Raw genomic sequence first — 105,398 nt, 5'->3', positions numbered from 1 at the left:
TTCTTTCGATGATGGTGGGGGGGGGCGGCGGGGAAAGCCGGGAGCCTGCGGGCAGGTCCCCGCTGCCCTCGCGAACATCGACCCCCGGGCAAACGCGTCTCGACCTGGCAGAGGCGGCCCCTTTATAAAGGCAGCAAAATTTGGCTGCTCAACCACTGCGAGGGGAGATCGCGACCGATAAAGCCGTGGGCTTGCAGAGTGGTTTGCATGTCGGAGAGACCTTCAGCTCCGGGGGGGGGGGTGCCGAGGTGCAGGCAGACCTCTGCCCCTTGCTCCGCTCGGGGATAACCTCTTGGCCCCCCCCGAGGGCGGGGAGCTCCCGCCTGCAGCCTGCCCCGGGTACCCCAGCACCCTGCGCAGCCCCGGGGCAGGTTTGGCTCTCAGCTGCCCCGGGGGGGACTTTATGCACGGCAGCGTTTTTGCATTGATACCAAATTGCTTTTAACTGGAAGGATTTTCACAGCGAGGGCAAAAGCTCCGGCCGTGCGGTGCGGGCAGGGTGCAGGCAGGGTGCAGGCAGGGTGCAGGCAGGGTGCGGCCCGGAGCTGGAGCACCCGTATGCCTCCAGTCAATGAACCCTGCCGGTTGCTTCAGCAGAAAGTCAATATTGACCCTTTGCCAACATTTGCATGCTTCGGCACTAAAATTACCAAAAGCAGAACAAAGCCCCACGCTTCCCTCCAGCACCGGCTTTGTTCGCTGATTCTTTAAAAAAAAATAAAATAAAAATAGTTGTATTTATTGGGGTTTTATTGGAAGTCAAAAATCTGGGAAAAGCCACGGAGAAAGAGAGCTCCACCTTCTGCTCTGCTTCTTATTTCTCACCCCTCTCTTCCTCCCCTGAGCCAGCACCCATCCTGCCCCGGAGCACCCGTCCGAGCTGGACCACCGCAGGGATCCCGGCACGGCTGCAGCATCGCCCCCATCCCCACCGTGTCCCCAGCTCCTCCGAGGGGACCGCGGCTCAGAGCCGGGCAGAGACCAGCGCGGGACATGGGAACCGGCGGCACCCCTGCGGTTTAAAAACTGGAAATAAAAGCTGAAGCGGTTTGAAGGCTCGGCCTCGAAAGGGGGAAGGTGGCGGGGGAACGGAGAGGAACCAAAACCCACCGGCGGAGGAACAGGCGGAGGGGCGAAGGAGAAGTGAAAGCAGCTGTGATTACTGAAAGCCCCGATGTGAAAGAGTGGGAGTGCTATCTTTGGGGCTTTCACTTCCCTGTCTGGGCAGGTTTTCTTGGCTTCGGTCTATTTTTCCCCCTACCCTGCTCTCTGCTCATAAATTCCTCCCTGGGGCAGGTGGGGTCGGTGCCCCAGAGGTGGGTGCCCCATCTGCCGCGGGGGCTCGGAGCGGAACGAAGCTGGGGGCTGCTGAGCATCCCTGCCGCGGTGGGGTTTGGGGGGTACCACTGAGCATCCCTGCCACGGTGGGGTTTGGGGGGTACCGCCGAGCATCCCTGCCACGGTGGGGTTTGGGGGGTACCGCCGAGCATCCCTGCCACGGTGGGGTTTGGGGGGTACCGCCGAGCATCCCTGCCATAGTGGGGTTTGGGGGGTACCGCCGAGCATCCCTGCCGTGGTGGGGTTTGGGGGGTACCACCGAGCATCCCTGCCGTGGTGGGGTTTGGGGGGTACCGCCGAGCATCCCTGCCATAGTGGGGTTTGGGGGGTACCTGCTCCCTGCCAGAGATGCGGCTGTGTCCAGGCTGCATCACCCCCATCCCCTCTCCGGAGGGGACAGCTGCCGGTCCCCGGTGCACAGGCTGCATCTGTGTGTTTGGCCTCTAAATAAGGAGCTATTTTAATATTTTAATATTTTAAGCAGACTGCATCTCCCATCGGCCCCTGCCCCCAGAGGTGCCGAGCAGGACCGGAGGCCTGGTAGCGCGGCAGAGCGGGGTGCTCTGGTAGCTGCCCCGGTTTACACCGCGCACCTCAATAAAAGCCGTTTTTATTCAAGATGAAACACTGTCACCAGGGGTTGGAGGAGCTTCCAGTCTGGCGTTGAGCACGGGTTTTCTTTCTCCAAAAATAAAGCGAGGTGAGGGATGGCCGAGACCCGATGCGCCGGCGGCGTGGAGGGGCTCGGGCGTCGGGCTGAGGCGGACAATGGGTGCCCGGCCGTGGAAAGCAGCGCTGGTCCCCAGCTCCCCCTTAGCTGTCCTTCTCGCTGCAGCCTCCACGCTTAGCTTTGGGCGACGAAAGCCCGCCGGTGCCTGGATTTAAGCCCAGTTAGCAACCCGAATTAAGACAGCGCATTCCCCCCGCACCCCTGGAAAGGGTGGGCGTAGCTTGGCCGTGGCCTGGCCGGGGTGTTTGCCTGCTTTCTGCCCAGGGTGAAGCCTGCTGGCCTCTGCGGGACCCCAGCCTGGGCTTAAAGTTAAGCCTGGGATTAGAGGCCGTGCTGAAGCTGGCCGGGGCGAGACCCTGCTGTCCTGAATCAGCAGAGCGGCTGCACGGGGAAGGTCGAGAGCAGACGGGGGGTCCGGCGGCTGCTGGAAGGGGGGAGCCGGTTGCGGGGCTCAATGGCCAGCCGCGAGCTGGTCCCCTCCATCCACCAGCTGAGCTGTAGGGACAGAAACCACAGTAAAATCTTTAGGGTAAATCTTTAGGGTGGTGTCACTGTTCTCAGGGGGCTGGACCGAGTCCTCGGTGATGGAGGATGCAGCCCCCCAGATGGTCAGGTTCGTTTTCTCTCCTGGCTGCTGGGGAATTACTATATATTTATTATTAAATACCCCCGCAGGCATCAGGACAAGCACCTTGGAGTGGGTCAGAAGCCCCGAGCCTCGACCCTAACCCGCACCTCCCAGCACGTGGCTACTGAGCACTGCCCTTGGCTACCAACTAAGTGAACGATGCTTACCTGGTCCTGCTGCGACGGGAGCTGTTTGCGGGCTGCTCGCCCCGGGTGAGCAGCTCCGGTGAGGATGCTCCGGGTCGGCACAGCCACGAAGCTGTGCTCCCAGCTTGCCCTACCTGAAGGTGAGTTTTCCAAAATACACTGCTTTTCCTCCGTGTTTTTCCTGGCTCCTTTTTTAGACAACGGCTCCTTGCTCACTCTGTCCTGCTAGCGTAAGGCGTGAAGGCCAAAGCACCCCGAATCTTTAAGGCAAGGATAAATGTTCCCTAAACACAGGGCTTGGGGAAAAAAAAATCAACATCCCTCCCACATACACCCATCGTTTTTAGCCTGCTTCAGGATTTCTGACTTTAAAACGCCCAGGGCTGTGGAAGGAGCATCCTCATCCCTGCAAAGCCCCGTGCTGAGCTCTCCCCAGGGACGTCCATCCTCCGTTTAACGCCTTGTTTTTCTCTTCCCACTCCTCCATTAATACTGCTGGGTTAATGTGGCCCCTGCCTTTCCTATACACCAGCCTTAAATTCCATAATTAACAGGTCAACGCAGCCAATCCTATTCCACAGGCAGAGGAACCGAGGCGGGGAGGGAGGCAGCTCTGCAGAGGGAAGGGGATGCAGCAGGAAAGGGGCTGGGGGCTTTCCCTCGGAATTAAACCAACACGAGAAAGAAAGAATAATATAATTAGGGGGGGGAAGTTAAAGCCACTCCCTGAAACTCAACCGCTTTCATCCCGCAGGAGCTCGGTAGATAGATCACAGGCGTCGCTGGGTCAGATGCGCTGGAGCTCTTCCAGGCCTGGCCGGTGTTTAAATAGAAAGGTTATGTACCTGGGAGATTTATTTCATCTTTTAATTGGTTGTTTGTTTACACGACTCGGGAGCTCTTTGCTAATGTTTGCTTTGCTGGCTCACTCAGCTGCTGAAAATCCCGGCCGGCCGCGTCCCAGCCTGGCCGGTGTGCCGGGAAGGCTGCCTTTCGGCTCCGGCTCCTTGGCTTCGCCCGGTGGACCCCGGAGCTTCCCCGGGAGCCCTTCCCAGCCCCAATCCGCAGGCATCACCCCCCAAAGCCGGCATCTCTCCCATCACACCCTCGCAGGTGTGCGGGTGGGATGGTCCAGATGAGGGTCCACCACCCCAACATCTTCCCTTGTGGGCAGGCTGATGGAAAACAGGAGCAGGGTCCATCCTGGCCACGGAGGTGGTGGAGATGGACCCCCCCCCGCTGGGCTTTGGGGCTCCCCCTCTCCCGAGCATCCTGCCAGGCCCAGCAAAACATCGTGGTGATGGGTTTGGTTTTTCCCAAGCATGTGGTAAGGTCTCGGTTCTCCGCTGGTCTCAATCTCCACAAAGCTTTGGAGGAACATCAGTTTTCTTCCACGGCAGCTCTAGAGAAAAGGGCTTTGGAAACGACTGGCAAAGTGCAACGCTTCTCTCGCACCTCCTCATTGGTTTTATCTCATTTTATGTTAATTTTTACCTTTCCACGAGCCGTGGCACTGCCTTTGCAGGCATGCCCGGGCGACGGGCGCCCAACAGCCACGTAGGCGGATGGCTGCGGCGCGAGGTGCCCTCGGGCTCTCTGGCAGAGCGGGTGTCTGATGGCAGATGGTCTCCTCCAACTCATCTTTGGGGGGCTCTCGCGTGGTTCGGGGGGGCTTTTTTCCCTCCCCGCCCCAGCATTGAAGCCAGCGGATCCTTATCTCTCTCGGCATGCCTCCCCGGAGGGGAGAAGGGAAGCGATGCTCCCTGGCCCGTGCCGATAAAGAGCAGCCACCCAGCCGGATCAGTGGGGCGAGCTTGGAAGGAGCAGCCTCAGGGGTGATGGGGAAGCCGCAGATAAAGGGGGGGATGACGCCCAAGATGAGCTGGCGTTGGCAAGAGCCCCCTGAAATTAGGAAGGCAAAGGCGGGTGTTTCCAAGGTGGGCAGGTTCACTCCAAAAAACCTCCCAGCTTCTGCGGCTGATGGCCATCTTCCCAGCGGGGCTGCTCGCCCGCTCCTCTGCCAGCTCCTGCTCATTGAACCGATGTCAACGGTGGCCACGTGTGTTTGGGAGGAGCTGATGGGTGTCACTGCAGGAATGTGGGAGTTGGGGGTTTTTTTCATGGTTTTGGGGTTACAAATGTGTTAACATCTGTTTTGCGCAATCAATCCATTTCTCAATCTTTGCTCCCTGCAAACAACTGGAGACGAACGTGCGTTGCTTAACCGCGTAAATCAGAGCTACCGCTGCTCCCCCCGCCTCGCCAGCCATACGTGGCCAGCTCTCCTCTCCTTCCTCCCATCAAAGTCTGCATTACTAATGATAATTAAAACTGTGTTTGGGAGCAGTTTATTGATTTATCCTCTGGGAATTCTTTTTTCTCCTGGACTTCTGAATTGCTTCTCACAGGTGGTACCAAGATGTGTTTCCAGGTGACGTGGAGGAGAACCTCCCCACGTACTGCCCACACTTTTTTGGGGGGAGGAAGATGATGGGGATATTGGGATGGTCATAAGATGGTGCCATCCCCATGCCTAGCGTGGAGGCCATGATGGTGTCTCCAAGCTTTGGCCCGTATGGCCTTGAGGTTGGCCACAGGACATCCTGTGCTGCCTCCTCACCCTGTCCCCAATCCCTCAGAGGCAAAGCCAGCAGGGCACGGCAACCCAGCCCCAGGCCACCCGCTGACCCACTTGGCTTGGCACGTGCAGAGGAGATGTATGGAGCAGCGAGGAGATCAAACTGGCCATCCAGGAAGCCTCCGAGGTGGTGCTGCCCTGAGGCAGGATGGGAGGACCAAAGGCTACGGGGAATTTTGCCTTCTCGCTGCAGGGTGTTGGGGAAAAAATGTATCATGAAGTGGTAGCGGGATGGGCACTGCTACGCTGGGCAATGGAGCCTTCTCCAAAAAAATCATCATCGCTTGGGGCTGAAAGGTCTTGTTGGGGCTAGAAGGTCCCGTGGAGGCCAAGGTGGGCTCCTGAGATGGGAATCAGCTTCTGGAGAGCAGATGGGACCACGCACTGAGCGTAGCTCTTCTGCTGGTGCTGAGCTTTGGTGGGAAAGTGCTGGGTTTTGTGACCGCGGAGAAGAGGGAGAGCTCACCCAGGATTTCCCTGGGCTGGGATTTATGTATGCCACCGGCCAGCTGATGAAAGGTCTGGAAAACCCAGGACCTGCCATGTCTTGCAGAGCCACTGGGCTTCTCCAAGCAGCAAAAGCAAAGCCCAGCCCACTAATTGCCTGCCTGAGGACAAAGCTTGTGCGTTTGGGTTTTGTTAGCATCTGGTCTGTGGAGGTCCCCATGCCGGGTGGCACCATGATACCCAAGGGTGCCCCAGGGAGACCTGGTGTCCTTCTGGTGGCAGAGAGGGCTTCTGCTTTATGTTTTAGCAGCCAGAGACCAGGGCCTGGGTGTTCACCATCTCTCCAAGGCTTTTCACCTGATTTCTTAAGTCTCTGTAGCCATGTTATCGCTGTGCCCCAGCAGTTTTCAAACCATCAGCCAGGCTGACCAAGTCCCCAGGGGTGATAAGGATGAAGCTCCTGGTGTTGATAGGTGCTGTCTATCGGCCGTGGGTGAGAGCAGTGCTGCTCCACTGCCAGAGCCTGGTGCATCTCCCACAGCTTTGCCTGGGTGCTTGCTAGGGTGTCCGCAACGTGCCCCGACACCCTCGTGGGGCATCAAGACAGCAGCCCTTCCAGCCAGCCATGGTCCCATGTTGTTTGGCCCTAGGTGACATCTTGCCAGGTCCTGCACGCAGCTCCTGATCAAGGCTGCAGTGAATTCCAGTGCAGACCTCCTGCCTGCCCGGTGTGACGGGGACGTGGGGATGATCAGCGTGTGGGTGCGTCCACGGGGACACTGAGCACGCCAGCAGCATGTCAGGAATATAATGGCAGAAATGAAGAGCGAAGCCGGGGCTGGTCAAAACTTGCCCTCTCCAGTACATCTCCAGCAGCTTCTCAATACCAATTGTCCTTGGGATGGTGCAAGTACTCGACCAAGAAAATACCTGCTAAGTGGGTTCATATTGCAGCGCGAATCAAAGGAAATGTGTAACTGCAGGGGATGCACAACGGCAAAGAGAGAGAATAAATAAATAGGGGAGGTAATTAGAGATCAGGGGTTCTTGAGTGCTTTTAACATGTGCATCTCACCTTGATGGTGGGAACATCACAGGCAGGTTCCAGCTTTTCCAGGTGCAATCACATCGCTTGCCCTGCTGCAGGGCTGGCTCAGCCGCACCTCGGAGGACGCGGGTTTGGGATGGTCCCTGCGTCTCTGGCTGCTGAATGGGGCTAAAGGAGAACAGGCAAAGCAGGAAAAGCTCATAAGGAAGCACGAGAAGGAGGAGGAGACCCTGGGTGTCATCGGGGCAGCTTCTCCAAGCCTGGCCGATGCAACGTGAGACTTTTCAAAGGCTGCCCAGCCCCAGCTGGCTGCTCTTGCTCAACCCCAACCCCGGTGCGGCTGGGCACAGCCGGGCCAGCCCTGGGAAGTCCCCGGGGACTTTGGTGGCATTGAGGCCGGCTGCCAGCGGGGCCAGGGAGTCCCCCAGCCCGGGGGGAGATGCTCAGCCAGGACCAAGCTGTGGTTCCCTGAAGGCGTGGGGTGGGAAGGGCTGATCCAGATGCTGGAAATGAGACAGCAGCAGGTATTCCCGAGGGAGGGCTCAGGTGGGGGTAAGCCTCCTTCTAACACTTTTCCATGACCTGTAAGATGATGAGGATGTGGGTACTGGGAGGGGGAGATGCAGGGCAGAGGGTCATTCCAGCCCTAAGCCCTGAGCAGCCGTCCCTCTCCACTACCCGGGGTGGTAAAGCCATGCTGGCACCAGGACCGTGGCTTATCCCACCACCACCTTCTTTCTAGCCATCTTCCCTGAGGGTTTTAGCAAGAAAAGCTCTGCTGAGGGAACCTGGGGACCAGCAGGTGAGCCCTAAAGTCCCCACCCCAGTAACAGAGGGATGGAGGAGGAGAGCTTGAACTTCAGAGCAGTTGGCTGGTGGGACCTCCTCTCCCATACCAGGCTGGAGGAGGTCCCACAGCCCAAACTTCAGGCCTGCATCCAGAAACGCCATGGTGGGCACAGCCAAGAACTTCACTCATTTATTATTATTTTATTTTCCTTTCCAGGCACTGAAAATTGCTGCGTGGGAAGGAGGGGATTTGGAGTTGATGAATGGCTTTGCCGCGTTTGCCAAACAGATGTTTTCTTTTTATGGGCACCAAACACCTGCGCTTGCCTTTCCTGGCTGGAAGAGCAAACTCCCCAAAAACTGCTCACAAAAACCGGTAGTTTCAGAAGAAAACGGGGAAGGCTGGAGGTGCAGAGCCAGCGGAGCAGAGAGGAGAGGCCAGGCTCGGCCCTCCAAGGTACGTGATGTCCACGTGCTGCTCCTGTCCCAGCCCGGGGGATTTTCCAGTGACCTGGATGTAAGCAGGGCATGCTCTATCCCTCCCGCCGGTCCCGGCTTAGCCGCCCCGGAGCCCTGCGGCATGGGAACCGGGTCAGACGAGCATCCCTGGGCCCAGAGGCATCCGCTCAGCCCTTGCGAAGAGCCCAAGGCGGTCCCACACCTTCCCTGCTGCACCTTCTAATGAGGAAAACGCCTGCAGAGAGGCGTTGGGAGGCATCAAGGGACGCAGGTGCAAGTCCCGCGGGGAACCGCACTGGGATGGATGCTCCCGGGACGCAGGGAGGCTGCAGCTGCGCTGAGAGCAGCGCCCAAGTCTCGGCTCCTTGGTCTGCATGTTGAAATCAGGGGTTTCCCGTGACAGGAGGATTGCGATGTTCCTCTCTGCATCCTCGGAGGAACAGCATCCTTGCTGTCCGTGAATCACGCCCTGCTTAGCAGAAAGGAGATCTTCAGGGCTTGCTCCCTGCTCCTGTCCACCCACCCACCCACCCACCCACCCATCCATCCCCAAGTCGTTGCACCAAACCCAGGCGGTCCCTGTCACCCCGAGCTCTCTGCCGATGCTGCCGTCCTCCCTCTGGGTGGGGTATTTGCTTTTATTTCCCAACGTATATACCCCCTTCCCTGTAGCAACACCAGCCGTGTGCTCGCTCGGAAAACCTCTTGGAAAACCTGAGATCCCAGGTTGAAACTTGACGGCTTCTTTGCTCCTTGGCTTCGAAGCATTTCTTTACGTTTGCTGTTTTCCAAGGCCCGTGGTGGGGTTTTCGGGCTGTTGGTGTTGATGCACATGGTTTATCTTGATTTATCTTGGTTCATCCGTTGCTTTGTGCCATTTGGGATGTATTTGTAGTTGCTTGTGCTACCTCTGAGGAACAAACCCTAGGCTGCAAAAATCCCTCTCCCGTGGGCTGCGACGTACAGATCTCTCCAGAGAAGTGTTTCTAACCAAAAATAGATATATTTGTTTTTAAGAGCTTTCTGTTTCTTTTCCTAAATGATCTAGCTGCTTCTTCAAGGCGTTTCAGGCCCAGCAGCATCCCGTGGCGAGGAGTTCCCCAGCTGAACGCGCAGCCTTAGCTCACCTCTGCCGGGACAGGGACCTGGCACCGGAGCATCGCCAGTAATTTTCCACCCGACTCCGCGCTGTGGAAATACACCCAGGCACGGAAAAAGCCTGGAAGGGAATGAGGAAGACACTTGGCTAACACAGCTTGGCCGGCTCCCAAGTCAAGGAATGGCTTCAGGTTCGTCTCCAGCTCGCCGGCGGCTTGGCAGGCAGGGCTGCCTGGGCTGGGCGGGGGCTGCGGGCGCCCCGGGGCCGGGTCCTGCGGCACCCCCCGCGCTATATATGGGACGGGCCAGCTGCATTTCGCCGGGCGGCCGCCGTGCCAAAACCCCGAGTGCTCCTGCTCCGACAGCTCCCTGCGCCCGCCGGCTCGGTGCAAGACAAAAAGAGGGGAAAAATGGCCTTTTTGTGGGGTTTGGGGGGTTTTTTTCTTCTTTCTCGCTGCAGAGCAAGTGGGCTCGGAGGCTGCCTTGGGAAGGATAAGGAAAAAACTCGGCTCTTCTCGCAGCCAAGCCCCACCAGAGGCCGTGGCGAGGGCAGAGCGTGCCGAAGGCTTGGGGGCAGCGGGGATGTGGCGGTGGGAGGGAGGTGGCGAGCCGTCCCTTTATGAGCCTGTAATTGCCGCAGCTAAAAAACGCATTAGACCGATGAGTGAAACGAGGTTTTTACGAGGGCAATAAGGCGTTCCAGCGCGCCGGGGCGGTAATTGCCTGCCCGTGGCCCCGGGGTGCTGCGAGGAGCTGCTCGTGCTCCTGCTGCAATACGGCCCCAACCTGGGCAAGAGGGTCCAGACCGTTTCCCAACCTCCCCGCGCTAATCCAGCTTACCCGTACGGCAATAACCATCGGGAGCCAGCAGCTGGAGAGCACAAGATGTTCCCAGACAAACCTCCCCACACCCTGCGCGGCCCCGGCAAACAAGGGAGGCTTCCCAAATGCCACAAGCATCCTTCTCCTGGTAGCTCCTCGTGGCAAACGTCCTTGGAGAGCCGCAGTCCCCTGCCCACCTCCGTGAAAACTCCGGCTCCTCTGCAATGGGTGATGAAACAGGCTGGGAAAGAGACACCAGGGGCGGACAGGACCGAGGTCTGTAATATCACGACGAGTCCAGAGAAGTTAAATGAGGGGGTGATTACTCACTGCCTCTTGTTGTGTAAAAACTAGGGCCATCAAACGCATCCAGCAGCCAGCAGGTTCAAAGCAACCCAAAGGAGATGCTTCTCCATACGATTAAGCTGCAGAGCCCTTTGCCATAGGGCAGCGTGATGCAGGAGGCTGAGGATGGCTTCAAAAAGCCATTCCTGGAAGAGAAAGCCACCCAGGACACAACGAGCATCACCAGCTCAGTTTGCTGGGTGCCTCAAGGCGTGTAGAAGTAACTTCTCTTCGCTGAGGTCTTACGTTTTCTCCTGGCCATCTGCTCCAGCCGATGGTTGGGGAGCAAAAAACCCCACCAGAGAGGTGGGGTTTGAGGCTCAGCTGGGGCACATCTGCTCACCCGTGCTGATACCGTGGTCCGAGACCTGGGGGCAGGTTGGCCAAGGGTGGGCTAAGCCCTGGGTTTGCAGCCCTGAGAGGGGTCAGGAGCAGTGGAGGGTTATTTGCTGCTGGTGGAGATGAGGGAAAGAGGATCTCCCCATTCCCAAGGTGGCCGGAGGGAGTTGGAGCCGCCGGGATTTCGCCCCAGCAGGAGGAATGACTCAGTAGGAGTCAGTCACAGGAGCAACCACAAGGATCGGTTATCGGTGGAAAATCTGTCTTGTGAGGGCATCAAAGCAGCTCCCTGTATGCCAAAACGAAGGGGGAGGGAGGGGAAAAGAGAACAAAGAGCTGCTGTGCCGGGCAAGTAGGGGTTTGTGGCCACCAGCCCCCAGCTGGGACGGTGCAGAAGGGGTTGAAAGCCCCATGTCCTTCCACTTGAGAGCTTCTTCTCCCTGTCCTGACAACCCAGGGCTGGGTGAGCCGGGAGGGGAAGGTCTCGCTCCCCGACAGCCCCACCGAAGTCAAGCCGGAGCCAGGCTACGTGTGTGTTATTCACCATAAAACTATGTGAGTAAACAGAGAAGTCTCCTCTTCCTGGTCCCACCTCAGCAATTAAGCTGCGTTTCTGCAGGCTGGAGGAGACGAGCCCTAATCCACCCCGGCAGATAAAGGGCATGGTCTTGCTCTCTCCTCTGGTGAGACCTCGAGCCAAACCACCCAGGAGAGGAAAAACGTGTAGCTCCAGTTAGTCTCCTGTGACATCCCCTCTTGCGTGGAGCTCCTTGAAGACGTCCCACCAGGAGGAAGGCAGCCCTCTCCCACCAGCTCTGAGGTTTCTATCGCCTGTATCACACGTGGTTTTGGTTGCTCAGGAGCAGCGATGCTCACGACTTGTCTGTGGTGGGGACAGTGGGGCAAACTGGTAAGAGCCCATCCGAGAGACCCAGCACCAGCCAGGAGGAAGAAGAAGAGATGATCTTTGCAAGAGAAGGACCTCTTTCCTAGCACAACAAAAGCCTCTGAGCTCCGGGGACTTGGTGGCCACCACCGCAGCTGTGAGTCCCATGGGATGCTGCACCCTGACACCTTCCACCCCTGTCCTTGGGGCTCCCGCAGGAGCTCTCGGGAGGCCTCCAGGTCTCTGGCTCAGTGCTGCTGGCAGCGGCCAAGCTTGGTTCTTCTCTAGAAAACCTTCATCCCTCTTGGTGTCCTCTTCCCCATCAGTGCCATGTGCCGAGGATTCCCAGTGGAAGAGGAGAAACCACTCTGCACCATCCTAGAGGAAAGAAAGCAACCTCCAGAGCAGGACTGAAGCCAACCCAGAGCCGGGAAGCCTTGCAGAAGACTTTGAAGGGTTTCCAGCTCTCCTGAGACAGCGGTTTCTGCAGGCAGAAAGGGAGAATAAAACGACCGAACTCTCCACGAAGCCGGGCGCCTGCCTGTCCTCCCCCACCGGGTGAAGGAGGGTCAGAGCCACCGCAGCAATGCCATGCGAACACCCTGGAGAGGTGAACCCGCCTCTGACCCCAGCCAGGGGGGAACCAAAAATGGCTTAAAGACTTTGGGAGCATCTCGGTGCATCCGTGGGAGGCCTGCGCAGGCTGGACCGGGGGGAGGGAGCTCAGGGGTTGATAGCTGTGGGCTGGCCCCAGTGAGCACCCAAGCACACAGATATCAGAGGTAGCTGATGGAGAACAGAGTCCAGGGGTTACAGAGTCTCGTAGCCATTCCCACACTGGGAACCACGTAGAAATAAATCAATAAACCACTCCTGGGCTTTAGGTAGATGCAGCAGCCTATGTGCCCCCCCCCCGGCACGGACACAACTCGGCATCCTCGGCGTTTGCTGCCGGAAACCGCTTCCAAACCAAACCCAACCCAGCAAACAAGTCCCACCTCGCGGGTCTGCTGCGCTGGCTGCAGGCTGCACCGGAGTTGGAAACTGTGGAGCTGGAAATAGCCCCTTTGGGGTCTGGGATGGTCTGGAGCTAGTGGGGAGCAGCTCCTGGGCTGGGAGCATAATGCCCAGGGGCTGTATTCTGTCCGATCGACTTCTGCCTCCATCCCCGTGTCCTGTGGTTCCCGTTCGGTGGCTCCATGTGAGGTGCCATCCCCTCTTTGCCCCGGCTGCCTAAGCCAGGCTGCTGGGGTGCAGAAGGCACCCATGATCCTGCTGCTGGTTGGGAAGTGCCAGAGCTGCTCCCACCTCCTCCGTGCTCCTCCACCTGCCTTCCCGGAGGAGGTATCTCCATCCCCAGTGCCCTGAAGGCAGCCGAGGAGCTGAAAAGCCTCCAGCATGGCTGGCAGAGGCCACCTCCATCCTCCACGATCTCAGAGCCCATGGAGAAAGGAACCGACTGCTCGCCCTGGAGCCTTGCAAGCCCCTTTCTCCTTGCTCTGGGCAGCAGTCAGGGAGCCTCCATTCCCGGGGAGGACGTTTTGTGCCGTGTTGTGGGGTCTGGTCCAGGTAAAGGGAGATGTTCAGCTCCATCAGGTCCCTCGGTCCACCCGTCCTCTCCCAGCTCCTTCGACAGCAAAAAAAGCCCAGGGGCCGCGCAAGGCAGCGCTGCCTCCTTAGTCATCGCATCGAGTTCATTTGTGGCTATAGGTGGCATTTCTGAGGCAGCCAAACCACAAGTTTAGCAAGAAATGCAACCCCCAGTTGCTCTTGAGAGTGCGGGAAGCGTCAGAGAGGTCGAGGGAGCGAGTCGGGCGGGCACGCTGCGGCCACGGGTGGGAGGAGAAGGGGAGGAAGGTCCATGTGTTGCTGAGTTTTAAACCGGGTGACCTCAACCTGAGCAGAAAAAAAAAAATGAAGAAAAAAAAAGAAGTAAACAAATCTGACAAAGAAACTGCAACTTCCTCGGGCCGCTCTCTCGCAAGGCTTACCCGGAGTTACATCATGGTGCTCATTAGGCGCCGGCAGCAGGAACCCACAGCCCCAGCCCAGCCACCGGCCGGCTCCGGCAGCGCCCTCCCGGGACCCCTCCAGCCTCCTGGGGTGCTTTCCTGCTGCCTCTCCTGCTGCCCCTGCCCGGGGGCTGCGCTCGCAGCCGACTTGCACAGGGGATCCCATAGGTACCAGTCCTCACCCGGTTCCTTGGGGATCCCACAGAGACACCCTCCCCCGGCTCCTTTGCCATGGGGAGGCATGCACAGCACCCCATAGCCCCCCCACAGCATGCCATGGCCCCCCCACAGCACCCCATAGCCCCCCCACAGCACCCCATGGCCTCCCCACAGCACCCCATGGCCCCCCCACAGCACCCCATGGCCTCCCCACAGCACCCCATGGCCCCCCGCCCAGTACCCCATACCCCCCACAGCACCCCATGGCCCCCCCACAGCACGCCATGGCCCCCCCACAGCACCTCATAGCCCCCCCCACAGCACCCCATACCCCCCCACAGCACCCCATGGCCTCCCCACAGCACCCCATGGCCCCCCCACAGCACCCCATAGCCCCCCCCCAGCACCTCATGGCACCCCCCACAGCACCCCATACCCCCCCACAACACCCCATAGCCCCCTCAAAGCACCCCATGGCCCTTCCACAGCACCCCATACCCCCCCCACAACACCCCATAGCCCCCTCAAAGCACCCCATGGCCCCCCCACAGCACCCCATGGCCCCCTCCCAGCTGGCCACTGGTGTACACTGGTAACGGAGCCCCTTCCCCTGCGGGAGAGCAGGTCCCTGGGGACGGGTGTTGCTGCGGGAGGATGCGGCAGGCCTCCGCGCCGCCCTCTCTGGTGGAGAGCCTGGCACCGGGGCAGCTCCCGAGCACCCCGTGACCCTAACCCACCGACACGGAGAGTGCCGCGGGGCAAGGGACGGCGGCTGGAAGAGCCTTCGGAGATTTCCACCTCCAAAAGATGCAGTTTCTTGGCTCGCTGCTACGGCTCCAGAGCCTGCTGGGGTGTAGGGGGAGCACCGTCCCCGGGCACGTGGGGACCCCCCGGCCAGCAGCCGGGCCAGGAGGGGATGGCACCCCAATCTCAGCAGGCTCCTGCAAGCGACCAGCCATCGCAGCCAGCCCAAAAAGCTGGAAAGCCTGCAGCCTGTTGTCCCTAAATCAGCCCGGCTTGGGTGCGGGAGCAGCCCAAGGCCATGCCAGCTGATGGAGGGTTACTGAGGTGCCCTGCCTTGTGCCACCTGCGTGCTGTTAGGGATTGGGGCCAAGCGGGGGCATAAAAGACCGGAGCGGTACTGGGGGCAGCACTGGGGGAGGATGGGGGGTGGCTCCATTGACTTGCAGGGTGCAGCAGAGGAGGGGCAGGGTGATGGACTGAGCTTGGCAGGGGCTTATCCCCCCTCCCTGGGGGCCCAGGGCTTTGGGAGGCTGAGCTGGCCAGGCTGCTCCCTGCTACGGGGGGAGGAGAGGGGTCTCCTGCTCTCTGGGGGCTTTGGGAGGCAAGCTCTGGTGCTGGCCCGGGAGGAACACCGTGCTGGTGCATGGGAGAGCGGTGGGAGCGAGTCCCGCAGAGGGACCTGGCTTGATTTTGGAGCCCAGGTAGGTGTGGGGTGCTGGGGTATGGACCTGGCTTCTACATGTGGGTGCTCATCCTGGTGCTCCTGTGGCCGGGAGCTGCACGGCTGCTGCTAGCCGGCGCAGAGGGCAGCTCGCCAGCTTCCCCGGGCTCGCTTGTTGCCACATCCAAGCCTTTTTCAAGACCACAGATCCATTCCTCACCACGAAGCACTGAGCAAGGTAGTTTCCCTGCCCTGCCTGCTCCCCTCTTCTTCCTCCAAAACAGCCTTTGGGGAATGCTGGGGTGTCCCCGAAGGTGATGGGAGCTGGGTGCCCAGGGAACAAACCTGGGCTGCGCCTCCAGGCTGGAAGGGCAGGATGAGGAGGTGGTGAAAGGAGGGAAGCTCACAGGGGAATCCCAGCCCAGGCATCTCTGCTCCTGGGCGTGGGATTCCTGCAAAAGCCCTTTTCTCACGGCCCGGGAGGCTCCTCCGCTCCCGTGCATGCCCTGGTGCCGGGGAGAAGCCGTGCCATGGGGCTGCCTTGGGTACGGAATGGGTCGCTGGCTTTGGGGTTGTTTCCTTCCCGCAGGCAGGGAGCGGGTGAGCCACCCCAGCGCCCTGCTCCGAAAGAGCAGGGAATGTGTCTGGAGCATCCCCAAGGCTGCCCCAGCCCCGGGACTTCCCGCAGTCAGAGCATCCAAACATGCCGAGGCCGAGCAAGCCCGGCTGCCGGGCTTCAGCGCCGGAGCCACGGGCTTTCAAGCCCACGGCATGATGCAAGAGTGATTTTCCTCGCCTCCTGACGAGGCTTTGGATGGGTTTCATCAGCCTGTGAGCCGCTCCGAGGGGCGAGCGGAGGCTCAGCTGCTCCGGCCGCCTCCTGGGACTGGCCTGGGAACATCCCAGCGGGAGGATTTTGGGCACGACCTCGAAGCAGGGCGCTTGGCAGCCTCACCCCATCACGGATGCGGCCGGGCTCCTGCCAGTCCCGCTCCAGGAAGCTTCCCCTCCGCCGAGGGTGCGGGGAGCTGTCAAGAGCCCTAATTCATCGCCTCCCCAACCGCCAAATGGTGGCTTTGTTTTTGCACTCGAGAAAGAAAAGAATAAAGCAGGGGAGAGGCCGTGTTTTGCAGGACTATAAAATAATCCCACTGCAAGCTCCATCACTCAGGGAAAGGTGGCAGCGGCAGGACCAGGCGCCCGGGGGGCCGCTCGGCTTCTCCCTCCCCGTGTCCTCCCCAAGGGTTTCACAGGGCGAAGCCTCCCGCGCTGGGAAACAAAAGCAAAAAGAAACACCAGGGCTTTTTTTTTTTTTTTTGTTAAGTGGAGGAACGGCGTGTGAATGCAGAAGCAATAATTCAAGCAGGGACACGGAGCTGGAGAGCTTTCAGCTCCCAAACTGTACCCGAGCCTCAGCAGTTTGCTTTGTGCTGCTCATTCATCCGCAGGGTTATTTTCGTTTTCCTCCCCCTGGGAGAACAGGATTCGTTTTGTTTTCAAAGTCCCTTTGAGAGCAGCTTGCTGAGGACATGGTTTAGCAGAGAAAAACCCTCTTGGGTTTGCTCCCACCCTGGCTGGGGCAGAGAAGCAATGGCAATTCCACTGCCATCACGTAGGTGTTGCCCATCCTCTGGGTGGGAAGGCGATGTTCTATGTCCCTTGGGGATTTATACCCACTCCGCTTGTTGCTGGGGTTTGGATATCTCATTATCTACAGATAATTATCTAGACATAATGAGATACCTACATCTATGGTTTACTGGGTCTCGTCTTTATTGCTTTCCTGGGGCAGTGAGTTGTGCAGGTTGTTTTATTTACAAATAATTGGAGGCCCTGATGTGATGTAAATCACGGTTTCGAAGGAGATGAAGCTGGCACAATGTTGGGCAAGCAACCGGACCTGCCTGTGCCTTATTTTCTCCTTAAATCCTCCTAAGCGGTCATCTCACCCTGGGTGGAAGGAGCTCCAGAAGAAGGAGGGGCGGGAGAAGCTGTAAAGCTGTCCCCCCGCCACCAAACAACCCCTCCCCGGGGTATTTCCAAAACCTCCCAGCCCTCCGAGCACGGGGTCTGACTTCCAGAACTGAGAGAGATGCAGGAGCGGGCGCCCGGGAGGATGCTCGGGGCCCCTCCCCGCACAGCCGGCGCTCGCCGGGGGCTTGGGGAGAGCCAGCAGCTCTCAAGCCTTCAGCCCCGTCTGGGCACTGAAAGAGATGTGCGGGAGGAGGAAACCCTGACCTTCCTCTCTTCTGGGTAAGTGTATTTGAAAGGAAGGTGTTGGGAGCCCTCCCTCATTACCCTCCATCCTCCTCCCTCCGGCTCCCCCGCCACCGCTCCATCCCTTCATCCCTGTTTTCCTTCGCTCGCCAGTGTGACGCGAGACCCAGCCCCGCTCCTCCGGCCGGGCTGAGCGTGGGGAACAGGCAAAGCGTAAATTAAGACCGTCTGTACAGCTCTCTTACTCCAATTAGCTCAATAATTAGAGCCTCATCAAGGACGTGGCTGCCTCCAAGGATGTCTCCAAGGCGAGAGCTGCTAACGAGGCTGGGAAGTCCCCGGCGGGAGCCCTGGGCGCGGTGGGACGGGGTTGAAGCCACCTCTTGTCTGCTTGGTCAAAGTGATGGGTGCCACGTCCCAAATTCCCCGCGGGACCCAGGGGATTGGCCTTCAACCCATATGGAACGCGCTCCGGATGCAGAAGAGGACCCCATCACCCGCTCCCCTCGAAAACGGCTCCCGAGCCAAAAAAGCCATCGTGTCCTGCGGCGGGGGAGGCCGCGCAGCTGCACAAACCGAAACCTCACCCTGGAGCCTCCCAAGCTGCCGCAGCCCCGCTCCTGGCGGGCCGGCTGCCCCCGGGCGGGGGGGGCTGCTGGTGGGAGAGACCCCGGCCGGGGGGCAAACCGCCCGCCGCCTTCCCACGCTCGCTTCGGTTGACACCAAGCAGAAATGAAAGAAATTTCCAGGAAACCTCCTCGGGCTCTTGAGGAAACCGGGGACAACTGCTGCCGAGACCCTAAAATGGTGGCGAGCTCCTCTGCAGACCCCGCGGCTGCTTCCCGGCGTCCCCCGTGAAAACATCCGCGGGGACACCGGTCCGGCAGGCACCTCTCGTTCTCCGCTTGGGCTTTGTTTGGATAATTTGGGGGTTGCTAGATGATTTGAGGAGGCGAGGGGGATTTTCTCATCCCCACATAAGCAGCCGGTCCCCCTGCAAAGCCTGCCCAGGTACTAGGAGCAAACCCGAGGCCTTTTCGGAAGGATGCTGTATTTAAAAACTCGGTAGCTGTGGTGTTTGTGGGCGGTGGGTGACCTTTAAATCTCACCTTTGCTTGTCACCGAGAGATCAGCTAAAGCCTACCAGCTCTCCAGAAGCTAGAGCACAACTTTATGGGGAAGCAAATCAAAAAGAAGAGGAAAAAGAAGAGGGAAAAGGAATAAAGGCAAGATGCTCTTGGACCGATGGGAAGAGGAGACGGGCAGGGATCTGTCCCCTGGCCACATCTTTGCTGTGTTCGGGAGCTGGGTACCCCAGAATCCCCCGCCCCCCACCTTTCCCCATCCCATGGACCCCTGGCCTGCATCCCTCTGGGTACTGCTCTCCCAAGGGGGGTTAACTCCTCCTGAGGGGCTTAATTAACACCAGGACAAATTGGGGAGCACAAGCTGGGACAAGAACCGACCCTTTTTGGGGTCCGGGAGAAGCACCATGGCTGGGGAGCAGCGACGATTTGAACTCAGAACGCTGCCTGGAGGGAGCCCCCAGCCACCCTGAGCCCCCTCATCCCCCTGCCTGCAAGGGGTGAACCCCAGGAGGGGGTGACCCACCGCGGGCCCGGCATTTGGGGACCCGTCCCGGGAGCCGGAGGCAGCGGCAATCTGAAGGCAGCAGGTTTCCTGAGCGCTGGGAGGGAGCAAACCACAGATCAAATCGCCCAAGAGATGAACCCGAAGATAGACGCCATCGCTGCCAAGGCTGAGAAGCCTCAAAAAGAAAATTGAAAACCACACGGCCAAAATTTGACTAATTCAGTCAAACCCTCACCTCGCCGGGCTCCCGTCAGGAGCCCTGTGCTGCTGCCCCTCAGCCGGGTCCCCGAGCCCCCCAGGTGCTCGCCCACCCCGGAGGATGCTGGTGGCTGGAGGGGTGAAGAGTTTCAGCCATGCCCGGGGTGCATCAGAGCTGGGAATCACCACCCACCTTTCCCCAAAGGCCATTTTCCCAAGTGCTTACGTCTTGAAAAATTTACAAAAATAAAAAAAAAGAATTTAAAAAAGAATTTTAAAAATTAAAACCCAAAATAACTAGTGGTTTCTTTTGAGGCTGGTGTCTACCAGGCTCATGGTGCCGGCAGGTTTGATGCCTCAGCAAGGAGCAGGTTTGTCGCGGCTCAGCCGATTTCAGTTGCTAATGAAGAGATGAATCACGCAGGAAGTCGAGGGAGAAGGAAATTCACAGCAAAAAGAAGAAAACAGAGCAGGTATTTGCTTAGAGGACAGGTAGAACCCCCTCTCTCTGCTCTAGAGAAATGTAAGACTGAGTTATTTCAAGAGGGAGATTATATGGGAAATAATGTGTGTTTTAGAATAAGTCATCATAAAGCCAAAACACCCTCTAGAAATTAGAGGAGGCTGCCGTGAAAACCTCGTGCCACACGTCACAGCCTTTAAAAGTCTTTTTAGGCCAAAAAGGATTTTACAGAAATTACAGATGAAAAAAAAAGCCCCATCAGACCGAAACCAGGGAGAAGATTTTGGTGAGATTTAGTTTGAAGGGTTCAGCTGAATGCCTGGCAGCAGAGATGTGTCCAAGTAGAGATGAGGAAGGGTGTTTCTGGCGTAAAGTTAAGCAAAAGTATTAACCAGCTCAAGCTTAAAGGGATTATCTGCCACGTCAAGTGAATTGCAATTCTGTCCAGCGAGGTAAAAATTAACACCAATATTTTTTTTATGACCACAACCCCAAATAATAAGCTTTACTATCCTCCCATTTGCTCATTTTAATAAATAGTAACTATTATATATTACATACCAATATATAACATCTAATAATTAAATATATAAGAACAATTATAGAACTGCATTACAATTTGACCAAAGAAAATATTGCAGCACATGATCGATGAACTCCAGACAAAGCAATCATGTGTAAACATCAGAGCCAAGGGACTGGAAATTCAGAGCCGGCTCCTCCCAGCTACTTATTTTCTTTGCAGGAATCAAGGGCTGCTGCCACAAAACTGCTGTAAATTAAATAAAGCCGTAAGGGAAAAATAATGGTTGTGAGGCCAAGGAGAGGAGAATTCAAACACCGGTTTCTCGGTCTTTGTTCAATAAGGTCCTTAATCACCTGTATTAATAATTAGGCACATTCCTAAGCCTTGTGCTGAATTGGGGCCAAAAAGAGTGTGAGCGGCTTCATCCATCTCGGTGAGTTGGGGCTGGGGTAGATCCCTTCCTGAAATAATCCATATAGCCCGCTCCCCATCAATAATCTTTGCATTGCCTTTACATTTAGTAAATGTAAAGCTCATTCTCTTGGGAAAACCTCCAAGGGAACCGTTTCCCTCCCCCTTCTCCTGCCACCTGCCACCTGAAGATGTTTGGAGGTGTTGGTTTCCAATAAAACCATGCTCAGATGACGGCATTTCGAGGCAGCTCCATGCTGCGCAAGGAGCAACTTGGACTACATCGGAAGAAAAGGCTATTCAAAAAGTAGAAATCTTTATTTCTCACTTAGAAATCTTTAGTTCTTTCTCCCTGTGGGAGCTGAGCCTCTGCCACCACTTCACTCCGTGGCCTCGGGCAACTCACTTAATCTCGCAGCATCTGTGTCACTGGGTTAATCGTATTTACAGGCCTTTTATGAGGGTTAATTATTAGTTGGGGAATGTTTGCGTGGACCTTTTCAGACGCGACTCCTTGGATAAACGCTAAATGTTAATGCCGGCAAATAGACTTGGGGCTCGTCCCTTTGTGCTGTGTGGGGGTCCCTTGTGCAGGGGGGGGTTAAATCCAGGAGGAGAGTCTTTCCTTTGGGGTGGGGGTAACCGTGAGGGGGGCTAAGAAACCATCCCCAGCCCACCCCAGACCGCCAGTGGATCCCTCAGCTTCCCTCTGTCCCTGTGTATGAGATGTGGAAGCGTTTGCGTGCAGATGCACGGACTCGTGTCCGACCAGACCCGGACCCTGAGGCTGCATCCGCGCCTGCATCCAGCCCCCGGTCCTGGCGGGCTCAGGCTGGGGGGGCATCCCTGTGCCGGGGCTCTGCAAGGAGGGGTCCTCCTTGTAACAGGGGCTACTCTTTAACAGGGGCTCACCATGATGCAGGGATGCCCAGGATGCCCAGTCCTGCAATGGGAGCTCCTCTTAACGGGGGTTCCTCCCTAATGAGGACTGCCTGCAATGGGGGCTCCCCTTAATGGGGGTTCCTCCTTAATGAGGACTGCCTGCAATGGGGGCTCCCCTTAATGGGGGCTCCTCCCTAATGGGGACTGTCTCTAATGGGGACTCCCCTTAAAGGGGCTTGCCCCCAGCACAGGCTCCCCATACGGCTGCTCCTCCATAACGGGGGGCTTGCTGCAACGGGCACCCTTCCATAGCAGGGGCTCCCCGCTGCGGGGGTTCCCCGTAACGGGGGGGATTACCCTGTACCGAGGGTCCCCGCTCCGAGCGCGGCGGGTAGAGCGGGGCAGAGCCCCGACCAGCTCAGCGCACATGTGGCGGGCTGGGCTGGGCTGTCCCATCCCGTCCCGTCCCGTCCCCTCCTCCGGCCGGCCCACACGCACACCCAGCCCTCCTCCTCCTCCCCCTCCTCCTCCTCCTCCTCCTCCTCCTCCTCCCACTTCCTCCGCACAATGCAGGCTGCCGGCCGAGCGGGGCAGCGGCAGCAGGCGCCCCCCCGCCGCCGAGCCCCCCGCCCGGCCCCGTAGAGATGCTCCGGGGGAGGCACCGCGCCGCCGCCGCAGGTGAGTGCGGGGCCGGATCGGGCCCCCGCAGCGCGGTGGGCTTGGGGGAGGAGAGCGGGGACGTGCCGGAGCCGGAGGGATGCGGGGCGGCAGCCGGGGCTGCGGCCCCCGCCCGGGCGGGCGAGTGGCGGGGGGCGCCGAGGAGCCCCGGCCGGCTGCCTCGCCCCGTACCCCGCTTGCCTTTGAGCTCCCCTCGGGGGGTGACGCTCCCGGCCAGGGGTATGGGCTGCAGGAGGGTTTCCCCCCGCTGTCCTGTACCCTATATTAACGTCTTCCTCCAGATCATCTGTTTCTCGTTGGGCGATGCAAGGGAAAAACGGGCTTCAGGCTCCAGTTCCAGGGTTTTTACCCATTTATGGACACTTTAGATCAGGCGGCTGCTGCAGAACGTGTGCGCGGGGCCGGGCGCGCCCCCAGCTCCCCTGCGAGAGCGTGAACCCGCCCGGGGTTGGGGTGGTGGTCACTATGGCATTGCCTACACAAATGCCCTGGCTGTGGACGTGCGGAGGGGACAGAAGGACGGACGGCGGCCATCCAGCCCTCGCCGGGTCCACGCCTCGTGGCCAGGCAGGAGCGTGCGATGCTGCGATGCCCGGGGTCTGCGAGCACGGGGGTGTCCCGTGTCCCCGCCTGACCGTGGCCAACCTGGGATGTGACACCGATGGGTCGGACTTGGATCGGCGCGTTTGTACCTGTGTATCGGAGGGGTTTGAATCCCTTAAATATTGCGATGTCGTTCTGGAGGCAGTCGCTCTGCCCTTCTGGTGGCTACTACATGCTTAATTAAGTTTTTTTTGTGAAAGTGCATATTGCTGGGGCTTTTTCAGGAATAACAACTTACTTTGCAATACAAGCAATGGCTTGCTGCGTGTGTTCGGTGAGGATGCTGTCTTAAAAAGCAGCTGGCTTGGTTGGAGTGAAGGCTCCAGCTGGGCTTTTGCCTATCTGGGAGAAGCTCGGGAGCTGCAAACTTTTTTGAAGAAGGCTAGGGTATGAAATGAGGGAGCTGGGACCGCTGAGGCCTCTTGTTTGCTCCCCCAAATGACCTCAGCGGGGGGAGCCTTGCCGGCGATCGCATCCAAGCCCGCCAGAGAGATGGGAAAGGTGACCTCCTCGGCAGGGACCCAAGGTCCCTGCGATTGTGAAACCGGTATTACAGCCGGACGGGAAACCGCCTTCTTACCGGGGGAGAAGTCCACTCGCTTCAGGGTGACATGGGGAAAGCCCCCTCCAGTAGCAGCCCTCTGCCGCAGGACCCCGGGGGGGGGTCTCGGGGCAGGGGCTGCGGGACGGCCGGGGATGCCCTATGCCGGCGGGCTTCGGAGATTTTGGGTTTTATTTTTTGATAGCTGCTTCCTGCGGGCTGGCTGGGAGTTGGCGGTTGTTTCTTCGCATCACGTGGCGATGGAGGAGGCGGGAGGCTGCGATGAGAGGCTCCCGCTTATTGCTGCCACGTTAGGGCATCACATCCTGGGGGGGAAATGCCGGGGAGCCGCGTGCTGCGCCTGACTGCCCCGGCGATAACAGACACGGCCGCGCTTGTTCGGAGCTGTCGGAGCAAAAAGAGACGTCTGAGCCATCCCCGGCAGCCTGGGCATGCCAAGGAGCCCCGGCGGAGGGTTTTCGACATCCAAAGTGCAGCAGATAAAGCTGGCAGTGGCCCGCCAGCGCTTATCGGGGAGGTTTCGCCTGCACGCAGCGGGGCGGCACGTGCTCCTTTTCGTTTGGTTTTACTTTTCTCCCTCCTGGCCAAACAGCCCCTTCTGGGAAAAACCCCTGTGAAGAAGAGGGAGGTGAAAAAAAAAAAATCTAAAAAAAATAAAGAAAAGAGGAATAAATCGGTTGTGTTTAATCCGCCCACTGCTCTCCCCAGCCGTGGAGTTTCAGTATCGCAGGCGCTGGCCGCACGTGTTAGCGTTCACCCAGGCATCCCCCTGGCCCCGATTCCCGGGTGCCCCTCTCTCCCCCACGGACCCCGGCCCGGCAGCTCTCCCGCAGCCGGGGGGAAGGACGGAGGGTGTCGCCGCGCCGGCTGCAAGCGGATAGTCCCGGCGGGGAAGGGCTGATGGCGACAGCAAATGCAGAGCTGTTTTCTTGGATCTCAAATGGCGCAGGTGTAGGGACGGCACCGACCGGGGCAAAGCCCCAGTGTATTTCATGGAAAGAGGGAGCCCATTAGTGCCCTCACCCTAATGAGATTAATGAGCTCAACCCCTATCAGACATCAGAGAATGCACGTGGCTGGCTCCGGCCGCCGCTGTGGGATGACTTGCTCCATTCTGCATCCCTCCTGCCAGGCTGGAAGTCGGAGCTGGCGGCCCGCTTTCCCACTGAATCGGGGTTGGGGTCTTCCCGAGGGGAAAGGTCTCCTTGTAGCGGGGTTACGAGGCCTTTTCCTTCCTCCCCCCCTAAAGAGGGGTCTCTGCTGCTGCGGTTGCGGGTGACTTGGAAATGGGGCGACTGCGTCGGCGCTGCCAACGTGCCCAGCGGCGTGACCCGGTCCCGCGGTGACGGCAGGGCCGGTTGCACAACACCCGCGACGCCACGGGTTTTGTAGATTGGTGCGTTTCAGGGAAAGGGGAAAAAGCAGCCGGGGAAATGTTGGAAGTCACAAGATCCCGGGTTTCTGTCCCAGCTTGTCCACCCCGAGCACCGTCACCGCGTGGAAGGGATCCCACGCCTGCATCGCCCTCCCACGCAGCATCTCCCGGGGAGACGGATCTAAACACCACCCTCCCGAGAGATCCCTCTCGGGCTGCTGCTGGGTGGGGAGAGCGGTCAGCTGGAAATGAAAACAACCCGCTCTGGGACCCCCCACCCACCTGGCCGAGCCCCCTCCCGCTTCACATCCTCCCAGTTGGGGTGTCGGGAAAGCCTCTGGTTTGTTTGGGGGGGGGGGCATGTGGCAACGTGCAGCCGATTTCTGCTCCTGGGCACGGGCCCCCCAAATATCTCAGGCAGCGCGTGGTGATGGAGGAGCCCCCAGCAACACCCCCGGGCCCGCCCGGTCATGCCAGAGCTGCTGTTTTGGGGAAAACCGCTGGGTTTGAGCTGGGGCTGGGGAGAGGCAGGTCTGTCCCCTGGTCCCCCCCGCGCCGGGCTGGGCGGGCGGGGGGCAGAGCTGCAGCCGGGCAGGGGCACCCGAGCTCGCAGCTGGGTGGCCGGGGGAGCTGGGAGCCCTGTTCCTGGCTGTAAGAGGTCCGGCAGGGCTCTGCCGCGCTGGCCGGGGGTAGCGTGTGGTTTGCCAGAGCGGGCTGTGTGCGGCTGGGCGCTGGATCCGAGCCGCGCTGCAGAGCAGAGCCACCACGCTCGGGTCCCTTATCTACCCTCACAAGTCTCCCCAGTTATCTGCTCTGTTTCCCCTTCTGTGGACAAGGTTTTTATCTTATCTCCACGCTCTCTTCCTCCGTTTCCTTCTTTGCTTCTCTGCTAACCCATGCCACAAAAAGAGAAAAAACCACGGGGGGGTGAAGAGCAGACTGGAGATCCCACTGCAGTAAGTCCATCTGTGGGCTTGGGGCATGCCAGGCCATGCTCGGGAGATGCTGGGTGATGTTTGGCCGTGCTGGGAGGATGCTGGTCCATGGTCCAGCGATGCTCAGGCGGGTCTGGGGGCTTGCTTGGGTGATGTACACGATGCTGAGGTGACGCTGGGGAGATACTGGGTGATGGTCCAGTGATGCTCTTGGGGCTCAAGCAATGCTCAGGTGTCTCAGTGGGGTGTTCAGGAGATGCTGGGCAGTGCTGGGGGGATGCTGGGTGATGCCAGGAGATACCGGGGGGACACTTGCGATGCTCAGGGGACGCGGGGCGGTGCTGGGACGGTCTGCCAGCTCCACCTGCTGGCACGCACCGCCTGGCACCGCGGGCCAGCACCCCGGCCCCACCGCGGCAGCAGCCCCAAATCAGGAGAGACCGTAAGGGCGAGGGTCCCCCCGAGCTGCAGGCTGCTGCCTTGGGGGAGAAATCTCAAATTAGCTTGAAAGGTGAAATTGGTGGGGAATTTGGGGCAGTCCGTGCTTGTGCCTCGCCACAGTCTGCTGGCTCTTCACCTGAGCTGACCTGGCTTTGCTCCCCGCTGCCTGCAACAGACGCTCACTGAGGCTTTGAAACCAAAGCGGCGAGAGCTTTTCAGGGCTTTTCCAAGGAGGCGGATGGAGAAACACTCGGCCAGCCTGCCAGGATCCCCCCCGCCGGCTTTGGGCTCCCACCCTGGCTCGTGCAGGGCTGCCCCGGCCAGCACCGGGGGAGGGAGCGCCTGGCCGGATCCCTGGCTTCCACGCCAAGGATCAAACGTTGCTTCTCAATTGGGGTGGGTTGGGTTTTTTTTTTAGGATCTCTGCCAGGTGCCAGGAGGATGGGAGAAGGGAAGCGAGTCCCCGTTGCTCTTGGCAGAGGCTGACTGCGAGGCGAGCAGGGCTTTCCACGTCTCCCCTCCTCTCCCTTAGCCTTCCAGTGCGATGTTGAGCATGGCAAATGAATAAGGAAACGCTGCACGTGAGAACCAACATGCTTTCTTCGGCCAACGAGTGGGCAAGCTGACTTTTGGGGAACTCCCGGTGGAGCCCGTCACCCCGTGCCGTTCCACCGCGGGCTGAGTGCTTGCCGTGGGGACTTGCTTTGCTCATGATTTATTTTCTCTCTCTCTCCTGCTCAGGAAGGCCAGCTCACCTCTCCCGTCGCACGCCCCGGTTGGGACGCCGGCAGCAACATATAAATGGCCTCAAAACGGCACTTGGAGTCTCTGGACCCCGTGATTTTCAACAAGCTACCTCGGCTGGAGACGGAGCCCACCGCCGGCTTCTCCGACGGCCTCTGCAAATCCAGCCCTGTGCCCAACCCCAGCTCCGAAAACCATTTCAACTACAAGGGCTCCTACTTCGCCTGCCCGCTGCAAAGCCCCGACGGCCCCGAGCAGCCCCTGGCACGCTGGAGCCCGGCAGCCGCCTACCTGCACTACGGCACCGGTGCCGGCAGCCAGCCCGTGCCGGCGGAGGGGCCGCTGGTGAGCTGCCTGCTGTACCGACCCGAGAGCCTGGGGACCGGGCTGCAGCCCCCGGGCGCCGAAAAGGGCAAGGACAGCCTGATGCGGGAGCTGCTGATGGCGAGGGAGAAGTGGACCAGCCCGCCCCCGGCTCCGGGACACCCCTTCCCGGTGAAGAAGCCGGTGGCGGTGAACAAGGCGGCCCCCCTGGCTGTCCCCAAGCCGGTGTACAGAGCCCCGGCGTGCTTCGTCGACCCCAGGATGGCCCTGCCGCTGGGACCCCGGGCAGAGAGCCTGCAGCAGAGACCGGGGGATGCAGACTGGGCTCTGCCCGCCGCCGCCCCCGCCAGCCACCCTCTCCACCCCGGCGAGCCCCGCGGCGGCACCGGGCTGCACAAGAGGGGTCCCCACTCCGACCCCAGCCTCCCACCGCTGCACCCCAGCCTGGCGCTGCCCGCCAAGGAGAAGGTGGGCTCCCCCGTCACCTTCTCCCCCTACTACACCGCCTTTGAGAAATACGGGGCCCCCCCCGGTACCCCCTTCCTGGAAGCCAGCTGCCCCGCTGCCCACAGCCAGAGGAAGGTGCCCGAGGTCCCCAGCCTCAGCCCGGACCCGTGGCTCAAGCTCCAGCCGCCCGCCGCCAGCCCGGCGTACCGGGAGAGGCCGCCGGCGTGCTACCCACACACCCCCTACCCGCTGCCCCTCCATAAGGCTGCCCTCCTCTACCACCCCCCGGCTCCCAGCGCGGAGGCACAGCCCAGCGCCCTGCCCGGTGCCTACAAAGGCTTCGGTTTTGCAGGAAGCGGGGAGCCCTTTCCCGGCGCGTACCTGAAGCCCCAAGCCCCAAGGAGCTACTTTCCCGGCCCCTTGGACACCTACGTGCCGAGGGCAGCCGGTGCCGGTGCGGTGGCATCACCGCCTGCCAAGTCAGCGGCGCTGCCGAGGGATGCCGAGCCGCCGCGGCGAGCCGGCTACTTGCCGAGCCCTGGCTTTGCCTTCAGCCCCGGCGACACGGCCGTATTCGGCACCTCCTTCGCCGGCACGGAGCCGGGCTGCCAGCAGCACCGGGCGGAAAGTCCCCGGCGGCGAGCGGCGGCGAGGCACAACAGTGCTTTCCAACCCGTGTGTGCCCCGGAAAAGGTGCCCGGGGGCCCCAGTGGGCTCGCAGAGACCTTTCCCAAAGGAGAAGGCGGCTGGGTGAAACCCAGCCGGGGGGAGCAGGAACCCCCCTACCCAGGGAGGAGGAGGGCCAGCCCGGCCCCCCAGGAGACCCCCCGAGGGGGACCACCGGCTCCCATCATCGGAGGGAAGGGAGATGCCTGCAAGGTCAAGGATGCAGCCAAGGAGCTCGTCCCCCCTTCTCTGGCTGCCTCCCCTCCGGAGGGGCTGAAAGTCCCAAGGGACGGCGAGGTTTCTCCTTCCTCCCCGCCCATGCCAGTGATCAACAACGTCTTCAGCCTGGCACCTTACCGAGACTACCTGGAAGGGACCGAGGGCTCAGCCCAGGTCCCCTTCTCCAGGGAGCAGCTGCGGGGGGACACCCCACCCCGAATCGCGGGGAGCAGCCGTGAGCCCCCTGCCCTCGGAGACGTCTCGGTGATGTCCAGCCTGCTGCCCACGGGGATGGCGGCCGGCCAGGCGCTGAAGACGGGCAGCGGCGCAGTCCAGAGCCAAGGGGAAAGCTGTTACGGAAGGGTTCCCGGAAAACCAAAGCTTGTGCCCCAAGACCCGGGGTCTCAGGGGGGCAGCCCCAGCGGGGCGGGGAGCGGGGAGCCGGCCCCCGAGGACGTCGCGCTGGACCTCAGCTTGAAGAAGAGACTGGTGAAAGCTGGGGAGACCCCGGGACCCGTCAGACGCACGGAGGGGACGCCGGACAGGGGGGATGCGGAGGAGGAGGAAGAGGGTCCAGGGAGGAAGGGGAGGGTGGGAGAGGGGGCCAAGCCCCGGGCGCTGCCCTCGCTGCTCGAGGTGGGCTCTGGGGACAAGAGCAACTTCCAGAGCTCGGCCACCTTCATGTTCAAAAAATACAAGATCCTGCGCTCCCTCCCGCCCAGCACCGTGCCCCCCCGGCAGGCCGGCAGCCCCCGCGCCCCCCAGCCCAGCCCGCCGCCGCCAGCCCCTTCCGGCAGCACCCCCACACCCCCACCGCCCCGCACCCCCCTCGCCTCCCCGCCGGCCAGCAGCCCCCCGGCCCCGCAGCCCGGCCCCCAGCCCAGCACCTCCGCTCTGCGGGGGGCTCGCCCAGACCCGCAGCAGCCCCCGCTGCCCGAAGCCCCCCGCACGCCGGGAGAGGAGAGCGTCTCGCTGCCCGGGCAGTGCGAGGCCCCCGCCCCGCAGACCTCCGCCGGCCAGTATTTCACCACCCTGCACACCTCGCTCTGCGACATTATTTCGTGCTCGGTGTCCAGGACCTCCCCGGAGCTCCTGCGGGAGTGGTTGAAGAAGGCAGAGCCGGCGGAGGAGCTCGGAGAGATGCCCAAATCCCCCCTCAAGCCCAAGAACGGCTCCAAGATCCCCGAACCTCAGAAGCCCACCAAAGGCAAGGAGATCTGGCTGGCTTTCCAGGACGTGGCCGCTCTCCTCACCAACCTGCTCTCTCAGCTGGAGACCTTCATGTTTGCTCGCAAGTGTCCTTTCCCCCACGTAGTCCGGGCAGGGGCCGTCTTCATCCCCATCCACGTGGTGAAGGAGAAGCTCTTCCCCAAGCTCCCCGGGACCTCCGTTGACCAAGTGCTGCAGGAGCACAAGGTGGAGCTGCGCCCCACCACGCTCTCGGAGGAGAGGCACTTGAGGGACCTGGAGCTGAAGAGCTGCACATCACGCATGCTGAAGCTCCTGGCGCTCAAGCAGCTCCCCGACATCTACCCGGACCTGCTGAACCTCCACTGGCACGACTCCATCAGGCAGCAGCTCGGTAGGTAGCCCATGGAGGGCTGGTGACACCGGTGGGTCCCTGGGACTCTTCCAGGGAAGCTCCAGCTGCATCTGCCTCCCAGATGCTGCTGTTTGGTGGGAGCATCCATTGCTTGGGTGGTCCCTCAGCATCCTTGTCCTGCACCAAGGGTTGTGCAGAGCAGAATATTTAGCTTTTCTCCATGGGTTGTGGAGAGAGAAAGCTTGAGCCGGTGGAGCCGGGGGGGTTGTCCCTACCTGCCTGGGTGAGAAAAGTCATCCTGGGGATATCGAGGAGGTGTCGGTCACCTCCAGGCCACCTCTCCCCCTCCAAGGGCAGCACGACCAGGCAGCTCAGGAACACGCTGGGAGTAGGGCAGCATGCGTGCCGTGTGCCAGACCTGCCACCCACGGCTGTCCCATCCCACCGGTGACAATCCCACCACCCCTCCCCGTCCAGACACCCTTTTGCTGCCGCTGGAGGCCATTGCCAACAACTTTCTCTCCCACAGGTTCAAGCCCGCAGGCTGGCCAGCACCCCTCCAAGTAGGTAACTGCTTCGTCTGCCTTTAGCGTGTGGATAGGATTTATGAGTAGTGTGGGGGGATTTGTGTGTGTTCGCCGTGATGTCGGGGAGCTTGGGCTGGAGGGGGCATTTGTGGCTGGGGGGGATTATTCGGGGTGGGGAGGTGAAGACCCTGCCGTCCCTGACCACTCTTTCCTCTCCCAGGTAGCCCTGGCCTGGAGGCGAGGGCAAAGCGATAGCCACGGGTAGCACGAAGGAAAAGGAGGCGCTAAGAAATGGGTCAAGGGCAACGGGCGAGCCGCCCGCCCGCCGCGACGGGAAAGGGAAGGTCCCCCTCGTCCCCAGAGCGGGGTCCCCTCCCGGCAGCGACGCGGATGCCGATACGAAGCAGGCGACCACCAGCAGACCTGCAGGGAGACGCTGGGCTCCCACCGGCGGGGCGGCTGCGCCCAGGGATGGGGACAGGTCCTCCCGGGGTGCTGGTGCCTGCAGGCACCGCAGGGACCCTCCGAGGACGATGCTCGGGGTGCAGAACGCACGACCCAGAGATGCTCCGGGGCCGCGAGCAGGGATGGCTGGCATGGTACCCTGGGGTCCCACTCCCACCTCCATCCACGACCGGCCAGGCTGGTGAACTGGGAGGGAATGGCTGGAGTCCCAGCGGAGCTGGAGGGCTGGCACCCGCAAAAGGAGCGTGGACACGGCCGCGCCACCGTCCCCAGCCTTGGGGAAAGGCTGGCTGCCGCAGGGATGATTCACCACGGCCCCTCCTCTCTCCGCTAACTCGCCTCTCCTGCTTCATACACGTCGTTCCCAATAACGATACCTTCCTCCTGGTTTTTAATCTTTATACAGAGACTTAACATTAAGGGTCAAGGGAATCACAACTTCTGTAGTTACAGGACTGATTTTTTTGTTGTTTTAAATGAAGACATTTTAAAAATGTTACGAATTTACCTTTATAAGGAGCTGCTGCCTTCAGGTTATGTGTTGGTTTTTTTTTTTTAAATACAGTAATTTATATTTGTCTTTTTATTTAAACTCACGGCTTCACCTGTTTACTATGCTGGACCAAGGCGGCGGGAGCGATGCTGTTTGGGCTGAGAGTTTCAGTCCCGATCGTAGCTGAAAAAGGCTGCAAGAAAGATTTAAAGACAGTTAAAGAAAACCAAACCACTTTACAACACAGATCCCAGCTGTCCCAAAGGAGAACGTGGGAGATGCACATTTGGGGACGACCTTGACAGAGACGTGGCGACCCCGGCGTGACCAGAGGGGCAGGAGAGGGGAGCGATGCTGCGAGACCTTGGAAGAAGAGATCGTTTCCATCCCGTGGGCACTGAAAGGTTGATGGGCATCCCGGGAGGGATCCCGGCAGCCAAGGACGGACGGACCCCCCCTCGCAGCAGCGGTACGCAGCAGAGGCCTTACAAACTCAACACTCAGGTGTTTTTCCAGCTGATGCAGGGCGTGGAGGAACAAAATGAGGATTATTATTAATTTTTATTTCACTACAGGAAATATTTATTTTAAACTAAGAAAACGGAGGAAAAAAAAGGAAAAAAAAAACCCTACCCGAACCGTACCATAGACTCTTTTTTAGCCAAAAGGTGTGTTTGCCAGCTGGGGAGGCAGCGGCTGCCGCTGCCGAGTTTCCTGCGGGTGCCTTTCTGGTTTTCCACTGGGATGTTCTGGCCGTGCGGGGGACGGGGAAGGGGGGACTGCTGTTCTCCTCACTCTCCCTTGCCACGCCGGGTCTGTGCATAGCGTTGTAAAGTGATTCGGAAAGCAGTGTTTGTTAATAATACTGTAATTTTTTTATATATATATATATATAAGGTTCCAGGGAAGAAAGTTCCTTCACTTTATTTAATATTTTGTAAAAACATGAATTTTAAGAGGTGCCTCGCCTGATTAAAGGCTTTGGCTGGTTTTCAAACATGCTGTGCTTTGGTCTCTGCTGTCCCGAATCGGCACCCAGCATCTCCCAGCCGGCTGGGCGGACCAAGCCCCGCTGGTGCTGTGCTTGCAGCAAGCCAGGAGCGATGTGCCCAGCCCCTCCATCCCATCATCGAAGGGCTGGATCCAGCATCCGACCTGCCGTGGGTGCCCGGGGGTGCAGGCACCCCCGTGGGTCACCCGTCGGTAAGGGAGCACATCCCTGCGCCCATGAGGGGTACGTCCTGCCCCCCCGGGTGACAGCCCGGGAGGAGGGTGCTGGTGGAGGTGTCTGCGCATCAGAAACAGGGCAGGAGAGCCGTGGGGTGCAGCGGGGCTGGCACCGGTCCCCCGGTGCTCTTCTGCCTGCTGCTGGGGTGTTGCACCCCAGGCTGATTCAGCGGGGACCCCCGAGACACCCTACCCCCTGTGAGCCCCCATCAGAAGCACAAAATCTGCCTGGTCCCAAGAGCCAAACACCCCAAACCACATTTTTCAGCCCAAATTACTGGAGCCCAGTGGGGGACCAGCACCACCATGACCCGCTCCCCGCAAATAGGGCATTTTGAGGAGCACCCGTGGAGTTTGGGGCCGGTGCTTGGGGAACAACCTGCCTGGAAAAACAGGCACATGCGCTCCTTCTTCTGCCGAGGGCTTAATGAGGAGCAGAGGGAAGCTGGGACCCCTCAGCAGGGAGAGGGCTTCACCTGGGGGAGCGCAAATTAGTTTGTGTGTTAATTGGGAGCAGCTGGAATGGAGCCACCCCCCCCCCTAGGAAATGAGATAAAAGCGCAGGGCTGGGGTGGGGGCTTGGTGCTCTCTTCTCCTTGGGTGCTGCTGGGTAAGGGGTGCTGGTGGGTTGAAGTCTTGCTGTCCCCAGTGAGGCTATCTGAGATGAGGTGGATGCTTTGGGCAGGGGATGAGGTAACATCTGAGGCCAAGGCTCTGCACCAGGAGCCTCCCCGTCTCCTCCTGGGAGATGCTGAGGCTTGGCACAAACTTTCCTGAGCTGGAGAAGCTGCTCAGTGCTGCTGGAGACCAGGGAGAGGGTTTGACAAGGGGCCTCCTGGCTCTGGTGTGTGGGATGCTCTGGGGATGGGTCAGCCACTGTCACTGGGGTGGGCTGGGGGAGCTTGGAGGGACCCAGCCTAAAGGACGTGGAGGTGCTGGAGCGTGTCCAGGGAAGGGCAACGAAGCTGGAGAAGGGCCTGGAGCACAAGTCTGATGGGGAGCGGCTGAGGGAACTGGGGGTGTTCAGCCTGGAGAAGAGGAGGCTGAGGGGAGACCTCATCGCGCTCTACAACTACCTGGAAGGAGGTTGTAGAGAGGTGGGGGTTGGTCTCTTCTGCCAAGTAACAGCGATAGGACAAGAGGAAATGGCCTCAAGTTGCGCCAAGGGAGGTTTAGACTGAACATTAGGAGAAATTTCTTCACTGAAGGAGTGGTCAGGCCTTGGAACAGGCTGCCCAGGGAAGTGGTGGAGTCACCATCCCTGGAGGTATTTAAAAGAGGTGTAGATGAGGCCCTTAGGGACATGGTTTAATGGACATGGTGTGTTGGGTTGACGGTTGGACTGGATGATCTTAGAGGTCTTTTCCAACCTGTATGATTCTGTGATTCTAAAGCTCCTGCTGTACCTCTCCACAGCTGGGCTCTCCCCATGGCCTCTCCCAAGCAGAGCCGAGGGGTAGGACCACCGCACCCCACGGACATCACTGCCTTACAGCCGAAAACGATGCCCCGCGGCGAGAGGGAAGGGGCCGTGGCCACGGCCCTGGGTCCTGCTGCCCGTGTGGCCGCCACTGCCAGCGGGCTGCGGTGCAAAGCCGTCCTGCTGCTGGCCATCTGCCTGTCGGCCACTGCTCTCCCGTACAGCCGGGGGTCTCTGGCTGCTCCACCTCGGCCCCCCCCGGGCTCCCTGCCTCCTTCCCACACTCGGCCAGGCTTGCCAGCCTCCCGGAGAGGGACGGGTGACAATCTGGTGGCAACCCATGGGGACCCGCTCAACTACCCCGCGATGCAGCAGCGTGGGAGGGTGCTGATGGACTCCGTGGGCGCCCCAGGCTGCTTCCCGGGGGTGGAAGGAGACGTGGCCCATGGTACAGGTGCCGAGGGATGGAGCCTGGGGACACCGACCGCAGCCACCCCCTCTCCCTCCACAGCTCAGACCCCACCACAGCGGCAGCCTGGGTCCAGGCTCGGGTTGGGCACGGCAGTGGCTGCGACGCTGTCCCCTGCACAGTGGCTTGGCACGGGGGTGCCTGCTACCTCGGCTCGGCTCCTCCGGACCACCCGTGACCCCAGCCCTGGCTCCCGGCACCGCCTTGCTCTGGGAAACCTCCGTGGCACAGGCCCAGGCTCGCGTGGCGCAGCGCGGGCGCCTGCAGTCACCTCAGCCCGTGGCCTTGGGTGGCCAGGGGGCACGGCGGAGCCCCAGAGCCGGTCTGAGGGTACCCCCCGTGCTCAGGGTGAGCTGGCTGCCCGGGTCCCCGCCGCCTCCCCGGCACGGCAGCAGTCTCCCTCCCTGCCCATGGCTGCCGCCGGCCCCTCTGCAGGGGCTGCCTTGCTGGAGGTGGTGCCCACCCAGCTGCTCCCACCTGAAGGGGCTGCTGGGGGGGCTCGTGTCCCACCCGGTGCCCCAGCACGTGCAGGGTCAGCATGGACACGGATGGGGGCTCCCTCCCAGAGGCACAGCACAGCGGACCAGCCCAGAGGTGACCAGATGCTGGCCCTCGGGGCATCCCCTGGCCATGGGACCATGCCCTGCAGGGCAGATCTCAGCCCGGCTGCGAGCCCTAAGCCTCCTGCTGTGGTCACAGCCAGCGATTTGCCTTCTCGGGCCGGAGCTGCGACGGCAGCGCAGGCTCCCAGCAGCGCGCCTGCATCTGATCAATCTACAGCCAGAGGCTTCTCTGATGTCCAGCGTGGAGCTTCAGTTGCTGGAGCCACAACGAGGAGCCGCAATGGGCAGAAAGAAGAGGTGAGACCAAGCCCTGGCCTGCCTGACCTTAGCGTGGGCGAGGACCACACCGCTGCTCCTTACCTAGGGCCCCTTCCAGGGGTGGCCTCAGCTCTGCCGACAGAAAGGACATCCAGCTCGACTGAAATGCATCCTGGCACCGCGTGGGTGACACCCGAGGTGCTCTGGGACACATGGCCTGCTGGCACCTTCCCGCATGGCGAAGCTGCTCTGCTGGTGGAGACCGTCTTGGCCAAGGTCCCAGGAAATGGGTCTGGGCTTCTGGCCGCTCTCTTGGCGTCACTTCCCAGTGCTGCCGGGGCTCACGATGTCAACCACCCACGAGTGCTGGCTCCCTTCCTTCCTACAGCAGCGTCTGGGGGACCTGCTGTCACCTCGGGGGAGCAAAGTGATGGGTCTTCCCCCCCTGCGCAGCAGACTCTGCCGACATCCACTGAAGCTGCTCGGACCAGTGCTCCCAGCGCTGCAGGTCCCGCTGTGACTGGGGTGAGCTCAGCAGCCCCTGATGCCATCCCAGAGCCTGGAGTGACCAAAGCCCCCTGCAAGGATGGAGCCGCTGTGGTGGCTTCCCCCTCTCCAAGAGCTGCAGGTGTGACACATGGCTCCCCCCTGGGGTCACCCACCCAGAGGCCATCTCTGCATCCAGATCCCTTCCGCACAACGGCACCTGAGGATGGACCCACTGCAGGGCAACGCCAGGCCACGAAGGTGGCAGAGATGAGCGTGCTGCCTGGGCAGGTGGCTGTGGCAGAAGAAGCTGGGCACAGTGAGCCCCGGACAGCATCAGTAGGACCCACTGCTGCTCCAGCAGGACCTCCAGGGCCCACCCGTGCCAGCCCAGGCTCTGCGCCTCCTCTCAGCTCCCAGAACCCTTCTCCGGAGCGTTGCTCTGAGGCTGTGCACCACGCCGGCACCACAAGCTTGCCATCTCCATCCTACCTGCTGACTCCCACCGGAGCTGTGTGCGCAGCCAGCTCGCCGCTCTGCTCTCAGACCCTGGCTGCACCAGCGGGAGTGACCCTTGATGCTCAGTCCATGTCCAGCCACCCTGTCACCTCCCAGCACCCCTCCGTAGCCGGAGAGCATCTCCCTGCAGCTGCAGGAGAGGCCTTCACCCCAGCTGAGCCGATGACGATGGGCAAACCTGGCTGGCCAGGGGTGAAGCCCCCTGCATCCCACCCCGCTGGGCTCCCCTCTCCTGCGCAGCCCCCGCATGTGCTGCCCTTGCAGTTCCGGCTGTTGGGCATCGCTTACAGCGAGGCGCTGAGCAGCAGGGCTTCAGGGAGCTACAGGGAGCTGGAGGAAGAAGTGAGGCTGATGGTGAGTGCAGGAGCTGGTCAGTGGAGATATTGGTACTTCTGGGTGCAGGGGGTGCAGCTGAGAAGATGGAGCCTGCAGGCTGCATCTGCCCTGGCTTGGTCTATCACCCACCTAGGCATGGTGGAGACGTGTAAATCCCTGGCACTGCTCCACCGGAGCTGGGATACTTGGTTTGTGGTGGGACTGGACTCCCCTCACCTCTGGCAGCCAACGGGGCCATTGCACGCCGTGTTGGTGCTGGGGTATTCCCTCCTGGGCCCTGTTTCTAGGCTGATGGGAGCCCTGGGTATGCCAGCTCAGCCACGACCATCCCCAGAGGCCTGGCATACCCTGGGGTACCGGCGTGTCCTGCCCTGGGCAAACTGAGCTCGCTTCCCCCTGTATTCATTGCACACCTCCTGGTATGTGCCCCCTTCTCGCGGGGGAGCTTGTAAAAGCTTCTCAATTAACACGTGCTTCTTTCTTCCAGCTAAACCAAATGCTGTCCACCTACGAGACCTTCCTGCAGGCAAATGTCCTTGAGTTTATGTGAGTAGGCAGCTCTGCCCCAGGGCAACAGATGGTGAGGGGTGGGTTTGCCCAGCAAAATGCTCCAGACAGGTCTTGTGAGGGGCTATGCTCCCTCCCCAGGGTCATTGTCCCAAGGGATCCCTGGTTGAAAGTGTCTGAAGCTCCAGATAAAGCCACCTGAGACCCCTCTTTGGGCGGGGTGTTAATGTGACGATGGTGATGGGGCTGTAAAGCTGCTTCCAAAGGGGAGGTGGGCTGCCCATCACCTCATGTCCCTCCCAGGAACGGTTCAGTGGTCGTGCGAGGAGAGGCTCTGTTCCAAGGGGATGCTCCTGCTCCCACCAACTCCCACCTCATCCGGACGGTAGTCACAGAGGCGAGCAGGGGAGGAAGCATCTTCAGCTGGCAACTGGAGCCACAATCTGTCCAGTCCAGTGGTAAGCCATGGAGATCTTCCCACAGCAGAGCTGCTGCTGTCAAGTGTCTTCCCTATACCTCTATCAAAGCCAAAACCTGCCCAGTTTGGACTTCAGGCTTCACCTTCACTTAAGATCCCTTCTCCTGATCCGTACAAAACCCTTTAGTCTTAAGGATGCCAGAGACCACATCTGCAGCAGCTGGACCTGTGTGGTCCAGTGCTTCTGCTAACCACTCTGGCTTCCCCTCCTTGACCTGCTTCTCCTGCCCTGGGAGGTGGTACATCCCAAGGCCTTCCCACCACAAAAGGTATTCATCTTCACTCGGCTGCCCTGCTGGCTTCTGCTTTCGGTGTGTGGCAGAGGATGAGCTCAAGGCTAGCTAATATCTCCCAAGGAAGGTGGAGGAACAGGTATGGGCATAACTGTCTTCTGAACTCTGTTAGGCTTCAGTCTGGAGAACCTGGACCCGGAGAAGCTGTCCATCTCTCTCACTGTCTTTCAGCTTGGGAGGAACAGGACAGACACCCTGGAGCGGCTGATCAGCAAGGTATGGCAAGCCTTGGTGGCTCTTCCAAAGGATGGTGCTGAGAAAATGGGCACAGGCTGGCTGCTGCTCTGCCTGCAGGGTGAGAGCTGTTGTCTCTCTTCATCTAGGTGACTTTGTCTCTCAGTGCCCTCTACCATGTGAGGAACTTCACTATCGCCCAGCTCAGGTATGGGACACAACTACCCCTCTCCAAAGCTCTTCATTAAATTACCTTCACTACCTCTTGTCCACTCTTGCAGCATGGTTAATTAGCTGCAAGATGGAGAGGGTGAGTTGTGCTGCACTAGGAAACCTGGGAGGGTGATGTGCAAATACTGTAACTCAGCACCTCCCCATGAGTAGTCATGAGCTGCTGGAAAAGGACCAGCAAGGGCGTGCTTGGTGAGCCTGGTCCCAGCTCTCCTGCCTTGCTTAGAGCCCTTCTCTCTCCTTAGAAACACTAGTGGAGACCTGGAGATCACTGGAGACATCTACCTCGACACAGTCGTCCATGCTGATGTTGCAGAGGTTCTGCAAGCCTTGACAGCTCTCGCAACCTTCTGCGTGGACCTGACCTCCCTCTCGGTGGAGGGTAAGGACAGTCCCTGTGTGTGGTAGGGCTTGCTGCCAGCTCTGCTCACCTTGTGTCTTGCCTCTTCAGGAGCCAGGCTTCACCTGCAGGTTTACCCGGTCTCCTTCCTCATCACCAACAGACACTTCAGTGAGGACCTTCTGGATCCGCTTGCTATAGAGCACCAGGAGCTCACCAGAGACCTTGGTGATGCGGTAGGCATGGCTGGTGGGAGGGGGCCAGGGTCCTCCCAGGGTGCTGAGAAAAGGAGGCTGAGGACCACTGGAGGAAGAGGGACTGCTTTGGGGTTGTCCAAACCAGGCCCTCAACTCCAGTGCCGTGGCTGATACCTGCTGAAGGCAGGCACTCGGGCTTCAGTGGCAGGATGTTTTGTCTCTGCTGAGGGTGCTTCAGGCCACCACATCGCAGCCAGGGACCTGGAGGTGCTGCAGGACCGCAGCTGCCCGGCGTCCCTGCTGTAGCGGCTGTCCCAGCTCTGTCATGGCTGTGGAAGGTGGTGGTCTGGCTGGACGAAACACCCCGAAGGCTGGTGGGGAGCTGAGCAAAACCTCTCTTCCAGGTGGCGAGAGCCCTGAGGGACCACAGGAGCTTCCTGCAAGCGGTGATAAGAGGATTCCTGTGAGTGGGAGCAGAGGGCCTGCCAGGGCAGGAGGGAGGGGCAGGGCTGTACAGAGCCAGGGAGGTCTCCCTACAGCCATCAACATCAGGTCCCGGCTGTCGGGTGTATCGTACCACAGAAGGGTTTGCAGCAGGCAGCTGAGGTCAAGCACTTACCCACTATCTCAGGAGCGACTTGCCAGACCCCCAGGGATGTCCCTTCCATCCCAAAGAGCAGGTGCAAAACCAGTGCCTCCCTGAGTGCAGAGACCTCCACTGGGTTCCCTCCGAGCTAAACCAGCCGGGAGCTTGGCTGTGCCCACGGCCACAGCCCAGCATGTGGCTGCGGGGTCGTGGTGGGACTGGCAGCTGCTGGAGCTCTTCCCAACCCTGTCCACAGGCCTGGCTCCTTGATCTGCCATGGGGACGTGGTCTTCCAGCACCCTGCTCCGACCAGCCTGGAAGTTTTGGAGGCACTTGTGCTCTCAGTCGGGCCAAACAAGGCTTTGGCTGGGTCGGACTTCCAGGTGGACCCATACTCTCTTGCTGTGGGAGGTAAGCTTCCCTTTGGGGTAAGGGTATACAAGCTTCACCATGCTGGTGGATCCATGCCTGCAGTGTGAGCAGAGTAGATCCACAACCAACTAGCTCCAGATCTCTATGCAAGGGGAGGGCGAGATGTCTTGCCTGGTGAGGTGACCAGCTTGCGGTGGTTGATCTGAGAGTACAATTCTAGCAACAACCATGCCCTATCCCTCTGCACAGCCTGGGGGGACTGGAGACAGAGACCCACCTACTGGGTGGTGGCTGGCACAGGACAGGGGAAGGGTTATGTGGAAAGGGCATGGAGGGCGTCAAATAGATGTTATTGGCATCCTATATATTGCCTCCCATGTCCTGAAGGAGAGTGGGTGGCTGCAGCCTCGTGGGGTAGAGCCCCCGTGTCCTGCAGGCTGTGCTAACTGCTGTGCTCTGCTCCAGAGGACACCCTGGAGCCCCCCCTGCCCGAACCAGGCTTTCCCGAGTACGGTGTGGTCATCATGGTCGTGTGTGGCCTCTGCATCATTACTGCTCCCATCGTCTTGCTGGTGGTAAGGGCGATGTCTGTCTGCTGGGGCAGACAGAAACAAGCTGGGGCAAAGCAGCCCCAGCCCCTGGGCAAGGGGAGCGCAGAGCAGAGGGACCAGTGCAGGGCCAGGCATGGCTCCAGCCTCCATGCTCTCCTCCCTAGTGCCTGAGGACCAAGAGGCTCAACTGGCGGGACATGGTGGTCCTCTGGGACAGAAGAGATCCTGAAGCAGGAACCCAGACCCTGGAAATGGATAACCAAGGGTTCGGGGCATCCTCTGAACAGGCAAGTGGCCTCTACGGTCCCTGGAACTAGTTTCTGTGCCTCGGAGCTGGAGCCTTGAAGCTCAGCTGGTGTTTCTGCAGGTCACAGGTCCCTGTTGTACCTGGTGATGGTCCTGGGCAATGCCAGGAGTTGGAGAAACCCCTTGGGGAGGTGGGGGGAAGGAGACCTCACACCCTGTCCTTGCTGGAGGTGGGCACAGTGACTTCTCCCCCTCTCACTTGCAGGGCACTGAGGATGCTCATACACACTGGCAAAATGACTCTGCCTGATGAGAGAAGATGCAGCTGATGGGGGGGGGGGGAGCCCAAAGAGGGGTTGTGGGGGGAGGGATGCTGAGAACCTATCCCTGCTCATCGGCCTGCAGCTGCCAAATGCTCCTTGAGAAGGATGTGGGCTCAGATGGCTGAAGGAATTTCTTTGTATGGTGAACTTTGATAAACTGTTTATAGAATGGCAAACCCAGCTGTGCATGGTCTCTGCTTTTGCTGCGTGGGTGGTGTTGAGCCCTCCTGCCTGGGAGGGCAGTGCTGCCCTGGGTTCCCACCTGCCGAGGTGCAGCTCCTGGGTGTAGGAGATGTAATGGGCAGCTGTCAGGCGATGTGCGGCTTCTGCTTTACACCCAGGCTTGCTTAAGAGCTGTAAGCTCCTCCTGGCCAGACCGGGCTTTGACAGCCCAAGCGGTGTGCTGCTGGTCTAACTGGCATCACTAAGCTGAGCTTGGTCTTCTCCAGCTCTTGCCTAACTACTCACTAGTGCTAGGGAGTTAAAAGGCCAAGGAAACGCATCTCTCTTGGGGCTGGGTTGAGGAAGAAAGCCTTGGCTGCCCCCTGGGTAAAGCAGCCCTTCCTGCTCTGCGCTGGGTGCTTCCCTTCACCCCAACAGGCAAAGCACCCTATGATGGGGGGCTGTTATTGCTAACTACAAGGCAAAGGTTTTTTCACCCAAAAGCTTGTTTTTTCCCTTCTCACTGCATGCTTCTCCCCAGTGTGTGCGACTGGCTCTGTGTGGAGGCAGAAAGCAGGCTCTGCATAAAGATACTCACTTCAAAAAGTAATTTCAGTTGCTTTTTTTAATCTGTAATCAAAAGTCATCCAGTCCCACTGGCCTCCAAACTTGCTCTGCAAAGCAGGTAGGGAAAAGCCTTTCTGCAGCGAGGGGCAGGGCTCTCGGGGTGCTTGTCCCCGTGCTGCCTGGCTGCCCTTGCACCCTGTGAGGGCTGGTCCCGTGGGAGCAGGGAGCCTGGATGCTGCCGGCAGGCATGCGCTGAGCTCCCTTGCTCCTTTCCAAGGGGGAGAGGGGCTGAAACCAGCCCTTCCCTGTGCTCTGCAAGACAAGGAACCCACTTAGTGCTCCTCAACTCCCACCCTTCCCTGCCAGCTCCTGCCTGGAAATGACCCACAAGCAGCGAGTTCCTCCAGGGGGGGAGGGGGGAAACCTGCTGCATCCCCAAACCTCGAGAAAATCAGAGCTTAGGTGCCCAAAGGCACAAAGCAGCTGCCACTGCTGCTTGTCAACTCAAATCTGTAGAGTTGGCTTTGCAGATCAAGGGCCACAAACTTCCTCAGAACTGACTCACCTCCCCTCTCGGATGTCACCTGCCCCCAGCACATGAGCAAAGAGTAATAAGCGTAACCCAAAGCCCGACCAGACCAGTTCTGCTGCGCTTAGGAGGAAAAAACAAAGTGATTCTATAGAAATCTCTCTAAATGCTGCTTTTCTAGAAGTGACACTTACCCGAAGGCACAGGCAGGAGCCGCCCGACCTGCAGCAATGAAAGCAAGCGTGCCAAGAAAGGGGGAACCCCAACAAATGGGCAGAGCGAGCCTGAGAGTCAGCCTGGAAAAAACAAACCGTAACGAAAGAAAACAAGGCAGGGGAAAAAAAATACCCTGGTCCATCTAGAAATGACATGGTGGGGCTGTTTGGCAGTGGGAGGTCGCTGGGGTGAACGACCGCGGCCTGGCAGCTGCCTTGCTCTGCCAGGTCTGCTGCAGACGCTGGGTCCCTGCCTGATGCCCTTGAACCCCACAGTGTCCCTGAGGTCCCACCAGCAGCGTCTCCCTCGCCTGGTCCCTGCCACGGCCCCACGCCGGGTGCTGAGACCCGCTGGGTTTTGCTGAGTGCCGGTACCTCGGATGCCACTGGCGTGTCACCTTGCTCTTGGGTGACCCAGCCGGCACCAGGGGGTCAGTTCCCGGGAAAGCCCTCGCGATGCCACAGGCTCTGGGCTCCTTCCTGTGCCTCCCTCCTCCTCTGTCCCCCCAGCCCCGAAAGTTGGCATCGACTTTAACATGGTTCTCCCTCTCCTCGGGGAAAGACGCTGAGAAGGTGAAATGAGGGCAGGGCGCTTCCATCAGCTCCCCTGCAGCAGGAAAACCCTCCCAGCGGCGCCGGGAGCGCTGCCCGGCCGGGGGCCGGGGAGGGGACGGGGGTCCCGGGAGCTGGAGCCCGGGGACGGTGGCTGCCCCGCGGGAGGGGCCTCCTCGCCCCGCCCCCCAATGCCCCGCCCCTCACTCTTCGCCCCGCCCCCTCCCACCAGTTAAACACCGCCCGCCGCGTTCCCCCGGCCCAGGCTTTCCCCCGCCCCCGGCCCCCCGTCCCAGAAGCGGCCCTCGGGCCGGTCCCGAGCCCCGGACACGCAGCCCCGAGCCCCCCGCTTGTTTTCAGGCCCAGAAACGCCGCCCGGGGCCGGGTTCTGCAGCCCCGAGCGCAGCTCTCGGTGCCCCCTCGGGGGACTGGAACCCCCCGGCTGCTGCAGCAGCCCCCGAGGCGGCCCCCGGCCCCGCTGAGGTGGGGAAGGGGGAGCGCACCCCCCCGCAGCCCCGGGCCCGGGCCGCTGGAGCTGGGGGGCGCCTCCCTGCGGGGGGGAACCGGCCCCGGGGCAGCGCCCGCCCGCCCGGGGAGAGCTCTGCTGCGCTTGGCTTCGCTTTATTATTTTGAGGTTATTATTATACGTTATAATAAGACAATAATATAATAACAATAGTTTTAGCTATTTTTGGCTATGCCCCCCCAGTGCAGCCCGACCCCCCCAACCCCCCCGGCTCCCGCTGTGGCTCCGGCCCCGCTCGGGACCCCCCCGCCCCCGGGCAGCGGCCGGTGCCCTTCGCCGCCCCTGAGGGCCCCGGGACCCGCTCGGCGCCGCACCAGCCTCCGGGGCCGCCGCCGCTGCCCGGCCCAAGCGGGGAGCAGCCGGCGGGACGGGGCCTCGCTCCCCCGCCGGGCACGGGCCGGCGCCCCGGTACCCCGCCCGCCCGGGCCGGGTCTCACCCGAACCGCCTCCTGCCCGGGGACCCGGCCGCATCGCTCCCGCGGCCGGAGCCCGCGCGAACGGAGGCTCCCGCCCGGCCGGCGCTGCCCGGCCCGGCTCCCGGCACTGGCCGGTCCTGCTCCCGGCGCTGCCCGGCCCGGCGCCCCCCGCCCCGCGCAGCACCAGCACCGCCCCCGACACTGGCGCCCCGCCGGCCCGCGCACGCGCCCAACAGCCTCCGGCCCCGCCCCGCCAATCCCGGCCCGAGGCAGCGCCCGGCCCCACCAATCCCGGCCCGGCCCCGCCAGTCTCCGCTCCGCCCAATCCTGGCCCTCTCGGTCCCGCCCCTCCCATCTCCGTTTGGCCCAATCCCGGCGCACCCGGCCCGCCCCGCCCCGCCCCGACTCCGCCCAATGCCGGCCCGTCGTTTCAATCCGGCCCCGCCCCGCCTGTTGCGTCCCGCCCAATCCGGGCCCGTTCCCTCATCCGGGCCCCGCAGCGCAGCAGAGCTCTGCCCGGGCGGGCGGGCGCTGCCCCGGGGCCGGTTCCCCCCCGCGGGGAGGCGCCCCCCGGCTCCAGCACTCCCCGCCCGGGCCCGGGGCTGCGGGGGGGTGCGCTCCCCCTTCCCCACCTCAGCGGGGCCGGGGCTGCCGCAGCAGCCGGGGGGTTCCAGCCCCCCGAGGGGGCACCGAGAGCTGCGCTCGGGGCTGCAGAACCCGGCCCCGGGCGGCGTTTCTGGGCCTGAAAACAAGCGGGGGGCTCGGGACTGCGTGTCCGGGGCTCGGGACCGGCCCGAGGGCCGCTTCTGGGACGGGGGGCCGGGGACGGGGGAAAGCCTGGGCCGGGGGAACGCGGCGGGCGGTGTTTAACTGGTGGGAGGGGGCGGGGCGAAGAGTGAGGGGCGGGGCATTGGGGGGGCGGGGCGAGGAGGCCCCTCCCGCGGGGCAGCCACCGCCCGCGGGGCAGCCACCGCCCCCGGGCTCCAGCTCCCGGGACCCCCGTCCCCTCCCCGGCCGGGCAGCGCTCCCGGGGCCGCTGGGGCCGGGGTGCCGGACCCAGGGCCCTTGCCCCGCCGCAAAGCCCCGCGGGGGAGCCCGGGCAAGGCCCCGCCGCGGGGGCGGGGACGGGCGGAGCGTCCGCAGCGCTTCCCGCCCGCCCGGGAGCGGTTCCGGGTCGCGGAGGCGGGATCTGCGGCGGCACCGGGGACCGGCGGCGACATGGTGGGGCGGGGGGTGGTGGGGAGGGGCGGGGGAGGCGCGGCGGGTCCGCGGCGGGCTCTGACCGCGCCTTCCCCCCGTAGCGGTTCCGCTTCTGCGGGGACCTGGACTGCCCCGACTGGGTCCTGGCCGAGATCAGCACCCTGGCCAAAATCGTTAAGTGCCCGCGTCCCCCCGTCCCCCCGCCCGCCCCTGCGCGCCCCGGGCGCGGTGGTCACCCTTCTTTTCCCCCTGCGCAGTCCTCGGTGAAGCTGAAGCTGATCTGCGCCCAGGTGCTCCGGGACCTGCTGGGGGAGGCCATCGAGGTGAGCGGGATGCCCCCCTCCGGGGGGTTACCGTGATGGAGGCAGAGCGTTGTAACACTGTAATTAGCGATATCACTGACTTTCATATTCTTAATGCAAGCCTCAGTATTAAGAATGCTCCCAGCCAGTACTAGTAGTAGTAATATAGTTGTTAAGTATTGGTACTATTAGTGCTAAGGTAAGAATTATTAGTGTTAATGTTGGTAGCGAGTGCGTTATGCGGCTGCACGGTGCCTGGTGCTTACCCTGACGGCCCCGCGCTCTGCTCTCCCGCAGTATGAGAAGATCCTGAAGCTGACCTCAGACGCCAAGTTAGGTGGGTGCTGCTGCCCAGCCCCGACCGGGGTCCCCCCAGGGAGCTGCGCTCCAGGCAGGCAGCGATCTGGCAGGGGACGCCTTCCCGAGGCGGCGGAGCTAACCCTCCATCCCGCCCGCAGAGTCGGGGGACGTCAAAGCGACCATCGCCGTCCTTGGCTTCATCCTCTCCAGCGCCGCCAAGCACAACGTGGACAGCGAGTCCCTGTCGAGCGAGCTGCAGCAGCTGGGGCTGCCCAAAGGTAGGGGGGACCCTCGGGGTGTCACTGCGGGCCGGACCTGGTGGAATATGCCAGGGCTGAGCTGGCAGCCCCCGGCGCTGCCTCCTTCACGCCCGGATCCAGCGCGGGATGGCAGCCGTGTCGTACCCCATCGCCTCCCCTCTGCGCCGTCCGTCCCGGGGGCTCCTCCGGGTGTGTTACCGGGGTTTGGCCGCAGCGGAGCCGGCGTGAGCGGGTGGGTTTCTTGTCTTGTCCCTCCCCCTGGGCAGAGCATGCCAGCGGGTTGTGCCGGTCCTACGAGGAGAAGCAGAGCTCCCTCCAGGACAGCCTTAGGGCCTGCAGCCTGAGACGTGAGTGCGGCATTGGGAGGTTTGGGGGTCGGGGTCAGGCACCCTGCCGAAGCGTGCCGGGGTGCTGACGCCGCCCGTCCGCCCGCCCCAGTGAGCCAGCTGGGCTCGGTGTGCTGGCGGGTGGATTACACCCTCAGCTCCAGCGAGCTGCGGGAGGTCAACGAGCCCCTCGTGCACCTGACCTTCAACCTGCGGGACGGGGAGCGTGGGAGGACGGCGGCCGTCCCCGTGGCCCTCTCGGCCGACAAGTTCCGGGTGCTGCTGGCAGGTGAGGCCAGAGGAGGGGTGGTGGCAGGGACCCGGGGGGCCGGGGCTCCCGCACCACCTCCTCCCTCTCTCCTCAGAGCTGAAGCAGGCCCAGGCCCTGATGAACACCCTTCTCTGAGGAGCTGGGAGAGGGGGCGATGGCGGGAGGCACCGATGCTGGATCGCGGGACAGGACCCGCTGCGCCCAACCGGGCCCCGGCGCTGCCCGGCTGGGGAGGGGGAAGCCGGGGGCAGCTTTCTCCGCCCTCCTGTAGGGCCCCGGGCAGCGAGCGAGGCTGCCGGGGCCCCGCTGGGTCGCCCGGGGTGAGGCTGTCCCCCGGGGGAAGCCCCAATAAAGGTAACGGTGACAAGGCCGAATCGTGTCCCGCCTGTTTCTCCCCGCGGCGGGGCGGCGGAGGCCTCCGCGGGCCTTGCAGGCCGGGCGGGCCCGTTGCCTTGGCGACGCGGCAGGACTACAACTCCCAGCGTGCTCCGGTGGGAGGTGGGAGGGGCGGGGCCTGGGCGTGTCTCCAGGCAACGGGGCGGGCGGCCGGCGGGTCCGTGTGGCGGCGGGCCGGGCCGGGCAGTCGCGTCCCGTGGCGGCGGCGGCGATGCCCGAGTGCCCGGAGCTGCACCTGGCCGGGCGCTACATCAACGAGGCGTGCGGCGGGGTGGTGTTCTCGGGCGGCGTGGAGCGCTCGGCGGTGGGCAGGGGCCCGGAGGTGCCCTTCTCCAGCGAGGCCTACCGCATCTCGGCCGCCTCCCGGGGCAAGGAGCTGCGGCTGACGCTGGCCCCGCTGGGCCCCGCCGCCACCCAGGACCTCGTCTTCCGCTTCGGCATGTCGGGGTCGTTCCGGCTGTGCCCCGCCGCCCAGCTCCCCCGCCATGCCCACCTCCGCTTCCTCACCCGCGAGAGCCCCCCGCGCGCCCTCTGCTTCGTCGACGCCCGCCGCTTCGGCTCATGGCGGCTGGGTGACGCCTGGCAGCTGGGCCGCGGGCCCTGCGTCCTCTCCGAGTACCAGGCCTTCAGGTGAGCGTCCCACCGCCCTGCCAGCCACGGTCTGGCCCGAGGGAAGGCCCCCCCTGCTTTGTTTTGGCTGCTTTTCCTGCACGGCAGTAGAACGGCCATGCCCAGGTGAACCTGCGTGACGCCCCGTGCTCTGTTGCAGGGAGAACGTGCTGAAGAACCTGGATGACAAGGCTTTTGACAAGCCCATCTGCGAGGCCCTCTTAAACCAGAAGTTTTTCAATGGAATTGGGAATTACCTCCGCGCTGAGATCCTGTACAGGTAAGGCGGATTGAGCACCCGCTGACCTGCCATGGGGGTTTGGTCTCCAAGAGTTTGCCAGAGCTTGATGGCTCCTCGGCTAAGCCGGCTGGGCCTCCCCACCTGGTAGACATGGGCAAGTGCCAGAACCAGGCTCGTGTGTAACAAATGGACTCTCTCAGGTTGAAGATCCCTCCCTTCGAAAAGGCTCGGACCGTGCTGGAGGCCCTGAAGGATCAGGAGCAGGCGAGGAGGAAGAAGGTGGGGAATACCTGGTGCTTTCGCAGGCTCAGAAAGGGGCAGGTTTCCAGACAGAGGCCATAGCAGGGATTTGTTTGCCTGTGGCCCTGTGGGACGTTTCGGCAGCTCCCTGGCATCCCAGGAGCCTCTTGCCTTCCGTGCAGGGAGCTGGACTGAACTGAGAAGCGTTCCTGATTCGGGTTTGGGCTCGGCAGCAGTGGAGATTGTTCAGTTTGCGTCCAGCTCCCATTCTGGGCTCAGCTGGCTGCCTTGCTCTGGCTCTGTTTTGGGCTTAGCTGGGCACAAAGCTCTGGTTCAGGTCTGCTGTTTTGGGCTTGTTATAGCCCAGGGTTCGGGGAGTTTCAGTTCGTGTTTGGTTCCTCGCTCTGGTGGGGCAGAACATCATCACGAGACCCTTGCAGAGCTTGCACAGCCTCTGCCCACACCGCTGTCTGGAGGTGTTTGCTGCTCTCGGTCTTTCCCAACCCGACGGCGGGCATTTTCCCTTCACAACTGTAATGCTTGCTGCACAGGATCCATCTCCTCAAGCATATAACTGTCCTTTGCCATAAACACCGGTGTCTGAGCATGTCTGCCCCTCCAATGGAGCGGCAAACGGGGCGCAGCACTTCTGTAACCTCACGCGTGCGGCGTTCGTTCACACGTGGCCGGGCTGACGAGCTGTGACAGCTCCCCCGGCACATGCCTGCGTGCTGCGCTGGTGCCCGGCAGCGCCCGGCTTCTGCCGTCAGGAAGTCTCCGGGTATACTTGGGGCGGGTGAAGAGGAAGGGGCGAGGGAAACAAACACCTTGCAAGCTTAAAATCTCTGGGGAAGGCTGCAGTAGAGCCCACGGCCAATCTCATGGCCTCGGGGGAGAGGAGGTGGCTATGTTAAAAGAGGCTGAAAACAAAACATGTGTCTTGAGGGCTGTTTTTTACAAACTGCTGGTGTTCCTGTGCGCTAGCCCTCTTTCATGTCTTTGTAGCTGTGGGGAATGCACAGTTCGAAGCCTACAATGGGGTGAGCTCAGGGCTGGCATGTGGTGGGGAGTGTGGCCGCTCATCCTCAGGAGGGCAAGAGGAGATGGGGAATTTGGCTGGCGTTGGGGAGGAGAGACCCCGACGAGGCTGGGGTGGCTGGCAGGTGACTTCCCTCTCCTGCAGAATCCTTCCCTGACGCTGAGCAAGAAGCTGAAGCTGATACGGGAGAACCCGGATCTGCTGGAGCTGTGCCACACCGTGCCCATGGAGGTCATCGCGGCGGGTGAGGCGACAGGACAGGGAGCTGGGGAACAGGGACAGCTGGGGCTGGCAAGGAGGCCTGGGCTTTGCGTTCCCAGCAGCTGGAGGCTTGGGAGGGCACCCCGACACCATGATCGCTGCTTCCTCTCTACTTCTGTCCTTTCCTTCTCTCCCTTCCCAGAGAAAAAGCTCTTTGACCCAGATCACTCGGATAACTACGCCGCTTTCAAGAACTGGCTGCAGTGTTACTTGGTGCCAGGCATGAGCTCCCTGCGCGACCGCAATGGCAGGACCATATGGTTCCAGGTAGGAAGTTTGGGGTCGCTGCCTGGGGCCGGATGCCCCCCAACCACTCCTCCAAGGGGACACCAGCCCATTTTCCACTTCCCGAGACCCCCCCAGCGTTACGCTGTGTTGCTGGGGGTCTCCCTCTCTGACAGACTGCTATGACCACTGGACAGGGAGGTGACAAGGACCCTCTGCGCAGTGGCCGGCTGGCCAAGGGATGGCAGGCAGTCTGGAGCAGAGGGGCTGATTGCAGGAAGGGGGGGGCTCGGGTGGTCTGGCAGCCCTGTTCCTCCCTCCTGAGCCCCGTGTCTGGGTGAGGCGCTGTGGTGGGGCCTTGCAGAAGGAGCAGGGGCTGACCGGAGAGTCCCTGAGGCGCAGGGCAGGCAGAGCAAGCCCAACTCCCCTGGCTTCCTGGGGAAACGCGGCCGTTTCCTTATCACTGTCTTGGAGAAGGGGCACGGATTCTGCTGCCGCTACCTGCAGAATGACTGCGCCCCAGTCAACGCTCTGTCACCTTCCTTCCAGGGAGAGCCTGGCCCCATGGCTCCCAAAGGTGAGTGTCCTCTCTCCTCCCTGCGGGACCCGCTCTTGCTCCGGGAGGGCTGGAGCCTGGGAAGCCCCTTGCTTGCTGTGCAGCACGGGGGCAAAGGCAGGAGCAAAGCCCCTCTCCCTGGGGCGCTGACGGGCCTGTGATGGCCGGTGGCACTGGGGGACAGACCCTGCTGTCCCCAAGGGTTCCTACCAGCATACCTGCCTGCCTGGGCACAGCCTTTGTGCCCGCAGGGTGCTTTTCCAGGCCAGCACCTACATCCCCTTCCTTGCCTGCCAGGCTGGGAGCCGGAGCTCTCCCTGGGGCTGCGAGCCTGAACTGAGCAATTTTTTGGCAGGGGAGGGAGGAGAGGAGCCCCCTCGAGCCCTTCCTGCCAATTCCCCACCTCAGCCGGCTCAGCTCTGCTCACACATCACCCGGGACGGCATTCCTGAAAGGTCGCTGCGCCGCAGCCTGTCCCCGGTGTGGCGGGCGCTCTCTGCCCCATCTCCTCCTCTTCCCGCCTAACCTGGGCACGTCTTCTCGCGCAGGGCAGACGTCCCGCAAGAAGCGCGCTCCGCTGAAGGCAGATCCCGAGGCTCTGACACCCAAGGTAAGCTTTGTGGTTGTCGCTCCTGCTGGGTCTAGAGGCTGTCCTGTTCCCCATGCTTTGCTCAAGCTACTCCCAAATTCACATGGAGTTTCTCATCATCTGGCGGTCCAAGCACACTTCTGCTGCTAAGCTCCAGCTCTGCTGTCCACCTAGGTCACTGCGCGCGCCTCGAAACGGCGCCCCAGGGCTGCAAGGAAGCCCCCGAAGTCGGCCGAGGAGGAGGAGCAGGAGGTGGCTGATGGGCCGAGGAAGGGACGTGCTCGCGGGAGGAGGAAAGTGACCGCTGCTCCGGCCTTGTCCGAGCCTGCGGCGCCAGTCAAAGCCAGAAGAAGCCGCCGGACGTCTGTGCGCAAGGGCAGAGGTGAGGCTGGCAGTCACTGCGGCTTTCAAATGCACTCCCTTGTGTCAAGGGGACTGAGGGGGTGCCAAAAGGCAGGAGGGGAGTCAGCGGGGCTTCGCAGGACAGAACCAGGCACCCCCTCACCCTCCAACTTGTCATTTCCTTCTCCATCTTCCAGGCGCAGCCCCTGCCGTGTGAGTGCCACACGCTGCCCTCCTCCTGAGGGGCATTTTAACAGCCGCAGGAGGAGCTCAGGGAGGGCCTGGCCGGGGGCCTGGGTTAGTGCTGGGGAGAAATGGGGCTGCTCTGTACCTGTGCTCACGCCCGCTTGCTACTGCTGCATCCTGCCAGTGTGGGAAGGAGAAGCTGGGCTTGGTGATGGGGCTGGTTCATCCAGCGTCCTCCTGCTGTCCCCAGGCGTTTCAGGGGGATAAGGGCCACGGACCACACATTGTGCTGGACTCTGACCCTTCCCTCTGCCTAAAAGTGGATTCCCTCTTCCTTCCCCTCTTCCCTTTCTGGCTGTTGCCTGGATCACTGTTTTTAGCTGACTAATAAAATATTTTGTGTAGAAATGTCGTGCACGCCTTTTTGTGCTAAGGATAACCCCTCTGTGCCCAGCGTCTTCCCCAGAGGGGCTGGAGCAGGCTTCCCCTCCACCTCGCCCCCGCAAAAACAAAGGTAAGCTCTGCCTCCCCCGTCCCAGGAGTGAGATGCTGCTTGAGGAGGACACTAAGGGAGCAGAGCTAGAACAGAGCACCTGGGAGGAGGCAGATCAGTGCAGTTATCTGGAAATAAGTTAAGAAAACAGGCTGGAGCTTGTTTTCCTGTAATTCTTGTTTACTTGTGTTCCCCCTTCTGCAAGGGCAGTGCAAGAGGCAGGCAAAGGGAGAGGGGAATGACTGCAGTGTGTCTTTACACTCGCTGCTAGGGTCTGGACAAGATGAAGGCTGAGACACAGGAGCCACTCTGGAAAGCTGCTGCTCCCCAAATGCCGCGGGGCTGGAGCAGAGCCCGTGCGGGGCCAGCCAGCCTGTCCCACAACCTTACCCACGCTTCAGGGAGCTGGGAATCACTCGGGCCCTCCTTCCCTGGTTAGGCAGGGGGCAACTGTCCTCCTTTCCTGAAGAACATGGTTGTTCTCGAGCGCTGCTCTCCGAGTGGGGGGCGAGGGGGAGACTCTGCCCTTCCCTGGAACCACCGCCTCCTTGCACAGCTCTTGGGATCGGGGAAGCCTCAGGCTGCGATTTGAGCTCGCAGCGTTGATCCAGGTTGCCACAGCATCAGCAAGGGCAACTGACGGCGTCACGGCCTCAAGACCAAGAGGACGGAGAGCACGCGGAAGGGAGTGAAGGACAGCCTCACGCCCCGCTGCTCCAGCAGCAGGCGGGCCCGTGCAGCCGGCCGCTCCAGGAGGTCGCAGCTGGGGAAGAAAGCAGCGGGTGAGGCTGACGCGACTGATCTCCGTCCCCACACGCGCCCAGCCCTCCAGCATGGACTTACAGCATCGCCTCCTTAACGGGGAGGGAGGTCTGGAGCCAGGCGTCAACTGTGCTGCCGTGCGCCTCGTACAGCCGAACCACCACAGCTTCAGGTCTGTCCTCAGCCTTTGGGGGACGGTGCAGAAGGGAGTTCAGACAAATGAGGCAGGCGCATCCTATCCTACACCTCGGGGTACAGCCTGACCCAAGTGACCGCGACTGGGCGGCTCTGCCTGTGTGCACATGCGTTCCTGACCTGCCGCGGTGCAGCGCTAATGATTGAGGCTGCAGTACCCACACAGAGATGTGGATACTACTGTGACCCCTGGTGCGAGTGCCTGCCCAGCCTGCTAACCCGCCTCGTCCTCACCTAGCAGGACGTACAAACCAGAGGGATCGCTGTTTCTGCTCAGCTAAGCCTGCCCGCCGCCCAGCGTGGGGACAGAGCAAGCCATGCTTAACAACAGCAGCTTAACCTGTCTGCCCTCCCCGCTTCTGCCCCAGGGACTTGCCTGCTTGACAGTCTCCAGCACGACCGCAGGTGAGCTGACAGAAAAGGCGCTCCAGGCCGGGCCCTGGGCAGAGCTGGCTGGGACCGCGTGGAGGGGGAAATTCAAGTTGTAGGCATGCTGGATCACACCGGCATCCTGGAAGGAACCTGCAACACAAGAACCTCTAGCCAGCCTCTACCTACCTCTAGCCAGCCTCTACCTCTAGCCAGCCTCTCACAGCCAGAAACATGCTGTCCCCAAGGCTCACTGGAGCATCCTCCACCCTGCGTGTCCCCACAGGGCCCAGCTCTGCCCATCACTCACCCAGGTGAGGCATCACGGCGTAGGTGAACTGGTGGTGCGCCATGTCTGCTGTGGCATCAGGGGACTTGGGTGCTCTCAGCCTAAGGCAAGAAGAGGTAGGTGAGATTGGTTCTTGGCAGCACCCTCTGTCACCCAGTGCAGAGCCAGAGGAGCACTGTGACAAGACAACTGCCTCCCCTCACTACCTCCAGGCTGGAAGCCAACGTGCTGCTGGTTTCTGGCAACAGCAAACAGACCCTGGACAGTCCCAGAAGCTAAAAAATGTGAAGGGTGTTTTCCTGTGAAACTTGTGGGTGATGGAGTCAAACTGAAATACGTAGAGTTTCTCTTAGCTTTGTATGCATCCGTAACATTGCTGTTCCTTCCCTCTCCTTAAGTCTCCCCTCCTGGGGTATGTTTTGGCCAGCAACAGAAAAATTACTTGGTGCAAATTTGGATCTGATCTCTCCTGAATTATCTATGAGCATAACTCATAGGAGTTACATTTTCTTAGTCAATTGTAATTAAGTCAGCCAAAAGTTCTCAGGTGACAGCCAGCCACTTAGACTAATACCAGACTATCTCCTTATTAACTATGCTCATTTAGGACCAGGCATTGCCTCGACTTCCAAGAGACACCTCAGAAGACAAAGTGACAAAGACAAAGCTGCAGCTCCACGCTCACCCCAACTCTAACTCACAGCGAGAGGCTGAGGACATTCCCGTGGGCCGATGCCCCATATTTGCAGTCATTCAGCAGCGCCACCCCAAAGCCGTGCTCAGAGAGATCCAGCCACTTGTGAGCCCACACCTGCAGGAGGTACCAAGGGACATATTCACCACACAGAGCTACCGCCTGGGAGCAAAAGCAGCCCCACCACGGGAGGAGCAGCTCGGCCCTGGGACCAGACCACCTTTCCTCTCACCTCAAATCGAGCCCAGTCCCAGGACGTGTTCCAGTGCGTTGGCCGCTGCAGGTGTCCAAACTGGATCTCATAGGTGGCGTTTGTGCTCCGGACCTGCACAGGGAACTCCACCTTCAGGAACTTGTGAGCCTCCTTCCACTCAACCTAAATGCAGTAGCAGAAGGACATCACCACGGGGGGCTGACAGGCAGAGGCTGCACTTATGCTTCCCCAGGGCGCAGCAGCCAGCTCGCACCCAGGCCAGACCCGCTACAATAAAACCGCACTAGAGTCTGAATACGGATGAACTGGCCGGTCCCTCTTCCACCCTTGTCCCTCGGGACCCCCACCCTCAGGCTGCCTTCCCCTAAGGCAGAGGAGAACAGTCAGCGGGGGGCTCCAGGGAAGGAAACAGGAGGGGGAACTCAATTCAGATGCGAGGTTCAGCTTCCCAGGGCCCTGCCTGCACGGCACCGACGTTCGCATCACGCGGCAGCTGCTGGGCAAACCTGGGTCAGGAAGCGGAGGTACGGGCACATGGCATCCAGGATGATCTCCTGGGTTAAGGTGCTGCTTTCCCCGATCTGCAGAGAGAAGCTTGCGGTTCCCCGCAGGCCCCCAGCCAGGGTGATTTCCAGAGGCTTCAGCAGCGTTGTCACTGGTTTCCTACAGAAAGGGATAAAGGCAGAGCTGGTCTCAGCCTGGTAGATTCAGGTTCCCAAATCCCAATCCAGCCTCCCACACAGCAGGCACTCACTTCTCCAGAGTGAATGCTCCGTTACAGCTTTTGTTACAGCTGGGACTGACAGGGAGGTGAGAACCTCAGAGCAAAGCCAAAATCCAAGTGCTGCATGCACTGCTCCTCTACCTGGTTTCTAAGTGATAATCCATCACATCCCAGGCATCCCAGTACAGGGGAACATCATCAAAGAGTGCAAACTGGTTGGCATAGCAGCCATCAGGAACTGACTCTCTGGAACAAAGTGGAACAGAGAAACAGCAGCGTAAGAAGAACAGCGTAAGAAGCAGTGGAGAAGGGTGTTCAGTGAGAAGACGACCTGAGAGAGGTTTGAGGAACCCGATTCCAGTAACTGGGTGATAGACATACCTCTCGGAGTCCACCAGCCGAAGCGAGGTCAGGTGCCCCATCACGTCCAGGCAGACAGCAATCACCCCATTCTCCATGACAATGCAGCCGTCCTCCTTGGGAGAAAGGACAGAAACAGATTTCACAGACCTACACCTGTGGGAGTTGAGTGCCCCAGTTGCAAATCTAATGTGCAGACTTGCTGCGTGCTGGATTCCCTACATTTCTCCCCAATCAATCTTTGATGCAGGATACACTGCTCTGAGGACAACTGCTGTTGTGCTTACCTGTTTCCTCACTGCCACAGGCTGAGGGGGCAGCAACGGCTCCCTCACTAGAGCATAGCCCATGCTGGGGACTGTCACCAGGGCTGGAAAGCAAAGAGATTCTGTTCCAACATCTGCCCCACACTGTGCTGCCCTGCTGCTCTCAGACCTACTACCTCCTTTCATACCCTCCTCTTCTTCATCCATAGTTCAGGGACAATTTGAAGTGGGGTAAAGTCCCAAGGAGCGATTTGACAAGTCAGTAAACCCTCCCCAGGGCAGGGAGAGGCAGAGTATTTCTTTGTTAGCTGTCTCTGCCCCTGTAAGAAATTCTGATACATGAGTTACCCCCGAGTTAGACACACCTAAAGTCTCTGTTCCGGCTGGCCCGGTCCTGGAGATCACCTCGGTCCGTTCCCAGGGCAAAGTGTTCAACACAAGGGTGCTCTCGGCGCTCCCTGCCTTGCGCTGCAGCAGTTCCCTGCATAAGGACTGCACAGCTTCCTCCTGCAGCCGAGCGCCAGCCCTGCGGATCTCTGAGCAACATCTGAGAGAGTTTCTGGCACTCCCGTGCAATGTACACACACTTTAGCTACTTCCAAGCTACAATTACTAATTATCACTAATATTAATTATTATTATCTATTACTAAGTAATTAAAGTTTATAATTATTCTTAACTTTGTTATTACAAGATTACAATGATCTATGCCAGCTCAACTGGAAAATTGTGGTGCTATAATAAAGTAAAGCTACTGCAAGTGCCTGTGGGCAGGCAGGAGCAAACCTTTGCTGGGGTCTAGCCTGGCATGCCAGCAGCAAGCAGAGAAGTCAGTAACTCGGGATGTTTTTTAATCCCTTGTCTCCCCTGCTAATTCCCCGTTGAGTTAGCACTGTTACGGACACATGCCTGCACAGGTTCGACCCACAGCGCCTGGCAGTCCAGGACTGAAACCTCTGCAGCCCCACCAGGCAGGACCCGGTGTGCTCCAAGGCGTAAGTGCCCTCCTAGCCAAACTCCCTGCTCACCTGCGTAGTATTGCAGGGCATCCTCAACCACGAGCTGGATACAGCTGCCTGGCAAAACATCATGGAATTGGTTGAGCAGCAACAACCTAAAACAGAGAACAGAAAGCAGGTGAGGAAGCAGGGGAAAGCACCGCATTTGTTCTGGCTTACCGAGCCCTGTTTGCAAGACGGAAAAACTTAGTAACTGTTCTTTATCCCCACATTAGCAAACACTTGAGAGAAAAGGATTTTTTCCGTAGCATCCTTTAAATCCCTTTATGTTAGGACTTGTCAACTGTCATCTTAGTAAACCACAACCATGGGGAGTAAGAGCTATTTTTTCTTATCCCTCGGGGCTACCAGATATATTGTTGCACAAGTTCAGACAAGTCAAAACTGGTGAGGAATAAGCTTAGGTCAGAAATGAAGCTTCCAGCCGGCAGAGTAGTGAGGCTTTGGAGCTATCTTCCAACGGCAGAATCAAGCAAAGCACTGAAACACTTTCCAGGTGGAGCCCCGATCAGTTTACGGAAGGGGTCGTGTACACACAGTACTCCATCTGCAAAGGTCCCTACATCCTATCCACGCACCGCTCTCCCACTCACTCAAGAGGCAGCTCAAATGAAGACAAGCTGTGGCCAGTCACCCTTCTGGCTCCAGCTGAACAGGGCTGAGAGATAAGTGACCATCTCCCACCATCAGCTCACTCAGCTGCCCATAATAACTGTCCCCACCAGTGCGGTCCGACTGGTCCAGGCTAATTTTGGTGCAAGGATTTCTACCCAGACTCAGGCAGGGACACGGAGCTGTAGGGGATGCGGAATGGTACCCCAAGAGCAGCCAGCTCTCACGCTGAAGTCCCCAGCCCTCAGCACATCCCCCCCGCTAGTGCTCCCATACACCCTCACCTCCAAAGCCGCTGCAGCTGGCTGGCAGGATACTGGAATGTGCCATCCTGCGCCACAGCCAAGGTGCTGAGTACTTCGACGTCATGGAGTATTCGCTCGCACTCCCGATTCCCCTTCTTTATCTGGTGTCAAAGCAAGGAGAGAAGGAAGACGCTTAGAAAATTGGTAGCTGGGAGAGGATCTCTCACACCACCAGCAAAAACCCAGCTCCAAGTGCAGGAAGGTTTGTTATTTGTAGGTGTCATGAGTTTGCCATTACCAGCGAGTTATTTTTTGCCACAGATCAAACTGAAACTCCCAGCACAGGACATAGCTTCCCCTCTTTCTGTTCTCGCCCTCCTCCCCTTCTTCTGACTCTTCACCCAAGCTCCGCAACTATCTGCTAAAGTGAAGGACCTGGCAGCTGTTGACTAAGGGGGCCCTGCTGTGTCCAGGCTTCCTTCTCACCCCTTGAAGAAAATCTGACAATAGATCTGCCTTTTGGAGTCCTGGCTACAAGGTGGCTCCCACTGCTGAGACCTAAAGGGCACTGTCCGAACCCTGGAGCTGCATGAGCTGTAGCGAAGAGAACTGAGAATGGCCATCTTGCCTGGGGGTGGGGGAGACCGCTGCCCCCCTCCCATGCGTGCAGTCACCTGGGCCTGGGTGGTGTACGTGCCGTTGTGCAGCTCGAGGAAGAGCTCTCCCACCCAGGTGCACAGCTGCGACGACTCCTTCTCCAGGACAGAAAACAGTCGGTCAGGAGTGGAGATCTGAACCCTGCGGGAGAGACGCACAAACAGCGATGAGCCAGAGGAGAAGCCCGTGACAAGGCTAATGGTGCACCCGGACTAAAAAGGTGACAGCCCTGGAACCAAGGTCTCAGAAACCCCAACGCAATCACACACAGTGTTCCCCTCAACCTCCTCCTACCCCTCTCCCACTCTACGCTGCTCTGGCTGCCTGCCACGGAGATCTGGACTGACTGCCAGACACCGCTGCTGTGCTGGCCACTCACCCCACGGCTCTGCTGAGGGCTCGCAAGCAGTCCAAGGCTGCACCGTGTGCCTGTTCTTACAGCTCTTGGTGATGGAGAGACTGGCTCCCTGACAATCCTTCCTGGCACTCGGCTCGCCCCACTCACTCCCCACCCTTTCTTTTGGCACTGCCAAAGGCCAGGCCCAGCTCAAAACAAGCGCTCCTGCAAGGAGAGAAGGCGGCAGCTCTCCTCTCACCTTGGCAGCCCATCTGTGTCACCCATTCTCTTCATCCTGTCCAGCATCTTCTGCGTGGGCCCCCCTCCTCCATCTCCAAAGCCAAAGAGGAGAGCGCTGTGGTTCACACGTCCTTTGTCCTTGTTGTTCTTCACTGTTTTCAGCATCTAGAGGGATTTTTGGACCGCCACAATCCCCTGGTGCCCAGCCCCAGCTCCCACAGCGCCACACAAGAAAGCCAGGTCTCACTTTAGGGTGCACAGCCCAGTCCTGCCCCTCTTCCCCAGCCCAAACTGCCAAAATCAGGCACGGACGCATCTCAGAGGCAGGCAATTGACTGCCAGGCACCCAAACACCCTTTTTCCAGCAACGCTGTCAGCTATCCTGCTCCCTTCCCAGGCAGTGCCCTCTCTTAGGAGCCTCAGATCTGGCCCCGAGGGGCTGGCACTGCACTTCACATGCAGGTCTGGCAACCTCACTCACCTCCTCCACTCGCCCGTGCATCCCGTAAGAGTCACCAGGGGGAAAATGGGTCAGGACTCGGGAACCATCAATGCCTTCCCAGAAAAAGGTGTGATGCTGGAGGGGAGCCAAAAGAAAGCGTGGCGTCTCGTACAGTCCCCCTGTACCACACAGTGCCAAAATGCTAAGCACAGCCCCATTGTTCCTAGGAGTTCCCAAAAGGACATCTCTGGTCAGACTGGTACCAGAAAGATAAATTCATTCTTAGCTCAGTGTTTCAAGGCTCCCAAACTCATCTTTGGCACAAACGTGTGCGTGGAGGGCGCGCTTCAACCGCATCAGCACAGACCTCATGCACTAAAAGCCCAAGCTTCCTCACAAGCCCTGTTGAACACACAAAGCCCAGCACCTTTGTCACCAGGGAAGTGCAGAGGTGACAGGGACTTCAGAGCCCCTTGAGGATTCACACTGGGCCTTCACTTTCCGCAGGTTGCAGGATGCTGTGACAGACCAGTGCAAGGAGACAGTTGCACAAGGATGGGGAACGCCACAACGGCAGGGGACAGCAGAGGAGTGGCTGGGTTTGCCGTCTGCTAGACCTGCACGAGGTCACAGCTTCCCATCTGGAAGCAGAAGAAATTTGTAGGCCAGGGGCCAAGCTGGGATCTCTAACCATGTCCTTCCTCTCCCCTAAAGCCTGACAGGACATCGCTACCACCATAAACTGGTGGCTTCTGGAAGAAGAGCCTGTGTCAGCTGAGCTGAAGGACTGGCTCGACCTGTGGAACCAACAGGTCCAGCCCTGCAGACAGACTCCAGCAACCGCAAGTCCATCCCCTGGCAAGAAGAGAAGCACAGCTCACCGGGAAGGTGTTCACCAGGTTCCAGCTGAGTTTCTGCGTGAGGAACCGCCTGATCCCACAGCCACGCATCAGCTGGGGTAGCTGGGCTGAGTATCCAAATGTGTCCGGCAGCCAGAACTGGGAGCAGATGTGACAGCAGCAGAGGGAGAGAGACACACGTGAGTCACACTGGCCACAAATCACAGCCCGAGCTCATGGAGGGTTTCTTGGTAAGCAGGCTCTCAGCCCTTCTTGCAGAGGGGACGGAAGATGTGTTAGACAAGGAGCAATTCTAGAGACCTGCCAGGGACCTACAAGCAATATCACCAAGGCCTGGGGCTGTGCTAACTGCCATGGTACATGGGGGAGTAGATATTTACTCCTCATGGCTTTAGTTGCAAAAAGCAGGCCAACGTGAGGCACCTGAACATCATATCTGGAGAACCAGAGAGAAACCCTCACGCGTAGCAAGAGGTGGAAGGAGATGGTATGCAAGGAAGGTGTGCTGGAAAAGAGCAAGTACCTCCGAGCAAATCCGGCCAAACTGCTCCTGGAAGAACCGCTGTCCCTGGAGGAACTGCCGCACCATGGACTCCCCGCTGGGCAGGTTCCCGTCCTGGGGGGAAAGCACAGGGAGTCCATGTGGCAAGCCAGGTGCCGGGGACGGGGGGGTCTTGCGAGCACCCCATTCCCACCCACTGTCATCCTGACCCAGCAGATCACGAGGAGGATCTGAACAGAGCTCAGCAGAGGGCGAAAGGAGGAACAGAGCTCAGCCAGTCCAGACCAAAGCTCCTTTCTCGGGGAATGATACGATTTGGGAGAGGGATGGTATTTTTGGGAGGCTAGACACTGCAGACAGCTGCTGTTTTCTGGGCCCAGAGACCATCACCAACCAGACCGGCTCAGCAAAGGCTCTGCTCTCCCCCTCCAGTGTCAGGACCAGTCCCAGAGGGGTGGCGCAGGGAGGGTGCGGTGAGCCAGGCTCACCCTGCTTCTCACCATTTCCACCCAGGTGCCTCCGACAGGAATGAACTGCCCCTTCGCCACAAAGTCCCGAATCTGTGCGTAGAGCCCAGGGTACCAGCTCCGCACCCACTCGAACTGCTGCGCCTGCCAGAGCACAGAGATCAGCTTCAGCTCCCACCACGTCGCTCCACACCAATGTCCCTCCTCTCTGCAACTGCACAGGACACTCCCGGTCACCCCCCCATCTTGTTTTGAGTCATGCTGGAGAAGCAACACGCCACGAGCAGAAGGAGAGCTCCCCAGAGGGAGACTGCTCACCTGGGAGCAGGCGAAGGTGAGCTCCGGATTGCACTCCATCAGACGGACCACCGTGACCCAGCTCCGAGCGCACTTACGGATGGTCTCCTCATACGGCCACAGCCAGGCTGCGGGGACAGACACATGGCCCCACCGCCGTTATTACTCAGCACAAGCTCCTTTGGGAATGGGGCTGTGCTGCCTTTCACAGATCAGCCAGGGAAAATTCTAGAGCAAAATGCTGTCCTTTGACTAAGTGCCTGACAGCAACACAGCCTGGGGCCTCCAGCTCCCGCTTCTCCTGCTGCCTTTCTGCTGAGGCTGAAACCCCTCCAGGGACCGAGGGGTGAAGTCCGACGAGTGGAAGATAGCGGTCTGTAATTCATCCCTCGTCAGCAGCCCCATCGGTGCTCCAAACGGCACAGCTACCCAGACACACGTTCCCCTGCCTCGGTGACAGACCAGCTGTATGGCAGCACAGAGGTCCCTTTCCCTTCCCTCGGGAGACAGTACCCAGTGCCTGGAGCCCAAGGGCAGCCGGCTCTCCCCTTGGGCAGCATGCCCTGGCCTCCAGGTCAGCAGAGAGGGAGTGCTGTGCTGCTCTCACCAGAGTCAATGTGGCAGTGACCCACAGCATGGATGGTGTGCTGGCTCTCGCCGTTCCTCTGGCTGAAGATCGCTGCAGCCAGGTCACGGGCAGCGGGGAAGGTGGAGGGGTCCGTAACGTCACACACGTTGACCATCTGGTTGGCAGTGTACAGTGCCTGGAAACTCCTCTGGTTTTCCTCCCCGAGGAGCTGGGGTTGGGAGTGATAACAGCTTGACTCAGAGCTCGGCACATCCTCTGGATCTGAGCAGCTCCCTGTACCAGCTCGCATGCCACCTGCCCCAGGGAGAACCCGCTACCTCCTTCCAACACCTGACTCTGCCAGTGGTGCCAGGTAAACACCATGTCCCTGCTTCACAGACACAACCATATGTCTTTGCTCATGTGCCTTCTAAAGCCAGGTTACACTACGCCCACCCCAGGGGGCTCCGGTCTAACAGACCCGGCCCTGGAGCAGAAAGTGGATGAAAAAAACACCCGTGGTTTCTCTCTGTTCAGTTTTCTCCTACTCTAGACAACATCAATTGTGCTAAAGCAGCAAACATTTAGCTCCTAGTGGGAGGAGACGGGTCATGGAATGGCGGGAGAAGGAGATAAAATGAAGTTGTGGAAAGGGTGAGAGAAGGGAACGGAATGAGCTCACAGACCCGGGCCATGTCCAGCAGTATTTCCAGATCCACCAGCAGTTCATAGACATCCCTGTTGAAGACGACCAGCTCAGCCTTGCTCAGGGTAAACCTCCTGTCAGGGTCTGGAGGAGCAATCATACTGCCCTTGCCGGCCCCAAAGAGACCATTGCAGGCCAGCTCCACGTACAGCGTCAGACTGGAGAGCAAAAGGAAACCGTCAGGGAGCAGACCACAAGCAATTGGCCAGGAAAGTCCATTCCCCTCCCTGTGCTGCGACCGGCCCGACCTGAACACCGGACAGAGCCCCTGCACGCTGGATACTTCCCAGAGCACCTGGACGCAGGCCGGGGTGTCTCAGTCCGGCCTCTTGGTTTCAAACAATGCCAAGCTCCCCCAGCAGCGGGGGGCTCCCCGGGGCTCCGGCCAGGCTGACCACCCACCTGTGGGGCTCCGTCTCCTCCAGGCTGCTTGTCAGGATGTAGCTGGTCTTCTCACCTTCCTTAGTCAAACCCTGTAGGGGAAGACAGCACATTTAACACACGTCTTCAGGGGTCCATGACAGCGGGCTGGATGGGCAGGACAAGACACGTCCAGCTGGATGGAGGGGCCTGGTCCCACGTCTCGTGGGACAATGCTTCCCACAAGAACAACCGGCACGGAAACTGCTGCTGCCCCATCAGTAACACAAACCCTGCGGACAGCACCACAGAGCAGGGCAGGGCTGCAAAAGGTCACCTGAGCCATTCTTCCTCCCCAAAGCAGGACTGAAGTTGACACGTGTGACAAGAGTCTGTCCCACTGTTCTTGACAGCAATGGAGATTCACATCTCAGGCCCAATGCTTGTCTATCCTTCTTCCCAGACAGATTTGCTAACGTCTAAGCAAGGGATTTTCAGCCATTACTGGTTTGCAGACCAGAAGTTTAACTTCTGGCAGGGCGCAACCTCTAGAAAACAGCCTCAAACTCACCACCAGCAGGCTTGCCTTTCTGGGTTGAAGTTTGGAGACAGCCCACAGACCCTCTGCGGTCCGCCAGCAGAGCATGCAAACCACGAGCATAGCCCTTTCTCCCACCCCACGTACCAGGCTCTTTACAAACACTGCCCCTCTCCGCACAGCAGGTTTTCTCGTATTTAAAGACAGCTCTCCTATTGCCTCGGAGATTACCACTTGAGGCTAAAAAACCCTACAACGACATATCCTCTTTCTGCTTTTTTTCATGACCACTCTGTCTAGACCTCCAATTGTTCTTGGTTCTCTCCCGTTGGTCCACGTGTTATTTTACGCCCCCAGTACACGTGGGCATTCCTCTGAAGAGTGCATAACAAACGGGAGAGGGTTTCTTCTACTGCCCCATTGCAGAGGGGTAAGGGGGATAACCCCTCTGCATACCAGAGTGCCTGGCACAGCTGGCACACCCCTGATCCACGCCTCCTTACCTGGACAGGCTGGGCGTCTCGCCACACCATGCCCTCCCCATCGCTCTCCCAGACGAAGTGCACTTCCCGCCCTGCCCATGCCGGGGGGATGCTCAGCTCCACCTTAAACCAGCACGTCTCCCACCTGGAAGAGAGCAGGCAGCAACCTCAGCCCACCGTGAGACCTTCTCCCAAGGGAAACCACACTTCCTCAGAGCCTCCATGGAAAAAGCAGAGTGGGGACAGCACACAAGTTCAATGTGATTCAAATGCAACAATGCTACCTGTCCGTGCAGACCTGCTTTAACCTATGCCCCCCAGGCACGGCATAGTCTGGAGGTGGCTCCCGTGCGGCTGGCTATGACACATCTTCAGTTTAAGCAGCACACAGTGCCTGCACAGGCCAGCCTTGTTCTGCACCATTTAAATGCACTGGGCTTTCCCTTCCCCGTGAGCTGTTGAAATGACTGGACGCTCCTTCACCAAGCGAAACTTCTAACTTGCGGCACCCACTGTTGTCAGTTGTTGTTGAGGGTTAGAGATTTGACAGCAAGTTAACAGCCAAGCGGAGCGGGGTGACGCACTCTTTCAAGCTGTCAGGGACTGGAAAACTGTTCCTCCATCTCCCACAGCGACCCAGAAGACAGGGAAATCAGAGGGTACTGGGACTTGAATTATGCCTGGGGCAGGGCAGTTTATCAATATGCCTTCTCCCCGCCCTGACAAAGCACACAGATCCCACGCAGAAGCAAGCATCAGGGTCACAACCATGACTACGAACACGAGCTCTCAGCAGAAAGGACTGATGAACCTGGCTCTTCACTCTCCTTGGAAACACTCACATCTCTGTCTCTTTCCTCACGAAATCTCCCTAAGGGCTTCTGGGCAGACACCTTCTACCTAAAGCACACAGCAGGGAGGAGGATTATCATCTCATTTCTTTGCCGTTGAGAGCTCGTGAGGATTCACACACACAAGTAACACTGAAGACGTGAGCTCCAGCCCCACCGCGCTCACGGCACCACTGAAACCTGGTACTCACGTGGGCCCGAAGGAGTCTCCCACTTTAGCCGGTCTGAATTCCTGCCCGACAGCCTCGTCATACGGGACGCGCCGCGGGGTCTGGAAGCAGGAGAGCGATGTTGGCGGACAGCGATCCCCAAAGAGCCTACGGTCAGAGACAGCCGGGACACAGTTAATAAAGCCAGTCCTGCAAGGACCAGCCCGGGGCAGGGACAGAGACCACCCTGCTTTCCCAGCATCACCCTGCTGCCACTTAATACCCTCGCAGCATTAACTGAACTACAGAGTAATAATTTGCCCCGTTGAAGGGGCCTGTCGGAGCCGGCCCTCCAGCAGCGTGCCCCCGAGGGCAGCCCTGCCGAGGAGGGCTGGGGGGCAGAGGCGACTGTGCCAGCGGCACCCTGAGGCAGAGCTCCAGGCTGGCCAAGGTGTGCGTGTGCTTCGTTCACTGAGGCCCCCGAGCCCCCGCAGCCCTGGCCGGCAGCGACCCGGGGGGAGCGGCCTCCCCAGAGGGGCCGGCGGAGGAGTTGGGGGGACACAGACAAGGAAGCAGGCCCGGGCGCGGCGCGGCCCGCCCCGCCTACTGCCAGCGCCCCGGGGAGGGCCCGGGGAGGTGACGGGGGCCGACCCGCCGCCCACCTGCCCCGCAGGTTGCAGTCGGTGAAGTAGGTCTCGGAGAGGAACTTCTCGACCCGCTCCAGCGCCGTTCGCCGGTGCTTCACGGCGGCCATGATGGCGGGCCCGATCCGCTCTGCGCATGCGCGGTCCCTGTGTGCGGGGGGGGGGGGGCCGCGTGCGGCGCATGCGCACGGGGCGGCGCGGCCGTGGGGCGGCGCGGGGCGGGCCCGGTGCGGAGGCCGCGGTCTGCGGGAGCCGGCGGGCGGGGGTCGGGTCGGTGCCCGACAGCCCCGCTTCCAGGCGGCCACCCGCGGCAGGGCCTTGCCGCCCGGCTCGGGGCAGCCCTCCGGGTGGCTTGGGAGGCTGCGCTGGGCTGAGGGGCTGTCCTGGGAAAGGGCCGGGCCTGCCTGGCTGCACCGGGGTGTCCCCAGCTGACAGGCCCTCACCGTGCCCCCGAGGAACGGCCTCGTTCGCCCCTTTCTCCGGTGGGTTTGGAAACCAGGCAGCGCTCCCGAGGAACGACGTTCAACCTTTTCACTGATGGATCTGGAAACGCGCTCCCGAGGACGGCGTTGCCCGCTCTGCCGACTGCCCTCCCTCCCGGCTTCAGGAGAAAAAATAAACAGCTCATTACTGCTTCCAGCCACCACAAAACACTGCGTGTTTTAGCAAATTAATTGGAAAACAGAGGCAGAACCTGAGCAGAGGCGCGAGTCTCGTCTCTCGGTCCCTCAGCCTAAGCAATTCTGCACCCACTTCTCGTCCTCCCGATCCCCTTTTTTCCCTCGGAAGCGCCCCAAAATTTCATCGTGTATGATCAGGAAGGAAGGAAGAATCTGGAACACAATGATTAGCCCTGATATTTTAATGGAAATACTGCACTACAATCAAGTTTACAACATTTGTATAGAAATCACATGGGTCGTGGGCCGAGGATCACATTACAGAATACAAAAAGCAAGTTCAAATAAAAAGAAAAAAAAACCAAACCTCTGCTATTGTACAGGCTGGGAGCAGAGCTGGGATGTCAGATGTAGGGAGGGCGGCCGGCCGCCGAAGGCAGAGGTCTCCCCGCGGCGTATCCCGGGGATCCGCGCCAGCCCCCCTGGCGCTCAATGACATGCAGGCACAGACTCCTGGGACAAGACACCCACCAAGCAGCAGCAGCAGCTGTCACTTCCAACCTTGTCAAAAGTCTAAATCACCCAAGATTTTCGCTTCCAGATCACCTTGAGCATACAACAGGAAAAATAAGGGGGAAATAGAGAGCGGGGGAGTGCGCGTGAAACCTCTGAAATGGAAGAGGACACGCAAAAGCCCCTTCCTGCCCGGTTACAGCGAAGGAGGAGAAATGAGACAGGTGACTTATTGCTGGCAAACTGTGAATATTCCCCGCTGGGCTCTTCCCTCTCTTTCCCTCTCCATAGGAGGCTCCCGTTCAAGATCTGCCTGCTGTACATTGGCTGCCAACGAGTAGTGGCCCCTCGGGGCTGCGCGCTTCCACCCCGGCTCTCCCGGCTGCAGAAGGGCCGGTGAGGCACGCGTCCCCCTCCGGACCCGCTCCCCAGCCTCTCCCCAGCTCTCTGCCCGCGGAAGGGAGGGGAGCTCCGGTGCCAGGAGGAGAGGACCTGCTGTCATGGAAAAAATAAATCCCTGGGAGAGGTTTAAGCAGCAGCAAAGCCCTGCTTGCAGCTCCCCAGCCAGGGACAACAGGAGCTGTTTTGGGTGCTTAGGACTGGCAGCATGGGTTTGTGCAAGGAAAGCTGCCTCCTTTGAGGAGGAGAGACAGTGCAGTTGTGTCTGTCGTGGCTTACGAAGTCTGTGCCGACTTCTTTTTTTAAAATCGGAATCTTCCCCCGTGTTTTAAATATCTGCCAGCGCTAAACTTCTATACTTAAAAAAATATATATCCCATATGTGGATTTCACTAGTGAAATGCACCGAGACCCACCCACCCCCTCGCCCTTCTCTTGCACGCACGCACGCACCGCACACAAACACACACGCAGAGCAGCTCTGTCAAATACTGGTTTGGTACTTCAGATGATGTTTTCTCCAATACTGAGAGGGAAAAATACATCAGCACAATCAGTCCCCGCTAAGCAGCTCAGCAACACTTCCCAAAAGCGAAGGTCCTTGGAGCTGGAAGACTAGGTGGATAAAAATTACCCACCAGGAAAAACAAAAATTAAAAAAATTTAAAATTATATAATATATATTTATATATCTTAACAGACTGCTTATACCTCGGTTGTGTTAACCGCAAAACACGCACGCTGCCTCTGCTTTTTCCTCTCAGATTGTGAAGCCAATCATATAAAACGTTCGGATGTGCCCCCCGCCCCCTTCCCATCCCCCAAAACTGCATGCTGCACGGTGCCTTTCAGACCAGGAACAAGGGCTGTGGGTGAGCGAGTTGTCTTCCTCCAGTTAAGAACAAAGACATTATTTTTATTTACAAAAAAAGGAGAAAAAAGTTTCCACACAAAAGCACTACAATGATAACTCCCTTTGGTAAAAAGTGTAATAAATGTCTCCGTCGGTCTGTCTGTTGGTACTAATTCTCAAGCCACCTGGTACTATGGTACACAAGAAGCTAGTACAGTTACGCTAGCACATCAAGCATACTTCCTTTAATAAAAAAAAAACCAAAACAAACAAAAAAAACCCCAAAAAATTGACAATTTGTACATTTATTTACAAAAAAGGAGGGGAACATGTTAAAATCGTGTTGTTCTCTGTTGTGTGTGTGTACGTACATGTGTGTGAAAAGCTGGTGCATGGCACTAGGAGAGACTAGTAAACAAGCAGGTACAAAAAAAAAAAAAACAACCCAAAAAAAACAACCCAAACAGTTCCACTGGCACTAGAAAGGACAGACCGATCTGCACGGGGTGAGTCCAGCCTGGGGGGGAGGAGGGGGAGGCGAGAGGAACCCAGGGTCCGCTCCGTGAGGTGGCGTGGGGCTGCCCCAGGGCCCCGCGCAGGAGCCCGGCCGGCTGGCGGCAGCGTCAAGGGAGGAGAATCCGGTCGCGACAGGCACCTGGGGATTTCGGGACACATCCAAGCGGTCCGGTCGTGGAGAGCCTCCGGTCCTCTTCCCTCGCCGCTCAGGGCCTCCGGGGAGTCCAAGCCTCAACACTGCTGGTGTGTACGAGCTCGTTGTGTTTCTCTGGGATGGCTCAGTTCAGAGAAGGGTCCTTCCCGCCCTCCGGGGACGCGCGCTGAAGTCAAAGGGCCGGCGGCCCGCGGTCCCAGCGGGCGCCGGCGGAGATCCGCGTCCCTACAGGGAATCCCGCTGGTGACAGGTTGTACCAGCCACGCACTAGTCAAGTGGCCATGTTACGGAGATACACAGTGAGGGGAGAAAGGCATCTTCCTCCTTTCCTTGATGCGCGCACACACACACACATCTCCCGGGCTCTTCCCTCGCCCCGGGGGAGTTTTACGGTGTCTTGAATATTGTGCCGTATTTGACGCGGTACTTGTTAATGCTGACAAAGTGCAGGGTCTCTGTGTCACAGGTGGTGGTGCAGGGCACCAAGCCCTCCAACCCTTCGCCCATTAGCCACTTGTTTGTCTCGGCTGCCATTTCGCGGGACACGTGCTCCTTGGTCCATTTGTCCACCCAGGCCTGGAACCGCTGGTGCAGCCGCTTGCTCACTCTTTCGTGGGACTGCAGAAATAGGAAGAGGGGTTACAAAAAGGTGGCTTCGTTCCCCCAAAACTGCAGCAAAGCTCAGCTGCCAGTCGACACAACCGCGGGGATCAACAGCCAGAGGGAATTTGTAAGGCAGACACCAGCCCTTGCTAACAGCAGAGGAAAAGCTCCGACAAAGGCCCCCGGTCTCCTCTCCAAGGCAATTACAGTGGCAAAATGAACTCGGGAATACCAAGAGATTTGTGCCCTTTGTTTAATGCAGCAGCTCTCAGGCTGGGGACACAGAACATATCCTGCTGGAGCCCGAGAGCTGCACGCCCAGCACTGCGTCCCTTCTGCATTGCCCAAAAGGTGCTGCCTCCTCCTCCTCCTCAAGCAGCTGGGAGCCGAGGTAGACCCCGGACCAGGCAAGCCCTGCTCCCCCCAGCCCTCGGGGTCTGCCTCCAGCCGCCCACGGAGGGGCACGGTCCCAGGAGAGAGCAAGCTCAGCAGGCATTACACGTCGGGGGACCCAACTGCTTCGGAAAATTAAGAACCAGGTCAGGTCTAAAAGGTCTGAGAACCACTGGCTTAACAGAAGCATCAGGAGAGGAAAAACTGCGCACATCTTAAGTAAAAGCATGTGCTTAAGGAATGTAAAATCCAGGACAGATGGTTTGAAACCATAGCTTGAAAACTATGACTACAGTCATAATTGAAAACAGCAAATACAATTAAGCCTCAAGATTAAAACTTATGTATTTTATTATTTGTTTTGTTCTTCTCCCAAAGACTGACTGCTTCTCAGTGTTAACTGTTAAAGCCAATAGATTTGTAGTTCAGCGTAGCTTCTGCAGCTCCTTCGGTGTACTTCAGTAACCGAGGGGCTATGCTGCATGCTATAAACTTAGAAGTTGAATAATTTGACTTACGTTCAGATTCTCTGTGACAAACACTGGCACATAGTATCCTGTTTATGATAAAACTTTTCCTTGAGGTTTGTGCCAGCTGAATGGGATACAGGGAATTCCAACCAAATTCCTCAGTATCGGCATTTTAAAGAGTCACTAATGAAATAAAACACTCATCTGATGTGAAGTGATTTTGTCAAACTGGTATTCACAACTAATGAGATAAAACCATTGTTTGTATTTCATCAGCAAGGAAGAGATGGTAAGTAAGTTGTTTTGTAAGTCTAAATACATGGCTCCAGCGGAGCTGAGAAGGATGATTTACTAGGCAGGAAGCAGCGTGCACCTCTCCCACTCCCTCATCTCCCAGTCAATTTTCTCACTGATCAGTAGTTTGCTCAGAAAAGCAAATAATTAAATAAACTGAAAAGAATCTCTGCAGCTACAGAAGAGACTACTGCTGACAGAGCCTCTCGGGTACCTCTGCTTCTAGTCGCTTAAGTCAGTAACTTTTGCCTGAATTTGGCAGGTTTCACTTTCTTTTACATTCTAAGCAGTGGCATTCTGCTTAACATTGTGTTTCAAATAGATTATAATAAAGTTATAGTGGAGTATTTCAAACCTCAAGTCTAAATAGCCAGGCTAGAACTGGAATTTGCTGTTAAAGCTCCCTGGTTTTCTATATTGGATGGAGATATTCCCATGGGATGAGAAAAATAACCTAGTGTCAAAGCGTTCAGAAAACCAAATCAGCTTTCTCCAACTGAACCCTTCCGAATTTGGCCGATCTGGAGTCACATGCCGTTTTCATCGTGAATAAACCCCAACCTTTACAGCTCAAGAACAGCCAAAGAGCTGACACTCCCTTCCCCTCCTGCATCTCTGCTCCCCCGCCTCCCCACCTATCCCAGTCACCTCCTCCTTCCCTTGCCCCAACAGTTATTTTTGGCACAGAGAATCAAAAGCAAATTTGAGTAACTTCAAAAAGTCGAATTCCAATTTAAATCAGCAATCACAAGCATTGACTGCTAGATGCAAGATGTCACAGACCCTTGGGTCCAGGACTTCCAAGCCCTGGAGAAAAAACCCACGGGGGCCTCACCCCTCCCACCCTCGCCACAAGACCAGCTTTTCTAGAGCTGCTGCTGCATGTTGGCCGTGCTCTGCCGTGCGGGAGTGACCCGAGGACTCTCGCTCTCCGTGACTGTGGGGACAGGAAACGATGAGGGGATGGTACCTAGAGGGATCCACAGGGACAGAAGGCATTTGATGCTCTCGCTGTCATTGCTTCCTCTTTGGGGAAGCCCTGGAAGAAGAGGCACTCTCACACATCACCACAAGAACATGCAGAAGACGGGTCTTCCCTAAAACAGGGGGACCACCCATGGGAAGTACCTCCTGGAAGAAATTTGAGAGCTTACGGTCAAAACCACTGTCCTACCATAATAAAATTCTCTGGAGAGAAGGGAGGACAGATGGGAGGACGATGAGAGTTAGAGGTTGAAGAAGAAAAGATTACACCTCAGGAACGTTCAGAGGATCTTCAGTGCCTTTGGGAGGACAAAATAGCACAGCATCCTTCTGGCAACACAAAGACCGCTAACTGTCGGGATCCCCAAGGACATTTCATCTGACTCTCCCCACCTGACCTTTGGGGGCAGGGGGTCCCGGGAAACACCAGCTGCCCACCCCCGTCCTTCCGCTCGCTCCTACCTGCTGAGCTCGCAGCAGAGCGGTCCTCCTGTACATGTAATCCTCCGATTTGATCACGTACACCATCTTATAGGAGTTCAGTTTGAATTTACACTCCAGCTTGTCCAAGCTCTCCACGTTCTCCATGGACTTCTTACTGTTTCCCTCCTTCCCTTCCTTCTCCTGCTGCTCCCGACCACGCTGACACTTACGGATCCGCCTCAGATTCCTGCAAACCAGAGAACCCCTCTTGGAATTAGTGCTCACCCTCTAGCACTACCAGGCTGGACTAGCTGGTGGATCTGTGCTGGCGCCTCAAAAGCCTGGCAAACAGCCTGGGGCACAACTGCCCGTTGCAGTCATTCAGGCTCAGACCCCTACAACAAGTCAGCCCACGGGGTTTCTCTTATTTCTGAAATTATGGCTATTGTGCAATCAACTCCCTGCTCATGAAAAGCCCTGACGTGGCACCCGCTGTTTTCAGGTAGAGGGTTACTGTAAGCCCAGGCAGGATTACAAAAAAAAAAACCCCAATCTGGCGAGTCACCAGCCCTCGCCCTCTCTGCCACCCGCGGACCGTGCCATCTCTCAGTCACTGGAGAGCAGGAGCCTGGGGCGGACCCACAGCCTTTTAGGATGAACAGCAGCACGGTACCTCTACCCTGCCAGGGTAACGGCTTCTGTCGTAGCGTTAAAATACAGGCAAGAGTGACCGCCCAGCTCTGTGATGGAGCGCGGTCGCTCTGCCCTCTACGGCCAGATACAGCCCATCGGGTAGGGTCCACAGCACAGCCTGGCCACCCACCTCGGCAGGAAGACCGGTTTCTGGGCCAGGTGCTCCCGGAGCTCGGGGGAGGTAGAATCGGAGTTGACGTACCGCTCCACGTAGTCCGACCAGCGCTGGAAGCAAGCACAGAGCACAGATCAGCCACTGCCTTCCCACCAAACAACATGGGATGGTTAAGGAGGCTAAGCTCGAAGTTGTACGGATGAACACAAGGTCACTTTTGAAGGCTCTATGCATCTTACTCCCAAAAAGGCAGGTAGAATGTTTCTCTATAGGGTTTTGAGGGTTTTCTAACACAAAATAAACCAAGAAGGATTTGCCTACTCACATCACTGAAAGCTTTACAGCGTGTCCTTGGTGTTTCTTTATCTTGTGCTAACGGACCACAACAACAGCCAACTGGACACCCTCGTCCAGTGCACCCCTGACCATCACAGCCAGCTCTCCGGACAAGCTGCTCTTACCTCTGCTTCTACAGGGTCATCAGAGTTCTCCTCTTCTGTGTCCAGCAGTTCAATGGTTAACTGAACTTGACCTCTGCTCTGAATGAACATCAGCTATAAAGAAAAGGCAGAAGGGACTTCAATAAGAGGTTTCAAATAGAAAAAACAGCCTCCACTTCTCACTGGGGCAAAGGGAGAATGAAGCAAGTTGGCATAGCTTTAAGGGAAAAAAACTGCTTCCCACATGCCTGACAGCAAAGGGAAAACACTAGCCAAATTGCACAATCTTTGAGGAACAGAAAAATTGTAAAGCTTTTTGAAAATCTTTCTTTTTGTTGTTGTTTTTGGAGTGGTGCAGGTCCTTCTTGAGCCCCCAAAATAAGTTTGAGGGCAAGGAAAGAGAGATTACACACACAGGCTTTTATCCAAAGTACTTTACTCGCTCAGAAAGGGCCTGACCACTTCCTGCATCTTAGGCGAAGGAAGTATGGATTTGATTAGCACAGCGCACCAGGTTTATTTAGCAATGTATGCAGTCAGCAATGACTTAATGCCCAGTCGGTATTAGCAGATCTCCCCACAGTCAACAAAAGTTGAGACACAAGAGAAACGGGAGAGTTCGAGCTAACAAATTAAAACCAGTGACAGCAAAGTAGTAGATAGGACACAACCCAAAGATATTGTGAAGCACAAGGGATATTCATTGCTGTTCCAGGAAATATATTTCTCCTTGAAACCTCGTTTCTGAGGGGCCCTTACAGAACCTATGTGCCAAAAGCTGGGGACACGCCACCAAAACTTTCCTTTCAACTCTCAGAGCTACAGAAACTCCTCAGGGCTCTTGGGTGCCTAAACAAGGCTCCTTTTTTAACGGACTGGTGCCTCTCCCTTCTTAAAAGGCATCCCCCTCGCTGCTCACTGCTTTTACAGTTCACGGCCCAGTTTTACCTTAAAACAGTTCTCCTCTGACATAAGCTGCTCAGCTTTGCGCTGGTACGCGACCTCCAGAAGAGTACGAGAAGACTGGGAAGCGAGAAGACCTCCTGTTGCTCCGTTGTTGTTCTCCGACAGGTAGAGGTCTGTTACCTGCACGCAGATCTCATCGCTCACTATGTGCTGGAGCTGCAAAAAGGAAGAACGCAGGGAAGGTGTTCATCAGTGAGTCTGCTACATGCCCCTCAGCACAAAACAGAAAGAAACGAAGATGTAACCGTGGGTTTAAGCCCAAGCAAAAAAAAAAAAAAAAAGGCTGAAAAAGCAGAAGTTTAAGGCTACATTTTTAGTAGCTTCTTCCACTTGCAGATAATTTCTGCGGCTATGTAAAAAAACCACAGTATCTTTAAAAAAAATTAGCAGGTGGCAAAGTACAGCTACTCAGAGAAAACCTACGGGCAGGGAACATCCTGATCAGCAGCAGAGGAGGAAGGGCTAGAGCACCGTGACATAGTGTATCCCTGCCACAGCAAGGCGCTGCTGCTGCGTCTGAGGAGAGGGGTGGGAGATTTAGTATCAAATCCTTATTTTGAACAAGTTTAAAAATGAAAAGTCGCTCGACTGTCTTTTGAATTCAGTTAATCTCTGGACTGAAGTACAGGGCTTCTGAAAAGCAGCCTTTCAAGCCATTCCACTTCCAGCCCCTTGTGTCTGTTTTTGTTCTTTACACTACAAAAAAGCACATGAAGAATTTTTCCTTGGTCACACATTCTTCCTACCAGCCCAATAAAAGGACTAGAGTTTAACAGCCAGAATGAGCTACTCAAACAGCCAGATAAAAGAGACAAAGCTTTTTAGAAAAGGCATGCACTGCTCCTACATCACTGGTGAAAAGGAGAGAAATTCTTTAAATGCCATTTAATTCTTTTTTCAAAGTTAAAGCAAGATTAGCTCTGGAGAAGCTTTGAAGTTGAATACTTACATCCTAAAACTTCTGGAAAACAAAGGGAGAACTCTATACGCAGAAAGAGGATATTCTCAATAATTTAAATATATCAGAAATTACCTTTTATCATGTCTCTTTACATTAGTGTTAGAGCTGGGTTAAAAACACCCAGAATTTACCGGCTTACCCTTGAAATTCCCCATTTAGGCATACAACGCTCCCCCTCCAACGTACGCCTGGGCTCCCACTGCAGCAAACAACCCAGCTACTTTCTCTACCCCGGACCATGCACCCTCCAGCCTTTACTGGCAGTCACCTGTCGAACAATGCTCTGGATCAGCTTGTCCATGGTAAAGGCGATGTAGGCGTGAATGGTGAACATTTCGCGCAAGGAGTCCTCGTACTGCGACGAGTCCATGTTCCCATCCAGGAGATTGCGCACCATGTCCAGGAAGGCCGGGTAATAATCCTCAACGTCGATGTCCACTGCAACAAGAGAGAATGGGAGAGATGAACCCACCACCGCCAGGAAGGGTTGCTTTGAGTTTTGGTCCACACACTACGCAGTCAAGCTGAAGAGATACTGGAATAGACTTAAGTTTGTCTTTTATAGACATTTAAATGAGTCCTTTTAAGGCCACGGGTACTTTCATAATCTCTTGCTTTCTAGCTCTAGCCTTCTCCATGAGGTATTTATTTCTGAAAGACTTTTTAAAAAGCTTTTAGTTAGGGAAGACAAGGATACTTTAGATATGCAAGTGTAAAATGAAAGCTCTTATGAAATAACTGCTGCATATTACCGTTCTGCTATTTGAGTCCCACGTACCCCACACCTTCTCATCTCCTCCCTCAATTCAGTGCTGCCCCATGATAATAAAGAGATATCCTCCCATTTTAAAGGCCCACCGCTGTAACATGCCTGAAGACACCAAGTAAGCCCTGTCAACACGCTACGAATAAAAGCATCTTTCTTCCCCAGCCTCCCACCAGAAGTCACTCACTAGGCTCCTTCAGTCGCAGCTGGATGGCAGGACTGTCGCTCTTGTCTCGCTTTATGCCCAGCACTTCCCTCTCCCACTCCCTTTCCCGCGTCTCCTCTTCGATCTGCCGCTCGGCCTGGGTGCAGATCCTCAGCAGCCGCAAGCACAGGATCTGATGCAGCCGCATGAATATGTACCAGTTGCTGTTCACGTAGAAGAGATTGTAGACCTCATCCATGCCTCGTAGCTTCTGGGCCGTTGTGTTGTTGAACATCAGCTTGGTTTTGGGAGGACTGCCCCCAACACCGTTGTGCTTTTTTGCAGCCCCAGTAGCTTCGTCCACATCCATTTCCTCTTCTTCCTCCTCTTCCACATCCGAGAGTTCACCTCGCTGAGCAAACAGCAGGTCTGGAATGAAGTGATACATGATCTGCTTGATCTTGTACTTGTCCTCTTTCTGGATTCCCGTCTGCCGCTTCACGTGGTGGATGATGAGGGAGGCAGCGTCTTCCAGGATCTGCTTGTCTTCATAGGCTAGTGATAGGTGTGGGCCTGTGGGGACTCCAGCATTGTCTTCTGAAGCCTGCTCTTGCCTCTACAAATGAGAAACACAGCACAAAAATTAGTGCCAAACACCTCTCTCCACCCAAGAGCCTTTCAGAAAGCTCTGCCAGTGGCGCTGACGACTTCTCTGATTGAGCGGTGAGGAACAGGAACTGAAACTACACTTGCAAACTACATAAGCTTGAGGGAAGGAAACTATTGGTGACCATCTTACCTCATCATAGATGCTTTCAATCTCATTGAGGAGACTCTTTGACCTCAGGACCTTGGTATCATTCTGCTTGAAGTTGATGCCCTGGTGGTCCAAGGATTTCAGGTAATACTTCTCATTCTGCTCTCGCCAGACTTTATTAAATCCTCTCTGGGCTTCTCGCCACTCTTCCTCTTTCATCTTTAACCTTGGATCAAGAAAACAAGGGTGAGCTAAGAGACATAAAGATCCCGCTCTGAGCACATAAGGAAAACCTAGGCCCGTGGTTCCTGGCTAGCGTTGAGAAGAGCTGAACTCCTTATGAAGTGGGCATAAATGAAAGCCATCCCACAGAAGGGAGCTTTACAGGAGGGGCACCCTGCACACACTCTTCCTAACAAATCCCTCTGGACTTCTCTCATGTCTAAGTAACACAGCTCAGGAACAAAGTAGCTTGAAGGCTTGTGCTTCTCCCCGCAGCATGCCAGGACAGCTAGAGGGTTTAGCGTCCCTCTAGCCCCACTGTCCGCAGCAGGGAGAGGGGCTGAAGGGAGGGGAGAGCCACAAGAGCTTGCCCAGCTCTCTCAGAAATCCCCGGAAAGTCGTGTAGCTCCAGCTGCTGAAAAGGAGTAGCTTAGTTTGGATGATTAACAAAGTTATGGCCTTGCAGCAACCCAAGCTTCCTGGGAAGAGGCTACTGAACCTCGACTCAGTATCTCAAGCAAAGCACCCGATGCAGCTCAAGACCCGGCTCACAGGGAGAGTGTCCTTGCGGCAGGGTGGGGAAGCTGTGACCTTGCAGGTATCCTGGGCAAGGCTGCTACCCCCAGCTCTCAGAGCCCTGAGACACAGGAGTGACAGTCCCACTGAGATGGGAAGTGTCTGGGGAAGAGTATCTTCTCCTTACACATCTCCTTGAGCTTCCCCAAGGAGCTGCAGCATCCACTACCTTTTCTTGACCGAGGAAGGGGAGGTTGACAACAGAAACTGGACTGGGAATCTGAGGGTAACACGGCCACCGCAATCTGAGCCCACAGTCACGTACAGCCGCGGGATTTGGAAAGGCATCAAATCTAGCCCTGGATCAATCCACACAATCGTTTCCTCATCTTACACATGATGCTGACATCGGGGAAGAAATAAGGTTTAAGAGGAGACAACATCCCTCCAGCTGAGCTAGTAAGGTTTTTGTTTCAGAAGGGTAATTCCCTCTTCTCCTACGAAGAAAGGCTGAGAGAGCTGGGGTTGTTCAGCCTGGAGAAGAGAAGGCTTCGGGGAGACCTTATTGCAGCCTTTCAGTACTTAAAGGGGGCTTATAAGAAAGATGGGGACAGACTGTTTAGCAGGGCCTGTTGTGACAGGACAAGGGGGAATGGTTTTAAACTAAAAGAGGGGAGATTCAGACTAGATATAAGGAAGACATTTTTTACAATGAGAGTGGTGAGACACTGGCACAGGTTGCCCAGAGAGGTGGTAGATGCCCCATCCCTGGAAACATTCAAGGTCAGGTTGGACAGGGCTCTGAGCAACCTGATCTGGTTGAAGATGTCCCTGCCCTCGGCAGGGGGGTTGGAGTAGATGACCTTTAAAGGTCCCTTCCAACCCAAGCTATTCTATTCTTTTTCTAGGTGATTATAATGAAATACAGCAAACTGACCAGAACATAAAATGCACTTCTTAAATTACAGCCTTGTGGAGGTCACACCCTTTAGGGGCAGAAAGTAGCTACTTTTACATAAACCTGGATCACGTATGGTACGTCATCCTTCGGTAGAGCCCCCAAGGCAGGGTGCTAGGGCAGTCAGTACCTTTTCAACACAATGGGAACAGCCACGGATGGGTTCTTCCGAAGTCCATCGATGATGTCGGCTGCTTTGTCAGCATATATCCTCTGGAGAGCCTTGCGGTGGATCACCTCCGAAGTGCCACCCAGAGTGTTGTCCAGCCGGAATTTGGCCTGCTCCTCAGCAGACAAGCGCGAGAGTTTCTTTTGGATTGCCTCAAGGACGCGGATCGTTGCCAGGTTGGTCTCCAAGACAACATCCAGCTGAAGCGAACAGTGCATTAGCCATCGTTGAATAGATAAAACATGATACTTCACAGAGGCTAACATTTAAGTGACATGAAACAAGAAGCCGTGCATGTTTAACAAGATGTTCTCAAGCAGTACTTTCCATGTTCGGCTGCTCTAAAATAATCCAATTATATTTTATGTGCTACCTAGATAATACTGTGTAAGAATTTAAAGGCTACTAGAACGATACTGTTAGGAAATTACATTTTCCACCTGGGAATAGAACACAATTGACAGTTACTCTACAAAAGGACGTGCTGAATCTGATCGTATTCAGGTAATTGCCAAGCTAACTTCCATTTCGAGTCAAGATGTCAATCATTTAACACCCTGAATGTATCACTTTTCAGATTATTACAGGGGAATGCATGTTCTCGTGCGCTACGTGGGCAGTAAGAACAGAAAAGATGCATCAATTATATGCTGGCCATTGAACAACTTCATCTGGAGCGGTGTGAACGAAGAGCTCTGCACAAGAAGTGAGGGGCAGGGCTGGTAGCTTGGAGCAAGAGGTGATTAGGCAGCTGCTGCTTCTTGCATTAAGACAACACAAGCTTTTATGCAAAAACCAGGTGACAGACACACAATAAAAACAGATTCCAAGCAGTAGTATTAAAGGTGTAATTATATCAAGATCGTTAACTGTTCACAGAACGCCAAGCTTTCTGAGACACGAATCAAGGAGAAACAATTTACCTCGAAACGCTCATCCTCGCACCTGTAGATGTGCTCTTCGTATTGCGTCTTCTTGGAGCTCACGAACGTGGAGTCTTCGGACCAGGACGGGAAAGAGACCCAGGTGTCATTCAAAACCTTTGAGGGAGAAGGGGGAGACAAGAGTCACAGTCAGTCTTGGAGGGTGTCACAGTCGTCCGGCTGAGCCCAGTCTTCTGACGGAAGGATGTAATTCCCCAGTTGCAAAAATTGTATGCCCCTTCCAAAGCCCAGCATTCAGGCGGCAACCTCAAACAGCCAGAACTGAAACGTCCAGGCAGTCTGAAAAATTCGTTAGCTGGAGCTGTGAGAAAAAACTTGCAAGAGAAGAGAAAAAGAAAGGTGAAAGGAGCTTTCCTGTTACTTTGGATTAGTCAACTGCAAGCAGCTGGTTCCTCATGTGTGTGATTCACCATCGACAACACTGGGTGGTCATCACATCAGACATGACTGTTAAGACAGTACGTGGTTTCTACCTCCAAATAAGGCTAATTGGGAATATAAAGCCATACCCCAGCAACACCTTTCCTGACAAAGCAGCTGAGCACCTGCAGCTTTCACCACCTCCAAAACAGGAACAGAACATTCAAAAAAACCTCAAAGAGGCCAAAGGCAAAGAAACAAGGATTTTGACAGGCAGTCTTGAAAAGTCAGGCCCAGTTTTCATAAACCTGAAGCCTGAAAACTGAGTCATTAGATTCTCACAGGAAGAAAAGTTTGTAACTGCATCACACAAGACACTTTTGAGAGACATGTCAGAACTTAGATTAAAAAACTTACAATTTTCTCTTGCCCAGGTTGTTTTCACTATCTTGCCACCACTTCAGTGAACACCTATCACCTCTGCTAACTGCGTGACTCGGTCACCCACATTTGTCCTCACCTCTCAAGGAGTGTAAGGACACAAAAACCGCGATGTTCCCAAGTGGCAATCCCCTCGCTATTTGTTGCGGGTGCCACTGCAGTCACCCAGGGAAGGGATTTCTGGAGCTCTCCCCTCCTCCAGTGAACGCTCCTAAGCAGCACGTTTATTAACTGGCCTTCAGCAAGAGTCCTGCTCACTCACCTCCAAAACATTACCTTCAACACCAGTGAAGGAACAGGATCAGCCAGTACCATTCCCACTTTGATCAAAAGGTCATTACAACACATTAAAGGACTCAATGAGTACATCTGATCCTGCAGGACTTTGTTGGGAGACTGGCTCTGACTCTTGACCAAGAGGGCTGGTTCCCTGTAGGGAGCCGATTTCCCGAAGCAACGCACCATTTCTGAAGACAAGAGGTCATCTTAGCATTTCAGGTGGAAAGAAAGAAGCATGTGAGGGATATGGGGGAGAATCTATCTACGGAAAATGTGATTTTCTTTTAAGGTTGGACTAGAGACAACTCTGAAAGCAGACTAAGTGGGAATTTGGGTAAAAAGGTAGCAATAATCCTGAATTACGAACTGCCTTGTAGAAGATCCCTGAGATCACATTAAGACCGTGCAGAAAACTAGTTCTGCCATTTCCTACTCAGAGTTTTTAAGTTTGTAATCTTAATGTTCTTTTCACACGTTCTACTATGTAAAACATCATACATATCTAATGCCCCTACATTTTATTTAAGTAGTTAAACATCACAACTATTTGGTGGGGTTTTCCTCCAGCTGCTCTCCAATGCTTCACACAACCCTTTCACAAGCACCACTGGAGAAGAGCTGATGCCAACCATCAAAGCCACGTGGGTACTGCATCTCCCAGTCAGCTTCCAGCATAACTCATTCCTAGACTGACGCCTCACCCCGTGCAATAGCTTCTGGACACGATCCAGATGTTTGCAGGAGTGCCAAGTGCTCACTCGCCACTAGGAACACCTCAGGGCACGCTCACCTCGGGCTCCGACACGTACCGCGATGATCCCGAGCCAGGATGGTATGCCCGCACACGCCTGGGTGCAGGAGCAGCGTGGCTCAGCGCTGGATCAGTGCTAACCAGATCCACCACAACAGGCAGCTGCCCGGCCCCAGCTCCAAGCCCAGCACCACTGCCAGGGCGCAGGCAGCAGCACAACTCTGCTGCACGAGAGCAGACGTGCCCTGACATCCCCGGGAACCTTTATCAGCATAGCGCAGGGATATAAAATAAACTCCTCGTCCTGTTCTTCTGTTCCGCTCGTCCTTGCTCCATCCATCCGAAAGGGCTGGGAACAGCCTTCCTCTGTCACACAATTCCCACCCAAGAGCAACTTACCTCTTTACACAGCGGAGTCCGCCCCGTGCACTTGGGTTGCTGGTAGCTCTTGGGTAAGGCTCGGTAGCTGGAGCCCAGTCTTTTACAGGAGGCATAGTCTATCTCCATGGCAATCCCCTCGGTAGCCCGTTCCTTCGGGTATGTCTCCATGTGAACAGACTCTTTATACCCCAGAAAGTTTTTAAACCAAGTGAACAATTCTGGGAATTTCCTAAAAATAAAATGAATGAAGTGAAAAACTAGCTAAGCAGAAATCAAACACCGCTGAGCTGCGATGCTGAGGCTATAATTGATTGCTACAGACAACGTCCGAGAAGACCCTCTGAATTATCAGCCTGGTGAGAGAGGACCCTCTCTGCTCAACCCCACTTCCACAGAGCCTGATCAAACGGGAGGCGAGTACCTCTTTGTTGGTCAGGTGGTGGATTGCTCTCTCGGTGCAACTAAGGTGCTTTAGTGTTATCCCCCCTCATTGCCAAGGATACACAGGCAAGCACCGGTACATCCCCCACGTGCCTCGTGGGTACCGTCCCCGCGAGAGAAGTAAGGAACAGCAGCCAAAGCTTTCACTGCAGGGGCAGCACCCATTGCAGGGTCACGTCTAGGTCTCCCAAACTACCCTGGTAGTGAACTCGGGCCAGATCCCTAGTTGTTTGCCAATGTTCTTCACCTTAAAACAGACCTTCCCTTTCCAAAAGCAGCAGGAAGAAACTGAAAAGCGATTCTGTAACTACACGGCAAAAAGTTTAGTGCTGAGCCATGGCTTCAACCAGTGCTGCCTCCCAGACTACACAGAGCAGCACAAATTGTGAAGAAGCCTTTGCCTGCAAGGCCCAAGTTCACCTGCTTGTAGAGAAAAGTTTTCTGAAGAATTTATTAGTCTAAAATAGTGCTTCTGTTCAACTCCTCTTATCTCATGCAAAGCTCCAGCAATATAAGGAATCGAACCTGTTACTGAGGCTAATTGAATCACTGCTCATTTATTGCTTTTTCATTACATGACAGAGGATAATGTCCAACTCCAGAATAAGAAAACTGTATTATACCTTTCCCAATACAAATATTCACCCTTATAGCTAGGAGCACAGATGGTAGATGAGAGAAATCCAGAATTTTTTGGTCGAATACTTCACCTTTCCTGGCTAAAGGTAGCATCCTGCTGATGCCTGACTAATTCCAGTGGAGCTACAGGAGGAGTGGAAGCTCCTTGGGGAAGTTTCTTTGCACAGTAGCTAGTGTAATGGGGTCCTGAACCCAATTTATGTTGCTATTGCCTTCTCCCTCGGAACCCGGAACTCAATTCGCAGGAAGAAGGAACATTAATCTTGCTGCCTAAAGTTGATGAGAGGATATCGGTTGGTTTTAGCTGATTAATACAGAGTTGTTCTGTACACTATTGGTGATTATGGAAGTCATAATTTCTATTTAAACTATAATAATCCTTATCATTTTTGGCTACAGGACAGAATTCAACTGCTTTTTGCTTTTTTGAAATTTTAGTGAGTTTGTATCTGCACTCTTTTTTAGGGGACATTTCCTGTGTAATTAGACAACCCATCTTTTCTTGAGTGAAATAATTCATGATTCCAGAGTAAGAGACTGCAACAACATGCTGCTAAATAATTCTGTTTGCTCTTCTGAAAAAGGAAAAAACACAGCAAGCAGTACCAGCGCTGCTTTTGAATGCTGCCTGCCTGCCAAGACATAGCTAGGAATCCCTCTCTCGCCTCCTCTCGGATAAGGAATAGAAAAGGGCAGTGCAGAAGAGCATGAAGTTGGAAGGAAAACTGAAGCAGGGCACTTACAGTCCTGCTTCAGTAAAGGAAAAGTCTGAAAGCCTAAAGCACACGGCACCTGCACACAGTATTAGCCACTGAAGGGCTTCCAAGAACTACCGGTATCGTCCTGTCCGTACAGCAGCACATGGCACCTTACCACGTACATTCGTGACACTCGGGCCGAGCTGGAGGGAATAGGAGAATGCACTGCCACAGAAGCAACTCGTGCAATCATTTAGTGGACAGACAATTAAGCAGTGGCAAACTATCCAGCTAAAAGTCGAGCCAACCAACAGCGGAGGAAGTGGGCAGCGCATGGGGACTCCATCTCAGATGTACTTTGGGGCCAAAGAAACCACCGCCCAGCTCCCAGAGCGGCGTTCCTCCTCCTCCTCCGTGCCACGCAACCACAGGAGATGCATTCCCCTGAACGACCACAAAGGTTAGCGTTTCTTTCCTGGCTTTGCAACAGAAACAGACCAAGTGGATTAAACTTCTCACCTCACGTAAGGAAACGGGCTCCACTTACCCCAGGAACGGAGAAACGAGCTGCACGAGCTCAGCCCGGGAGATCACCTCCTGGTTGAAAATAACCAGGCAGCGAAGGAAATTTTCATACGCTTCTGTGCTACGCAGAGCTTTGCGGACCTTACAGAGAGAAGAAAAGAGGAAAACAGTTGCTGTCAGGGTGAGGTCAAGCTGTGTATGCTATTGCTGTCCAGGAGACCTGGATTCAACACTGTGCTTCCCACCGATGCACGGAGATTACAGATGGAATGAGAACACAAATCTTTTAAGTGTGTTGAACAGAGGGTAACTTGCCCCGTACACAGGGCCAGACAAACAGATACCGACGTGAGCCATCTCCGTGCTGGGTATGCCCTGCAACATCAGCACCCGGTGCATTACTCTGAAGAAAGGAGTTGCAAGTGAAGAACCAAATCTCTCAAAGAACCCCTTAACAACTGGATTACGAAATGCTGGAATCATGGACAACGTCAGTCGTAACTGCAGCACCGAACGCACCCAGGTTGCCTTTAAACACCAGAGAATGTTGCAAGAAGGGAGCAGGGGTAAGAGACCTGTGCCTTGGGTAATACCGCGCCAGCCTCTGCCTGCGTTACAGCTTGGGTTTTGACAGAGAAGCCAGCTTCTGTAACCCTTATCTTCACGGTACGAGGAAACCGAACGATTCATCCCAACACCATTACCTTTCCCACGAGAACAGTTAGCATCTACTCATCAGACGGAGATCTATCATCATTAAGATATTCGTCATTACGGTTATAATTCTACAGCAGGGATTTCTAGGTTTACTCATGTTAACACCTACACATCCTCCGAGCAATAGATTGGTTCCCAGTTACCATTAGTTGGTCTACAGCACGCTGCAAAATGCACCACGTCATCAGGGAGCAACCAAGACTTTCATCAACACATGAGTATTACTTAAAAGGCTTGTTTATGTTCACTATATACTCCCCTCTGAGCCGTAAGGGAATGTGGACATCTTAGAGAAGACACCAAGGTACCACTTGGAAACATCCCACATACCCTTCATTTGTTCTGTGTGGTAAACCAGCAACAGGTAACAACTGTGCAATTAATTAGATTCATCTCTCAGGGAAAAAAAAACCCAACGTCGACATGAATCAGCCGCTTTGTAAACTGAGCTCCCACACTGCAGGCAGCTGGTTGCGGATGGGTACAGCAAGCTGTGCCAACACAGCAAGACACGCCACGCACATCATCGGTCGTACCGGGATTTCATAAACGTGAAAAAAAAATTGGAGTGCGTGTGTTACAGGAAAAAAATCCCATTCCTGCAAATAAACTGCATCAGCAGCGCGTGAAAAGCTGGAGAATGATCTTTGGGGAAAAGGCACAAATATCCACGTAAAAAAGATCACCAACCTTTTAAAAAAATTCAATGGATCTGACTTAGAGGTCGCACAATACATCTGAAGTCAAGCTGACAAATGTTATCAGGGTGGTATATATATCACATACTTCACTGTGATAAAAATCTGGATGTATACACGCTAAGAACATAAATCAATGACGCGAGACGGCTTTCTCTGAATCGTGCTTCTCACCTTCTCAAAGAAGAGAGATTCTGTCCCCACACCATGTTTGCTGGCTTCTGCCAAAGACTGGTCTTTTAAACCAAGCAGCTTCGGTTTCTTCTGTTAACAAAAAACAGAAAGGCAAGAAAAAAAAAAAAGGACTGTTCAGCAGAGCAAAGTGCCATATTTGATTATCTATCACACAAGGGTTTTAGTTTCCTGACCCCACCTTTTGCTTTCAAATAAAAGGAACGTGACTTTTTTGGAAGGAAACTTGCATGAAAGTGTGTGTCACAAGTTAATCTAGTAAAGGTTAATCAGTAGCATAGAACTCCAAATATTTTTTAATACACTGTTGCATTCTTTTCTGTAACTAGTTGATTGAAACAGTCACTGGTTGCAACGTATCTCATTTTTCTAACTAGTTTGCAGAATTACCAAAATAAATCTGTTTTTTTCCTATCACTCACCCAGTTCTTTAAGTCTTACAGCTCCCTAAAATTAGTGTATTCCTTTTTCTCTCTTGCATTCCACTGCAAGATCCTTTATTTTCCCCATACCAGCACTGCACTCCACATCCTCAGAAAGGCCGAAAGCTGCCTCCAAAATTTGTTTTATTTTGATGCCCTTTATTTGAAGAGGAGGAGAAAGGGCAGAAGGGGAAGTAAATCACTGGATTTAAATGATACAATTACGTGTGCTAATGCTTTTCATCACAAAGCAAGATACGCCACCTTCAAATAAAGCCGGCGAACTTGTCCCTAATGCACAAACACCTGGCCACGAGACCATTTTTATTACACTACAAGGTCTTGCTCTCTCAAAACGTGCGTCATTTGAAAAGGGCACACTCTGCTAAGAGAATAGTCATTCATCACTGTATCGTAAGGTTTATCATAGGAAAGATGAGCAAACACGATTCCACTGCATCTGCTCCAAATTCTACTACAATAAAGCTTTCGGGCACACCTTTATCTCTCCCTCAGCTTATCTTCCCACACGCCTTAGAAACATCGCTACAAATTTTAGATAAACTTATATTGTGACTTTACTGAGATTTCTGCCTCCACACGCCACATCTCCCCCTCATCACTAAACACTGCTTTATTAACCAATAAAACTACTCCCACGCATTCTGCAGCATCCTAATGAAGTGGGGAAAGCCTTATTTTTCCCAAGCCAGTAAAGTAGCTATTACACCCTCAGGTACAGATAAGACCATCAGTTTGTGAAAATCAGAGACAAAGCCTTGCGCTTAGAAACAAGGAATTCAGAAAGTTTCCTTTAAAGGCACGCATTAGTTTCTGTTTTCTCAAGCTGCATCCTGCGCCGCAAAAAAAAAAAAAAAAAAAAAAATCGCACAGACTTGTACAACGCATCCCGCTCTGCCACAGCCTCCTGGGAAAAACGGGGCTGCTGACCGAGCAGCACACGCTCTTACCTTCACCGGAGGGGTTGCTCCAGTTCCCGAGTGCCGTCGGATCTGACAGCCATTCTGGTTGGGTCTTTGCTGTTTGTTGTTGAGCTGTGGCTTCTTCACCGTGCCACCGTGATCATTTCTTACCGATTCCACTTTCTCTGCAGTTGTCTTACTTAACAGCTTATTTAGAGACAAACCCATAAGACCATTAGAGCTGAGTTCCACGCATCCAGGCAAAAAAATATGCCTGCTCCTCCTAGCTCTAGATGACCAATGTATTTTAGTGCAGTTATCGCAGTCTTAGAACAACCCTTTTAGGCAAAGGGATTGTATTTAAAAGACAAGTTATGGCCAGAAAACACAGTCTATCACCCTGAGCCCATTCCCACACTCAGTAAAAGATCACTCCAAAAAAAACCCAAGAAACAAACAGCAAAAGCACATTTTTCTGAACTCTGGCTACATACAGGACAGTTTTCCACTAGGTATTTCAGTTCCAGTCTATCTCCAAGAAGACTCACCACAGAGCTGTTGGCATCAGGCAGGAACTGCCCGAACTCCGAGAGCAGATCCTCCTGGTTCTTGAAGAGGCGAGCCACCTGCGCGTACACCTCCTGCTCCGTCAAAGCCGGCGTGTAGTTACCCCCTGCCTCCTTGGCATTACGCTGCTCTTTCTGTCATAGGAAAGAGGAGAAGCGTAAGAAAGGACGCCCGAACTATTTAAGTAACAAAGAAAAACCAAAAAACCCCCCAGTGATATAAAGAATGAAACAACAAAGGTCTCAGCATCTTACGTAAAGAATCATACTATTAATATAGCATGTATATTAACATAGTATTAATGTATTAATATATACTAAATACATATATATACTACAGATGTATACTAAATGCCCAGCTGGCCCTGAACTAGTAGGACAGCGATCAAGGAAGGAGTTTCTTTACTTTTAATGCCATACTCCTGCCATGTTGTCTCTTCCTGACCCATGCTCACGGAAAAATGCCAAATACGATTTTTAAAAAGGCATTTCAGACACTTGCAAATAAAGATGATGAACTGAAATCTATTATTTCATGCTGCTACGTAATCTTCTAATTTGCAAGAACTCTGCCTAGCTTCCTGGCCAATGTTAATCCAGCAGAAGACCCAAATGCAAGTCTTGGACGGGCACAGTTAGCTCCCATGGCAAAGAAAGAGAAATAACCATACATATACTCAAATCTGCCTTGTTAGCACTCACCTGATATGTATGGAGGATCTCCAGGAAGGCTTTATAGATGTCTGGCTGTCCCTGGAACCGATTCTTGATCTTGTTGACATAGTTGATGGCATGATTAAACTCAACGGGCTGATTGTTCTGCAGGGATGGTGTGGTTCCCAGAGAGATTGTCACAGGCGTATGAGGTTGGACCGGTGGGGAGCGTGGTGATGCGTATGGTGGAATCGGGGGAGTTTGCTGGCTGGCAGGAGTATGTGCCTGCAACTGCGATGGCTAAGAAGAAAAGAAGCCATGTCAGAAATTAGCGGATTCCTTTATGTTTGGAATAAAGGCATTTTTATTCCGTTTATGGACCACATCCAGAGGAAACAACCCAGCATGTAACTGTGTCCGATGCCAACGGTGGAACAACGTGGATTCAACAGAGATACCTCTGAGCTGGAATATCATAACTGGACGAAATCTCCTGCTACCACATCCAGTTAAACAACGTCTTCCCATATACTGGCCCTGGATGACTTTCGCTGCACTTTCTTGAAAGACTGGTCTTTTTCAACTGTTACTAAACAATTATTCCCTTCACAAGTGTAGGGAATTTTAACAATATCTTTCATAAATTGAACATTTGCTAGTGGCTGTCTAAGCAGAAACTGCTGCTAAGAGTCAAAATTAAGAATTTCACAGTCAGAGTTGGGTTTTAAAGATTAACAGAAGCACAAATACAGGTAGAATAAGCAGAAGAAAACTATTATCCAAAACAAATAAATAGATAAATATTTAGTGGGCCAGCAGAGACTACAATTCATCAGGAAGACAAAACACCCAGACCATTCAAGCTGTTGTTATTAACAGCTGTTTTTCCATGCTAATTGCTTTTGACTGAAACCTGACAAGACACACACACTGTCTCAAAAATTTAACAGAGGCAAAATACAAAGGCATGGCTTGCTCCGACACTGCAAGTTATTTTGCCCCTAGTGAAGAATACTGGGATGCATAAAGTAAGGCAACAGTAAGGGAAAACTGGAATTTCTTTCAATATTGAGACAAAGAGCAGGCAGATAAGACTCTCAGAGTAATCATTTTGAATACTCTTAATAGACACCTAACAGCCACAGGAAAATTTAGCAGCAGTTTTGAGGCGGCAATTTTAAACACAAATGGAAGTACTCATTCCTGTCACCTTCCAAACTTCAAAACGAGTATTACGCAGAGCTTTCACTACTGACAGCACAGGCAACTGTCTTAGGATGGCCAGAAGCATCCTACTGCAAGATCCTGCCTTGCTTACCTACAACTTTACCTGTCTGGTAAGGAAATCTCACTTCAATATCTAGCATGTCCCTCAGGTTCATTTGAAAGTTTCAGCAAAAATAGTTCAACTCTTTGCATGATGATGACCCAGGGAGAAAACCACTTAGCCCACGGTGATGAGAAAGAGACTGCTACCTCTTCGCTGAGAGCACGTTCTCTCTTCGGAGAATAGCCTTGAAATCTGGCACAGGTAAGTTAATTCCGGAATGCCTTAGCTTTGCAGCTTTCAGCTTGCTTTTAGCACGTTTTTCTTTGCCATTTCTGAACAGGAGATTGCAAGTCCCACCAACGTTTGTCTAGAGATCATCTTATTGCCACACTTTAAATCCTGCTGCTTTCTAACTGCATATTCCTTTTTTTTCTCTTTTCCAGCCAATTGTTAGCTAATTGTACAGTTTAGAGATTAACCCTTAAAACTTTGGGGATTCTTTCCCTCCCTAAGGCTCTCAAATCTCTCTACATTTTGAGGCTGAAATACATAATATTTTATCTAGAGTAAGCTCGCTGAATGCCTCTTATACTATCCTATTCTGTTTTCAATCACATAAAATACATCTGTTGGACAGTAGCATCTGGCTTATATCTAAAACAGAGTGTCAAATTCCCTTTGTTATTGAAAGGTCTCAGTTTCAGGCACACAAACCGATACCTAAAGGCAACACCATGGTCGTCTTGCACTTTAGATTTTGCCAATAACTCCTGCGCCCATCCAGCTGATGGCTGAACTAGACTCTTTTACAAAAAATGTCCAATCTGAAAACAAGACTTCAAGCAATGCAGAATCTACCAAATAACTAATCAAGCTCTTCTGAAGACTTAATTGCCCCAAGCATTTGAAACCACTCACACACTTTCACACCAAGAGCAACATCTTTATCGCAGCCTCTGTTTTATGGGGTATTTCTTGGGACTTCAGCTATTCTGAGACAATATACACAAAAGCAGGCAGTTCAACATGTGCCCAGTGCTTTAACTAGAAAGCCCCTCTTGCAAAGTCAAATGCATTTCAGGGACCTTTTTCCTGGGGCTGCTGGATCACTCCCTGAATAAAGTGTGTACATTTTACCAGATGCTCTGAGCATCTTTCAGTTCCCCACTAAAAGCAACAAGGCTTTTCCAAATCCTGAAGGTGGCTTATTTGAATTATTGTCAAATCAACTAGGATGCATTTCAAAGTCTGAAAAGGAGAAACTAATCCAGCAGCAGAAGCACAACACGCGCAGGTTCACAAACACTATGAAAAAGCAGTGTGGAAGTTCCTTTTTCACGCTCTAGCTCCACACCAGCTTCAGCTGGAGGCAGCAGGATCCCCGCGTTACCAACATATGTCATTCAAAGCCTCTCACCTTACTGATTTTGGCAGGTGGTGGCTGCGGCGCTGGCTGTGCTGGTGTTGGGGTTGATTGCGCTGAAGGCTGCGACTGATGCTGCGGCTGGGGCTGCGGCTGGGGCTGCAAGCCATGAGTGGGGATCTGGTGAACCTGCCCTGGTGTTGTCACATTCACCATATCGTTCGTTTGCACCTCAATCTTGTAACCAGGAGGCAAGAAGGTGTTGAAACCCATGATCAAGTCCGGGTGGCCCTTGAAGAGCTGCGATACGCGGCTGATCACTCCTGGAGTGTCAATACTGAAGAAGGAAGAAGATCAAAAAGTCACGATCCTCAAAGACCCTTTCAGTGGAACACCGAGTTCTCCACACAAGAATTTTCCCATTAGATTTTTTACCTTATCACCTCTAACCTATGAAACAATGCAAAACTGATTCCTATAAATACACTACTGAATGTAAGAGTGACACTAGAATTATTTTATTAGCCCAGACAGCATTTTGTATCTATGAGATCTAGTCCCAAGTCTGACCATTATTAATGGGCAGACAACCAGACAGCCAGATGAATCAGCTGTCAAGGCTGAACTTGTGAACTCCCACTCTAAGCAGAGATTTAGTATAAATGAAGGGATGCATTTAACTTTCAGGGAAGAAAGCACACAACTGCTTTTACACTACTGCTAGAGGTGTGTTACTCTGCACGTGGAAGGACAGAATTTAGCTCCTGCTCTGTGCTCCCATGCCCACACACACTCTTTCTAACCTGGACGGAAGAAGCAAAATGCAGCTTGTTACCTTTGAGATTTAAATTCCTTCATAATATCCAAGAAGTCATTGTAGACCTGTGGCTGGCTACCAAACTGCAGCTTCACCTGGTCAAGGTAAGACAATGCATCCTCCACCTGGAGACAGAACAGACAGGTTATATTAGCAGAGAAGATTTTATTTCACCTCCCATTGTTCTGCAAAACACGCATTATTTGAAAACGCAGCTGTTAGCCCTGAGCCTGAGCAGGGAATTAAAGAGCAAAAGATCATGAGCCTGGTTAGTGTACTACCAGCACCATTTTAATAAGAGATACTCACTCCCCACTCCTGGCTCACAAGATAAAACTGTACCAAAAAGAAACAAAAAGGGAAAAAAGCAACACAGATCAGCAGAAGTACTCAGAGAAAAAAAACATACTCCAAATTTACCATCACTGAAGTGACTGCTAGGATAAACAGAACTAGACTGAGTATTTTTCCTGCATTCGTATGTGGAAATTATTATGGAAGTCTAAGAATAAGCAGAAAGTGGAAACGACATATTCAGTATAGTAGATGTCTGCCAGGTACACGCTTGCACTTTTTTCAAAAAGCCAGACATTTCAGTTCGACATACAAGGATTTCAAAAACGGCAACTGTGGGTGGTAAATTGTTTTACACCTCAAACAGCAAGAAGTTTATGAACCGTTCATGTACCAACATCCAATTTTCAGATGTACTGAAAGAACAGCCACAGCCTAAAGTGAGAGCTCTGGGTCCCTATCACCTCCGACAGCCAGGCCACACGCTCACCAGCTGCCAGAGCTACACACGGGACCTCTCTTTCATCTGAAATTAAACGACAGCAAGGGAAGAAAGACCATTACGTATAGACCCGACCTTGCATCGGCAGAGGATTTGCCGTCGATTTCACTGGGAGAAAGAACCACACATTTTGAAACCATTTTCAGAGGTCTCTAGAAATGAAGTGTCCTACATTCAGCAAAAAGAAAGGGCCTCTCACCCAACAAGGCAGTGGGTTCCACAAAAGTGGAAGAGACTTGCCCCGTGCTTGGAAGAGACCAGGAAATAGGCATCAATTCATATACGTGTGCCTTCTCGCTAGAGCTGGACCAAATAGCTACTTAGAAGGGCTATTTTTGGTGGAGTTTTCTCTTTTTTTAAGGATTTTACAGCACATAATCCGAGAATAGAGCCTTCCTTACTCCCAAATTACTCCCACACAACCACCCACATATGCCATGTGTTCAGAAAAGCACCAAATGTTTTGGTAATTTAACCCATTCATACGAATACTCGGAGCAATATTTCTTCCTTTTCCTTCCTGCCCCAATCTTTTCTTAACCAGTCCATTTTTTATTACGGTATTTGAAACAACAGGGTTTCAGCAGAAAGAGAAGGCCCTTTCCGCATTCAATAGTCTTCCAACCAGGAGAAGCATCTAAGCCTGGTCAAGAAAGCTTTTAGGAGGTCACCAGCTGGCTTTCCAGGGAGGCCTCCCCTACACACCGAGTAGAAAAAGGCCCCCAGTTGCCCCAGAATTTAGGCAGAGGTCGGTTTACTTAAGGCAGCAATGCTCAGCGTTACCTTGAGCCTCTGGAACTGCTGCTGCCCCTGCACGGGCACGGCCGGCGGGGTGGGGTGAGTGTGGCTCTGCACCACCTGGCTCCCGTGAGGCTGCACCGGCGCGGTGTGGTGGTGGCCGCTGTGGACGGCTGCGATGGCTGGCCCATGGCTGCCCGAGCTCTGCGGCACGGCTGACACCTGGCAAGGCAAAGAGGACGTCACGTACGGCTACGGCTTCGCTCGGGCAGAGAGCACGATCAGTCTTGCGGGACCCAGGTATACAAGTAAAATTTTAAGGAAGCAGAACACAGTCAGTTTGACCTTTAACCATGACTACTAACAACCTTACTCAAAAAATATCTTTTGTTTTCTTCAACAATGACCCAGAGAGACCTAAAAACGAAACAAGACAACTCTCATCCTATACTCGAAATATAGGAGAGCCCTCTCTGCAAACACATTACGAACGCAGGTTCTCTTCAGCCTGCAGACTCGCTGGCTGCCTAGTCACCAACACTAACATCAAGACCTGCAAAAGGGGCATAAAATGGGATTTTTAGTCTGACAGAGTCAAGGTTCTCTCTTTTCTCTATGACACTTACGTGTCACAAGCAATAATCTGAATGAATGAATCTTTACGAGCTTCTAACACTCTTGCCATTCAGTTTGGGTACAGGAAGTCAAATTGTGGCGCTCTCACACCAGCAGACTCAGGGGAGAACTCAGCTTGGTATGTCCCCAGAAAAACAGGGAAAGGAACAGAAGGCATGCACTTTTCGGGTCTCCTTCATACATTAAACCAGAAAAGTTTCAATTTGGAAAATCCATTAAAAGAGCCTTTAAAAAAATTTTAAAAAGTAAATTACTTTTCATTTTACACAAACTTAGTTTTCCATTCAAGCCTCTTTTAGATGGGATATATTTTTTTTAATCCTCATGAAAAGAAACGATTTGCTTGCTGGTCCATCCAAGTTCTTTTTAGGAAGGACTGACTGCCAGCATAAACACACCCTCTTCCAGTCCCTGCAAGTGTCTGCCTGCAGGCTCTTCAGCTCTGCGGCTGCTACTATCGGTGTGAACGTCCCTTCTGCAGAAGTAAGGAAGAAGCTGTGTGTAAAATTAGGCACTAGACAGGGAGAGCAGCTCACCAGCAACACAAGCGTGGAAGATGCAACATGCCAAAAATGTGGCAAAGACAAGTAACACAGGAACAGCCTTTCCCTGGTCTTTCACTGGGAGGTATCTCCAGTGCACTCTTAAAGTACATTTTCTTTCTCTTCCCAGCTGACAGCTCCTTGCAAAGGAGGCAAGAGAGGGAAGAGTGCCACCTAATGACTCTGGGGTAATGTTTTCTGAAATATTTCCATTTTCCTGAAAGTCTCCAATCTAAATGCTGATCCGATCCAGTCTGTTAAGCTTAAGATCACCCAAGATATCATACGCCTGTGACAGAGCAACCATAAGAACAAACCGTTTCGCGGTGAAGAAAAGAAAAATGGAGAAAAAGCCCTGCGCACTTTTCTCTCTAGGATTCAGAGACCATGATCTGAGAGAATCATTAAAAGAATCATGTTCAAAAAAGCCAAATGACACCACGTTTGTTCAGGTGGCTCTGAACGTGAACGAAGCCCATAGTCTTAAAGCAAGTGCTTAAAAGGAGATGTATGATAAGCACATTGTCCAATCTTGGTTTTTCATCAGGAAGCCCTGGTTACTAAAATAAACCTTGTCTCAAATACAGAATTCTACCGTGAAATGACACGGCGCTGGCTGGTCACGCAGCAGGACCCCAGCTGATCCCCCCAGACGCAGCTAAGGGACGAGCGCACGCACCTGGTAGCTGGGAGTTACCGAGTACTGAATCCCCGTGGCAGACTGCATGGTCTCCGAAACCGCCTCATAGACCGGCGGTGCCGGGGCAAGCACGCGGTGCTGGTGTTGAAAAGCTTCGGTGCTGCTGGTGATACGTCTCTGCTGCGACGCATACACGGGTGACTCCTGCTCATCCAATCGCCGCTTCATTCTGAACTCATGCTCGGGAAGCACTACAAAACCTGTTAAAAACAGACCAATTAACAAACGCAATTGATTCATCGCTCCCTGCCAGCACCACGGACGCTAAGTTCACCAAGAGCAGGTAGGCAAGTTTCTGCCTATTCATTTAGGTTACTGATATCTCGAGATAGGAAAGTGGAATTAAGATTCAGCTTTCTGTATAAAATATAAAATCGTGTTTTATCACAAAAAATACAGCCTTATTGTTGGAAATAAAATACACTGCTAAAAGTTAATGATTTCTTCAATCTCACTTAAAGGACGTTGCTAGCATGGGCATCTTAAGCACGCGCAGACCCTGAGCAATGCAAAGCTCACTGAACGCAGTGTTTGAACACAACAGACTGGGGATGGGTGCGTTACCTACACACAGCCTGGACAAAGTTGCCTACATTGAAGGCAGAAAAAAACCTCCTGGACAGTCCAGGTAGGACGACAGCCAGCTGTAAGAAACACGTTAAAAATGTGGGAGGAAGGGGGAAGAAGGACACAAAAAGCAGGATGCGTAACCAGATTTTGAAATCACTTACAAAGCCCTGAAGTAAAGTGTTCTCTGTTTAATACACATAAGACGTGTAACCTCGGTGAAACCCCCAGACCCACTACACCAGGAGTATTTTGGATACCACACAGCCATGGTCCTCCTAGCATCCTGGCCAACTCCATCACCAGCACCAAGCCGAAGAGCGCAAAGCGGAGCAGTGCTAGCAGGCACCGTGGCTGGCATCCCGCACGCCTGCCAGGGATGCCAGTGAGCACCGATCGGCAGCTCTCCCACTTACTCGCCGGTATTTTTCTTCTCCAACACGCAGGCATGTTCCTGCCCTACACCAAGTTGTCTTTATGCAACTTCATTTAACTTGAAATCCGACAGGTCATTTTGCCTCTGTCCCGCTCCTAAAGTGCTGTTTTCTATGCATCGATAGTTATTGCCATCCTTGAGATGTTATCTGCTGTTCATCAAACCACTGGGTGCTCAAAAGCATATACAGCCTATTAAGGTGTTTGATGGACAGGGAAGAGAGTGAAATCCACCCTCTTCAGCCTCTAATTCATCAGGACCTCTCCAAAGCCAGTCCTTTTCAGTTCCAGTGCAGTTAAACACAGTCATTGCTAACATGGACACACAGATAAACAAGAGGGAACAAAGTTCCCCCAGAATAATGGTACAACAGCCAACTAAGCCGATTCTCATCTACCAAGTCAGGACAGCTCTTCACAGTCTAAATCCATCATTAACCAAAGAACTCAAAGATCATTCACCAATATCTCAGTGCACGTCAAATATGTAAATGGGAACCAGCAGCACAGAGGTTCAGAACAGATGAGCATGGGCTGGAAAACACAGGCTTTGTGCAACCGCTTTCCCCTCCGCGTCCCTCTTTACTAGTCTCTCCTTTCACTTGGAGGGAGTAGGACAAGAAGGAACATGACTTCACTTCTTTTTGGAGTTGCTCTTTGAGTTTAACCTCTCAGAATAGAGCCCCTTATCAGGTCCCCAAAGCAGCCGGCAGGTAGAAGACAGCTGGCAGAGGCAGAGGAGGACTCCTCAACCCAAGTAAATGAGAAAGCTTGCTAACTGGATCTTATTTACAAGTTACAAATCCTAAGTAGGTCTGACCTCCAGCATACGCTCAAAAAGCAGAGGAGCACACTCTAGGAGCTCATTTTGCTAATGGTGCCTGCATTGCTTGTCTTTTCATTCAGCTGGTCTCTGCTGACAAATAAAGAGCTAGGCAGGTTAACTTCGAGCTACTCCCTTCAAGCACAGCCCGCATTTAGCTTTGTAAAAACGTACAGTTTTATGCTAATAGGGCTGGGACTAAACTGAGCAATGCCGGCAAATCTGGCCACGCACCATCATCCCGCGAGCAGAGCTAGCCGGGATTTTGCATGACAATGGCTGACTGCATGAGTAAAGTCTGGGCAAAGCTTTGGTGGCATCTATTTATAACCCGCACACCAACTTGGATACCCTTCTGCTCTAAACACTGGTACCCCAGCCAGTCTTTCCACTTTCTTTTGATCTGCCAGGCTGGTTCGCCCCTTACCCTCTCAACGGTGCAACAGCTTTCCTTCCCTACAGGAGCAACCAAAAGCTGCTGGTTTGCAGACACGTACACGCAATATCCACAAAGCAGGAACATTCTCAAAAAAAATTCATGCGTGATTTGCTATAAAGAAGTGAAACGGTTCCAGCAGGCTTAACAGACAGTCTGCAATAAGGGGGGGGGGGTGTGTATATATATGTATACCTGGTGTGTATGTGGTGTGGCGGCTGTTAAGTGTCCCACCCTTGTGTCTCACTTCCCAAAGCAACCCTCCACACTTGTCGCTTGGGATGGACTAACCAACCTTTAATGCAGAGGCTTTTTGAGGACAGAAGATGGCTGGAAGACTCATGTGCCCTTATGAGGATTAAAGTGCCACCTTAGGCTGACTAAGAAGCCTTTTCCCCTTGGAGCCACTAAACATCTCAGCCCTGTGAGGCCGTGGGAATCGTGCTAGCACCGAGGATACATTACCACATACACACCAGCCGCATGAACAGCAGTTTTGGAAGCTCCTGATTCTCGCAGACCAAGTGAGCAATCTTCCAGAAACCTAAGTTTGCTGTATGGGCGACATGAAAGCTTCTGTTTAGTGAAAATTAAAGCTCCTGTAGGTTCTTCTTCCCTCTGAAATGCCCTCACCTTCGCTAACTGAACTTGGACTCTGCTTCTATCCAAGCACTGTACCTGCTTCAACTTTAAAATTTCATAATATAATCTCTATATATATATCTCGATAGAGAGAGTGTCAATATTATAGGCAATAGTCAATAGCATTAGTCAATCTTCCTAGATAACACCTTGCTAAACTCCTACTTAGGGTCTGCATCCGCTGTGTAAGAGTGGCTCGCAGCAGACCACCACTTAACAAAGATTACTAATTCACAGGCTTTTTTAATCCTAGCAGAGAGATGATCTCGATACTCTGCTGTACCTAGACGAAGACGACTGACGTTAACTCTGTGCATCCACCACCACCCAAACTCTACAGAGAGGGGAAGGCACTGAGGGGTGAGCAAACCAGCACCAGAGAGAAACTGGTGCAGAAGAAAATATGATGCTGAATGCTCCCGAAGTGCATTCATTTCCTCACTGAGGTCCTGCTGATCTTGACCTGGCATCTCCCAAGGATCTCCTCCGTTCAAAAGCTGGAGAGATCTGTTGTGCAGCAAGTCCTACCCCTCCTACAGCACACCAGACAGCTGATAAGGAAGAAAGACTGTGATGAAACCCAAGACTAGACATGTCATTTTAAACTGATTTAGCTGAAGCCTGCTGCTCAAAGGGGCAGTTCCACCCACTTCCACCCTCAGTGACAACTGATTTCTCTCAGCATCCTTGCTGACGGCAAAGCCCAGCTAACATGGAAAGGTATTTTGAGAATAAATACACAATTGCAGTCAGTAGTGTCAAAGACTTGTATCAGCTATTTGCCCTCCGCTGGGGCAACATTACGCTTATTTTATGTTGTCTTCTCAGAAATGTAGCACACACCTCTGGCATCCCCTTACGGACTTTGACTCTAGGATTTAGAAAGCCCCAATTCAAATTGCATCATCTGTAATCTTAATTTGGGGGTGGGGGAAAAAAAAAGCCCCAAAAATACAGCAAGGACTGCACAAGACTGAAAGCAAGTCACAAACTTCAGGTACTTTCCTTCGTTAAAAGCATCAACCCGAGGCACGTAGGAGAGCTTAGCAATAACTGAACAGATTGAGTCCCACTCTGTGGGGTCCACGGAGAATTGCATCCCTTTCCCCAGAATCATTTCTACCCAAACTATATTTTAACTTCAGTTAGAGTACACTACGTTCTGCCTAGAGAAGGATGAAAACTACATGCTCTATTTTTTTTTTCCTTTTCCGAGGTTTTTAGCGTTCCCCTTCTCAGTGAAAGGACACCACGTAGGAACACACCTCTGATCTTTCCACCCGTGCCACCTCCCAGCTCACCAGTGTTGCTTAGTGCTACAGGTAGGGTGCATCAGGCAGACATATCACAAACGCACACAGGATCCACAGCTGGTAAAGCAAGAAAAAAATTTTTTAAAAGTACGTTGCATCTCAGTAACACCACCAGAATTATGAAATTCTACCCTGCCAACCTCATCAGAGGATTTCCCCATCCATCTGCCTCGTGTAAGCCAGTGGGACCGATAAACGCAAGTGGAGCGCATCCCTTCCCCTCTGGTATCGCAGAGAGGAGAGGAGCAGCAGCGCTGACACAGAAAGAGAAGGAACAAAGCAGGGATGAGGCCAGATTCAGCTGGCGGAGCACCGCCCGGCTCCCTCCTCACGCCCGGCTCCCCTCCTGCCTGCTCACTCCTCCGCGGGAGCAACAGAGGCAAGAGAGCCCGGGTACCCTCCTCCTCCCTCGCAAAACTGCCTCTCTCGTGGCAGGTCCATCACCAAATACGATCTCAAAAATCTGCGTTTTTTAATTTCAGGTTTTCGGATCAGATAAGCAGGGTCTTCTGGCATTGGAGATCAGCTGTTAAATAGGTGTCAGAATGAAAAGCAAAAAGAAAAAGGCAAATAGAGAATAGGAAGAAAGTAAATCGAGGAGGTCTGCTGCCTGGGCACCTGTTGGAACCACAACACGCCTGTGGATAAACACCATCTTCATGAGCCAGTTGTGGAAGGATAGAGAGGATTTCGGCCCCCGCAGACTGAGGACCCTTCTGAAAAAGGGCAGGGAAATCACAGAGCTGCAGATGATGCATTTAACGCGTGCGGGGGCTTTTTAAAAGGTTTCCTTTTGAAGGAGAAAGGACTCAAAGCTCAGGAGCAGTAAATGTAAGTCTCTGCTACAGCTCCGGACCCTGGAGGGGCGGCTCCGACCCCGGAGCCATCGTAGGTGTCCTGTGGGACAAGTCCCCCGTAGGATTTCGACACCGTATATCACGGTGCCTGCTGGAAAGCAGCCGGCTCAGGTTCCGGCAGCACTGCTGCCTGAGCACTAACCCAGCCGCACGACTTCCAGAACATGACCCAGCTTGTTCGGCAATGGCTGGTATATTTTTTGCACGGTGCCACACAGCCCGGATCCCTCGCCTGCAACATGGGAATAAGCCCCCAACCCCACTTCAGAGGGGTGCTGTGCAGAGAGGCACATCCGTGACCAGAGAGGCATTCCGAAATGAAATGAGAAGTATTCAAAAGAAAAAGGTGCTGGAAAAGCATTACGCGAAGCTTTCGGCGCAGTTAGGAGAGTTTTCTGCAAGGTGACATGGTGACAGCCTGTGGATTACATGCCAGAATCCAGCAAGAGGCAGACGGGACACGAGCAAACCCCACTCGTCTCCGTCCAGATGGGTAACAAGTTGGTACGGCACTGATCCGTGCTTTGCCGAAGCAGCAAACAGCCTGGGCATTAAACTCCACCGCAAACAGACGATCCAAACCGAGCTTCACACTCAGTACAGAGGTTAGCATCGTTTTGCTCAGTTCCCTGAGTACGCTTCCCCAATGCACAGAGAGAATTATCAGAATACTTTTATTTATTCTTGTTTTTTAAAATAAAAATAAAAAAAAAAAAAAGCAGAGACAAGAGCTCACAGAAGTTGGAAAAAGGCAGCACGTCCCCAAAAGCGCACCCCCTGCCTAACAGGCTGAAATGACAGCTATTACGGGACTCTCTTTTCTGTTCCAGCTTTAACAGCCATAAAAGCTTTCCAACGCTGGAGAAGACCAGAACAGCAATCTGGACAGAAAACGATTCATAAATCCTGGAAACGTAAATGATCTGCCTGCCAATTCCAACGCGACGCTCCCGGCTCCAAGACCCGCACGTGCCAGGAGCCTGCGCGGAGGGCTCCCCCGGCAATTCGGGCTGGGGAGGGTGGGGAGAGCATCCCCCCTCCCACCCCGCTTCCAAAAGCGGTCTAAATCACCCCGAGATTCCCCAAACTTTAGCAAATTACTGCCATTTCATTGGGTCAACTACCACGTTGAAGCTTTTCAAACAAGTTCACGCCGAGACCATGTACCTTAACCAGAAGCGGTGGGTGGGAAGGATGAGGATGAGATACTGTGGGGTGAGAAAGCGTGGCTTCCTTTTGCAAAGAGCGCACCAGCCTGAAAAACTGCTAACTTCACCTGGGCCGGGAGGAAAAGACCCTAAAAAGTGGTTTCTGTTCCCAGAGATCCAGCACGGGCAGACACTAGGTTGTCAAGGCACTTTTATGTGATGAAGGAGTTTTACAGGTGCTTTAAAATTAGTATATTAACACAAGGTGCCATTTTATTATATAGTATTAACGGCACAGTATTTTAGAACAATGTATACCTCTTTGAAACTGTGTTTTAAAAAAAATTACAAGTTAGGACTGGAAGATTGAAGCGCAGATAGAGCCATACTGAAATAAGTTGGGCATTTCCCACTTATTTACTGACCCCACACCTTTTAGCACCACCGACGAACGCAAAAGCAACGAGTTAGAAAAGAAACCTAAGGTGTTAGGTCATCCTTAGGCTGCGCTTTAGCGCACGAACCAGGTTTTGATTCCTCTGGACAGCGCGGGAGATTAAAAATCCACGCACAGCTCGAGACGCCTTCGACCTCTTCTTCCAGCGCTATTTTAAACAAATTATTTTTTAGTTTTGTATCGTTTTAGTGGTGCAAATAAATGAATTTCTTCTGGGATGTATCCTTTCCATCAGTGCACTGAAAACACGTGTTATTTGCACAAATAACAACTATAAAAACTCATTCTGAACCTGGGCCAGGAAAACATAGAAAAGAGTAGTATTTAGCTAAGTAGACACCAAGCACGCTCGTATTTTTAAAGCTATCTGAACCCCACGGCCGGCCTCCTGCAATCCCAGGAAAAAAAACCTAACGTAGTTTCTTCGGACGTACAGCAGTCTGAAGAATTAAAAACCTGGGCTGAAATATCGAGTGCAAGTCTCTGCCGAGTTCAAGGCACAGCACCGCACAGAGAGGACGCGTAAAAAAGGATGCCAGCTTGCTATTAAAAACGCTTAAAAATTCACGCGTGCGAGAGGAGCTCTCCGGTTTCCGTAGATCTATACATCGCTCCGACAGGTCCTCACGGATCGCTGCGGTGTTGAGCTGAAAACTGCACCGGGGGCTCCAAGAAGCGACGGGGGGGGCCTCAGCGATGCCGGGTGCCGCCTCGGAGGGGGCACGGGGAGCGGTCCCGCGCGGCGCGGGAGGCGCCGGCCGGTGGAGGGGCAGGAGGGGCGGCGGAGCGGGACCCCGCCGGGCGCCCGTTGAGCGGCAACTTCTCCGGAAAGTTGGGGCGGGCGGAGGGAGGGGGGGCCACCGGAGCCGGGGAGCCCCGTCGGCTCTCGGGACCCCGCCGCGGCCGGGCAGCGTGGGGAGGAGCTCCCCGGGGGAGCCCCGGCGGAGGACCCAGCGCGCAATGCGGCCGGTACCGGGGGCGTGCAATGCGGGAGAGAGCTGGCGGGGGGCGGTCCCGCCGCAGCCCGGGAGCGGCACCGGGCGGAGGGCGGGAGGAGGGGCGGAGGGAGGCGCCCGCCTCGCAGCGCGCCCAGCGGCCGCCGCACGCTCCGCCCGCCGCTCCCGCCATGCCGGGGCCGGGACACCCCCTCGCGCCCGGCGGGGCGGGGCGGGGCGGGAGGACGCGCGACCGCCCGCGCGGGCCGGGGCTCCCCGGGGAGCCGCGCGGCGGGCACCGGCCCCCCCCACCTCCTCCCACCCCCCCGCCGGCGCGCGCGGCACCGGCGCCAGGCCCCGCCCCCTACGGATCGCCAGAGGGGGCCGGCACCGGGCCTGGCGAGCCCCTCTCCCCTCCGCCCCCCCCGCCTTACCTCGAAGCGGGCCCTGGCAGCGGCCGAGTCTCCCTCAGGGTCAGGGGGCGGCGGAGCCGCTGCGGGCCCCTCCCGGGCGGGCGGCGGGGGCGGGCTGTCCCCGGTGCGGTGAGGTGGGGGGTCCCCGCGCCCCTCCTCCCGGAGGGGGGGGGCGGGCGGGGGCGGCGCCGGAGCCCCGGGCGGGAGGGGGGTGGCTCGGCGGGGTAGGGGGGGGGTAAGATGGAGTAACCGTCTCTCGGCCGCCGCGGCGGAGCGCTGCCCGCTTCTCTGTTCCCCGGGAAATCCCGCCCCTCCCCGCGCAGGGGGGGAGCCCCGAACGCCCATTGGGCGCGCCGCACGCCCGTCAGCCCCGCGGCCAATCGCTGCCCCGGTCCCGCCCACCTCGCCCGCCCCTATTGGCCGTGGCCCCCAGGAAGGGGATGTGGAGAGGAAGGGAGGGAAGAGGGGAGGGGGGGGAGCGACCGCCGAAGAAAAATGTCCGTATAAGCAGAGCGCCCCGCCCCCGTCCCGCCTCCTCCGCTACCCCATTGGCGGCGGACGAAAAGCGCCAGCCAACCGGCGAGCGAGCAGCGCGACCGTCACAGCGGGGAGCCCGCCCACGCGGCGGGACTGGCCCCGCCTCCGACCGACGAGGCCCCGCCCCCTCTCTGGGGAGCCCTTTTGTGGAATGTTTACATCGGCCGCGGCCCGCGCGCGAGGGCGCGCGCGCGGCCCCCTCCCCCTCACGGCGCGCGCGCACGTGCTCGCCGCCCCCTCCCCCGGGCCCCGCCGCCACTCCCCCCCCGCCCCCCCCCGCCGGTTGGCGGCGGGGGGGGCGGGGGGGTGGGTTGGCGGCGGGGCCCGGGCGGGGGGGCGACGCGGCGCTGCCTTTTGTCCCCGACCCCTTCACTTCCGGGATGGCGGCGCCCCACGTGGGGCGGGTCGGTTACACGTGTGGGGGGGGGAAGAGACACACTCACACACACGCACGCACGCACGGGGGGGGGGGGCGGGGGGAGAGGCCCGCGCGCCGCGGGGGCGTGCCCGACGCCCCGCGGCCAATGGGGGCGGGGGGCGGGGCCGGCGCGGTGGCCGCTCCCCCCCCTCCTCCTCACACACACTCACTCAGTCCCCCCGCCCCCCCCCCGGCGCCGCGCGCTTCCCGCCGCGCGCTTCCCGCCGGCGGCCGTTGGAGCGCGCGGGTCGCTCCTTCCCTCAGCCCGACGCCGGCGCCGGGCCTCCTCCCGCCCGCGGGGAAGCGGTCTGTCGTGAGGCGGGAGGGGGGGGGAAGCAGCTGTTACATACCCTCAACGCGCAGGCGAGGAGCCCTGAATGGAGGGGAACTCCCCCCGGGGCGGATTGGCCCCGCCGTGCCGATCGTCACGGCCGGTCCGCCCACCGGCGGGGTGGGAGGGGGGGCTGAGGGAGAGGCCTCACTGTGGTAGGGCGGGAGGGATCTGACCCCCGGCCCTGTGGCAAACCCTGCCCCCGCGGGGATGGGGAGGGCTGCCGGTGGTAAAACACGACCTGGAGATGGGGCAGGGGCTGCCAGTTTTAATTTTTTTTTTTTTTTTTTCCTGTCCTGGGGTTTTACAAAGTTGTGGAGGAGTTGCTGGCTTCCCCTCTGCTGCGGGCACCGGGCCCCTGCCTGCCTGAGATCAAGGCTGGAGGACCCTGGCCTGGCCTTGGATTAGCTGTCACCAGGCCTGCTGCTTGTCTGGTCATCCAGAACGTGCTCAGGAAAGGGTTTACCCACCATAAACTTCTATTAAAATACATATTTCGAGCATCTTCACTCAAACAAGGTCTAAACCTCTTGTGTTTTTTTCCTTTCCAGCTGCTTTTCCCTTTCTCAGCTCTAACCCCTAGCCAGGGCAGGGAGCAGGTGGCCCCTGGGTTCTGCCATGAGGCCAAGACATGCAGACGCAGCAGAGGAGGATCTCTCTCGCCTCTTTGGCTTGGAGCTGCAGCTCGGTTTAGCTGCTAAAAGGTCTCTGGCCAGGGGTGTTTGAACTTGCACGGGCTGCTGTGCTGCTGGGGATCAAGCCTGAGTCTAGGAAGCTGGTGGCAAGGAAGCAGGAGGGCTGAGAAATGAAGTGCTCTGGAGCCAGGCTGTTTCC

At 56.1% G+C, this 105,398-nt stretch overlaps 5 protein-coding genes across 8 annotated transcripts; 3 read left to right on the top strand and 2 right to left on the bottom strand.

Annotated features, from left to right (window-relative positions):
* The first annotated feature begins 22,161 nt into the window (after nt 1-22,161).
* Nucleotides 22,162-32,600, top strand: C11H15orf39 (chromosome 11 C15orf39 homolog). The gene is made up of 2 exons (XM_075160486.1): nt 22,162-22,257; nt 26,915-32,600. The coding sequence occupies exon 2, from the start codon at nt 26,975-26,977 to the stop codon at nt 30,161-30,163; it is 3,189 nt and encodes a 1,062-aa protein (XP_075016587.1). The 5' UTR covers nt 22,162-22,257; nt 26,915-26,974; the 3' UTR covers nt 30,164-32,600.
* Nucleotides 32,601-45,097: 12,497 nt separating this feature from the next.
* Nucleotides 45,098-48,058, top strand: COMMD4 (COMM domain containing 4). Its single transcript, XM_075160485.1, has 9 exons — nt 45,098-45,365; nt 45,446-45,517; nt 45,602-45,667; nt 45,944-45,983; nt 46,105-46,224; nt 46,473-46,553; nt 46,645-46,821; nt 46,898-47,157; nt 47,969-48,058. Exons 1-8 carry the CDS (start codon nt 45,363-45,365, stop codon nt 46,936-46,938), a joined length of 600 nt encoding a protein of 199 aa, XP_075016586.1. The 5' UTR covers nt 45,098-45,362; the 3' UTR covers nt 46,939-47,157; nt 47,969-48,058.
* Nucleotides 47,327-52,127, top strand: NEIL1 (nei like DNA glycosylase 1). 3 transcript variants are annotated; one of them, XM_075160482.1, is made up of 9 exons: nt 47,327-47,829; nt 47,969-48,088; nt 48,250-48,328; nt 49,473-49,572; nt 49,732-49,856; nt 50,364-50,391; nt 50,919-50,980; nt 51,134-51,341; nt 51,893-52,127. In XM_075160482.1, the coding sequence occupies exons 1-9, from the start codon at nt 47,411-47,413 to the stop codon at nt 52,003-52,005; spliced, it is 1,254 nt and encodes a 417-aa protein (XP_075016583.1). In that variant the 5' UTR covers nt 47,327-47,410; the 3' UTR covers nt 52,006-52,127. The 3 variants fall into 3 exon arrangements, with proteins under 3 accessions (XP_075016583.1, XP_075016584.1, XP_075016585.1); XM_075160483.1 differs by lacking the exon at nt 51,893-52,127 and adding an exon at nt 51,499-51,892; XM_075160484.1 differs by lacking the exons at nt 50,364-50,391; nt 50,919-50,980; nt 51,134-51,341; nt 51,893-52,127 and adding an exon at nt 49,991-50,353.
* A 16-nt stretch (nt 52,128-52,143) lies between these two features.
* MAN2C1 (mannosidase alpha class 2C member 1) lies at nt 52,144-65,967 on the bottom strand. The gene is given in 27 exon segments (XM_075160481.1): nt 52,144-52,743; nt 52,824-52,927; nt 53,314-53,459; nt 53,617-53,696; nt 54,297-54,406; nt 54,522-54,665; nt 55,010-55,166; nt 55,369-55,473; nt 55,609-55,703; nt 55,875-55,957; nt 56,219-56,389; nt 56,882-56,967; nt 57,769-57,890; nt 58,404-58,527; nt 58,983-59,128; nt 59,445-59,540; nt 60,287-60,403; nt 60,789-60,881; nt 61,268-61,378; nt 61,553-61,659; nt 62,139-62,328; nt 62,786-62,963; nt 63,208-63,278; nt 64,207-64,330; nt 65,228-65,353; nt 65,848-65,945; nt 65,947-65,967. Coding segments are annotated over 27 exon segments (3,123 nt in total). The 3' UTR covers nt 52,144-52,625.
* A 709-nt stretch (nt 65,968-66,676) lies between these two features.
* SIN3A (SIN3 transcription regulator family member A) lies at nt 66,677-104,601 on the bottom strand. 2 transcript variants are annotated; one of them, XM_075160469.1, is made up of 21 exons: nt 104,584-104,601; nt 95,232-95,452; nt 93,420-93,596; nt 91,859-91,965; nt 91,078-91,360; nt 88,439-88,690; nt 87,719-87,871; nt 87,219-87,377; nt 85,808-85,897; nt 84,241-84,359; nt 81,934-82,144; nt 79,683-79,799; nt 78,721-78,959; nt 76,937-77,120; nt 76,180-76,753; nt 75,495-75,664; nt 74,248-74,421; nt 73,321-73,413; nt 72,875-72,969; nt 72,091-72,298; nt 66,677-69,502 (listed from the first exon to the last, which is right to left on the bottom strand). In XM_075160469.1, exons 2-21 carry the CDS (start codon nt 95,418-95,420, stop codon nt 69,272-69,274), a joined length of 3,825 nt encoding a protein of 1,274 aa, XP_075016570.1. In that variant the 5' UTR covers nt 95,421-95,452; nt 104,584-104,601; the 3' UTR covers nt 66,677-69,271. The 2 variants fall into 2 exon arrangements, with proteins under 2 accessions (XP_075016570.1, XP_075016569.1); XM_075160468.1 differs by lacking the exon at nt 104,584-104,601 and adding an exon at nt 103,300-103,591.
* Nucleotides 104,602-105,398: the final 797 nt, after the last annotated feature.

The sequence above is a fragment of the Calonectris borealis genome, chromosome 11, assembly GCF_964195595.1.
Source record: "Calonectris borealis chromosome 11, bCalBor7.hap1.2, whole genome shotgun sequence".
In the NCBI taxonomy this organism is placed as follows: Eukaryota; Metazoa; Chordata; class Aves; order Procellariiformes; family Procellariidae; genus Calonectris; species Calonectris borealis.
This window is presented reverse-complemented; position numbering and strand designations above follow the sequence as displayed.

Bases quoted from the DNA above. Each gene is read 5' to 3' on its own strand.
- SIN3A (XM_075160469.1), bottom strand. From the start codon at position 95,420: ATGAAGCGGCGATTGGATGAGCAGGAGTCACCCGTGTATGCGTCGCAG. The intron at 74,422-75,494 runs GTGACTGCCAGT...TCCTTTTTGCAG, and splicing joins TCCAGAGCATTGTTCGACAG to CTCCAGCACATAGTGAGCGA. The intron at 73,414-74,247 runs GTAAAACTGGGC...TTTTCTTTATAG, and splicing joins CAGAGGAGAACTGTTTTAAG to CTGATGTTCATTCAGAGCAG.
- NEIL1 (XM_075160482.1), top strand. From the start codon at position 47,411: ATGCCCGAGTGCCCGGAGCTGCACCTGGCCGGGCGCTACATCAACGAG. The intron at 47,830-47,968 runs GTGAGCGTCCCA...GCTCTGTTGCAG, and splicing joins TCCGAGTACCAGGCCTTCAG to GGAGAACGTGCTGAAGAACC. The intron at 49,573-49,731 runs GTGAGGCGACAG...CTCCCTTCCCAG, and splicing joins CATGGAGGTCATCGCGGCGG to AGAAAAAGCTCTTTGACCCA.
- C11H15orf39 (XM_075160486.1), top strand. From the start codon at position 26,975: ATGGCCTCAAAACGGCACTTGGAGTCTCTGGACCCCGTGATTTTCAAC.
- COMMD4 (XM_075160485.1), top strand. The intron at 45,518-45,601 runs GTTAAGTGCCCG...CCCCCTGCGCAG, and splicing joins TCAGCACCCTGGCCAAAATC to TCCTCGGTGAAGCTGAAGCT. The intron at 45,984-46,104 runs GTGGGTGCTGCT...TCCCGCCCGCAG, and splicing joins GACCTCAGACGCCAAGTTAG to AGTCGGGGGACGTCAAAGCG.